The 144179-nt window shown below is 43.0% G+C and overlaps 3 protein-coding genes, 1 long non-coding RNA gene and 1 other non-coding gene across 9 annotated transcripts in view; 2 read left to right on the top strand and 3 right to left on the bottom strand.

Annotated features, from left to right (window-relative positions):
• Positions 1-218, bottom strand: part of LOC138399968 (uncharacterized) — a 4696-nt gene extending 4478 nt beyond the window's left edge. The window contains exon 1 of one of the 2 annotated variants that reach the window (XR_011236203.1): positions 1-218. This exon is cut by the window's left edge and continues 141 nt beyond it. This is a non-coding gene — a long non-coding RNA (uncharacterized lncRNA). The other variant, XR_011236204.1, reaches the window with a different exon arrangement.
• A 16908-nt stretch (positions 219-17126) lies between these two features.
• SLC1A4 (solute carrier family 1 member 4) lies at positions 17127-45321 on the top strand. Its single transcript, XM_069493814.1, has 8 exons — positions 17127-17884; positions 27927-27969; positions 29756-29818; positions 34996-35162; positions 40213-40446; positions 41863-42057; positions 42320-42454; positions 44377-45321. The coding sequence occupies exons 1-8, from the start codon at positions 17358-17360 to the stop codon at positions 44609-44611; spliced, it is 1599 nt and encodes a 532-aa protein (XP_069349915.1). The 5' UTR covers positions 17127-17357; the 3' UTR covers positions 44612-45321.
• Positions 45322-76203: 30882 nt separating this feature from the next.
• On the top strand, positions 76204-100492 carry CEP68 (centrosomal protein 68). Of its 3 annotated transcripts, none has more exons than XM_069495117.1 (7): positions 76204-76313; positions 86504-86905; positions 88436-89959; positions 91364-91486; positions 94065-94161; positions 97851-98024; positions 99288-100492. In XM_069495117.1, the coding sequence occupies exons 2-6, from the start codon at positions 86546-86548 to the stop codon at positions 98018-98020; spliced, it is 2274 nt and encodes a 757-aa protein (XP_069351218.1). In that variant the 5' UTR covers positions 76204-76313; positions 86504-86545; the 3' UTR covers positions 98021-98024; positions 99288-100492. The 3 variants fall into 3 exon arrangements, with proteins under 3 accessions (XP_069351218.1, XP_069351220.1, XP_069351221.1); XM_069495119.1 differs by lacking the exon at positions 76204-76313 and adding an exon at positions 85463-85523; XM_069495120.1 differs by lacking the exon at positions 76204-76313 and having other exon boundaries at positions 86555-86653; positions 86778-86905.
• On the bottom strand, positions 79015-79120 carry LOC138400393 (U6 spliceosomal RNA). The gene has a single exon (XR_011236286.1). It is a non-coding gene; the product is annotated as a U6 spliceosomal RNA (small nuclear RNA).
• A 37-nt stretch (positions 100493-100529) lies between the features above and the next one.
• RAB1A (RAB1A, member RAS oncogene family) lies at positions 100530-133930 on the bottom strand. Of its 2 annotated transcripts, XM_069495121.1 has the most exons (6): positions 133715-133930; positions 113255-113327; positions 107717-107812; positions 105388-105483; positions 103999-104130; positions 100534-103736 (listed from the first exon to the last, which is right to left on the bottom strand). In XM_069495121.1, exons 1-6 carry the CDS (start codon positions 133735-133737, stop codon positions 103539-103541), a joined length of 618 nt encoding a protein of 205 aa, XP_069351222.1. In that variant the 5' UTR covers positions 133738-133930; the 3' UTR covers positions 100534-103538. The 2 variants fall into 2 exon arrangements, with proteins under 2 accessions (XP_069351223.1, XP_069351222.1); XM_069495122.1 differs by lacking the exons at positions 103999-104130; positions 105388-105483 and having other exon boundaries at positions 100530-103736.
• Between the last annotated feature and the right edge of the window lie 10249 nt (positions 133931-144179).

The raw sequence follows: 144179 nt of genomic DNA, 5'->3' as shown, positions 1-144179 counted from the left end.
ACATGTGTTTTGCACGATGTCCCTCTGTTGGGATTTGTCTGCTGTTTTTCTCATGACTAGACGGGGGTTGTGGGTTTGGGGGAGGAAAACCGTGGCAGTAAAGTGCCATTCTCACCACAGCGCTGTTGGTGGCCCTCTCGCCTCCATGCGGATTTAACCGTTTCTCATGTATTGCTAAAGGGGTCCCTTTGCCTTTTCTGTCAAGAAGCGGATCTGGCTCCAGCTCACACAGCCGATGTTCCCAGTGAGTTTGGACTTGAGCAGACTAAACACAGGGATGACTCAAAAGAGAGACGTGTGACCTTCACACTGGCCCTGGGTGGGAGGAGGGAGCGGGGTGGAGGGCAGTCAGGATGACCTGCCCACTTCTGCCACTTGCCAAACCCACCGGGGATGCTTGCCAAGGGCCAAGGTCAGCTGCCAAAGCAGGGACAAATGCCCAGTCCTCTTCCTGTCAACTAGCGATGACCTTTCATGGTTGCAGCTCAGATTTCCAACTCCCTCTCTGATGCAAGTGCCTTCCTGCAGAATGTGACTCACTCCCCCGCACTCAGCAGCAGCAGTAAGCGCCAAAACAGGAGGGAAAGGAAAAAGGGAAACAAGAATTAGATCTGAAAAATTCACCAGAAAATATCTAACCTTCCCCAGTTACATGGCAAGGTTTTGCTTGGATTTTTCCCTGCATTATTCAAACATATCATGAATAAGAATTTACATTCTTTTTCTTGGATGGAAATTGGATTCGGAGTGGTTTTTTTCTTTATTCTGACACATTAATGTGTCAGACCATACAAAATAGTAATGAAAGTATGTCACATAATTATTGCTTTAGTTAACATTTATTAAGCATTTCATAATGTATCAGAAACGGTTCTAATTATTTTATGGTGCATAGCTCATTTGATTCTCAGCAACACTATGAGATTGTTAACAGTGTAAAATGAGGCACAGAAAGGTTAAGTAATTTTCCCAAGATCACACAGCTAATAAGTGGCAGAAAAGGATAGAAACACATCTGACTTTTCACTCCATATTGCAAAACCATTCAATAAACCACCATACCATACTGCTACATAATTCAATAAACCTCTACAACAGGCTGTTGCATCATTCAACAAACCACAACTTCATACTGTTGCACCATTCAACAAACTGTACCATACTGCTAAGCCATCAAAAAACCTTGATATCACACTGCTGCACCATTCAACCAGCCTCTACACCATACTGCTACATCATTCAACAAACCGCTAAACCATACTGCTACACCAATCACATACTCTGTACTGCTATACCATTCAACAAACCAATACTCTATACGGCCATGCTATTCATAAAACGCCTATGCCACTGCCACGCTGTTCCACAAATCTCTATATCATCAGTAGTGTCTGGCAAGGTGCTGAGGACAAGAGAATGAATGAAACTGGGTGCTGGCAAAAAGGACCTCACTGTTGATTCATTGATCTCCACAAGGGCAGGAGATCCAGAATTTCCCACACAACCATGAGCAGACTCAGGGGTACTGGCATACTTGGTTGTCTAGAGGAGACCTCAAGTCAGGATAAAGAACTTCCAAATGTGATGACTTTGAGACCAAAGGAAATGGCATGGGACATGACCACGATCTAAAATAACCAACAATATTCAAAACATTTAATAATTAGTTCAGTCCCAGCCTATCAGAAAAGACTTGCATCCATCAGGATGAAGGCCAGGCCAATCAGAACAGTGACAGCTATGGACCACCAGGAGGGGTGAACATCAGCCCTGAGACAGCCCTGGGAGATGGAGCAGCAAGTGCCCAAGGATCCCTGCATCACCACAGGTTACCAGGTGCCCTTCCCATGCCATCATAAGGAAGATGAGAATAAGGATGGATGGGTGGGCTTTTCAGCATCCATGGAACGCTATTGTATATGGAAAAGAATGCTAGATGCTATGTGGTCATTAATATCCAATTAGCTTGTAAACCTATAAACCCCATTTGTTTTCTAAGGCCTTTAAACTCAACATGTAGATTTTATTTATTTATAGATCTAGTAATTTTTGTGTTAAAATAAAAAATACTCACTTTCACTTTTGATTTATCCTCAAAAAGCTTATACATTTGATAGATTAATTTCTCCCTAAATATTTAACACATTTACAAACCTGATTAATTAAATTCCTTTAGAGATTTCAAACCACAGTCACAAATATAAACTATCTGAATTCTCCTAAGAACTTCAAACACCAAACAGTAAACTCACAAATTGAAGAAGTAAAATCTTCCTAGTTACTCAAGTGACTCATAAATCTAGTAACGTAGATTTACAAATTTAATAAATAAATCAGATTTTCTTAATCACTTAAAGCATTATAAACAAAAAACATATGTAAGCAGTACAGAATTTTAAAAACTTGTTATTATATTTATAATGCATAATTTACACTTAAGGTATCAATGCTATTGATTTATTCCTTCATCCCAGAGTTACGAATTACTCACATAACCAAGGGAACAGAATTGCCATCTTGGGCTTGTTATATCAACTGAGTTTATGAACTCTGTATATTGAAAGTGGCCAGGACTCAGCCCTTGAACTTCCTGTTTTCTTTATCTACACTCACTTCCTGGCCATTTCATCCAGGCCTGTGCCTTTAAACACCATCTATGTGCCAACGACTTCCTACTGTATATCTCCAGCTCTAGTAGGCATTAGTATGGCTCACCCATATTTCTGGTCTTCCCTTTCCGGGCATGTGGGAGAACTATACTTCCTCACCCCCTTGAAGTTATTTGTGGCCATGTGGCTTACTTTGGCCAAAAAGAAAAAAAAAAAAAAGTGAACGGAGATTAGGGGCCACCTCAAAGTGAAAGCACTTCATTGTTGTAGTGAGACTCTAGTTCTTTTCTTCCTCTTGCCTTAGCAATAGTCCAGATAGTAGAGCCTCTATTAGGCTGTACCCTGAGGGGAAATGACAGGAAGCAGAACTACACTAAGAAAGAAACTGTCACTGTGTTAATCCAGTGAGATTTAGCAGTTGTTACTGCAGCACAGCCACACCCATCCTGACTAATATCAGCCCAGACCCCTCTCCTCAACTCTAGAAACAGATCTCAAACGCTGACTCAATATCTCCATTTGGATGGCTAGGTAGACATTTCAAACCTAACACGTCCACAATTGAGTTTCTCCCCTCACCCCACAAAACCCCCTGCTCCACTCTACCTTCCCCATCCCAGCTGCATGTCGTCTCCATCCTTCTAATTGCTCAGGCCCCAACCCTTGGAGCCATCCTCGTCTCTAGCATCCTTCTCTCACATGCTATATCCAATCCTTCATCTCTACCTCCCAAATGCATTCAGAAATGACCATTTCTCACCATCTCCTGTGCTACCACCCTGACCTAAGTTGCCTTTCTCTCTCCCTTGGGTGATTATAATAGCCTCCTGACAAGCCGCCCTGTTTCTACTCTTATATGCCCCTGTGGTCATTCTTTGTGAGTCAGCCAAGCAGACCCAGAGCTCTGCAGCAGGTCTCCACTCCACTCTCAATAAAAGCCAAAGTCTGCACAAGACCCACAAGGTCCTCTCAATACTTCTCTGACCACAGCGCCTATTATTCTCCCATTTACTCATTTCACTCCAGTCACACTGGCCTCTTTGCCATTCCTGGAACACACCAAGCACATTTCCAGGTTAGGTCTACCTATTCTCTGTGCCTGGAATATTCTTTCCCTAGATACCCATTTGATTAATTTCCTCACCTCCTCCAAGCTTTTGTTCAAATCTCACCTTCCCAATGGGACCTACCCTGAGTCCCACAAACTTTCCATCTCTGGACCTCCCACTCAATTTCTTTTTTCCATAGCATTTACCACCCTCTGACCTATTGCATTATCTACTACTTTATTAGGCTTATTGCATGCTGACCTCTCTTAGCTAAAATGTAAACTCCACAAGGACAGGTATTTTTGTATTAAATATATTTTTTTCACTATTGTATTCCAGGTACCTGGAACAGTGCACATAATAGGCACTCTGTAAATATTTATTGAAATCACTTGTTGAATTAATAAATACATGAATTACTATTTGGGACTGGGACACAGGATCAGTGTTCTCTTTCCAGGATGATCTTGTCCCAAGTAAGTATTTGTTGGGTGAAGCTGAATTGCTATTGTCTGGTTTTTAATGATGGAACTTACGTGCATTAGCATAGAGAGTATTTTCTGCAAACATTTTTGAAAACTCATAATTGCTTTTCCTTTGATGTACTACATTTTAGTTGCTCCTTTTTAGTATTGTTATATACTCACATTTTTGCACAGAAATAGTTTTTTTTTCTTTTTAGTGCTAAAGTTGTCACACAATTTGGCCAACAGTCCCAGAAATGTTCGCTTTTCACAATGAGATTTTCTAACCCATTTCTACTTTCTCTGCCCCAAACATAGAATCACAGAATCAGCCACTCTCCAAGGATCCCTGGTTCCTTTTAATAGAAAATAATAGTAGAGACCAAAATCCAGCTGCTAAGGGATCCATATCAGATTCTTCCCTTTGCATACAGGTGGAGGCAACGTTACTTCTGGACCGAGAGATGTATGTTTTTAAGAGGTGTCATTAGTCAGGGTCCAGATAGGAAAATAGAAACCACACCAGGAATTTTCAACAGAAGAAATATAATACAAGTAATTGATTACAAAGGTGTTAGGTATCAGGGAGGGAAAGCAAAAGGGAATTGCTGAAGTAAACAGAGGTTAACCACTGAAAGGGGCAGCTGCCACCTCTAGGACAGGGGAGCAAAAGGGCAGAGGGGGTGTTATTAGAGACTAGGACTGCAGAGGACAGGCCTGCAGGGCTGAGGCTGGGACGTCTCCCCACACATCTGGGGGCCAGTCCTGAGATGAGGGAGTGAAGCTCAGTGTGAGCCTGGGCTCCGGAGGGAGGTGTGTGCATAGACCGCGTTTTGTTCATCCATTCGTCTGTCAACGCACACCTGCATTGCTTCCATCTTTTGGCTGCTGTGAACAATGCTGCTGTGAACACGGGTATACATTTCTCTTCTCTTTTATAATCCTGTGTAACTGTCTGGCCCTCATTCTACAGGAGTGGTCCTGCACCACGTCACACCTAGCACCTTCTTTCCTCCTAAAACAAAGTTCAAGGCCAGGCGCGGTGGCTCACGCCTGTAATCCTAGCACTCTGGGAGGCCAAGGTGGGCGGATCGTTTGAGCTCAGGAGTTCGAGACCAGCCTGAGCAAGAGCGAGACCCCATCTCTACTAAAAATAGAAAGAAATTATATGGACAGCTAAAAATATATATAGAAAAAATTAGCCGGGCATAGTAGTGCATGCCTGTAGTCCCAGCTACTTGGGAGGCTGAGACAGGAGAATCGCTTGAGCTCAGGAGTTTGAAGTTGCTGTGAGCTAGGCTGATGCCACGGCACTCACTCTAGCCTGGGCAACAGAGTGAGACTCTGTCTCAAAAAAAAAAAAAACCAAAAAACAAAGTTCATAAGTAATGCAGCCTACCCACCACATAATTTCAGGAAAATCAATATAACGAAATGTGTTTCTTTGTCAGTGCCTGCAAATGATCGTGCAGGGAGGGGGGTGTGACAAAATAGCCAGATGCTTGCTCATTGCACATGATAATCACAGTCACAAATGTAGACTGCCTCAGCAGCACTGTATTGGTGATTCAAATACCACAAGTAGTGAGGCTTGGTGGCATGATTTCCTAAAAGGGGTGACCAACACTTAGTAAAGTTTGAAACAAAGCAATTGCAATCCTAGAAATCCAGTGCATATTCATATTGAGTAAGAAATATTTCATGTTTCTTTGTAAAACAGAATCAGTTTCCTGGCTCAGATAATTTTTTTTTTTTTTTTTTTTTGAGACAGAGTCTCACTTTGTTGCCCAGGCTAGAGTGAGTGCCGTGGCATCAGCTTAGCTCACAGCAACCTCAGACTCCTCGGCTTAAGCGATCCTACTGCCTCAGCCTCCCGAGTAGCGGGGACTACAGGCATGCGCCACTATGCCCGGCTAATTTTTCTATATATATTTTTAGTTGTCCGTATAATTTCTTTCTATTTTTAGTAGAGACGGGGTCTCACTCTTGCTCAGGCTGGTCTCGGACTCCTGACCTTGAGCAATCCACCCGCCTCGGCCTCCCAGAGTGCTAGGATTACAGGCGTGAGCCACCGCGCCCGGCCCTCAGATAATTTTTGAATTTTTTTTTTTTTTTTTTTGAGACAGAGTCTCAGTCTGTTGCCTGGGCTAGAGTGCTGTGGCGTCAGCCTAGCTCACAGCAACCTCAAACTCCTGGGCTCAAGTGATCCTCCTGCCTCAGCCTCCTGAGTAGCTGGGAATATAGGCATGTGCCACCATGCCCAGCTAATTTTTTATATACAAATTTTTTAGTTGTCCAGCTAATTTCTTTCTATTTTTTTAGTAGAGACAGAGTCTTGCTCTTGCTCAGGCTGGTCTCGAACTCCTGAGCTCAAACGATCCGCCCACCTTGGCCTCCCAGAGTGCTAGGGTTACAGGCATGAGCCACCATGCCTGGCCCTTGGCTCAGATAATTTTAAACAGATTATTTTCCTTGTGGATATCATGCAGGACATTGGGAATTCATGAAGGGCACAGGAAGATTTGTTGTGCAGGATGGTCCAGTGAGTTGCAGGATGTCTAGCAATCATTACGACAGCCAAGAAATGCCCCCAAACATTTCCAAAATGCCCCCTAGGAGTCCACACTGCCCATACTAAGAATTCCTGTTCTATAGCAAGTAGTCTCATGTCTGTATCAGTTAAGTCTTACCACAATAATGTTGTGTAACTGTGGCAGCCATGAGAAAGCATCCTGCAAACTCATTAGTCTAATTGACCAATTAGCACGCTCTGAAATCCATTGCCATGTTTATATGCCAAGGCCCTGTTTCCCACAGGTTGCTCCCAGCCAATGGGAATGCTAAGGCAAATCTGTTCCTAGGAGGCACAAGACTCCTCTGATGGACGCCTTTGGCCTACGGTTTCCCAATGGCTTTGCTACACCTTTCTTGGACTCCTTCCTTCACTCTGGGTCAGACTTGCATTGCCCTCTGACAGCTCTCCTAGCCCACAGCTCCCTCTCCAGTTTCTGTCACATAGGAATTTCCCTAACAAACTCTTTGCACATTTTGTCCCATCTGGCATCTGCTTCTTGAAGGACTTGGACCAACACAGTAACTAAGAAGCCACAAAACCTCCATGGCATACTGTTGTAAGTGTTTTGGAGGAGGTAGGGGGTGGGAACTAGAAAGTTCTGCTGATCTTTGGTAGACTTGCTCCCATATCCAGGGATTGACTGGTTGGCAGTTGATCTGGGATGACCTCCACTATGATGACTGGGGGACCCAGCTGAGATCCGTGTGTCTCTTTTCCTCCAGTGGGTTGGCGCAGGCATGGTCTCATGGCAACAGCACAGGTGCAGGACCAAAGCTCAATGTGAGCCCATTTCAAACCTCTGCTCGCCTCATCCCTTAGCTGAGAGGATCACGTGGTTGAGCCCAAATTTAGACTTGGAAGGCCCTGAAAAGTAATATGACAGAGGGTTGGGACATAGAAAGCCGTGAAGAATGGGACTATTTTCATAATCCATCACAATACCCATGCATTTTTCTTATAAGTAAAGCACCACTTTTTCTCAATTTAAAAAAAAATCGTAACTGCCCTTACAATTTTCTATGATCACATCATTGTAGAGTCACTTACTGGTAGAGAGGAAGTCTGAAATGCTATGTATTTACCAAAACACTCTAAGTCTAGCTATCCACATAAGGTCTTTAAACTGGAAAAGACGTCCACTACATTCACTGCTGAGTTAAAGTCATTTTCTCCTTTGTGCAATGACCCAGTGTCATGACTGCCCATGACAAAGATTAGATCAGTTACAGATAGCAGAGTCTACATTTTCTTTGTACATCAGCATGATTTATTGAATTTTCAAACCCCTTCCACACAAAAGTACAGAAGTTAGGACATTATCATTTTTTAAACAAACTTGAATGAATTCAAAGTTAGCCCTGTGATAACATCATTTACCTGCAAGTTAACATTCTTAAGCGGGAGGAAAACCTGTTGCGTTACAGGTCAGTGGCCAGGAATTACATCTAACCCTGGGTCCTCCCGCGGCTGTAGGCGCCGTGTGTAAGCATCATCTGTCATGTGTGTCCTTGCAGAAAATGAGTGAAGAAACACAGTTCTGGGCCACAGTAACCTCTCACTGCTCCAAGCTTCTATAATATGCACCTTTCTGCTGAGATTGTGCAACTCTGCTGTGTGACAAAATCAAACGTGGAGGGGTTTTTATGCCCCATTATTTGTTTTTATTTAAAAAATTAATGTTTTATAATTTTGAAAATTTCTAAACCTACAGAAAAGTTTCAAGAACAAAACAGAGAACACCCACATGATCCTCATCTAGTTTTACCAGCTATCAACATCTTGCCTCCCCTGCCACGGCGCCCTCTTTATATTTATGCGCACTTCCCCTTTGCCAGGCTACACACGAGTGGTGTGGTGAGCAGACACCAAGACATTTCATCCCTAAATGCTTCTCCGCAGTCTCTCAGGAATGAGACCATGGTCCTAGTATCAGAACACCATCGCCACACTTGAAAAGACTCAACATGAAGTTCAACATACAGTCCACAAGAAATTTTCCCTAAGTGTCTCAAAATTATCCTTTAGTTTTCCTTTAATCCAGATTCCATTGCATTTGGTTGTTATATCTCCTTAACCTATTAACTGGGAAGAATTAAAAGTATATATTATAGATGCCTGGGTCCTACCCCAGAGCTACAAAAACAAAATTTCCAACGTGGAGTTCTGAAATCTGTCCTTTTCAAACTCTAGGTGACTCTGATGAGAGTCTAGTTTGGGGACCTCTGAGCCCTTCTTGTAAGGTTAGTTATCTTTTCAGGAGTCCCTATCTTTTCCTTCAAATAGACTTTAATCCATTTCAGTGAATTCCTGTGCCAAGCACAATAAATTCTTGTGAGAACCATAGCTCAGTCTAATGGATACTCACTTCTTCTCTACTCTCTCCAAGCCCCCACCTCTCTAATCCCACCTGCTTCTTGCCTCTTAGCACTGCCTTTAGTAAGAAGGACTTGATTGACAGGGGCTTTGAGGACTAGCCCTAGACCTTATCTTGGACGTCTCTTTAATCCTAAACTCTGTTAATTCAATGCCCTTATAAATACATCTTGATTAAATAATGGGGGGTGGGGGGGGTGGCTTGTTGAAATGCAGGTTCCTAGGCTCTCTTCCAGGATTAAGAATATGCATTTAAGCCCACTAACTGAAGGAATTCTTACTCCCCTTTTTGTATTCACCCGATGGGCCTCGCAGAGTGATTGATTCTCAGCAAGCAGCTCAGTAAACATGTGCCTGTGTTGTTGAAGTAAATCCCTACACCTAGAACCGCCACCCACAGATGCAGACACCAACCTAACTCACATTCCCATCTTTTAACTCACGTCTTTTGGTGTGCCTATTTCACCAGTCCTAAGAAGAAAATATCTTACTAAGGTTTAAGGTTAAGAAACAAAAGTTTCTTGACAAAAAAAAAAAAAAGAAGAAGAAGAAAATATCAGTTAATATATCTTTAGCTGATCTCTAAAACTGTAGAAACAGACGGCTCATTTCTGTGTTGTTCTGCCTTTTACCTCCACTCTGACCAAATTCCCTTTTTAATATTGACTCAAATTGTTTATCTGAGCCTGGGCCTGACCTTTTGGTTCTACGGGCATCTTTATGGTCCCTTTTCTCTCTCTCTTTTTTTTCTTTTTGGCAGGTAGAGATGATACCAAGGGGAGCCCAGAGGAAGGATTATTGATTACAAAGTCACCAGTATTTTGATGCCAGTATGCCACTGTGTACAAGGTGTCCACCATGGAAGAAAACGAATTTATTTATTATTTTAGATTTTGACTTTGCTTGCTCTGTTTGCTAAGTAATCTGATCTATCTGAAAAGCAAATATTCTTTTTTTTTTTAATCACATTGTACTTTCTACAACCTATGTTTTTCTGACATGGGAACAACTTAACTGACATTTAACCTTTTTAATATAATTATTGATTAAACCATCTGGTGTCTCTTAGTTAAGGTAAAGAAGTACTCTGGAATCCAAATTTACCTATGAGTAAGGGATACAATTTTCTTTTCTCAGTTCATTCATGACATGCTATATGATTCCAGCGATGCTACTACCAGTCATTCTAGTGAGATAACGTGGAAAATATGTAATAGTCATCAGACGTGAAGATAGAACTGAGATAACTTCTTTGCTAGCAGAAGCCAGCATGTGAGTATAACACAAACTATTCTCAAATACATATCGGGAGTGAAAAACAGTCACTTTGACAAGGTAGAGATTAAATCACTGTTACCACTTTATAAGTAAGAAATCCATAGCCCTTTCTTTGATGAGGGAAATGGATTCTTTCTTTGTGATGGATGATGCAGTCACGGTTTTAAGAAAATGACTAAATGATGCCAAAGAAAGTTTTTTTTTCTTTTCTTTATTTTTTCAGTTGACAAGTAAAAATTGTATAGATTTATGGTGTACAACATGATGTTTTGATACATATATACATTGTGGAGTGGCTAAATCAAACTATTTTACGTATATATTACCTCACATACTTATTTTATGGTGTGAACACTGAAAATCTACTTCTTCAGCAATTTTCAAGTATACAATATTGTTATTAATGACAGTCCCCAAGATGTACAATAGATCTCTTGAATTTATTCCTCCTGTTCAACTGGAATTTTGTGTCCTTTGACCAACATCTCCCCAATCCCCCCAGCCCCTAGCCCCTGGTAATCACCATTCTACTCACCGTTGCTGTGTGTTCCAACTTTTTTAGATTCCACATATAAGTGAGATCATGCAGTATTTGTCTTTCTGTGTCTGACTTAACATAACATCCTCCAGGTTCATTCATGTTGCCTCAATGATGGGATTTCCTTCTTTTCTAAGGCTGAATAGTATTCCAATGTGTATATGTACCACATTTTCTTTGTCCATTCATCCTTTAATGAACACTTAGGTTGATTTCCATGTTTTGGTTATTGTGAATAATGCTGCAATGAATATGAGCATGCAAACATTTCTTAGACACATTGATTTCAAATCTTTTGGATATATACCCAGGAGTGCGATTGCTGGATTGTATGGTAGTTGTATTTTTAATTTTTTGAGGAACTTCCATACTGTTTTCCATAATGGCTGTACTAGTTTTCATTCCCACCAATAGTATACAGGGATTCTCTTTTCTCCACATCTTCACCAACACTTATCTCTCATCTTTTTATCTTAGCCATTCTGACAGGTATAAGGTGGTGTCTCCCTATGGTTTTAACTTGCATTTCCCTGATAACTAGTGATGTTGAGCATTTTTTATATACTTTCTGGCCATTTGTATGTCTTCTTTTGAGAAATGTCTATTCAAGTCCTTTGCCCATTTTTTAATCAGGTTATTTTTTTTCTTGCTATTGAGTTGGGTTTCTTATATATTTTGGTTAGTGATCCCTTAACAGATGTATGGCTTACAAATATATTCTCCCATTCTGTAGGTTGTCTCTTTACTCCGTTAATAGTTTTCATTGCTGTGCAGAAGCTTTTTAGTTTGATATCATCCCATTTGTCTATTTTTGCTTTTGTTGCCTGTACTTTTGCAGTCACATCCAAAAAAAAAATCATTGCCAATACAGAGCTCATGGAGCTATTTCCCTATATTTTCTTTTCTTTTTTTTTTTTTTTAAGCACGAAACGAAGTTTATTGAGGAAGGACATGGTAGGTTTACAGAGCAAGAACGAGATATAGGTTTACAAAGTAAGAGCAAGACACCTTTGCCACAGAACGATGAACAGACCCCTCTGTTGTAACAAAAGGCCCTCCCTATATTTTCCTCTACTAGCTTTACAGTTTCAGGTCTTATATTTAAGTCTTTAATCCATTTTGAGTTGATTTTTGTGTATGGTGTGAGATGAGAGTTTAATTTCATCCTTTTGCATTTAGATATCCAGTTTTCCCAGCACCATTTAATGAAGAGACTGCCCAAAGGAACTTTCAAATAGCATCATCTAAAGAGATGTCAGATAGGGAGGGGAAGGAGTGTAAAAAAAAAAAAAGGGGGGGGGCCCAGAACTAGGACACTTCTGGAAGTAGTGTTGCTGCTCTGGCGTACAACACATAAGCATTTAAGCAGGAATGTTACTGTGGATTAAAGATGGCTGAAAATTCTTTGCTACTCTCCCCATTGAGTGGTGGAGTCTAGTTCTCCTCCTTCAAATTTGGGCTGGCCTTAGCATCTTCCTTGACTAGCAGAATGTGAAAGAAGTAATGTTCTGGGACTTTATTTATTTTTATTTTTTTATTTTTTTTGAGACAGAGTCTTGCTTTGTTGCCCAGGCTAGAGTGAGTGCCGTGGCATCAGCCTAGCTCACAGCAACCTCAAATTCCTGGGCTTAAGTAATCCTACTGCCTCAGCCTCCTGAGTAGCTGGGACTACAGGCATGCGCCACCATGCCTGGCTAATTTTTTTTTTTCTATATATATTTTAGTTTGCCAGATAATTTCTTTCTATTTGTAGTAGAGATGAGGTCTCGCTTTTGCTCAGGCTGGTCTCGAACTCCTGACCTTGAGCGATCCACCCACCTTGGCCTCCCTGTTCTGGGACTTTCTGAGGCTATGTCAGAAGTCTTGCAGCTTCTGCCTACATTTCTTATAACACTCACTCTGGGGGATGTCAGCAACTATGTAAGAGGTTTGACTTCACTTTGATTGCCATATTGTGAGGAAGCCCAAGCTAGCCATATCGGAGGGAGGCGAGAAAGTGAGAGAGGGAGAGAGAGAGATGCCAAGCCAGCCCCAGCTATTCCAACACTACCAGCCCAGGTGCTAGTCATGTGAATGAAAGCCATCTTAGACATTCCAGCCTCAACAGATGAGATGTGGGAAAGAACCAAGGATCCCAGGGGACAGTCAAAGCCTAGGCCACAGGCATAGGACTCCAGGTGAGCTGTCTCAGCCATCGCCAACCATTAAGCCACCCCAGCTGAGGTTTCAGTCATTGTGGAGCAGAGATGAGACCCCTTGCTACAACCTGTCTGAATTTCTGGGCTACAAAATTATAAGCATAAGAAAATGGTTGTCGTTTTGTGCCACTCTGTTTGGGGGTGGTGGTTGTTTTATGCCAGTATGGTTTGAGACGATTTGTTATGCAGTAATAGATAATTGGAACAGATTTTGAAGACAGCATTTGTATCGCTCAGCTATTGCCACAATGATGCAGCACAACACAACTCTAAAATTCAGGGGGTTTCAACAAGCATTTATTTTTCTCACTCATGGGTCTGTGTGTTGACTGGGGTGCTCTTGTTTAGGCTGTGAGGCAGTTGGGCTCACTCTGTTGCCCGGGCTAGAGTGCTGTGGTGTCAGCCTAGCTCACAGCAACCTCAAACTCCTGGACTCAAGTGATCCTCCTGCCTCAGTCACCTGAGGCAGGAGCTCCCCACCACCCCCCTGCTAATTTTTTTGTTTGTTTCTATTTTTAGTTGCTTGGCTAATGTTTTCTATTTTTAGTAGAAACAGGGCTATCACTATTGCTCAGGCTGGTCTTGAACTCCTGACCTCAAGCAATCCTCCCACCTCGGCCTCCCAGAGTGCTAGGATTATAGGTGTGAGCCACCGCACCCGGCCAAAGCATTTCTATAATTTGGTACTTATATCTATCTAGAACCCAAAGAGAATACATATTAACATTGTGGAGGTCGGTGTCTGATACAGGAATCTTTTCTTTTCTTTTCTTTTTTTTGCGCTAAAAACCTACAAACAGGAGGCACATAAATTTATGAAAAGAAAAAAATGTTATAAAAGAGCAAAAGGAGAGGGATTAAGAAAAAAGAGAGAGGTCAGGTGTGGTGGCTCACGCCTGTAATTACAACACTTTGGGAGGCGAGGCAGGAGCATAGCTTGAAGCCAGGAGTTTGAGACCAGCCTGGGCAACACAGTGAGACCTCATCTCTACAAAAAGTAAAAAAATTAGCTGGGCATGGGGGCACACGCCTGTAGTCTCAGTTACTTGCAAGCTGAGGCAGGAGGATTGCTTGAGCCCAGGAGTTTGAGGTTACAGTGAGCTATGATGATGCCACTGCACTCTAGCCTGGGAAATAAAGCAAGACCCTGTTTCAAAAAAAAAAAAAAAAAAAAAAGAGAAAGAAAGAAGGCAGAAAGTGAAACTCTTTCATAGAGAGATATGGTAGTATCACCAACTGTTGCTGAGGACAGGAGAAGACACCTGTTTCTTGGTTTGTCTCACAAGTAGGAAGGTGCCCCCAAACACTGCTCTCCCACAGTGCACTACCCTTACATCCAATAGTTCAGGGAGTTCCCCACTCCCAATAGAGGGTTAAGTATTAATGCAGCTCTGGGGTGCACAGAAACAGCACAAAAAGCTGTGGGCAGCAAGCAGAGCTAGAGCAAAGGGAATTCAGAAAGCCTGTGGGAAGAGAGTGATATCTGAACTGGGACTGGATGGAGAGGCAAAAAAAAAACCCAAAATGTGGGAATAGCACATGGTCCTGTTTTTGTTGGGTGCACTGAGGGCACAAGGCTGGAGAGTGAGCTGAGGCCAAGATCATGGAAGGCCTTGAATGTCAGGATGAGGAACACATTCCTAATGCAGTGGGAGCCACTGAAGGCTTTTGAACAGGAAGTGATGAGAAAAAGTTGTCTTCCAATACTATTCTTCTGTAGTAACATAAGCCCCAATTTTTAACTGGGTGCATGTCTGTGCAAAATAAAAATTACATTTCCTAACTTTTCTTGCGGCTAGGTGTGATCACTTAACTAAATTCTAGTTAATGAAATATAAGGGAAAGAATGCGTGCAACTTTTGGAAAGTGTTCTTTCTTACAGGGAGAAGGCACACCCTCATTGCTCCTTCTTTTTTCCTGCTACATAAAAGGTGAACTTAATCCTAAAATGTATGTTACTCATTAGGAAGATTAGACTGGGCAAGGCAAAATACAGGATGGAACAAGGGGAGCACTGGAGGTGGGAAGACTAATTCAGAGAACATTTCAGTAGCCCAGAAAAGAAGTGAGGACATAAGAACTGAGCCAGTATGGTAGCAGTGGAAATGGATGGGAGGGGTAGGTGTGATAAATGTTTCCAAAGGAATGCCTGTGGGACTTGGCAAGCAATCAGATGACAGAAGACACTGCCCAGGGAAGAATCAAAGGTCACTTTGAAGTTTTGCACAGAGGTGACTGGGTCAGTGATGTTTTAACAGAACTAGGGGAGGAGGAGGAGGATGAGTGGACCTGATGGAGGCAACCATGACTTTGGTTTTGAACAGGTTGAGTTGGGCTGTCTGCAGGACATTCAGGTGGAGATATAAAGCAGTTGGAAAGGCGTTTCTGGAACATGATTTGAGTGTCTTTTGCATAAAAGCAGTAGTCAAAACAAAGGGAGGGGCTGATTGGCAAAATAGAGCGTGTGTCTGTAGGAATTACTCTTTCTTCCGTGCACACAGAGAAATAAACTGCATTCTGGAAAACCAGATAAAACTATGTACAGTTCTTCACCTGACACTACCTCCTCCCTCCCACACAAACAAACCAACCCCCTTACAAGCTACAGCCAATAGCCTCCTGGCTTCAAGTAATGAACTCCTCACTGTCTCAAAATTTGGACAGCTCCTTAAGCTTCCTTATGAAGGCATTTTGATTTGCACAAACATCCGTCATGACATGTTTTAAGATGACTCCTTTTCAGCAAGAAGTCAATAGGAAATCGCCGTCCTTCTCAATTCAGGTTAGCCACACTTAAGAAGACTTCCCCTTCACAGAAGCCTTCAAAGAACACTTTCTTTCAAAAGCAGAACGAGAAAATGTGAAAATACAATACGTGTGACACAGTAAAACAAACTCTGCAGAGGCTTCCCTTACATATGCTGTGGCCAGAGCAGATATTAAATAAAGGAGGAAAGCAAAAGAACGTGTACAATAAGGAACCACCTTTCAGGAGGGCCAAACCGGGGACTGCGCTGCTTTCGCGCCAGGGCTGGGGCCCGGGAATGGAAGAGGTTAAAATCGCGTGTTTCAGCTGAGGTTACGTGGCAGAAACCAACTGGAAGTAGTGGCGTGAGAGCTCTGTTTCTTCTAGAAGAGTTTTTGCGTCTTCAGCGCGCATACTGCACACAACTGCCCGAGACCCAGTCCCCATCCCCCATCCGCCAGACCACACGCCGAGGAGCGCGCCCAGGTGCGGGCGGTGGCATCGCCCGGGCGCTGGGTTTGGTGCCATCACAAGTCCCCTTTCACTTCGGATAAAGCTTACTTAGAACCCTTAAAGAGCGTGTGATAAGGCTTTTCTCACTCATTCATTCATCCATCCACCCATCCTTCCTTTGTCTCGGGCTGAGCCTGCACTCGGCACCATGGCGTGCTTTACCGCACGAAACCCCACAGGACCCCTCGAGGAAAGAATTCTACGCCGGAGGGACGCGGCGGAAAGATTGCCTGGGCCCCCCCATCGCGCGCAGTCCCTTCGGTGGAGAGGCCGGCGACCTCTCAGAGCGCCAAAGCCCCAGCTCTGGAGGGAAGCCTTCTTCTCCCCCAATCCCCAGGATGAGGAACGTCGCCGAGTTCCACATTCTCCCGGGCCCTCCGACTACGAGGGCCCAGACCCCAGCCGGCCCGGGAGGCACCAACGAGCCCCGGCCGTCCTTCGGGCCGCGCCTCCCCGCGGCCGCCCTGGAGCCGGCCTCCGTTAGCTGGGCCGGGAGGCGGCTGCTGGCGTCGGGATTGGCTGGCTCCCCGGGCGCCCCCGCGGCCGGGGGCAGAGCCTCCCGCCCGGCAGCCACTCATTCGGCGCCCGTCGCCAGCGCTGGGGCGCGAGGCTGGCGGCGGCGGCGGCTCCCGGGCTCTGATTGGCCAAAGCCGCGGGGGGCGGGGTGGTGGGTGTGAAGGGGGCGGGCTCGGACCTCTCCCGGCTCCCTCCTCCCAGGAGCGTCCTCCCTCGCGGCTCCCGCGTTGCATCATCTTCAGCCGGTGGCTGCTCTGGAAAGGCTGGGCGCGGCGCGACCCATTCCTCCCGGGGCTCCAACCCACACTCCTGCGCCTCTCCTCGCCCTTCTCGCACCTGCTCCGGGGCCAGGCCGGTAGATTCCCCGGGGACGCTTCCCAGAACCTGGGGGGCGCGGCTGGCAGACCTCACCAGCTCCGTCCGATCCATTCTTTGGGAGCCCGGTCTCCTTCCAGAGTCCAAATCCCCTGCCTCCAGCTCGGAGCGGCGAGCCCAGCCATGGAGAAGAGCAGCGAGACCAACGGTTACCTCGACAGCGCCCAGGCCGGGCCTGCGGGGGCGCCCAGCGCGCCGGGGACCGCGGCGGGACGCGCGCGGCGCTGCGCCGGCTTCCTGCGGCGCCACGCGCTGGTGCTGCTCACCGTGTCGGGGGTGCTGGCAGGCGCGGGCCTGGGCGCGGCGCTGCGCGGGGTCGGGCTGAGCCGCACGCAGATCACCTACCTGGCCTTCCCTGGCGATATGCTGCTCCGCATGCTGCGCATGATCATCCTGCCGCTGGTGGTCTGCAGCCTGGTGTCGGGCGCCGCCTCTCTGGACGCCAGCTCCCTCGGGCGTCTGGGCGGCATCGCCGTCGCCTACTTTGGGCTCACCACACTGGGTGCCTCAGCGCTTGCCGTCGCTTTGGCGTTCATCATCAAGCCGGGGTCCGGTGCGCAGACCCTTCAATCCAGCGACCTGGGGCTAGAGGATTCGGGGCCTCCTCCAGTTCCCAAGGAGACGGTGGACTCTTTCCTCGACTTGGCCAGGTAACGCACTCCACCTCGCCCAGGGCTCAGGGGAGATGCCAGCTCTCCAATGCATCTCCAGTTCATACACACATACACTCATATACTCCTAAGAGTTAATTCTTAGTTGGCTGCTGGTGGCATTTTTAAAATATAAAAATAACGTCTGGAGTCTTTGCATGCTGACCACACCTTGGCAAACAGCTGGGGTACAGCGGACAATCGAAAGAGCAGGGCCACATCTTTTAGCGAGAACCGGTCCTACGGTTAGGTAGGCGTGTTAGGGAAGTCAGCCGTCCCACCTGTACTTCACTCCTATACGCTCGTGCTGCCCTCCGGGTAAAAATGTTCCGACCATATCCCAGTATCTTCACCCCATTTCCTCCCCTAGGTGCCCGAAAGCTTCTGGGAACATTGGTTAAATTTTGCCTGTTGGGCCATCCTGCTTGCATTCGGTGGCTTTCTCTGTCTGAACCCTTGGGCTGCGAAGGAAGCTGGCAATTTTCTGAAGAGCTGTCAGTGGATCCAAGGATAGCCTGGCTGGGTTAGTTGTGTGGGGCCTGTCGACCAGAAATATGCCTCTCCTGGGGGATTAGGACAGTTTGCTGTTCACCCCAGTCAGGACCTCTGCAGAGTATCGTGTTTCCAAGGCCTTTCTTTGTGGGAAGGTGTGAGTTCTAGAGGGAAGGGAGAGAGGAGCATCTTCACTTAGCTTTGCCTGCTTTTTGTGACTGTTAGAAGTTGCATTTCATCCCTTGAGATGATGTAGTGTAGTTTCTAGAATTACCCAAAGCATCAATTTTTCTTGGTTTCTCAGCACGAAGTTCACAGATGGGAAAACTGCAGCCTGGAGGTATTTACTGATGTAACCACTTGTGTCAGTTGAGTGAGAAGTCCCAGAGGCTCCCCCTCTAGGCTTCTGATAATTCTGGATTCCGAGCTTCGGAGGTATGTTTTGTCTTGAGTCACTGAGGCAAAGTTCCTCATTGCTGAGGCTGTGAAAAACAGCAAACCCTGGACAAACTGAATTAATTGCCTTTTCCACTGTTTCCATTTCTCCCTCTGGAAAATGTGATGACTGTCTGCCACTTAAGAGAGAAATTGCTCATTTAAAACAACCAAACAAAAAAATCCAGGACATCTGTATTGAAAAAAAAAAAAACTCTGATGAGAGGGACCAAAAGTTTTTTGCCAAAAGGGCAGGTGGGCGTGACCTATTAGGACTTTGATGGAATCTCAGCCTTTGTCCCGCGTCTGGCAGCTTGATGTTTGGAGTCTTTAGAGATTTTTTTAGGTTTGGAGACGTTTAGGCAGGTACTGAAAAAAAGAAATCTACTGACGTTGAGAGCACCTTTGACTTATTACCTTCAGGATATCAGTCAGCTCTTGCCGGGAGGGAAGGCAATTAGGAGGTTAAAGGATTCTTTTTTTTGCAGGGATTTGTGGTCCAGCGAGGGAATGTGGATATTCAACTCTGCTTGCTGGTGGCAACCCATAGAGAGCCTCAATATTATTCTTTTATCTCCTGCAGAGGGAGGGGGTGGGGGTAGGGCGGGTTACCTCAATACACCCTGCCCAAGAAGGGTTTTCTAGCTTTAGATCCAAGCCCCTTCAGCTCCTGCTTCTGAAGTGAATGTGACCCAGTGTCATAGCTTAGCAGTCATTGTAGGTGCAACTTTTCAATGACTTGGGCTATGCTTGCCTGGGAGGGCTAAGAGAAGCTTTGTCGTGGCTTGCTGGGAATAGGTAGTGTTTCCTAATGCTTTCCTAGCCAATTCCATTCAGTCCAGCAGCTCACGGATAAAGGTGGGGCAGGTGGTATATCCTATTTTACGACTGAGGAAACTGAGAGAGAGATTAAGCGATTTGCTCAAGGTCATGCAGTGGCTTATCAAAAGAGGGATTAGAAGAACTAACCGCCCCACAGTTTAGGGCTCTCTCTATTTCTCCTATTGTCTTCCCCTCAAGTCAACGTGCCATAGTAATAATATCACATTCCTAGTCTAGTGCAACTGTCTCAGAACTATTTTCCCTGGGCCAAAAGAGGAACCAGGTAAGCATATGACTGTGTCAGGTAAATGCCCACTTCCTCCAACCAAGGGTTGAGACTGAGCTCCTTAAATGAAGGAAAGTGTGTGTGTCCTGTTCGGATTTGGCTTTATGCTTAGCAGCTTATGAGAGGAAACTGGATTTTGAGCAACCTGGAAATACTTCCGGGGTCTGGGTAGTCTCTGTGGTCAAATTACTTCCTTTAAGAAAACCTCATGGTACAGAAGTTTCCAGCTGGCCATAAAAGAAAAAAAAAAAAAAAGAAAGAAAGAAAGAATATAAAAATGAAAAAACAAATTTTTAAAAAGAAAAAAAAAAAAAAACCTCATGGGCCGGGCGAGTTGGCTCACACCTGTAATCCTAGCACTCTGGGGAGGCTGAGGCGGGAGGATCGCTTGAGCTCAGGAGTTTGAGACCAGCCTGAGCAAGAGCGAGAGACACCTGTTTCTATTTAAAAAAGGAAAAAAAAAAAAAAAAGAAAGAAAGAAAACCTCATGGATGCTAATTTCATGTGACTCTGGGCATATTCTTTGGAAAAGGCAGGGCCTAGTCCCTTCTGCCTGTGGGCACATGTTTGAAATGAGACTCTTCTAGTAAACACCTCAAGTTATCCAGCAGGCCCTTGCCTGGTAACTACCCAGAACTTAAACACCTGAAAGAGTGGAAAAAGTCTCTGATGAGTCAGCATAGCTGCTGCTAAGGCCTTGTGCTAAAGTCCATCCCTTTCCTGGTGGTAGAGTGGCTCCAGAACTCCCACAGGGTCTCTCTGCCATGATTTCTAATTTATTGTGGGGTTTTTTTGTTTTTTTTTTTTTAAGGTAAGCATGAGGTGATATTTATTGAGTGGGAGCAAGATAGGATTATAGGGCAAGAACAAGATATAGGTTTACAGAGCAAGACACATACTCCACAGATGACGACCGGACCTCTTGTTGCAGCAGAATAGAGCTCTAATTTATTTTTTAAAGAACCAGAGGCTTAACTGCCAAGAAAGCAGGTAGGGACAGCACCTGGGCCCAGGGTTCCTGTCTGCACTGGCAGCCCTGGGCCACTGTCTTTTGCAGTAGTATAGCAGGTTGCTGCCATGTACATTGTAAATACAAGTAGGATTTTGTCTACTGCCTGATTTCTTAGGTTTTTTAGATTTTTTTTCCCCTTGTGCTCATTTTCTTAATAGGAAACAGTGCTCTGAAACTTTTCCTTCACAGAGGGACGTGTGATAGACTTTCCTTCCCAAGGACTGGAGTGAATATGTGTGATGTCTCTCAAGCTGCAAAGAACACATTTCTTGAGCAGGTGCAAAGAAACCTATCAGAGACTGGGGTGTAATATTAGCCCCTAGATGGCAAAGTCAAGGGAGTAAGTTGTGAATAATTTCTTTTAAATATTGACTATGGGCTGAGTGTGGTGGCTCATGCCAGTAATCCTAGCACTTTGGGAGGCTGAGATGGGAGAATTGCTTGAGGCCAGGAGTTTGAGACCAGCCTGAGCAAGAACGAGACCCTGTCTCTACAAAAAATAGAAAAATTAGCTGGGCGTGGTGGCATGTGCCTGTAGTCCCAGCTACTAGGGAGGCTAAAGCAGGAGGATCTCTGGAGGCCAGGGGTCTGAGGTTGCAGTGAGCTATGATGATGCCACTGCACTCTAACCTGGGTGACAAAGCAAGACTCTGTCTCCAAAATAAATAAATAAATATTGACTATGGCAGGTTGTCTTAACTATGCCTGTGTCTCTCTCTTCTGTAGGGGCAAGAAAAAGACTCTTAGCTCATCTAAGAAGGATCCAAATTAACAGAGGTTTCTCAGCCTAACTAGTCACTAAAGGAAAAAAATAGCAGCTTATAATTAAAAAAATAAAGTTTTTAACTCTTGACCATTCCCTCTACCTCCGAGGAGAGCATCTGAATAGTTTTGAGGCTGAACAGGGCATAAACCCAGGTAGGCGGCTTGGGTGGTGATTAAGAGCAGACACTAAAGCCAACTACCTGCATTTGCATCCCAGCTCTACCACTTACTAGCTGTATGTGGACAAGTCTTTGGCCTCTCTGTGTCTCAGTGTCCTTATCTGTAAAATGGGACTAATAAGATGTACTACCTAGAATTGTTATGAGGATTAAATGAGTTAATATTTGAGTCCCTTGCTATATTCTAGTGTGTCCCAGCATCTCAGGGACAGCTGAGAGCTACTTGATACAGAGAATGAGTGCATTCTTAACCTGATTTCCCCCCAAAATTCCCTACACCAGGGGTCCAGCCCTACTCCTTCAGGCTGGAATCCAAAGTTGGATGTAGGCCTTAAAAAAGGGGGTAGATTAATCCCCACCCCCACCCCTACTCATCAGAGTGTGAGCCCACCATCCCCAGCCCCCTCGGCTTGTAGCCCTGTAGGGGGTACCGAGATCTGAAGGGGTATGTTCCTGCTAACTGGCTCTAACAATAAACAGTAGAGATAATAAATATTTATCAGGTATACATACTGTGCCATATCCTGTTCTGAAGAGTCTTTGAAATGTTCATAGATTTGGTAAAGAGTTTTTGAACTTAAAAGGAAATATTTCTAAGCAAAAGTAAATTGTTTTACATTCTTCTCATATAGAACAGGGAAACGCCTACCACCCTTGACAATAGGATCAGAAGAACAAACAGTATCAGATGCATAAAGAAGGAACATTTTTGAAGTTTGCCATTGTGTGAGCTGCGTGAGTCTGTGCAGTGCCTCCAACACCAGTTCTACATTGCCAGCTCAGCCTTGGCTCATACCAGTTTTTCTGTTTGTTTTAAATAATGTATCCAAAGAGTCTTATAGTACTGGAAAGGCTTGTTCATTTCTTCTCTCCCAATGCGGTCTGACTTGGGTTTCTAGATATATTAATAGCAGTATAATCTTTGAGGTTTCCCACGTTTTTTACTTTGACCTACAATAAGAAATACATTTTACATTATGGCATCCACACACATACACCACCACAAACACAAACTGAAACACAAGTTCCATCAAACAATATTGTAAATGTGATACATGCTGATATTTTGTTTAATGTATTTCATCTTTTATTAAATACTTGCTAAAGCCAATAAATTGATTTCATGGCCTACTCACGTTTGAGGAACTTTGGCTTAATGCACATGTTGTAAGTCAAGTAGATATCTCAGGATCAAACAACAGACAAAGGAAACACTTGCAAACTTGAATAAGATGAGGAGCTCAGTGGTTAGAAGTGCCCTAATGCCCAGTGACATTGGGTGACATGCAGAGGCGAGCATTGAAAGACTGTTGGGTCTTCCTGAATTCCAGGCTCTGGGCTTCAAAACTCTCCATCTCTGTGTATGATGGACACTAGCTACATGTGGCTATTTAAATTTAACTAGTTTATCCTGGAGACCAATTATGGGATTCAACATGAATAAATCAATTTCTAGTGGACAGTGCTGGTGTGGATGGAGCAGAGCTGGGAGATGTGTCAGCTCAGGGACTGGGCACGGGTGTGTCCATGTGCTAAGAGGGGCTGGAACTGGGTCACCTTGAAAATCCTTCCAGCTCAATGTCCCTCATTTTGAAAGCCCACGAAGTTAACTGTGTGAATGTGAGGACTTGGGAAAAGTGCCTGAAGACGGAGTTCTGGGAAGCAAGACGGATCCTAGAATCCAAGAGAGCTCGGGAGTAGGAAAGAGCCAGAGTTTCCCATAGCATCAGTTTGAAAGCCAAAGAAGAGAACAGAGAAATGTTTTGCTTTACACAGGCAGCCTCAGCCCCTTACCCTTGGTGACAGCAGAAGGGAACTTCTGTTGCTCCTGCCCGTGGCAGCCAGAGGCACTGAGTGAAAGGAGGATGTTTTCTGTGGCTGCCCCAGCTCGCTGCCCCTGGGGGAGTCCTTCCTAGGGACTGGTAGCTGAGAATGGAGCTATATAATCTAAACAAAGCTCAGTCACCCCATTGAATGAATGGATTTTTTTGGTTAGAAAATCTCTATTTGTTACCACTGAATCTTTTAAACTTTTAAAAAAATTTTTGGCCGGGCGCGGTGGCTCACGCCTGTAATCCTAGCACTCTGGGAGGCCGAGGCGGGTGGATCGCTGGAGGTCAGGAGTTCGAGACCAGCCTGAGCAAGAGCGAGACCCCCGTCTCTACTAAAAATAGAAAGAAATTATATGGACAACTAAAATATATATACACAAAAAAATTAGCCGGGCATGGTGACGCATGCCTGTAGTCCCAGCTACTCGGGAGGCTGAGGCAGTAGGATTGCTTAAGCCCAGGAGTTTGAGGTTGCTGTGAGCTAGGCTGACGCCACGGCACTCACTCTAGCCCGGGCAACAGAGTGAGACTCTGCTTCAAAAAAAAAAAAAAAAAAAAAAAATTTTTGAGGTATGATTTACATACAATAAAATGTACCCATTTTAGGTGTACAGTTCAATGAGTTTTGACAAATGGATAACTCGTTTAACTACCACCACAGTCAAGACACTGAACAACTGCAGGCATATTATCTGTTGAAAAGAAAAAAAAAATAAGATACTGAACATTTCCATCACCCGTGACTCTTCTCAGCAACCCTCCTTCTCCATCCCTGGCCCCAGGCAGCTGATCTGCTCTTTATCACGATAAGTTAGTTTTGCTTTTCCTAGAGTTTTGTATCAATGGAATCATTTGGTATGTACTTTTCTTTGTCTTCTTTTGCTCAGCACAGTGTGGCTGAGATCATCCATGTTGTTGTGTATATGACTTGGTTCCTTTTTATTGCCAAGTGGTATTTCATTGTATGGATTTATCATAATCTGTTTATCCATTCTTCTGTTGATGGACGTTTGGGTTTCTGGCTATCATGAATGCCTACAGGTCCTTTTTGCAGACAAATTTTCGTTTCTCTTGGGTAAGTATCCAGGATTGGAATTGCTGGGTCATATGGGAAGTGCATGTTTAACTTGTTGTGGGTAAGTATATGTTTAACTCTGTCAGAAACTATCAAAGCACATTGTGTTCTTAACAACTTGATTTGGTCAGGGGGGCAGGGGTTGCCGTTTTGCCTCTAGTATTTTCTGTACCCTCCTGTTCCCACTAGATTTGTAGACTAGATATTGTAGACAGTCTGAAAACAGGTCAGTGTGCAAGTGGCTACTGGAAGCTCTGGGTTAAGGTCATGGTTTGTTCTGGGTGAGGTGGTACCGGGTTATTTCTCATGATAAAGAGACCCAGGCAGGACAGATAGGAGGATTTAAACAGTGTTGTGCTCCTTGGAAGAGAGTGCGTTTCGAGGTGGTGGGAAAGGCGGTGCTTATGCCAGTTGAGGAAACAGCTAATACCTAAAGGATGCAAGATTTTTGCAGGAGAAATTGTTCCCTGTGGGGAAGGTGTAAAGCTTGTAACCCAGCTGTTTTCTTAACTTCCCCATCCTCATGGAGAGAGAACCTGAGGCCAGCTTGGTCTGGGAACTACTGAGAGTCGTCATGTGGTGGATATTGAACAAAGAAACCTTGGCATAGGGCCCCTTTCTGTTTCTGACTAGTATAGCAAATGGAAATGAGATATCAAACCTAGCCCACAAGATTGAAATATGTAAGGAAGTTGCTTTGTAATGGAAATGATAAGCAAATGTAAGTTTCTATTCATCTACAACTTAAAAACTAGCCAATTACAAGTTGCTAGTCTATTTCTACCTTTTTTAAAAGTGACTATACCTGTGATAAGGGTCAAATTTCTGACCACAATTTTGCAACAATTAATTCAGTTAAAGATTACTTTTTTCTGCTTCAATGCAGGCATGCGCTTGCCGGTATTCTCTAAGTACGTTAAAAGCAATTCAGGTTTTATAGACAAGGTTGGGAGAGGCTGTGCTGCAGCCTCTAAATGCTGGCAAACCTGTGAGAGCACCGCAAATGTTTTAATGAAGTCACTTTTGCTTCTCATTAACCTTGTTGGCTGGTGTTTTAGTTATCTATTGCTACGTAACAAATTACCACAAATTTAGCAGCTTTAAATCCCACACATTTGTTATCCCACAGTTTCTCTGGGGTCAGGAATCCTGGCACAGCTTAGTTAGCTCTTTTGTTTCTGAGTCTCTTACAAGGCTGCAGTGAAGGTGTCAGCTAGGGCTGGGGTCTCATTTCAAGGCTCAGCTGAGGAGGGATTCACTGCTAAGGTCATGTGGTTGTTGGCAGAGCTCATTTCCTTGAATTTGGGCTGGGAGTGCTAGTTCCTTGTTGGCTATTGGCTGGAAGCCACCCACGGTTTCTTGTCATGTGGGCCTTTCCAACATAACTTTCCATCAAAGTGTGCAAGCCCAGAAGACAATAAGAAGAGTTGGCTAGCAAGATGGAAGCTACAATTTTATGTAACCAAATCATGGATGTGACAACCCATCACCTTTGCTGCATTCTGTTGATTAGAAGCAAGTCAGAGGCCTCACCCACACTCAAGGGTTGACACAAAGGTGCGAATGCCAGGAGGCCATCTTAGACTCTGCCTGCCAAGCTGGGTTGCAGCCAGGCCTACCTCTGAAACCCAATGCACTGCAAATAGTTGCCTGGAGATTCTAGTGCTAGGTGAACAACCCAACCACAGAAGTAAGAATTAGTGGATAAGTCTGGAATACGTTATAAAGGGTAATTCAAACTCTTTTGTTCTTTTAGACTTACTCTTCTTGCAGGAAGTAGGTAAAACAAATGTACTGTCAGCTGGCATATAATTTCTTGAATATCAAAACCAGTATCCCACACAGAAGCTGACCCAAAGGTGACCCTTAATAAAAATGATGTGCATGTTGGCATCAATCAGCTATATTGCTCTCCTTTTATAACAAATGTTTTATAATATCCTTCATTCTAAAATGAAATCCTTGAATAGAATTTACTTGCCCTTGTACCCTGAGCAAGAGTGAGACCCCGTCTCTGCTAAAAAAAAATAGAAAAAAAATTAGCCGGGCATGGTGGTGTGCACCTGTAGTCCCAGCTACTCGGGAGGCTGAGGTAGGAGGCTCACTTGAGCCCAGGAGTGTGAGGTTGCTGTGAGCTAAGCTGATGCCCTGGCACTCTAGCCTGGGCAACAGAGCAAGACTCTATCTCAGAAAAAAAAAAAAAAAAAAAAAAAATTTACCTGCCCACATAATTTTAAAACATCAATATGACTTAACTGTAATAGAAAAGACAAAAGGGAAATAATATAATAAAAACAATGTGATTCAATATGTAAATGCTCTAAAACAAAATGGTTGGATGCTTGCCCCTGAATTTAGAATCATCACAAATGAGATAGCTATAAATGCAGACTGATGCTTGATACTGGGGTGTGGAATTAAGGACTCAGATCCTACAATTTGTCATTGGTAGTATGATTTTCCAGGAAGATGAACAATCCTTGGAAATGTTCTGAACAAAACAAAACAAAAAAACACCCCGTAATTTACACAGTAGTTGCATTTCTAAGAAATTCAGTGTATGTTCAGATTGTGCAAAACAAACAAACAAACAAATAACCAACTCCTTGTTTTGGAGTTACTCTGGGCTCAGGTGACTATAAATAAGGTTATCTACCTGTTTGTCATGCAAAACATTGGAAAACTGTGAGGGCCTTGAGATGATTCATTGTACAGGCCGTTTGCTGCACTTTGCAGGACAAATGTCTGGCACCTAGCACTTCCCCAAATACTCCCCCCACAATTCCAGGAATGCCTCTCAATTATTGCAACAAAAACTTCCTTGGATTTCACTAGTGGGCAGTACCACTCAACAGTGAAAACCACTACAGTGGGGCTCAACCTCTAGGTGGAAGGAGCGATGCTGTTCCATGGTTTGGTTGATCACAGTGCCTAATATCAAGGGTACCATGAAGGAGACGAGGATGGGAATTGGTGCACTCACAGCACAGCTGGGTTCTTAGATCGAGCAAAAGACCACAGTATCGCTGGGGTCGGAGAGAGAGAGAGAACATCGTGTTAGGCTGTTAGGAGTGGACATCTCGAAGCAGACACTTTGCACACTGAATTTTAAGAACACTGACAAAATGCTTTCTTTTCCAACAGAAACTTGGTTCCCTCAAATCTTGTGGTTGCAGCTTTCCGGACGGTAAGGCTTGATGCTTTGCTAAAAATATGAAACTTTGATGTGGGAGATGTATAAATTACTACTATAGAGTTAGGCAAGGTAGAACAGGGAGGGATAATGTTGTTAGCAAAACTTGATAATATTGGCCTAAATTGTTATAGATGGGTACCTGGAGTAAAAAAAAAAAAACAAAGCAACAAACAAACAATAATGAACAAACAAAACTTGCTAAAATGTCCCACTGGTTCCCAATTTTTTTTTTACATCACCTAAGAAATACCCTCAAATCACATTTTGGGGATGTCTTAAATATTGTGGAATTTTAAAACATACACTTTTATCTTTCTTCTTCCTGATTATAGAGGTAATATGATCACATTGCAAAAAAAAATCAAAATACAAAAAAGTGTAAGAAAACAAAAATTACCCATAATCACTATCTAGAGCGACTCATTATTGACATTTCGGTATACCTTCTTCAGATATGTTTTTTTCTGGGCATGTATACACAGCATTTTTAAAAGAAACATATACATATTGTTAGTATGTACACATACCATACATACTGCTTCAATTTTCTCATGTCAGTAAATACCCTTCCACATAATGTTAAGGCCATAGAAAATTATGAGCATTACATAATTTTCCTCTTATTAGTCCCTGTTGATGGACATTCATGTTGTTTCTGGTTTTTCCCTATTTTTAATAATGATGCAAGTAACATTCCTGTGGCCATTCTTTACACAGACAAGGAATATAAAGTTCTAGATTATATGGTCTAATCGGATTGCTTTTTACAAGTCAAAGTTTTCTGTTTCTACTTAAAACCTCTCATTTTTGTTTTTGTTTTTTTTTTTTATCTGTGTATAAGCACAGGAGGGACTTGTATATATAATGTGAGGTAGGAGGAAAAAGTAGATTTACGGGGCTTTCAGTGCCTGTCCCTGAGGGAGTGGAGTGGGGTTTATTTCCCAGCCACCCTGATCATGGGACAGCTTGATTAATCAAAGTTGAGAGAAGCCAGAGCTCATCAAAGGCAGGCACAAAGCAGGCCTTCGAGTCTGGAGGTCCTAGTGGGTTCTGCCTGACAGCTCAGGGCCAGGTGCCCTTAGAAGGGGTCAGGAAGGACTGTGTTCTAACAGATTCCACTCGACAGCTCGACCTGCCACAGAAAGACACGTGTGTGCCCTATGCAGAAGTGTGTGAAATCAACCACAGGACCAAAGTTGGAGAGATGTCTCACTTCTGATAAGCGAGTCTCCCAAAAGACTTAGCCAGGAAATACCACCTTGCCTCACATTCCTGGCTTTGCAGAGTGGAGGCTCAAGACAGATTGGAAACAGATGCTAAAAAGCAGTCATGCCCAAATAAGCTCTGGAACAAAGAGCATAAATAAATGAATGAAAATAAAATGACACATTGAAAAGTGAATTTTCACATTATGGAATTACTGGCAGGGTTATTCAAATAATATGAGGTATCAGGCTGTTTGCAATAGCAGACTACCAGCTAAAATTGTGTAGACCTTGTCCTCCAAACCATTGCCCAAGGAACATAAGGAAATTCTCCCTGTTTCTTTGGGACCCTAAATAACCCAGAGAGGCCTCTTGAAGTACATGCTGCCTTGGTTTTAATGTAACTTTTGTACGGTTCTCAGAGGCCCTTGTCAAGCCAACCAAGTGAGGACTGCCCAGAACACTCAGTGTAAATAATGATGGAAGTAGCAAGAGGCCCAGCAATGCCCTTGGTCCTCTGGGTGGGTCTTCACCTGCACACTAACAGTGGTTTTCCTTCCTCTTGATCACAGTATGCAACCGATTATAAAGTGGTGACCCACAACACCAGCTTTGGAAACATAACCCAAGAAAAGGTAAAGCTCTTTATAAGATCATTTGTGAAAAATGTGTAAAAAGCTACTAATGTTTCTTAATTGAAAGAGCATACAAGATGTGTCTTTTTCTCAGCTGGGTTGAAAACTTTGGGGTTCAAATGGGCTTTTTGAAGCGCGCGAGCTAGATTTGCTCCTTCAGTTATTTACCAACATGGCCAAATGCAGCACTTGGCAGCACTAGGATCCTCAGAGGATCCGTAAAACATTTTATAACACCCCTTCTACTATCTTGAAAGTAATCAACAGGTGGTTTAACCTACCCCCGCATATGTAACTTTTTAAAAAAGATCAACATAAGAGAAAAACAAAAATGATTTATAATAACATAATCCATATTTCGCCATGTAAAGGTACAACCATACTAGAAGACATAATGAAGTTTCCAGGTATTTGCATCTACTTAGAAAGAATACATTTGGATTGAAAAGCAGTAAGACAGAATTCAAGTGAATATTGTTGGCACTTTTTTTGCTTTCTTTTTTGCACATTTTGAAATAAGTGCAAAAATAATATAGTAAACAATAATATATTAAATGTATTAATATTAAATATATAAATTATATTAAATGCTTTTAATTTTATTATTATATTAAATAGTAAATATATTATTAATAATAAATATTTTTGTATATGAATTTAGAATCACCCTGAATGCAACAGCTACAATACAGATTGACATCACGTGTTATACTAGTGACTTGGCTATTACTGGGACTTGGCTGTTGGTGACACAATTTTCTAAAATGGCAAATAACATTTGGTAAAGTTCAGAGCAAAATAAAGTCTGCCTTCAGTTTAGATTAACTGACTATTCTTGGAAAATCCAGTAAATATTAAAACTATGCAGAGAAAAACTATTTATGGGTAAAATGGAGTTAGCTCTAGCTCAGATCATTATAAACAGATTTCCCCCCATATGAATATCTGATGGGGGGCTCAGAAGGCTGGGAGTGTAGCAAAGTAGGCACGTGGATGCCTGAACATTTTAGGACATTTGGCATTCTTAGCACCCTGCCTACTATTTCCCAGTGAGACACCACAATCATTATGGCAACAAAAGTACCCCCACATGTTCCAAAACTTGCCTAGGGAATGTTATCTCCCCTGTCCACCAATGCTGATTGAATCAGTGGTCCTTGATTTTAGAGGATAGGTGTCACTTCCCACACTCTGGCCAGAGCGGGTGGCTGGAAGTCTATCCGGCCCCTTCTGACAAGCCCTGGATTCCACAGCTGGGCTAACTGGGATGTGAGTGTCAGCTAGGTCCACTCTCCACATAAGTGGCTCACCTCTGCATGTCACCTGCATGGCACAGATGCCCTCTAATGTCATCTCATTTGAGCCTTAAGACAACCTGACTAGGTAGGATATATCGTCCCCACTACAAGTTACTTGAAATGATGGTTTTCCAAGGTTGATCAAGAATATTTGAAACCAAGAATGATGAGTAAATCCTAGAATACTAATTGTCTTTGCAGTAACTTTAAGTTTGACACCCCTGGCATTTATTGGCTGCTCTGAATTCCCCACTGGAAATGCCAGTGTCCTGTGAGCATCTGCCTCAGCTGACATAGCCTTGCTCCCACTGTAAGTTTAACCCGGGAACGCAAGGAGTCAGAGTTCAAGAAAGAGAGGAGCAGTGTGTCCTTGCTGGTTCTAGGCTTTCATAAACCCTGTGGCTGTAAGATTGTGTGAAGGCATAACAGCAGTGGTCCTTGTCCCCAAGGATGAGATGTTGGTAACAGAGTAAGAAGTCAGAGACCCAGAAGCCCAAGGACATGTGGAAAGGCCCCAGCTCTAAACCATGGCTCTATTTTCCATGCCTACTTTGGTCCCCTGTGATAACCTGCCATGGATATATATCTCCTAGGCTTTAATTGAATCATAAATTTGTTAAAAAGTGAGTTATTTGGCAACTGCTAAGTGTCCTTCCTAGGTGCTAGACTATAGTAGTGCTCAATATATCGATATAGACAAAGCCCTGTCTTACAGAGCTCACCTAGTGGAGGGAACCATATAATGAATAAGTATATGTTAGCTGGTGATAGGCACTAGGAAGAAAATTAAAGCAGGGCAAGTACACAGAGAAAGAGTGTGTGTGTGTGTGTGTGTGTGTGTGTTAGGTGATGGTGATGGGTGCTATTTTAGCAGGGTGGTTAGGGAGGCCTTTGATAAGGTGAGGGAGGAGCTGTGGGGAGACCTGGGGCAGGAGTGATTTAGGCAGTGGGAACAGAATATGCCAAGGTGCAGTAGCAAGAGGCACAGCTCAGGATGCAGTTCTGGTTGCGTCTGTAGTCCCCTAGCCCCACGCAGTACCAGGTGTGTTACAGTCTAGCACATCTTGCTCTAAACCCACCTGCCAGCACCTGTCTCTACAGAAAGGGAGTCATTTCATTGGAAAAATTATTGCCATTGCCTTCAAGTCAGAGAGTCAGTTCCTTATCTGGAATTGACTGACCTTGAACGCCACACCTTGGAGTTATAGGCCTAATAAAACCAACTTTTGATTAGTAGTTGAATTCTCTGGTTGTGTTGAATCTTTTTTTTTTTTTTTGAGACAGAGTCTTGCTCTGTTGCCTGGGCTAGAGTGCCGTGGCACCAGGCTAGCTCACAGCAACCTCAAACTCCTGGGCTCAAGCAATCCTTCTGCCTCAGCCTCCCGAGTAGCTGGGACTACAGGCATGTAGCTGGGACTACAGGCATGTGCCACCATGCCCGGCTAATTTTTTCTGTATATTTTTAGTTGTCCAGCTAATTTCTTAGGAGAGACGAGGTCTCACTCTTGCTCAGGCTGGTCTTGAACTCCTGACCTTGAGTGATCCTCCTGCCTCGCGATCCTCCTGCCTTGGCCTCCCAGAGTGCTAGGATTACAGGCGTGAGCCACCGCGCCCGGCCAAGGTTGCATTGAATCTTGACCCTTAATTCCAGTAAACACTCAGGACATGGACAAAAAGTGAAGTTGACAGCCCCAAGATCCAAGTGTTAGCCATCCAGATTGTAGAATCCTAGTATTTGTTGACTTCTCGAGTACTTTTGCATACTAAATAGTAGAGCAAGCACTAAGTCTTCTCTCTCTCCCAGCTCTTTCAGCTACACTCACTGTACCCAGCTTCAATAGGCCAAGTCCTGGGAGAGAACAGTGATATTCAGAAGTCTTATTATCTTTGGGATTACTGTAACATTGTAAGAACACACTCCAGATAGAGTAAGCCTAGAATGATCTCCAACAAAACATTCCATTAATATAATAATGGCTAATTCTTATTGTCATTTGCCAGACACAGTCTAAGTACTTTACATATAGTAACATATTTAATCTTCATAACAACTTTATATATTAATATTAGCTAGTGTTATCATCTCCAATTTATAGATGGAAAACTGAGGCACAGAGAGGTTAAGTAACTTACCTAAACTTACAGAGCTAGGTAGTGAAAGGCTCCAAAGCTGATGCTCCTTAATTGCTATTACTGCTACTCCTCTATAAGTAATATATATCAATATAAGCAAAAGTGCCACATATGGTGATCATCATTCTATATTTCAATTTTTCTGTTATATGTGAAATTTTTCACGATTAAAAGTTGGAAGGAAATGAGAAGCTACCCCTCAGTTTTTAATACATGAATTCATGGATTTCAGTACATTTCATGTGGATCATACCTGCTACCTCGGTGTCTCCTAGGTAATTTAGAAATTAGGAAAGATTTTTCTAAAAGACTTTAAAAAGAAATTTGTGGTAGTTTTGAGTACCTGTTGTTTGCCAGATACTGAGCTAGGTTCCAGCCTTCATGATTGAGCTGCAAGAGATGGGGGACCTCAAGGATTACTGAGTCCAGTGATTTCCATGCTGGGCTACAGGGCTGTCACGGGAGGAAGGACGCACTTCTGGCCTCTTCCCACCCCCACACATACCCCTCTCCACCCCCAGGGCTGAAGGGCTCTGAGTTCTACCAGCCTTTCTTTGATTGAAGGAGAAGTTCTACATTAAAAAAAAAAAAAAAAAAGAGTTGAAAGCTACTAATTTAGTTCCAATTCACTTCATCTTGCAGGTGAAGAACCTGAAGCTCAGAGAAGTTAGTTAATCCCAGAGCCAGGTCTAGAACTCAGATCTATGGTAAAAATGCTCTGTTTTTTTCTTTTCTTTTTTTTTTTTTGAGACAGAGTTTCACTCTGTTGCCCAGACTAGAGTGCTGTGGCGTCAGCCTAGCTCACAGCAATCTCCAATTCCTGGGCTTAAGTGATTCTCCTGCCTCAGCCGCCCGAGTAGCTGGGACTACAGGCATGCGCCACCATGCCTGGCTAATTTTTTCTATATATTTTTAGTTGTCCAGCTAATTTCTTTCTATTTTTTTAGTAGAGACAGGGGTCTCTCTCTTGCTCAGGCTGGTCTCGAACTCCTGAGCTCAAGCGATCCTCCCGCCTCGGCCTCCCAGAGTGCTAGGATTACAGGCGTGAGCCACCGCGCCCAGCCGCTCTTTCTGTTTTTACCATGCTGGTGTATGTTTCCTGTTTGGAATTTCATAACATGTTTTGATAGGATAAAGTATTTTTCTAATATATGGTTGCAGTAATGAGATTCAGCATTGCTGGGAAACATAAAGAATACATTGTACCTATATATTTCAAGTCAGGGATTTAGGAAAGAATATACTGAAAAAGACTATGTTGATCCTGAAAGTCTTTTGTGAAGTTTGTCAGCGAGGAGGTGACTTTGTGGGCCTAACAGCAAAAAAATCTGTTGACATTTAGGAAACAAAGTTGCAATCATGATTTATGATCCGAAGAACTTTTTACCAACCAGCTCTTCCTTTAAAAGCCATTCTTTGAGGTAGTTGTCCAACCCCTACTTGAATATATCCAGTGACAGGGAGCTCACTACTGTACATTTTAACCTATGCCATTTTTGAACAGCTTTTAGAGTTAACAACTAGGTGAAAGTTTTGCTTGTTGACTCTCCATATCCTCAGACTCCATCTTCCCTTAAGTTTCCTACCCTTTTATTTGTGAAATTGCTATAAGTTAAAGAAAATATAAGTAAGCCTCTTCTCGTTCTTGTCACAGTGTTTCAGTCTGGTGGAAACACGAAGCAAATACATCTTCAATTATCACTGATGTTGTAAACCTGGACCATTCTATCCCCTCTGATCCTGCAGGTCCCCATTAGCACCGAGATTGAAGGGATGAACATTTTAGGATTGGTCCTTTTTGCGCTGGTGTTAGGAGTGGCCCTAAAGAAACTAGGCTCTGAAGGGGAAGACCTCATCCGTTTCTTCAATGCCTTCAACGAGGCGACGATGGTGCTGGTGTCGTGGATTATGTGGTGAGTGCTGTCCCGCCATCTACTCTCCCTCTCACTTCTCCTGCCATCCAGAAAGGAACCCAGCTTTTCCATTCTAGGTCACCCCTGTGGGCCACCTGGCCCAGAGCTCTGTATGAGGTTGATGCACCACAGGCCAGTCTTGGTACAGGGGACAATGGAAGTGGAGACGGTTTCTCCTCTTGTCCAGGATCTCAGAGAATCAGGCATGCATGTTACCAGTCACATCCTTAGTGCCCACACTGACCTCTTGGTGGGTTTATCACTGTGATCAATTTATGGGTTCCTACATCAGCCTGTGTCATATGGGATGTCCATATATCATCTTGTGGGGCAATGAATCCCATCAGTTTGCTATCTGCTACATAAAATAAGGCTCGCTTATCTTAAAATGATAAACTTCAACCTTCAAAGGGACCCTTTACTTAGTATTTCACAGCATGGAGGACAAGTCCCTCTTTACGCCACGCATATACAAACGTGGAATGCTCTTCTTTTAGTAGGCTTTTAATTCATAGATGTTTCTTTGTGTAATATCAGTGAAAGGATGATTGTTCAGTAAAAACCATTTGATTGATTCCTGGCTAAAAGGTAAAAATCTGACCAGCTCCCTCAAAGCAGCTTCTCAGAAATCTTATCAATTCTAGTAGCAGTCCCTCATAGCTTTATCTTGCTGTTTGACCCAAAGCAGACTCCTGTGGCTTTCAGCTTCTAACCATTGGTTGTTAAAAACTAGTTTTTCCTTTCATGCATGAAGCATTTTCCTTATTTTCAACCCTTAAAGATACCCGAACTTTTCTCTCTCAGATGGAGTTGGGTGACAGCTGGACTGATTTTATTTTTTGAGACAGAGTCTTACTCTGTTGCCCGAGCTAGAGTGCCGTGGCATCAGCCTCGCTCACAGCAACCTCAAACTCCTGGGCTTGAGTGATCCTCCTGCCTCAGCCTCCCTAGTAGCTAGGACTACAGGCATGCGCCACCATGCCTGGCTAATTTTTTCTATATATTTTTTAGTTGTCCAGATAATTTCTTTCTATTTTTTTAGTAGAGACGGGGTCTCGCTCTTGCTCAGGCTGGTCTCGAACTCCTAAGCTCAAGCGATCCTCCCACCTCGGCCTCCCAGAGTGCTAGCATTATAGGCATGAGCAACTGCGCCCAGCCACAGCTGGACTGATTTTAAGAGGTTTGAAATTGAGTGGGAGGCCAAGTGTAGAGCCTCCACCAGTGGTGTTTCTCTCACTTAACCCCGAACTTCCAAAGCCTGACTCTATCATTGCAAACATACCACTTACTTATGACTGTAGTTGTAGGGAAAGATTTTTTTTTTTTTGGAAAGGAAAAAGGGTTTTTGTCAGATGTCAAGTTCTTTTCTTGGCTTTTTTTTTTTTTTTTTTTTTTTAGTTTAAAATCCTAAAGTTTGACTAAAGGAAAGAAAGTGATATTCCCATGTTAGGACATTTGTTTTCATTCTGGAAACCAATTTAGTCATTCTTCCAATTAGATGTACTGATCACGCAAGCAGGTATTTGGTAAGTCAGGTCCTGCTGTGTATCTAACTGCAGGGGGAGAAGGTACATGTTAATATTACACAGAATTGGTGTTTTAAATGCTTTAACTGGTTAAGGGATCTCAACCAAGTGTGGGAGGAATCTTCAGCAGTATCTCTTTCTGCTTTCTTTCCTTCACTGATTATCTGCTCCAAAACCAAAGCACCTGCCTACCCTACACTATTCACAGAAATAACTTCTAGATGGAGTAGACTCAGGGTCAGCAAGCTTGGCAAGCCATATGGTCTGTATTGTGACGACCCAGCTCTGCCACTGTAGGAGGAAAGCACCCATAAGCAATTTGAACATGGATGAGCATGGCTATGTTCCAAAACTTTATTTGCAAAAATCCACACTGCTAACTCCTGGATTAAACTAACCAGGAGGAAGGAAGAAAGGAAAGAAAGAGGGGAATCCTGTAAAAATATCAGAAGAAAATATAGGGGCAGGGAAAGTTTTCCTAAAGGAGATATAAAAAGTAAAAGCCAGGCCAGGCGCAGTGGCTCACACCTGTAATCCTAGCACTCTGGGAGGCCGAGACAGGAGGATTGCTTGAGCTCAGGAGTTTGAGACCAGCCTGAGCAAGAGCCAGACCCTATCTCTACAAAAAATAGAAAAATCGGCCAGGTGTCATGGCTCACACCTGTGGTCCCAGCTGCTTGGGAGGCTGAGGCAGGAGGATCACTTGAGCCCAGGAGTTTAAGGTTGCTGTGAGTTAGGCTGACAAAACAGCACTCTAGCCTGGGTGACAGTGAGACTCTGTCTCAAAAAAAATTAAAAAGTAAAAAATAATAATAAAAAGCAAAAGTCATCAAAACCTGCTAAATTTGACCACATCAAAATATAAGAAGTCTGCATACAAAAGATACTTTGAACAAAGTTAAGAGTCAAGACACTTATTGAAAAAAATTTGTGTGTATATATATATTTACATACTATATACATAGAAATAAAGAGTTCTGATTACTGAAAAAGAAAAAAGACTGAATAAACTCCTAGAAAATGGACAAAGTATGTGAGCAGGCAATTCAGAAAAGAGAAAACCTGAATGAACAGTAAACATTATAAGAGATGCTCAAACCCATTAGAAATCAGGGAAATGAGAATTTGATTTTATCAGGCATTGATAAAGGTAAGGCACTTCTGACATTTGGGGCTGATCAATGTTTGTCGTGGACGGCTGTCTTGTGCACTGTAGGATATTTAGCAGCATCATGGTTTCTGCCTAATAGAGGCCAGTAGCACTGTTCCCCTAAAATTGTGATAATTAAAGCTATCTTCCAGACATGGCCAGATGTCTCCTGGGGGCAAAATCATCCCTGGATGAGAATCACTGGTACAGAGGGAGGATTATTCTCCTGGACTGCTGGTGGAAATGTGATTTGGAACAGTCACTTTGGAGAACAACTGGGCAGTATCGACTGAAATTTAAAGTGTGCAAACCCCATAACTCAGCGGGTCCACTTCTTGGCGTCCCTCCCTAGAAAACACAAGCATGTGGGCACAGAGGCAGTTTGCAGTGTTGTCTGTAATGATGGAAACAATTTAAACATCCACCAGCAGGACAATGACAAAATAACCTATGATATTTCTATTCTGAAGACAATTATTTAAAAATAATGAGGTTGGCCGGGCACAGTGGCTCACACCTGTAATCCTAGCACTCTAGGAGGCTGAGGAGGGTAGATCGCTTGAGGTCAGGAGTTCGAGACCAGCCTGAGCAAGAGTGAGACCCCATCTCTACTAAAAATAGAAAGAAATTATCTGGCCAACTAAAATACATATAGAAAAAATTAGCCGGGCATGGTGGCGCATGCCTGTAGTCCCAGCTACTCAGGAGGCTGAGGCAGTAGGATCGCTTAAGCCAAGGAGTTTGAGGTTGCTGTGAGCTAGGCTGATGCCACGGCACTCACTCTAGCCCGGGCAACAAAGCAAGACTCTGTCTCAAAAAAATAAAAAATAAAAATAAATAAATAAAAATAATGAGGTAAAAGTATCCAAGTATCTATCAGTGGATGAATAGATTTAAAAAATGTAATATATGCATACAATGGAATATTACGCAGCCTTAAAAAGGAAAGCAATTCTGACACATGCTACAATGCGGATGAACCTTGAAGACATTATCCTAAGTGAAATAACCCAGACACAGAAGGACAAATACTGCATGATTCCACTTTTGTGTACCCAGAATGGTCAGGTTGATAGAGACAAAAAGTAGGATAGTGGTTACCAGGAGCTAGGGAGAAGGGGACTGAGAGATTATTGTTTAATGAGTACAGAGTTCCAGTTTGGGATGATGGAAAATTCTGGCATTGGATGGTGGTAATCGTTGCACAACAATATGAATATACTTAATGCCATTGAACTATACACTTAAAATGGTTAAAATGATAAATTTTATGTTATGTATATTTTAGGGTTTATAGGGTAGATTTCTATGTATTGATATGAAAATATCTCAAAGACATAATATAGGGTGAAAAATAAACATACAGATGTAAATACATACCTACATGTCTAAATACATAGAAAGTAGGAGTGGTTATCTGAGAAGGGCCTTGGCTTGAGGATGGTGCCTAAAAGGATGTTGGTCTAATCTGTAATATTTTAATTTTTTGAAAGGAGAATGTGTTCATGTGTTACTTTGGGATTTAAAATTGTTAATACTGCTTAGAATATCTCTAGAAAGAAAACCCAAGAAACCAATGACATTGGCTGTCTCCAAGGAGGGAAAAACTGGGGGTTGGGAGACAGAGGCGAGAGGGAGACTTCACATTATTCACCCTTTTGTACCCCTGGAAGTTTGAACTATATGACATTATTGCCTATATAATTAAAATTTACAAATAAAGTCAATGGTTATAAAATTCTTCCTGAATTTATATTAAATTCAAAACAACTGACTTTTGTTCTTTGTAGCTCCCACGATTCATTCCTTCCCAGCCTGCCTTTAAAAAAATCTTCACGTTCCAGGAGTGTTCCCAGGGTGTCATTGTTAGTGACTTTTTCCCACGGGATCATGTTTTCCAAACCACAAAGAATTTAAAACTTCACCAAAGTCTCAGCTTTGGCTCCATTTTGTATCATTGCAATTCTGTGAAATAGGTACTAGTCTTTTGTGTTTCTAAGTTCTCAGAACAAGCTTGAGCAAAGCCAAAAGTCAAGCTCACAGTCCCAGAGGCTTTGATCTTGAGTGCCTTGCCTTGCCACCTGGGAGTCCATGTGGTGGGTAGCATCCGTCTGTTAAGAACATACTATACCCAAGGGGAAAGAAGTCTGGATTCTGGTCCTGACTCTATTACCCATGGTGAGTGATCATCTTCGTTTTACTCAGTCTCACGGGCTGTAAAATGCGGATGGTATTTCTGTTCCTCAGGGTTATCCTAGGGAGAGATGAAAGTGGCCTAGTTCAAAGTCCCTGCATTCTGCTTCAGGAAGGGCCTGTATCTCCCAACCTCAGCCTCTTCACCCTTACCGACGAGTGCCCTGTGCTTATGCCCTAGGTACGTACCTGTGGGCATCATGTCCCTGGTTGGAAGCAAGATTGTGGAAATGAAGGACATCATCGTGCTGGTGACCAGCCTGGGGAAATACATCTTTGCATCTATATTGGGCCACGTTATTCATGGAGGAATTGTTCTGCCACTTATTTATTTTGTTTTCACACGAAAAAACCCATTCAGATTCCTCCTGGGCCTCCTCACACCATTTGCAACAGCATTTGCTACCTGTTCCAGGTGAGTGGGTTTTGGGTACCGTTAGCTGCTCCAACCATATTAATATGGAACCAGGTGAGCCCAGTGGTAGATGCACAATCAGCATCTCAACATATTTTAATTCCTTGTAAACTCTAAATTGATATCTCTCTCTCTCTCTCTCTCTCTTTTTTTTCCCTCTTTTTCAGAGACAGGAGTCTTGCTATGTTGCCCAGGCTGGTATCCAACTCCTGGGCTCAAGCAATCCTCCCACCTCAGCCTCCCTAGTAGCTGAAATTACAGGCACGCACCACCATGCCCGGCCTCATGTGATTTTTTTTTTTTTTTTTTTTTAATTACCAGCCCCACAGCCTTTCCATATCCCTCTGGGGTGGGTTTCTGCTTCATCTCCTGATCCATGGAGGTCACTTCATTCACTTCTCCCTCTTCTTGCTACTCAGCGATCAGTCAGATCATTAACTATCTCAGCTCTGGGTCTCTGCCCTAATTAGGAAGACCTTTGCCTGAGTAAAAGGCACAGCCCACCTAACACAAGAAAACACATTGTGGGGAAGTTTCTAGAATGGCTCATGCCCAATTCTCCTTGTCTGGAAGTGTGAATTAGAAAATAAGGCCAAGGCGCCATGGTGAGGGATGTGTGTGTAGCGCCCTAGAGGTCCACTATACTGTGGGATTATCTAATTTAGCACAAAAGATACACCTTGTTACTCACTGGACATCCTTCAGGAAAACACTGGTCTTTCCAAACAAGTTAAAGAAAACTTTCAAAGAACGGCAGCACATGTGGTTTTTGCCTCTCCACTGCTCACTTCCTCCTGTTCTGGATGGCTATTTATGTGACAAGGAGGTGGTGGTAAAAAAGAATTAGGGAGGGAAGCGTCTCTGGCCTTGGCGAAAACAAACAAACCTATTTCTCAGCTGCGCCAGCCCAGCTAACCTCCTCGGAGCCTGCAGAGCCAGCTGGAGGGAGCAGGTGCTGTTCTTACGGTTATCTCCTCCCTCCCTTATTCCCTCCAGACTCGCAGAGCCACTTCTGCTTCTTGGCCTAAAAGAAAAAAAAAACATCGTTTACCTTTTACTTTTTTGAGGGGAGAGCATTCAAGAGAGGAGATGCACATATAGAGTACATAGTTCTTTGTCCTTGGGAACATTTTTACCAAGAGGCAATGCATAGGTCTTGAGAAATTTGGAACAGGTGAATCCAAGTAAATAACATAACAAGTAAATCCAGGGAGTCGTATTTTGAATACTTCGGGAGTTGCCAAATGCTCAGGTTGTGACAGAAACTTTGAAACAGTTCTGCTTTTCCCCTTATTTCAGGAGAAGAAAGCCAGAAATGAGGCATACTAATTGCTGTTCCAGAGATGAGATGAGTCATGTTAGCCTGGCCGGGAGGGACCGTTCTCACGTCTGGCTGTTTGTTTTTCCCATGTCTAGCTCAGCAACTCTTCCCTCCATGATGAAGTGCATTGAAGAAAACAACGGTGTAGACAAGAGGATCAGCAGGTTTATCCTCCCCATCGGGGCCACTGTGAACATGGACGGAGCGGCCATCTTCCAGTGCGTGGCCGCCGTGTTCATCGCCCAGCTCAACAACGTGGAGTTGAACGCAGGGCAGATCTTCACCATTCTGTAAGTTCCTTATTCTTTCCTGGCTCAAAACTTGAGGGTTTTCTTGTGATTTCCTTTTAAAAACCAATCTCACCGCAACTCGATGTTTTGTTTGTAAAAAAACAGTAGAGACTCGTTACTTGAAGACAGTGGAGCGCCTCTCCCAGGCAGAAGCTGTGGTGGTGTGGTTTTCAGTGTGCAAGCTCTGGCTGCCATGGTCTGCTTTTCTCTGTGCCCACTCCATGCTCTGTGTTAATGGCTGTCCTGCTTTCCTGTCCCCTAGAGTGACCGCCACAGCGTCCAGTGTTGGAGCAGCGGGTGTGCCAGCTGGGGGGGTCCTCACCATCGCAATTATCCTGGAGGCCATTGGGCTGCCCACTCACGACCTCTCTCTGATCCTGGCTGTGGACTGGATTGTGTAAGTAGCAAGTCCTAAGGACACCAGAAAAAGTCTGTATTGAGTTCCCAAAAGCTTGATACTGCCAGGTCAGGGGCATGCAGAGAAACTTAAAATCACTCCCTGCCTTGTAAAGGGCCCTGCAGCTGAGCAGCCAAGGCAAGATTTGGAGCTAGGAAAAATTAAACAACATGAGAGTCAAATGCCCATGAACATCCACAAATGGCCATGAGATGTCATTGCCAAGAACTTGCCTATAGCATCCAGCAAAGTGAGGATACGAGGACGAGGCTCTCGGCACAGGCCCAGGGGGCACAGGGGTGTACGGAGTTGTTGGCAGCATAGGATTAATAAGCCGTTGGAGCAGTGGTCCTTCAGGAATGATTGTCCCTGGCCTGGAAATGTCCGAGGAGTGGTTTCTGTGCAGGCAGAGAAGATGACCAATGGTCATGTGAGTGGCTTGGGCTCGGGCTCAGCCGAGGAGGAGTCAGGGAAGGAGGTGTGATCCAGACCGCCTTCTCCAAACACAGAACAGTTTCTGGGCATTGATTCCTTGGGTTGCGTGATACCTTTGGCAGGTGTAAATAATACCTGTTTTATAGGGAAAGCCAGCTGAGATTCTAATGTTGAGACAGTAGAGCATGTGGGTAAGAAAATGAGCCCTGGAGCCCAGGTGCCTGGGTTCAAATCCCAGCTTTGCCATCCGGGAGTCGTGTAACGTGGACTGTTCTGCATTTGGTCTGCTCATCTGTACGATGAGAATGCTAATAGAAACGACACCTGGGCTGTGGTGAAGATTGCCTGAGCCGGCACAGGCACAGCACACAGAATATCGAGCACGTGGTAAAGCATTCAGTAAACATCAGTGAAGACAGACACTCCTGGCCAGGGTGGTCACAGCCAGGCATGAGAGGACCTGAACACAAGTGCCTGGCACGGGGCTCACGGACCTGCCCACCGTGGCTGGAAATGGCAGTTTTCCCCACTTAAACAGGCTTCTCAGAATCCCGAGGGCTCCTGAGAGCAATGAGGGTGAAGTGTGCAGCAGACGCTCGCATTGTCCAGACCCCTCGTCGGAGGGAAGTCTGTTCCTGAGCTGGCTGGCTGGGCAGGACCAGAGCCGTGACAGTGGCCCTGTCTCCTTCCCCACCCAGCTGCCTCCCGTGCATGGAGAAGGGGCACCAAGAGGTGCTTGGCCAGGAATAGGGAAATAGGGCACCAAGCCGGCTGCCCAGTACAGACCTGAAGGCCCTGCAGCCACCGTGGCCTCTGATTCCACAGCCAACTGCCCTCTGTGGGGCTTCGGCTCCCCACCGCCCTTAGGGAAGACCACATGTTTTCCCCTTGCTTCACGGCGGGCACAGCACTTTCTCTGAGCTCCAGGGACCCAGGGTGGCTGTTGGGCTAATCTGTAGCAAGACAAGTAAGCTTCTAGAAGGGACAGTGCTATTTTTCTGTGAGGTGGTGGTTGCCGACAGCCTTGGAACGCATATGAAGATTAATATCCAGTAGTGAAGCAGTGTTGAAATGAGAAAAACAAGGGAAATGTAATGCTGAGTGGAAGAAAAACTAGACACAAAACCGTGTCTACGCTATTATCCCAATATGTGGAAGTTTTATATGATGGCATCTATTGCATATAAAATACATGCAAAACAGATCGAATGTTAATACTGATTCACTCAGAGTTGCAGACTATGGGTGAGTGACTTGTTGCTTCTTTATACTTCTCTTTTCTCCACGTTTTCTACAATGAGAGTGTATGGCTTTTATAAGAATAAAAGACATTCAGAGAAAATCAATTTAAAGTAAAGCCTTATGCGCTTGGAAGCGCACACAGTCCCAACCTTTCCATGGTGTCCCGGCTGCCCGGGACAGGGCCGCTCCCCCTGCAGCTGCCGGCTGTGCTGGCTGTGACACCTGCCTTCTTCTTTCCTCGCCAGGGACCGGACCACCACGGTGGTGAATGTGGAAGGGGACGCCCTGGGCGCAGGCATCCTCCACCACCTGAATCAGAAGACGATGAAGAAAGGGGAGCAGGAACTGAGTGAAGTGAAAGTGGAAGCCATCCCCAACTGCAAGTCTGAGGAGGAGACGTCGCCCTTGGTGACACACCAGAACCCCGTTGTCCCTGCAGCCAGCGTCCCAGAACTGGAATCCAAGGAGTCAGTTCTGTGACGGGGCTGGGCTCTGGGCTCGCCCGCCAGCAGGGGTGCCCCGCCCTGGTAGCGCAGCCGCAGGACATGGACACAGGGCACTGCCCTCGCTGACAATTTAGCCTCCCGAGCAATGCTTTGGCCCGTCACCGGTCTGAGGATTACCTCTGAGCACGTAAACTGGTTCCCCAGTGGGAACTGGTGACCGAGGACCAGGACACTGACATTTGGCTTGATCCACGTGCAGGTGCAAGTGTGTGCACACCAGGACTCTGCTTGGACACACCCCCTTGAGCTGCCAGGCTTGGGAAAGAACAGGCTTCTGGGGTCCTGGTTAAAGCTTGGAAAAATGCAGGTGTATGCTTCACCGCCCCATCAGCTCTGCAGCTGGTGCTTTCTGGGCAAGCCAAGGGGGTTCACAGTCCTGTTGTACTGCCTCGAGTTGTAGTGATTAGAAAAATTCCCAAATTCTTAGCTGTGGCTGGAATTTGCTGAGCTGAGACTCAGGTGTTTAAAAAGTTTGTGCTACAGCTAGGTGTGTGGGCTTCGCGGGATGCTGGGGGACCAGAGGCATGGCACAGTGTCAAGTTAGAAATATTCCGGGGAGGCATTTGCACTGCCGGGGTCTCTGGTCAGTAGCCTTAAGTAAGCAATGTAAATTCTGAGGTCAAACAAAGGAGAGTGCAGCCTGCGGGGGTGTGTGTGTGTGTGTGTGTGCACGTGTGTGATGTGTGTGTGTGTGCACGTGTGTGATGTGTGTGTGTGTGCACGTGTGTGATGTGTGTGTGTGTGTGCACGTGTGTGATGTGTGTGTGTGTGTGTGTGTGAGCCCTAGTTAGGACAGAGGCACACACACAAACGTCCCTGTTTTCATCCCAGCCCTGGGGCACTTTTCTGCTTCCAGGGCCTGGGCCTCTGACAACACTGCAGCTTCATCTCCATTCTCCCTGATTTGGTGACAGGCCAAAGCAGGGTCTCCTCCTCTGGAGAGGTGTGATGTAGTCATCACATCCAGGACCCTTGTTGGTTTATCAGTCTATTATTTTAATTCCCTAAAATGCTGTGTTGCAGCAAAAACAACACCCTCCCCCCCCCAAATAAACCCATGTGCTAATTGGGATAGAGCAACCCCATTCCTAGGTTCCCAGGCTTTGGCTGACTTCCACAGATAGATCCCTTTCTTGCCAGTACATCAAAGTCTAAAATGATCAGCAAAACAGTCCACGTTCCCGTAGTTACCTGCTGACTCAGTTCCGATCCAGGTGAGGGGCTTTCACAGAGAAGACAGGGTGTTGCCAGCAAGAGGGAAGACCTAAGACCCTGCTGTCTGACTGCAGCCATTGCTGCGCATCCATGGTGTGACCTGTCGCAGGTCCTGGGCCTCACTTTACTCAATTTGTGAAATGGGGCTAGCGTCGTCTGCCTCTTACCTACCTCAGAGGGGTTTGGTGAGGCAAACTCTGTAAATCTGTGAAAAACAACCATTTCGCTTCTTAGGTATTCAGTGCTGACACCGTGTGCTCTTCTGTTACCTAAGTGACAGCTTTCCTGGTGAAGATCGAGTTTATGAGCAGGGCTTTGTTGTCTTTGTGCATTGGAACTTTCATCATGCCATTTGTTCTCTTTGTACTTGATATCATCAAATGTAGCCTCTTCCTGATGTCCTTCAAGTTTTAATGAATTAGCTACCCCACCTTCTACCACATTTCCAGGTACCTGACTTCGAGGTGACTCCCAGACTCAGGCACTGTTTCTGCCACCCCACAACAGGCCATTAACGTCTTCGATGTTCAGCCTCATTCATTCCGTCGCTTTCTCTGTTGTCGTGGGCCCTACAAACGGGGTACACACCTTTGCTCTGTGTGCACCGTCGTGATGAGCCTGGGCAGATGGGACAGAGACAGTCAAGTGCCCCTCATTTTAAAACTGGGGGCAGTGCCTGCACAGAAGCGGGGGGGGGGGGGGGGGGGGGGGGGGGAAGAGCCCCAGGGCACAGAGTTGACCCAGCCAGTGGGAAGGCCCAGCTCTCCGTAAACCAGCTCAGCCACTCCAGTCTCCTGCGAAGCCAGGAGTGACCAGGAATGAGCAAAGGTGCCTGGAAACTTTCACCCTCTGTCTGGAGCTTGTTGCTAATTATACCCTTCTGTTGTCAAAGGGGAAGCGATCACATTGTTTGATTCCACACTGCAAATGAACATTCGCTATTTTTCAGACTTCAGGAAATCTTTTTTTCTTCTTCCATATATATGTGTATGTATACATAAACACACATATGTATATCTTTAAATATATACACACAAAATACATATGTGTATATTTATACACACATATGGGTGTGTGTGCATAGTTTCGGCTCCAATCCGAGCAAGTTTGAGTTTGGATAGAGGTGAATTTAACTACAAGTTGTATGTCTTTGGTACCTTGCTTTTCCCATTTCTAAAGATGAATTTCACAAAGTGTAGAAAGTAGACAGGACAGTAAGACTCATTGCTGACCACCCCATATCCCGGCCGGGCCCTGAAGTAGGAAGAGTGCCGCAGTCTGGAGATGGGTGCTTCCGTGTGACAGTCAGATCACTCTTCCCCTGGGAAGCAAGAAGAGGAGAGAGAAGGCGCCCTGTCTCTCCCTGGTTTTCAGTACACAGAGGAGTCAGCAGCCCAGCAGCAACCGACTGGGGAAAATCGCACTTCTCATTGTTTGGAAACGTCTCCTCTGCCATTCTCTTTCTAACATGTTGTCATTAATACTGTTCAAATACCGTTCATCTTTGACTGTTTTGTATGTGTGACACTTGCCTTAAAACATAGCTCAGTCCTCGAAAATGAATGCAGTATTTCTGTTGGGATCTGCAGTTCCTTGTTCTTTCTTGTGTTTGAAGTGGCACATGCTGATGGAGCTATTGCTCTTCCAGCGGACGGCTTGTGGATGACTGAAGGGATTGTTTTTCTTGCTCCTTTCATGGGCATGATGAGCCCCTGAGGCAGGACAGGTATGCTTTGGTGGGCAACCCTGCTGCAGGGGCTGATGTCACTGATCCTTCTGTGGCCACCAGCTTGCGACCGGGGAATGTCAGGCTGCTTAGGGCTTCCCACTCCATACTAGCAGGGCTCTTGCAAAAAGTGTGCAGTTTTGCCACCTACCTCCATAAAGTTACGTTTGTCAGAACATCTAGGTCGACAGGCCGTAACTAAGCATGTACTGTCGGCCAAGTACCAAGCAGGAATAACAAGGACGAATGCCCCAGGCCACAGAATCACTGGGGCAGTCCCTGAAACATAGCAGCTGCCCCTGCCTCTACCATGGCCACCAGAACACCCAGCCCACTTTTATGTAATCCCGTTTTCAACAACACCACATTCCAGCACAATTAGGGGATCTGAAAGCCTCTAATCACAGGATTATCCTGCATGCTCACATTGGAAGCATTGGTTTCCGGACTCCGGGGCCTCTGAAGAAACAGATCCCACTCTGACCCGGACATTTCCAGCTCTTCATATAATACAGGAAACGGTTTTAATTGTTGGGCAATGTTCAAAGGATGAGGAGAGAGTTTGCACAGATCAGGGGCCTAATGGAGCCTGTTAGGAACAATGGTTTGGATTCCTACCCTCGAGTGTGGCTGCCTTGATTTGCTTCTGTGGAGAGAGTTAGGAGGTTGGGATCAGTACTCGGTGATTCAGCTTTTCCATGTAACCAAATCAAGAGAAGCAATTCCACACGCTCCAGCCACCTCTTCCCAGGTGACCAGAAGGAGCGCTGATCTGGTGGGCCACTTGAGCCTGCGCCAAGGAACTTTAAATTACGTCAGCAAACCCCAGAGATGGTGTAGTGAGGAGGAACATGGGCTGTCTGGGTTCCGGTCCCAGCTCTGCCACTTGCTTGCTGTGTGACCCTGGGCACGATAACCTCTCTGTGCCTCACTCTGATATTCAAAATGGGAAGAATAATTGCAGCAATGGCATAGGCTACTGTAAGGATTAGATGAGTTAGTATATACGAAGTACTCAGAAAAGCACCTGCCATATGGGAATGTGCAGTGTTGGTGTTTGCTCTCAAATCAGACACAGTGGCTGGAAAGGTTCCCAAGCAGCCTGCTGGACCCAACAAGTGGCATGCATGCATTTGATCCCTTTGCCTCTTGGAGAGACAGAGGAAGACCTGTCTCAACTTGTGGGCCCCTCTGCCCATCCCTGCCTGTACAGTAAGGAGTGTATCCGTTGTGAACATTTGGTTCTAAAAATGTTTGGACAACTGCTTAAAAGGAAGCAGGCTTGTTAAACAATTTTCAGGATACACTTGAATGTCCTTTTCTCACAAAAGAAGCTTTCCATTCACTATTTTCTCTCTTTAGCTATATCCTTCCAACTTGCAATCCAGGATGCAGACAACTCCTTCTTCTAGACACGGATTGACTCTCAGCCCACACTCAGGGAAGGCATAGACAGGCCTGGGTGTTTGCGTTCTGGTCTACCTTCCAATCTCAGGGCCCTTGCCTTGCAGGCCCTGTTACTTGGGGCTCTCAGTGAGTGAGAGAGTATATAGCAAGAGGGAGAATCTTAAGTCACTTTATTTATTTATTTATTTATTTATTTATTTGAGACAGAGTCTCGCTCTGTTGCCCAGGCTAGAGTGAGTGCCGTGGCGTCAGCATAGCTCACAGCAACCTCAAACTCCTGAGCTCAAGGGATCCTCCTGTCTCAGCCTCCCGAGTAGCTGGGACTACAGGCATGCACCACCATGCCCGGCTAATTTTTTCTCTATATATTTTTAGCTGTCCATATAATTTCTTTCTATTTTTAGTAGAGATGGGGTCTCACTCTTGCTCAGGCTGGTCTCGAACTCCTGAGCTCAAACGATCCGCCCACCTCGGCCTCCCAGAGTGCTAGGATTACAGGCGTGAGCCACTGCGCCCAGCCTTAAGTCACTTTAAATAAAATTTTTTCCTCTCAAAGGAAGACAGCCATGAGTCCCCACTGGTTTTTCATCTTTTCAGAGAGTTGGAACTGAGTATCCTTAAATTTCTCAAATCAGATTCTCAAACCTGAATTATTTATCTTCGGAGAGATATATCAAAGAGTGTTGGGCTGGATTTTTAGTAGATTTAGGATTATTTAGTGCAAGACATGAGACTGAAATGACATCCTTGGGATTCTTAGTGTGGTTTATAACAGGTAAACTAGGCCCAGGGTACAACTGTCCCCAAGCTCTGCCTTTACGGGAAAAGAAAACCATGCATAAAGCTCAGAAGTCTCCCTTCTTTGAAGAAATATCTCCAGGGGTAGCCTGAAGTCAGTAAAGATTCTGTGTCTCTTCACTTTTTTTGTTAAAAGAATAGCTTTATTGAGATTTAATCTACACACCATAAAATCCATCTTTTTAATGTATATGATTCAGTGGTTTTTAGTATATGCACAGAGTTGTGCAACCATCACAACAATCCAATTCCAAAAGATTTTCATCACCCCCAAAAGAAACCACTAATCTACTTTCTGTCTTTATGGCTTTGCCCATTCTGGACATTTCACATAAATAGGATCATAACATCTTTTCCTTTTATAGATATACCCCAGATAAAGAGAACTGATGTTCAAAATGTAGCCACTGTCTACTTTCCCACTACACCCCATTCTCCCCACACACACCCAAAGGGTACCTTGTAAGCTAAGATCCTCTTAATCATCAAATACAGGTTTAATCATTTTAGCCTGTTCTATTCTACATCTATTCAGAAAGTTTTTTTTTCATAAGGAGTTGGACCAAAAAAAAAAAATTCTGGTCAATGGATTAACCTGAACACTTAACTAATCAGAAGAGCCTTTAGTGTAAACACATATAACTAATGAACGTCCATAAATCTAGACCACATGCTAAGTTAAAATGTAGTCGAGATCCAGGCAACTGGTTGTGTTAACACTGGTGGGGCTGCAACATCGTGCAGTTCCATGGGGTACCATTCACACTGAGTTCTGTGTGGATGACACTTCCAGGACCTGAGCAGTATGCAGCCTTCGAGCTTGCAACGTGGCAGCCCTGAACTCCTGGGGAAAGCTGCAGTTAAAAGCTTTGAGTCAAACTCGAACATAAAGCATGTTGAATCTGTCTTCCTTATAATTTTTTTTTCCTGTTAATAAGTATGGGTAATAAGTTTCAGAGACAACGGTGTTGCAGTCAAGAGGAACTTTCTTAATCAGTCTCACCAGTCATGATTTTTCCATCTGTGGCCTTCCTCTAACAAGGCATCTGGGTTCATTGCTAGGCACTTTGTAACATCAATGCAATGACACTTCACAGGCCTTCCACCTCCAGCCAAGCCCCTTTAAGAGAACCAATCTCATCACAAAAGAGTGGCTCCAAGGTGGTAGCTCACTCCATTCAGTTATTCCAGAAACAAAGCACAACAATGGCCAGGGATGAATGAGGCCAGATGCCAAAGAGTGCAGTGTTATATGCAGTATTATTCTGCTTATACCAGGTCAAAACCCAACAAACTTCTACCCAGAGCGTAGAAGTCAGTTTAGTAGGTTTCTTCAGGTAGAGGGAGAGGATAGTGATTGGGAGGAACGAGAAGGGCCTCTGGAAGTGCTGGCAATGTTTTACTTCTCCAGCTGGATGAGTGTTTGCTTTGTGATAATTCATCAAGCTGTACACTTATGTTTTATGTACTTTTCCATACGTGAGAAGGAAAAAAAAAACAGGAGAGGGGGTGGTTAATTAGCACCTGGCAGGTCTAACTCTCTGTAGTGGTTACTGCTGACTTTGGATGACCATGTCTTTTCTCAGGTGTCCTGTGACCCCCCACCTCAAATTCTCTCAGCTAACTGCACCTTGGTCATCTAGAGCAAGGGTCAGCAAACTACGGCCCACAGGCCAAAGGTACCCTCTGCCTGTTGTTGTATGGCCGTGGGCACTGCTCCAGCATACTAGCGGTGTGAGCCACAGAGACCACGCTTCGGTGTGTCCCTCCACCCAGGCAGGGCCGACTTACCCACAAGGTACAGTACTCACAGGGCCTAGGGCCCACAATGCTTTTAGGAGCCTGTGAAAATAATTTATTTTAAAATCAGAAGAAAAATAACATAACCTAGCAGTGATTATAGTTGTCTTTATACTAGCACAGTTATAAAATAGAACTTTTAACATTCTTTAACGGAGGAAGGGTCCATGAAGGCCTAAGTGCCAAGGCCCATGAAAGTCATATGTAGCCCTGGCCCCTGTTCCCCCCAGCACCAGCCTTCCTGGTTGGTGGCTACACTCACCCTGCCCAGGGCCTGTGTTGTCACCACCACCTATGTGTTGGGGACTTCAGTGTTGGCAACTTCAGTTGAGATTCCAGCAGCCGAATCTCAGGCTAGAAGTCAGCAACTCTGTGAATTGCCTCACTTCTCTGGCCAGTGGCCCAGGTCAAGCCCTTCCCCATCAGGCCATTCTCTTTGTCCTGAGAATGTCTCCAACTGATGACAACAGGGTGTCAGGTGTGACCATCACTGGGGATGGCCCACCCCAGGCAAATGGTGCAGGGCAAGACAGGGCAGGAGTTTTCTCATTTGTTGTATAAAAACCTACATGATATCCTTGATTTTGCCTCTTGTCCCAGAAAGCCTAAGTAATTTACTATCTTGTCCTTTATGGAATAAGTCTGCCAACTCCAGCTCTAAAGATTATATCATATTTCCCCACTCTCCTGACACATTTGCCACTGGTATTGTTTGGTGAAAGCCAAGTATAAACTACACTGTAATGTTCAACTCAGGAAAGAAGGCTCAGCCATCCCAATTCTAGGACAATGAATGTTCTGGACAAGGAAAATGGCCTGAGGTTTGTTGGTTGGCTAGCTGAAATTTTAACTAGCTGGGAGATAAACTAAAGCACATATCTGAGGAGGCCTCCAAGATGGCCCCCAATGATCCCTGCCTGCTAGTATTCATGCTTTGTCTAGTTTCTATTAATATACACACCAAACAGGCCTGATTTGTGTAAACAATGGGATATTGTGGAAATGAGGATGTGTGACTTTCACAGTTAGGTCATAAAAGACATTAGGGCTTCTGCCTTGCTCACTCGTGGATCTCACTCTGGAGGAAGCCAGCAGCCATGTTGAGAGGACACTCAAGCATTCTTACAAAGAGGTCATCATGGGGAGGAACTGAAGCGTCTGTCAAGAGTCAACGTCAACTCACCAGTCATGTGAGTACATCATCTCGGAAACAGATTCTCCAGGACCAGTGAAGCCTTCAGATGACTACAGCCCCAACAGTCATCTGGACTGCAATGTTGAGCAGAACCACCAAGATGCTCCACTTCTGAATTCTTTTTTTTTTTTTTGGAGACAGAGTCTTGCTCTTTTTGCCCTGGCTAGAGTGCCCTGGCATCAGCCTAGCTCACAGCAACCTCAAACTCCCAGGCTCAAGCAATCCTTCTGCCTCAGCCTCCCGAGTAGTTGGGACTACAGGCATGCGCCACCATGCCCAGCTAATTTTTTCTATATATTTTTAGTTGTCCAGATAATTTCTAACAGCAGAAATGCATGGGTGGTTTTCCTGTTAGCAGTTTGTTCTCCATAAAATGAACTCTCTTCTACAAAATGGCGCACTGAAACACTGGCAAGGCATTGATGAGTCTGAGGATATCTATACACATATTCATCCCCTTGCAAGGCTCCCCAGGGGAACAGCCCTCTTTAGCAGCACCTACCCCCACACCCCTACACACAAGGAAAGTGGGCATATCAGGGCCTTTTCCTCAATAAATTGCTAGCTGAGAAGTCTCTTGTCTAGGAACCCTTGATCTGACCAATTCCCACTTTGCTAGTAGGCATTGAAAGACATTAGCCTGATACACACAAGATATCTGATGTATACATATTCACGGAGATTTAGGAAAGAAAAGCAACAGTCAACGGCTAAAATACTTCCCTGGAAGCTCAGCCCGTCCATCAGAATCCAAATCCAATCTGTCCCTGAGAGTGAGTCAGGGACAAGAGCACACCCATTTTTAGCCATCTGTGGCTTGCTGGGAACATAAGTAATTGCCCCTAGGAAACCAGCATCACTTTACAAATATGGAAGACAGTATGAAGTTACAAATCGATGGAGACTTTTAAAGATCTTTAAAGGACCGAATAATATAATATTATTATATTATTCCTTATTTCTAATGTTTTGTAGCATTTTGCCTCATACAAAATTCCCTCTGTTTCCTAGCAGGCAACAATGGTGGCAGGACAATGAGAGAGGGAGGAGGCTGCACCCAGGGGCTGACTGGATAGGCCTGTGGCCTTGGGTGGTCGGTTTGCCTTCCTGCAAACTGAGGGACTAGATGGTCCCCGAGTTCTACTCTTCTGCTCCACTGCTGATGGAATGTGAAAGAAACTCAGGAAAAAAGACTTTCCAAGAAGAAAAGGAAAATAGGAATAAAAGTCCACAGTGGCATTTTTCTTGCCAGTGGTTCCCAGGCCTGGCTGCATAGTAGACTACTGTGGGAACTTTGGAAAATCCCCAGGCCCAGGCCATATCCAAAGCAAATAAGCAAAATTTCTGGTGGAGGCTGGGGGGACTCAAGCTCCAGAATTTCTAAAGCTGCCCAGGGGATTTCAATGTGCAGCCAAGGCTGAGAGTGGCTGGGTCAGCAGCGCTGTGGCAGGCCTAGGAACTCCGCATTTAACAAGCTCCCAGCCCATTCTTGGGCATGTCAATGTTTGAGAACCAAAGAGCTAGAACCATCAGCACCTGTGGGCACCCTTGGCTCAGAGTCTTTGCTAGAAAACTCCATTCTAGGTAATTGCCCCAAAATCTCTAACTAGAGTAGCCACAGATGAGCTCATCTGAGGAGAAATCTGCTCTTGTTTGTACTGTGTCTGCCAAGGAGGTGATCTTGCCCTAGACAAAACTGCAATGCAATTCAGACCCTGGTTTTTATGAAGTGGATGATTACAGAATCATTGTTTACATTTTTCACCTTGCTGACTATCCATGTTTCCACTAAGAATCAAAGATCCTCCAACCTGAATTTCGTCTGGAAGTACCTGAATTCTTTTAGGAGAGACAGTCTTTGAATGGGAAGCTTGTCTCCAGTCAGGAATGCTACTAACTAGGAAAACCTATGTGGTTACTTTGTCTGAAGCCTCAGACAACACTGGAAAGAGGAGAAAAAGCCACACTCATGAGCCTAAATAGGGCAGAGTAGAAAGCTCTACCCAGTGGTTCTCAACCTTGAAGCCTCATTAGAATCCCCCATGCTTAAAAAAAACACCAGCCTCCCCACCCACAAAGACTGGTCTGGGTTTGGGCCTGGATATTGGCATTTTAGAGTCGCAGGTGATTCTAATGCACAGCCGAGGCTGCAAACCACCGGGCTGCCCCGTCACGCCCCTTTCTTAGCACAGGTGCCTTCTCCCCCTGTCTAGTTAGTGTTATTTACACAAAGTATCTCCAGGTGGCTTTCAACTTCCTATAGTCAAACTTCCTGCTATCTGCCCTTTTGTACAATAAAAGCAGGTATACCACACTTTGTATTGTTCTAGCAAAGCTGATAGAACTGCTCACATGAGAAATTACAGTATTAAAGGATAGAGTCAACACAGATTTTTTACAACACCCAATAGCCCCTAGGGCAAGTAGGATCCCGCGCTTTCGGCCTGCGAGAGCTCCCGTGGCGGGCTGCACTGTGAACTCTGTGTCACCGCACGCTTGTGCTGTGTGCTTCCGCTCTGGTCATGCAAGCTGACATGTTTACTTCTCCATGGTGTTTGTGTTCTCATGGTAACAGTAGGCACAAAACATGCAAATGACAGTGCTAGAGGTGACACGAAAGTGCCAAGGAAGAGTTTCAGGCTGGATGTCAACCTGAATACCTTTTGGGAACTGGATGAGGGAACAGAGGGTACAAACCAGCAGTCAGGTATCACCCTCTGGCTGGTAACCATCAGGGCCAACAGAGAAAGGAGTCAAACCTGTGCACAAGCACTGGAAGAAAGTGCAACAGACTTTCACAGCTGCAGGGGATTTGGAGAGAATACTGTCAAGACACATCTTGAGCACATGCCGAATATCTCTGATTTGGTTAGAGCACTCTCTGAGTAAGAGGTCCAAGTTACAGACAACAGCATCTACTCTAGTTACCAAAAGCAGAAAAGCATTGAGTACAGGGTATTATTAAAGAGCATACAGAATTTCTGAGAGAGAGAGAAAAACAGGTGGGTCACTAATAGCCAGGAACCATACAGATAAGAGCTCTAGAACTGTTCTGACAGCAGTTCTGCTGCTGCCGCCCACCGCCCCACACCCGTGACACTAGGAACCAGGCAGTGGACCCTCCCCCAGAGCTACTCCAATCTGCTCTCCCAGTGTAGCTCTATCCTGTATTGCCCGTGTCCACCTTCCCCGGTGCAGCCTGGGTTTCACACAGGTGCTCTGCTTGGCAGACCTACGAGGACGTCTGGGAAAGCACTTTCTAGGTCTCAGCCTTCTAGCTCAGGTAGGTACACCTTCCTGACAGGAGTTAGATGGGCCCCTGAGTGGCCACTCTTCGGGGTCTGCCACAGCTCCTGCTCACGGGATGCCTGCCCCATTCCACACAAGGTCTGGGTTTCCCCAGGTGCCCATTACATGACAAATGCAGGCTGTTGTGAATGAATGAATATTTCAAACCCTCTCACAGTGCTCCTGCCTACCAGCCAGTGAGTTTGGTTCTATGTTGTCACCATCCTTGTTGAGCAAAATTCGTTTTACAGCTATTTGAGTTTTTAATTGCACTTGCCCTGTACTCTCTCTCTCTAATGAGTGGAAAACTGAGAAATTAATGATATTTGTGATAAGAAGCAAAGGTCTCAAAACCTTAAACTGAAACAAAGATTAAAATTACGTAGTACCCAAAAGCAGTCGCTCTATTGCCTCAATAAAACCTCATTGAGAAAAAAGATCTACAGCCTCTTCACATGTGAAGATGTTTAAACTGCTAAGACTGTGTTACTGAAGAATATGGCTAATGAACAAAGAGTCATTAGGAATTTTATAGTCGCCATTATCTTTCTGGGAGTGGAGCGAGCACCCTTATAATATGGAAGGCTGTGTTTAACCTTTGTACATTCTCACTTGGATGCATTTTCCAGGCTCTGTTAATGTAAGACATTGGGCTTCACTCCACAGAGAAAGAGAAGCACGAGAGCAAGTGGGGAGGGATGAAGAGGGAGGACCCACAGGTGGGGCCCACTCGAGCTGCCTCCCCTGGGCCAGCTCTCCAGCACTCCCCACTTTAGCTGTCAGCTGCCAGCCCGGCTGCCCTTCTCAGGTTCCAACACCAGGCCAGGTGTGACAGCCCAGGAAGGCAGCATTGCTAGGCCCTTCGTCCCTATCCTTGTCACTCACTCCTGCTGGTCCCCAGCCCCCTTATCTGGGAGTGAGGTGAAGATGCTGGAGAGGTGCAGCTAGGAGCTGAAGGAAAGGTCCTCTTCTCTCCACCACAGTGACAGGAGTTTGGAGTAGGCTTTGGGGTCAGGGCTTATGGAGTGTCCATTGTGTGCATGGCGTCATGGGCTACACAGGGGTGGAAGTTTGTCCTGGGTATGATCCCTTCTTGTGGGCTAAAAGGAAACCTCCTTCCATCTTCTGATGTAATGTCGTCTCCTACTTTCCTGTGTCATTTCCATCTGAGACTAGTGACTTCCAACAGAGCACACAGTCTTACATTGCTGAGAAAACCACCACCATTTCTCATGGGGCACCTGCCCTTTTGTAAATAGCAAACTCCTGGTCTTAGAGCTAATTTTTTTTTTTTTTTTTTTAAGAGAAATGGCCTGGAACTTCTCCAAATAACAAAAGGTGTTTTAACTGGGGGGGGGGGGGGCGGGGGGGAGGGGGTCCTGAGGAAGGAATTACTGGAGCTAGGGGGCCCCCCTGTGGCTAAATGTCAAAAAAGGCAGTCCAGGGTTTTCCCCCCCACCAAATATGCCTGCAATGAATCTTTTCACCCTTGGAGGCATACAGGCATAGCAGGCCAAAATTTGCCAAATTTCTGCCCAGAATGGTCAATTGGTCTTCCACGCTAGAATCTTTAGGCCAAAGTATATGCCCGGACTAGCGTCACCCAGAAACTTAGAAATGTAAATCTTTAGGCCATCCCGGACCATGTGAGTTTTAACAAGTCCTCCAGATGATTCTGATACCTAGTAAGGCGTGAGAACCAGCAGTTGATGCCAGCTGGGTAAGAGAGCATCTCTGGGCTGGGCTGGGCTGGGCGAGGCTAGCACACAGCCTGTACAAATTGTAATTGACTATAATTATTATAGAACTCATTCATTCATTGAAGAAATATTTATTGTGTGTTTAAAGGACAGAAAGGAGGCCCATGTGATTGGAGCAGAGTGACTGAGGGGGAGGAGTGTGGAGGCAGGCAGGGGCCAGGGGACCAACATGAGGACTTGTGTGTCATGGGAGCCACCAGGAGGTACTGAGCAAGGAAGAGAGGTGATGAAACTGCTCTCCTATCAATAATCGCTCCGGCAACTGGATGCAGAACTGACAGTGGGGGAAGCAGGAGACCAGATAAGAGGCTAACACAAAGCTCAGGGGAGGGACAGTGGTGACCTGGATGGGGCACAGCAGTGGAGGTGCTGAGATGAAGGTATTATGGAACTAGCAGGATTTACAGGTGGACTGGATTTGAGAAGAGACCAAGAGGAATCTAGGATGACTCCAAAGTCTTGTTCCTGAGCCAAACTATATTTAGTGAGAAATAATTAAGTGCCTACGAAAGCTGCACTTAAGGTGTATCTCCTAGTTTACCTTTAGTAGTTTTTAAACATAGTTAAAATGTTTTAGTTGGAAAGGCCAATTAAATTAAGATTGTGTTAATATGTCATGGGATTAGAATAAAAATTAATTAATTAAGATTATGTCCTGGATCTGGTTTGGTGTTTAAAAAAAAAAGATTATGGTTTTTTTTTTTTTTTTTTGCTTCCACTCAATTTACCTAATTCTGTTTTAGTCAAAATATGTCTTCTTTTATAAAAATGTGTTTGAATTTCAACAAGTAGCTTTGAATTTCATAAATAATACTTTCATACCCTGGTATGCTACAATGAAGGTAGGGGTTGTATTTAAGGTAATCGAGGGCTATTCTCTTTTTTTAAAATTGATATAGGCCAGGCGTGGTGGCTCACGCCTGTAATCCTAGCACTCTGGGAGGCCGAGGCGGGCGGATCGTTTGAGATCAGGAGTTCGAGACCAGCCTGAGCAAGAGCGAAACCCCATCTCTACTAAAAATAGAAAGAAATTATATGGACAGCTAAAAAATATATATATATAGAAAAAATTAGCCGGGCGTTGTGGTGCATGCCTGTAGTCCCAGCTACTCGGGAGGCTGAGACAGGAGAATCGCTTGAGCTCAGGAGTTTGAGGTTGCTGTGAGCTAGGCTGACGCCCCGGCACTCACTCTAGCCTGGGCAATAGAGTGAGACTCTGTCTCAAAAAAAAAAAAAAAAAAAAAAAATTGATATATAACAATTGTACACATCTTGGGGGTACATAGTCTTCATTATAGAAGTAGAAATTATCAATTTGCTACTTTTATTCTTCCTGCTGCACAAATTAGCAGCAATTATTCGTGCCCGCAAACACACATTTTAATATACAATAGAGCCATCCCCCCATTTAATTCAGCAGCCAGAGTCCTGACAACCTCAAGCATTTGGAACTCAGGTATGAATGAATTCCCAAACTATACTCAGGAGCTTAAGGGATGTGTCTAAACTTAAGGTTAATGAATTAACAAGCTTAATTATTTTGTTTCCTCTGGCAAACTTCCAGTCTTCCCGGGTTTAATCCGACTCAATAAATGGTTATTGAGCGCTTACTGTGTGCAGGGCACCTTGTTAGGCTGCGAGGAGAGGTGTGAATGGGAGAGCGGAGAATAGAGCACAGTCGGGGGAGGGACAGGGACGCAGACAAGCTGACAGCAGCAGGAAGGGAGGAAATGGGCAGTCACCGCCTAGAAGAGAATAAAAGCCTCTGAGCTTCTGAATTAGCACTAATAACTCCAGATAATGAAATAGCCCCCAGGGCTGGAGTACAGCTGGGGACAGTGCCTGAGGTTTCATAACAATGACTCTGAGTCGCACAATTAAAAAAACAAAAACAGATAAGATGTTACTACTCAATTTCCTCTGGCAGGAAGTGATTTAAGACATTTTAGAAAAAAGTCTCATCAAAACAATTAGCATTTAACTTAAAGGGGTCATTTTAAATTGTCTGAATAATTAACAGGAAGCTATTATAAATGTACCTGAAAAGTTCTATTAAGGTATAGTCTGAAAACTGAGTCTTGACTGGCCAAATGGACTGCTAGTGTGAATCTTCTTACGTTAATGGGTTCCCCAGGAGACGAGGGTTTGGGTATACAGGGGATAATTGCTAATTGGATTATTATTATTATTGCTCCCTCACATTTTTTTCTTCTTTTTTTTCTTTTTTTAACTTTTTATTAGGGAAATTTAAAAATACACACAAAAGTAAGCAAAATAACATAAAGAACCTTTATGTGCAGGATCTGTCACCCACTGCTCAATCCCACTCCATGTGTACCCATCCACATCCCCCTCCTGCACTATTTTGAAGCAAATCCCAGACATCATATAATTTTATCCATAAATATCTCATTATATATCTCTAACAGGAAAAGGACTTTTAAAAAAATCCTCCAAATTCTATTATCATATCCAAAAACATTAATGATAATTCTTTAATATAATCAAATATCTACTCAGAATTCAAATCTCCAATGCTTAATAAAGTTGTAACTTTTAAAGAGTTGATTTGAATTAGGATCTGCAATCGATTGATATGTCTCTTAGTCCATATATTTCCCCCACCCACTTTTAAATTTTTTTCATTGAGATTTGTTGAATTCAGCAGGGCATTTGGCCTGGAGAATATCCCACAGTATAGATTTTGCTGATTACAACTCGATGGTGGTATCATCTAATGTGTTCCTCTCTCTTCTCCTTTGAATGCCTATAATGTGGTTGTTGAAACTAGAAGCTCGTTTCCATCCAAGTTCAATGTTTTTGCAAGACTACTTCATGGGTATTAATGTGTTCTAGCAGGAGGCTTTTCGTATCTGGTTGTCTCTCTTTTTGTTATGACAACAGCTATTGATGCTATGCCTTTAACACTGCAGTCCCCAACCCCTGGGGCTACAGACTGGTACTGATCTGGGGCCTGTTAGGAACCAGGCTGCACAGCAGGAGGTGAGCAGTGGGAAAGCCAGCGGGAAGGGTCATCTGTAATTATAGCTGCTCCCCATCACTTGCATCCCTGCCTAAGCTGCACCTCCTGTAAGATCAGCGGTGGCATTAGACTCTCATAGCAGTGCAAACCCTACTGTAAACTGCGCATGCGAGGGATCTAGGTTGCTCCTTATGAGAATCTAATGCCTGCTGATCTGAGGGGGAGCTGAGGTGGTGACTAGCACTGTGGAGCAGCTACAAATACAGATTATCAGCAGAGAGGTCTGACTGCAAAATAAATGTAATGCACTTGAATCATCCCAAAACCATCCCCCCACCCTGGTCTGTGGAAAAATTCTCTTCCACGAAACTGGTCCCTGGTGCCAAAAAGATTGGGGACCACTGCTCTAATACGTTAAGGATTGTAAAACAGTGACAGTTAATTCCATCATTCCTTGTACAGCACTTAAAGAGAAAACAGGAGGCGGAGGTGAGATGATGAGTCTAGGAGTTCGAATCCAGACTGGGTAACAGACTCCAGCTGGGGCAACCCACCACTAAAAAAAAGAAAGAGCGAGAGCGAGAGAACCCTTCATCTTCTATTTGGTTCCCCAGTGGTATAGTTCATATAGAAGAACAAGCTGAGCAAGGTGGGTGATGACTCACGCCTATAATCCCAGCACTTCAGGAGGTCAAGGTAGGAGAATTGCTTGAAGCCAGGAGTTTGAGACCAGCCTGAACAACACAGGGAGACGCCATCGCTACAAAAAAATAGAAAAATTAGCCAGATGGGTGGCTGGCACCACTGCAGCCTCCAACTCTTGGGCTTCAGCGATCCTCCTGCCTGAGCCTCTTGAGTATCTGGGACTACAGGTGTGCACTACCACATCTGGCTAATCTTTTCTTATATTTTGTAAAGACGGGGTCCTGCTATGTTGTTCAGGCTGGTCTCAAACTCCTGGCTTCAAGTGATCCTCCCACCTAGGCCTCCCAAAGTGCTGGGATTACAGGTATGAGCCACCATGCCCCACCACCATGGTAGTATTTAGAGATATTCTTCATTCCTTTTTACGTGGATAGCTGCCAACTGTGATTGAGTGCTTGGTTTACTAAGTGCCAGGCACTGTGGTAAGTGGTTTATACAGATTATCCCACTTAATCCTCAGAACAACCCAGTGAGGTTGGCACTATTATAATTGCTATTTTATAAATGGAGAAATTGAAAGTTAAGTAATTTGTCCAAGGTCATCAAGCTGAAAAGCAGTGAATAATCTTTAAGATGGAAGGAGAAAATAGATGAATTTCATATCTCTATCATTCCTATATTTCTGTATCTCTAGCTAGCACAGAGATAGAGCTATAATTACACCAGTAAATTAGGAGACACTAGTGTCCCAGAATACCCTGTCTGGTTCACAAACAAGGATTCATGGAGAAGTTTCCATGGATGCAGAGGGATCACCAAGTAGGCAGAAAATTTAAATACACACAAAAAGTAACTTGAAAACCATTTTTTAAAGCTACTCTTAACAATAAGGGGAAAAAACACTGCAGATTAACAAAGTAAATGATGAGGTAACTTGGAATAAATGAGAAATCAAGGCAGGTGTAATATCACAAAAGTCATTTGGGGATTGTAAATTCTTTGGGTGCAGAACCAGGGATGTGCCTACTGACATACTCCACCTCTTTCTCCTGTTGTTGTTGTTGTTCTTTTTTTGTTTATTTGTTTGTATGTTTTTTATAGCAGAATCTTTCTGCCATCCACTGTAGCTGGCCCCTACCCCAGGGCGGGTGGAGCGGGTTCTAGAGAAAGGGCAACAGCTGGGGGCTAGGATGATGCCCCAGATAGCATCTACTCCAGACCTTATAATGCTTTGTGTTCTACTTATTCATATGCTTATTTTCTCCTTTCTTTTAGGCTGAAACAAATTCAGGCAGGCCCTAGTACACTGGTCCCTCCCCTCTCTCAGTGCCAGGTGGCACCTGACTCAAGGGCAGCCATCAGACTCTTTTGTTGGAACTCGCCATTTGGACCCAGGGATGCTGGGTGGCCTCAGGCCACTGACCTTCCAATTCCCACCCCAGCCCCATCACCACGACTCAAGACAGACCAGCAACTGAGGAATCACTCTACACTCTTCTTTACCTGCCACCTGCCCCATCCCATCCATCTGTCAGTTACGCTGATTCCACCTCTAAAATACATCTCCACAGCGGGCACCCTGTCTAGGTCTTTGCCATCTGTCACCTTGACAATGCAGCATCTTGCAAATGAGTGCCCCTATTTCTAGAGTGATCTTAACACAGAAATCAGATTAAGTCTCACCCCTTAATCCTCTCTTTGTACCCAGATGGAATCCAAACCCAGGTCTAGGAAGTCTGCCTGCCTCTCCTGCCTCATGCAGGAGGCTCTCCCTTTCCTCACCTCACTCCAGCCACACTGGCCTCGCCTACGTTCCTCCACTGCTGGTTCTCATCCATTCTCAAGCTGTGCCCATCAGGAGTTCCAGTCCTCCCCTTCACTTGTTGCATCTTTCCAGCCTCAGCTTAACGTCGCCTCCTCAGAGGAGCCTTCCCTGGTCACATGATCTGAAATAGTTGATCCGTATTGTCTTCTCTCAGCACCTCATTTGTTTCCTTCCTAGCACTCAATATGATGTGTAATCATCTTTATTTGTGTACTTAATTACTTCCCCAGCTACACTGTAAGCTCCATGACAGCAGGACAACACCTATCTTCTTGCCCATTGCATTGTATCCAGTTGGGAAAATAAGGACAAGCTTCAGAGAAGGAGATGGCCCTCTGGGGAGTGTGTGGCATTCCCTCCTTCTTCCATCTGGGACTGCTGCACCTTAATTTTGTTTGGGGGAATCACCCCTTGCATGTTTCAGTCATGGGGTTTGGGGTGACATGACCCCACCCCCAGCACTGGGGAGTCTCTTACTAGTTTAGGCAGATCAGCACATTCCCATTCCTACTACCACCACCCCACAGTGATGGTGGGTAAGACAACCAAGGCAAGGAGAATGAAGATGTTTGCTGGGCTCGTGGGCAAGAAGCTTTCCCTCTCTCCTGTTTTTTTTTTTTTTTTTTTTTTTTTTTTTGAGACAGAGTGTCGCTTTGTTGCCCTGGCTAGAGTGAGTGCCGTGGCGTCAGCCTAGCCCACAAGCAACCTCAAACTCCTGGGCTCAAGCAATCCTACTGCCTCAGCCTCCCGAGTAGCTGGGACTACAGGCATGCGCCACCATGCCCGGCTAATTTTTTCTATATATATTTTAGTTGGCCAGATAATTTCTTTCTATTTTTAGTAGAGACGGGGTCTCGCTCTTGTTCAGGCTGGTCTCGAACTCCTGACCTTGAGTGATCCACCCGCCTCGGCCTCCCAGAGTGCTAGGATTACAGGCGTGAGCCACCGCGCCCGGCCCCCTCTCTCCTGTTAAAACAGCCAAAAGAGAAACCTCTCCCTTCGCCCTGAGCAGTGTGGTGTGAAGATGTGTGATTTGGGATTCCTACATCAGTCAAGGTCCCAGCAGGAAGCAGCACACTCAAATCAGGCAATTTGAGGAGCAACTAATAAATGGACTCTTTACAAAGGTGTGAGCATGGTGTAGGGAAAACTTAAGGAATAGTGAAGTATCTTGGTGCCAGGACAGCCCTAGGCCTACAGAGGGTGGTTACTGGAATGCAGAGATCGAGAGAGCTGTATGGAGACTGTCACCTCACAGGTAAGGAACGAAGGCAGGTCGTCGTGTGCCCCATGGTAGACAGAGGTTTAATAAATACCCCAACCATCTGCTGAGCTCATGTGGTGCTCCTCAGTGGCTAAACCCAAGTGGATAGCAGAGGGCAAGGGAGCCCACTGATGAACTCCAGGGTAGCCTCCAAGGGCACTGGGCAGGCTGGAGAAGAGTAGAGACCTAAATAAAGAGGCAAAAGGAAGATACGGGGCACACCCGCCACTGCTCGGGGAGGGGTAAGGGAGCCATCGGCGGGTGTCAGACACAACCCGACACTGCAAAAGATGGAATAGAAAAGTGGAGTAAAACCAGGCCACTCACGGTGCTGTCCGAGCTGTCGGATCAGACACCGCCTGAAGATAGATATCTCTATTTCTCAGGGTAGGAGCCAACGGATTCCCTTTATTGTTCGAGTGTCACTCAAAACATAAACAGCCCTCACAGATGTAATGAGTCTTCAAGCATGACTGAGACTTCAACAAGCAGAAGTGGAGAAAGAACTTTCCAGAAATAGGGAACAAAGGCAAAGGTGGCAAATCAGGAGCCCATTTAGGGATCAGTGAGCAGGCAGTTGACTGCAGCATGTGGGCCATGTAGAGAAGTAAAAGGAGAAGATTCTGGAAAGTTGGGTTCATATACTGGAGGTCCTAGAACTGCAGGTGGAAGAGTTGGGGACTCATGGAATTGGCAATGAAGAGCCATGAAAAGCTGAATTGTCTTGCTCATAATTATTATTTTCTTTATGGTTCTTTTGAGGTCCTGGGAGTGTATAGTGGCTGTGTATGTAATTGTGATTAACTTGATGTCATGAAAAATCAGTTACCACAAGGCAGGAGGAAGAGGCTATGCGGGACTCACCTGCAGACCTGGGCTGACTGGCTGCCATGAGACCCTGGACCCTGCGAAGTCTCTCCCCTGCCCAGGCTAAGCCATTTCCATTTATTATGTCCTCCCAGGAGGCACTAAATGGCCGCCCCGACTGTAATGACCACAGTAACAATAGCACACCTGCAGGCTATTCCTAGGGCCGAGGAAGCCGGGGGCTTCGGATGAACTGTCCTAAGTTCTGGATATAACCTCGTCTCACGCTCCCTTTCTCCCAGTGGTGACACAACTGTCCACTTCCAGCATTGGAAGGAAATAGTCTACCCATCAAAATAGAACGGAAACAAAATTTAGTTGGGGCCTACTATCATTTATGTATTGTTTTCAATATAATTATTCCCTTAGAAACCAATGAACTGAAATTACACAATAAAATTACTATTAATAGTTTTCATTAGTCTCCTCGGGCTGCTATAACAAAATATGACAGACTGGGTGGCTTAAACAACAGAAATTAATTTTCTCACAGTTCTGGAGGCTGGGAAGTTCAAGATCAAGGTACCAGCTGCGTTGGTGTCTGGGGAAGGCTCTCCCCTTGGGTTGCAGACAAGGCACCTTCTCACTATGTGCTCACATGGCCCTTCCTCAGTGCAGGAGGTGCGGGGTGGGGACACTAATTCTATCAGATCAGGGCCCCACCCTTATGACTTCATTTAACCTTAACTTCATTACTCTAAATAACAGCCATACTGGGGGTTAGGGCTTCAACATAGGGATTTTGGGAGGACACATAAATTCAGTCTATAATATAGTCTAATGTAGTGGTTAAGAATGCAGGCTGTGGAACCAGATTGCTTGTGTGCAAACCTTAGCTTTCTCACTTGCCAGTTGTGTGGCCTTAAAGCAAATTATTTCACCCCTATGCACCTCAGTTTCCTCATCTGTAAAATGGGGATAATAAAAGCACATGAATACCAAAAATAGTATTTGATGATAATAATAAAACCATTGGTGAGATTAAATGAGAATCATTAATATGTAAATTGCTTAGCACTGTCTGGTACATAATAAATGCCCATTAAGTTAGTGATTACTATAGTAACAAATATTAAATTAGAAGTTTTAACGGAAGCACCTAGATGCAGTATATTTTGTATACTAATGTGAGTTGTGAATTAGACTATCTGCAGGATTTTCAAAGTAGAGGGCTGCGATCTGTTAGACAAATCTGTTATCCAGATTGAGGGTATTAAAGAGTACTGGTTTTTGGAAATGAGGAGAGGATTGTTGGAGCATTTCTTGAGAGAAATAAAGAAGAGGTGTGCCAGCTATTAAGCTATGATCTCTCAGCTTCAAATGCACACTCTGTGCTCAGCTTTATGATTCTGGGACCTGGACCCCACAAACCACATTTCTCCCTTGCCAGAGGCTCCTTTTAGGCTCTGCCAATAGGGGCCAATAGAGGGAGCTCTCGGGGCTGGAGGAGGAAGAGGAGCTTTCCCCCTCCTGCCTGCAGCCTGTTCCTGTCACCGTCGCCCTGGCAATGCTCCTTCACTTTGGCAGCAGCAGTTCGTCGTGGCAGCAGCAGTTGATTCCAATTTAGTTTTTCCACCACTCAATGATCCCACCTAATTACACCTGAAGGGCATCCAGCACCAGCGGGCTGGCACCCTCTTCTCAGAGGTCTGACTCTCCGCTCTGCAGGCCCCTCCCACAAGCCTCTACGTTTAAATAATTCCAACTGCTTGTCCTTGTGCTCCCGGCCCTAGGGGATGTAGCTGCTTCCTGCAGTTGCCACCTCCACGGATACCTTAGTGTTATTTTGGGCCTTTTCTGTTTTTCAACACCTAGTTAACAAATCTTTATGTTAAATTCTCTCGATTAAAATAATTGATGTGGTTTCTGTCTCCTGACTGGCCTCTGACCAAAGGCAGTGACCACCTTCACCCAGGCTAAGTGAGAGGGGCTTCAACCAGGGCCCTTGAAGAAGTGGGTGTGTGTCCCCTACCGTGATGGGGGCAGGGCAGATGACTGTCTTGCTCCAACTCAGAAAACTTAGAGGCAAGAGGCGGACTGCTGAGCTGCTTTGGAAGGAGAGTGAAGAGCTGCTGCTGGGGGGGCCGCACTCCCAGTGTCTGAGTCTCATGGACGTGATTCAAGCCACACTGGGGTAGGGGTGTGAGAAATGGAGCCACAGAGGTTGTCTTAGACAACCACCAGTAGGGCCATCTAGAGGAGCAATGGAACTCAGCCAAAAGGTTGAGGTTGAAATGGATTCTTAGGGACGGTTGGAGAGAGCAGAGGAACTGCTGGAGTACAGAGTAAGGGAACTCAGGTGAAAACAGCAGTTTTAGTGTTCTCAAAAGAGAATTCTCTGAGAAAATTGACTTTAAACACCTTTTAAAACTCTCCAGGCCTGGAGAACATGAAGCCATCTTCCTATGGTACCAATAGGTAAAAATGTTCCTGGCGTCCCACTCTCACCTCCTCAGGCTATAATCCTAAGGGATCCAAAAACAGGATTAGAAAGTTGGGGTGAAAGGGCCTAGGTCTGGAGCTGGGGGCAGGAGAAGATAGATTACACCTTCCCACACACGCCCACATCCCATAGCAGGCCCTCGCAGGGAGAAGGCTTAAAATTATGTTTGGACTTCTGTTCACCTAGGACTGATATTATAAAGGCTAAATTGAGCCTGTGTTTATGATTTAAAGTGATGACCTATTTTTACTTAAAAGTGGCCAGAAAAATCATCGGGCTTGCTGAGTTTAATGCAGGTGAAGGGGATGAATTACTGACCCCTCTAAAGGGATTATGGGATTTAAAACTAAAGTTGCTGTTAGTATTATAACTCACAAGTCCTGCTTGTTCAATATACAGTTAGACTAATAATGGCTGACAGCAGTGGAATTCCTGGTAATAAGGCTCCTTATTTTCTCTGGATAGGAGAGGTTTACTGTTCCCTAACACTCTCTGCAGAGATCTGGGCCTTCAGTCAGCTTTGTCTTTTTTTTTTTTTTTTTTAAGACAGAGTCTCACTCTGTCACCCAGACTGGAGTGCAGCGGCATCATCATAGCTCACTGCAACTACAAATGCCTGAGCTCAGGCAATCCTCCTGCCTCCTTCCTCAGCCTCCCAAGTAGCTGGGACTACAGGCACACACCACCATGCCCAGCTATTTTTTCTACTTTTAGTAGAGACGGGGTCTCACTCTTGCAGGCTGGACTCAAACTCCTGAGCTCAAGTGATCCTCCAATGTCTGCCTCCCAGAGTGCTGTGATCACAGACTTGGCCTGCTTTTGTCCTTTTTAAATGTGTCAACGTCTTCATTAAAAAAAAAAAAATAAAGGGAGGTGGAGAAGAGCTTTGCTCCAAGGCCCCAAGAAATCTCCTGAGTTCTGTTAAATGTTTCCTTTTTATTAAGTGCATTTTCAGAAATAGAAAAGTACTCCGGCTCTTAAGAAACCCAAATGTGCAAGTGACTCTGGCACTGGTCCTGATACTACAGTAAATACCTGGGGCCCTGCTTTCTGAATATACCAGTGACCATCCTGGAAAGAAACTTTCCTGATCAGGTCAAGGCCTAAAACCATACAGTGATATAAAGAAAAACGGACTGCTCTCCAACCAAGCTCCAGCCTCCAGCCTTACAAGTCAGGGAGCTTTTGGAAGGCAGAGTCTAGCACAGAGAAGGTGCTCAGTGGACAATTTGCAGATGGAATACGGCACTCCTACCCCAAGTTAAAGTCTCTTTGAATCAAAATGACTCCACCTTGTGGTCATACTGGAGAACTGCACCACTGCCTCTATGGTCCTGCTCCCAGGGGCAGTGGGATCACCACTTCCTGTTTCCTCAACCCTCTCATACCTTTAGTCTCTTAAAAAATAAAAGAATAAGATAAAGTCTATTTCATGCATCTTAAACACAATGGATTCTGAGGAGAAAAAAAGAATAAATGTAATGGATTTCAAACCAACTATATTCTTTATCCTTCTGGACTCCTCTTATGTCTGTATTATTTGCTTTTATTAATTTCTTCAATGCCACAGTGGACCAGGTGGTTAAAAAACATTTTCACAATTAAACTTTACAGTAACCCAGGAGTCAAAATGTTACTATACCTTTTCACAAATAAGGAGATCTAGGTATATGGGCTCAGAGAGTTTCAACAACTTGCCCAAGGCCACACAGCTAATTAGTTGGGAGAGCTGTAATTTGAACTAGATCAATTAGATCCACAATACAGGTACTTGCCATAAAACCACACTGCCTCTTAGTTGATAGGATTTTTATCTACTCAGATTTTCAAGCTGGAAATTAGTAACGGGATTTTTATTGTTGCTTCTTCGTCACTACTTCAGTCATATGCAGAGATGGCTTGCTGACATCATCTCCCCAGTGATACTGGAATCTCCCTTCCTCTCTTTCCCCACTGCCACAATCTCATTTTGGCTCTTCCTCATATCTCATATGAAATATTGCAATAGCTTCCTAATAGGGTACCAGTGTGTCTTCCAGCCCACCCTACCCCACTGGAGACAGGGTTCTAGTTTTAAAATCCAAATTGGAAAAGGCATAATCCATCCATAGGGCATTTAGGCTGTATGTATCAAAAGCCTTAAAAATTTGTATACCCTTTCAATCAGTAATTCTACTTCTGTGAATCTACTTTTAAAAATCCTGTGTATAAGAAAGCTGTATGCACAAAGACGGTCGGGCAGTATTACTGAAGTATATTCATTCCTTACAACTTAAAAAGTTTCCATCGAGGGATAGATTATTTAAATCAACTTAATTTCTACTCCAAACGTCTAAGATTTTCTCCCTCAGGCCATCCTTGGAGATCCCAGGAAGACCCTGCAGTTATGGGTCATCACTGGTCATTGCCAAGGCCACCAGTGTCCCAATGAACCTGGTTCCCTCAGTTCTAATAGCACACTAGCTTTCATGCCACCCTTGGGACCTATGGCTATTTGGTGAGGCTGGGAACCTCATGGCCGTTCTCTGAGGTCTGGCCACCCCTCTGGGGTGTTGTCAGAGAAAAGGGCATTAGCTCTTGCAGGACTGTGGACCTCTCCCCTAGCCTGAAACAATCATTCAACCTGGGGCAAATCCACAACTGCCTGCTCAGATTTCCTGTCTCCTTTGCCTCCTGTACACTAAGGCACCTCAGGGGGTTTAGGCTTTTGAAAACAAAGCCAGGAAAAGAAGTGTTTTGCAGGCAACTTCTGCTTTCAGCCTGCCATAAACCTCCCCAGAGGAAAGTAAAACAAAGCCTACTACCTGCTTGAGGAGGGGAAAGGAGGAAATATAAGGGGAAGTCCTACATTTGCAGCTCCAAAAATTATCCTACTTTAAGAAGCTTATTGATGAGACAATGTCATAAAATTAGCATTTTAGACATGAAGTCTGCAGGTTGCACGCAGATGCTGATGCGGCCTGGTACCATATAGTTGGCAAAACCCATTTACTTTACCCAGTTATTCCAGATGCAAATTTCCAAAGTTCTGGTGAAAATGGTTGAATGAATAGATAACATTACAGCAACTGCACTTGGCTTTTCCAGCTTTGCACTCTCTTCCATGCCCATGGAAATCTCTCCCCTATCTGTAGCTTTAAGTATTGCATCCGTAGGACCAACCATCCCATCTTCATCTCCAGCCCTGACTTCCTAACTTCAGCTCCATGTCTCCAACAGGCCACATGGCAGCAGCACCACCTGGGAATCTCACTTTCACTTTCATGCCCCAAATCAACTCACTGTCTTCACCCGAAGTCAGCTTCCTCTGCACAAGTCTCATTCTGTGAATGAGGTAGGGAGATAAGGTCCAAATAAAGTTCATTCCTCTATTCTGTCCCCTTATGAAAGATTCAAAATGTCTGCAGAAGTCCCTAACCTAGGGGCTCTTTTGCAGAAGTTGCTATGTTTGGTACCACCTCACAGGCAAATGAATGGATTGGAGGGAGTCCTGATCCCAAGGGCATCCAAGCTATTGGCCAATCTAGATCTTCTGAAGGAGCTTGGAGTGAAAGTTCTGACCAAAAAGAATGCCCTCTGTTAAACAGTGAACAGCCAACAATCTGATTATCTTTCCTGGGGCTTTAAAGAGACACAGACAGAGGTGGTTGATAATGGCAGGAGGGTAAAAGCAGAGATAGAAAGAGGTAATAGTTGACCTCCCATGATGTGTTTCCAAGACTTAGGTCAGGAACTCTGTTGATCTAATCCTCTTTTACAGCAGTGGGTTTTCCAGGCAGCTGGGAGTAGAGGAATAGAAAAAAATACAGTAGATGTTTCTCTTCTTTTCTCTTCTCTCTCTTCCCTCCATTTCTACTTTCTTCTTTTTTCTTTTCCTTTCTTCTTTTCATTACTCTCTCTCTCTTTCTCTTTTCCTTTCTTTCTTTCTTTTGGTCTACCCAGTGTCTGAATAACCTTCTTATTTGAAGGGAATCCCCCATTATGTGCCTGGCAGAAGGCAGGGCCACAATTCCCTCGATGGAAGCTGAGAGGGTCAGTTACTTTCCGGCCCCACACCCTGGAAGCTGGAGCTTGGGCACAAGCTAGCGAATCAGACACTCGGTCAGTTAAGAAATAATTTATTGGGCAGGTCCGAGTGCAGAGGTGTTGATAACTAATTGAGCACAACCATTTAGAGATTCCTTCTTTCTCCACTCCCACTGCTTCACTTGAGTAGCCTTTAAAATAAAAAAAGAAAAAAGAAATAATTTACTGCAACAGCATCAAATGGCAGCAATGGCAGCATTAGCATGCAGTGGCGATGGTGCCAGCAGCAGCAGTGTGCTAGCCAGACTCTCCCGGTAGGGAGAAAAACTGCAACTCTACAGAAAAGTTGAAAGAGTACAATGGATATAGCCTTTACTTAGTGAAATAGTTACTGCAAAACAAACTACTCTAAAACATAGCAGCTTAATGGAAGCAGCATTTATCATGCCACAGTTTCTGTGGGTCAGGAGCCCCGGCACTGCTTAACTCAGTCCTCTGGTCTCTCACAGGCTACAGCCAAGGTGTCAAGGGTGCTGCAGCCTTGCATGAAGGCTTCAGTTGGGAAAGGTCTGCTTCCAAGCTCACTCACGTTGTTGTTGGCAGGATTCAGTTCCTCATAGGCTCCTGGACTGACGGTTTCAGTTCCTCACTGGCTGTTGGCTGGAGGCCTCTCTTGGTTCCTTGCAGATGGGCCTCTTCTCCATAGGGCAGTTCACAAGATGGCAGCCAGCTTCCATGTGAGCAAGTAAGGGAGAAAACATCCAAGATGGAAGCCACAGTCTTTTTGTAACCCAATCACAGAAGTAACATCCCACATGCTGTCTGTTAGAAGCCAGTCTCTAAATCCAGCCCATACTCGAGGGAAAGAGATTACACAAAGGTATTAATTCCAGGAGAGAAGGTCAGGATTCACTGAATGCCATCTTAGAGGCTGCCAACCACAAAATCATTGATTATTAACATTTTATCACATTTGCAAGTGCACCCCCTTATACAAATAGATAGCTATAAGGTGGACATGGTGGCACGCGCCAGCTACTCGGGAGGCTGAGGCAGGAGGATTGCTTGAGCCCAGGAGTTTGAGGCTGCTGTGAGCTAGGCTGACACCACGGCACTCACTCTAGCCTGGGCAACAGAGCGAGACTCTGTCTCAAAAATAAATAAATAAATAAATAAAATTAAAAAAAAAAATAGAAGAAGAAATACTGTCTATCAAACTAAATGATGAAAATTATAGAATATATTAGGTAGATGAGTGAAAATGGGAAAAGGGCCATAATATAGGACTAAATCTTCATCAACAATAACTAGAAATCAACAGATAGGTCTCAAATTCATAAATCAATAAATAACAGCACAATACTTAAGAAAACAGAAGAGAAAGCTAAAAATTTGAAGTTGCTTCTCATAAAGGAGACTAAGGGGGTTGAATGGGAAGTAAGAGTCTTTGTCTTATAAGTGTCTTAGCATAATGTGATTTTTTAAAAACAATTTGTGAGTGTATTACTTTAATAACATAAAATTTTTAATTTAATGAAGAATTTTTTTAAATCTTAACATTTTGCCTGTGTAGGTTATTCATTTCATGAAACAATAAGCTGCAACAGATAGAAGGACTTATTTATTTCTTTGACATTAATCAATTTTCCCACAATTAATAAGATCTTATTTCTCATGTGTAAACAGGAAGAAAAAGCTCATTGCAAATTTCACAAGGAAAACTACTGAGAGAAAAACATTAAATGCAATTTCAAGATTTTGTAACTTCCAAATTACACCAAACATTATTTCACTAAATTCTACTTATAAAAAACCAAAACTCCTCCACTAAAAAGTATTTAATATAATAAGTATTAGTATAGGTGCCTAATTAGTCAAAAATATGAAAAAAATGTTTTCATTTAAAGCTTTATATAACTAAGAAACTGGTACTAAATCTGGTCATTTAAAACAGTCCGTATCACTGGGGAAAGAGTTTAGCCAATTCTAAGGCAATTTTCAATGAGAATAACACTAAGGTTCAAATTTCAGGGCAACAGGAATGATGTCAGACTTAAACTACATTCATTATGAACTAGACAACTAATGTGTCACCATAGATTAAAAATGATGACTGAGGATGGGGACAAGAGGGGAGGAAGGCTGGTCCTCGCACAGCTGCAACTCAAGTCCCGCCTCCCCTGACACACGGCCTAGGCGGCTGCCAAGCAACAAAAAGCCAAGGGCCGGCCAAAATTTTTAATTAAATTTTCTGGTGCAAGGAGTATAACCACACACGGTTCCAGGCTTATCTTGCCCAAGCTTAGAGACATTAGAGAAAAGAAAGAGCCTCACTCTCCCAGCCTCATTCTCTAAAATCCCCGACAAGGGCTCAGATCATCCCAGGCTGGGTCACATGTCCTTCCCTAGGGACATATCTAAGGAAGAGAAGGGAGACCCCAGTTGGCCAGGCTTGGGCACCATGCTTCCCCTTCTCCACACCCATCCCACCTTGGGAGGCCAGAGAGGTGTGGTTCTAAAGAACCATCTGATCTAGGGGATTGCAGACAATTCCTCAAAGGAAAGATTGTCAGGCAAACACAAAAAATGCTCACAACACAAAATTACAGAATGTCAGAGCTGAAAGGAACCTCGGAACTCATCCATTCTATCCCCTCTCTTATAGAGGAGAAAACCATACAAGGTAGAAGATGTTAAAAGGCCATGGGAAAAGTAGAGTGCTACAGGGGTTCAAAGGATGGACAAGCACACATCTGGCTGAGGATATCAGGGAGGGCTTGATGAAGGTGGGTGGATTTGACCTGGGACTTGACACACAGAGAATGTAATGTGCTTGTCTTTTGTCGACTTCAGAATTACTACTCTCTGCTCACAGTCTGCTTATCTCAAGCCACCCTCCTTGGCTTTTTGACTTTTTATTCAATTGGCCTTGATTTTTCTTTCAAGTTCCTTTCATTTGGATCTGGTACCCTGGTTCTCTGCCTGACCTGGTTGCCTGTTTGGACTTGGTCCAGTTCTCTGTCTAGCAGGATGTCTGGGCTGGGAAAGACCTAGGTCTCAGCTGTGGGATTTGGTGACTCCCCTGGAAGTCTTCCGTGAATACAGAGAGGATCAAGGGTCACAAACAATATGTCTTCAGGTAGGTAGGTAACAAATGTGGAAGGCTAGCTATTAATGCACAGTGGTGCCTGTGGGATTTAAATTCTTGTAGAAAACCAAAAGCAAATAAATAAAACCTATGGGCTGCCCAAACAAAACAATCTGTGAGCTAGTTGCTGCTCTTACTGTCAAACGTTTGTGACTCTTGGGTTAGACAAAACCTCTGAGCTGTCCTGACAGGTTTGGGAAAACCCAACAAGTCCTTATCGCCTCAACTATCTTGGGCCCAGGAGCTCCATGGGAAAGAATGTATACCCTGCCCACAGCTGGGGTTCAGACATTTACAGACTTGTTTTATGAACTGATGGGGCACTCAGTGGAAGCCAGACTGCTCAAAGTGCTGCGAAGAGAAAATTATCAGAAGGGAGGAAGGGGTCTGACGTAGGTTACAATGTGCCCCTCCCCACGCCAGCCTAGTGGCAGTTCCTCTATGCCTCCGGGTTCCGCTGAGCAGTAAAAGCCAAAGAGCCGCGTCATCAAACTACGTCTCATGGCTGGCGGGGACGGGTGTGCATCACGGCCCCCCACAGGGTGGCTCCCTCTGCCCCTCGGACTCCAGCACCAATTTCCCATCAGTCCAGGCCGTCAGAGAGCCGCCAAGCAGCTCTCGGTTCGTTTACCTACACGCTTCCCACCCTTTCCGCGCCTCAGTCCCACCTCCTGCCTGAAGCTGTCCCCAGCCGCCCGCCCCGCCGCACCTGCTCGGGCTTGGTCACGCGGCCGGGCTGTGGAGACGCGAATGTAAACAGAGCATGGTGGCAGGCTGCGGACCCGCCTCCCCGCCAGCGCCGCGCCGCGAGCGCATCCCTGCGCCCAGCGCCAAATGAATGAACTAATGCATGACTCCGGGCGCGGAGGAAGGAAAGGAAAGAGCCCCTGGCCCGACCTTTTCTGCGCCCGCCCCAGGACTGCGCGGCCTCGCACAACCCAACTCGACCCAAGGGGAGAACCTGAGGTTGGAGCGCCCAAAGCGAGGGCGGACGACGCCGAAGAAGACCCGGCCTCCCATAGGCCAAGACGACGCAAGGGTGGGCTCTTCTTTCAGTAGTGGGCCGCGTATTGGTCGAGCCTTCGGACTGAGGGCTGGGATTGGCTGCGCCCGTCCTCCGCGGAGAGACAAGAGGCGGGTCCGAAGGGCGTGGCCGGCGCTCGATGCTGTCCCGAGCGTTCTGGGCTCCGGCGGGAGGGCAGTGCCTGCCGCTTGGGACCCCCACCTCGGGGCCGCCGCATGGGGCTGCTGGGCTCGCTCGGGACGTGCGAGCCGTTCGCGGTGCGGTAAGTAGGCCGTGGCTGGTGCGCGGACGCGGTGTCGGGGTGTTCACGGCGCCGGGGGCAGCGGCCCCGGCCAGACCCGCGCGCGGCCCGGCCCCCTCCGCCTCCGGGTCTGTCCTCTGGGTAGTAGTCTTGTGGGCCGCCGCGCCTCGTGTCCCCGCGGGGGAGGGCACAAAGGCTTCCTGGGGTGGGAGCGCCTCGTGCCTTCGCCTCCATTTTGCGGGCCGAACGGCATGTGCGGTCTCGGCTGAGGAGACAGGCCGGGCTTGGGGAGGCCCGGGCGTGGCGAGGGAGCGCGCGTGTCCATGCATCTCGCCCCACTTAGGTGCGCCGCCGGTCGGCCTGGGCCGCGGGGAAAATCACTCTCCCTTAGGCCTCTGCCATCGTTTACCCTGCTCCCCCGTTGGGGCCAACGCAGCTCAGGTCGTTCCTACGGGAAAGAGTGAGACGAATGACGCCACCTTACCGGCGTGAACGCAGAAGCCCCCAGATGCGGAGGAGAAGCAAATGTCTCACTTTTTTTTTTTTTTTTTTTTGCCCAGAAGGGTTACCTTTTATAACTGTCATGAATAGAACAGTTCTCAGCAGCCCAGGGGAGAATTTCAAAAGCTGTTCCAGGCGCTTTATAATTATTAGGTTGGGTTCGGCGTATTGTTTGCAATAAAAATGAGCGGAAACCTGCCAGTGCCAGGGCAGATTGGACCTCTTGAGGCTCAGAGGCAGGGCACGAAGGGAAGTAGCGTTTGTAAATACCCTAGCAGTTCTCCGATCTAGGCTGTGAAGGATGTTGTTAAAGTGCCTGACAGAGAGTGTTGGGTCAGTTTACTTTGGGCTTGGTTAAAAGAAGTAGAGGTCACCATTTTTCACTCTGTTAACCTCCTTGCCCTTCCCAACACCTGGGTCAGCTGTGGGCCATTCAGTACAGAAAAGAGCAAGGAACTCAGTTTCACCTCTTCTGGAAAGCTTTTTAAAGCCCTTCCCCACCCTAGAATTGATAATCACTCCTGCCTATGGCTACCTCTATTTTTATACATCACACTGTATTGTGGTTTCTCCAGCCCCTGGCACAATACTTGGAACGTAGAAGGCACTTGATGATGGAAGGACGCCAAAAGAAAACAAAACAAAAAAAAAAATTGGCATAGTGGCCCAAAATTGACAAAACAGTTTATTCCTTTAACTTCTTGGGTCAATTATTCTTACAGGTTAGGAAGGCAGCTGGGCTCAAGCTAAGTCAAATTTCAGCTGTGCCATGTTACTCTGATTAAATTATTTAACTTCTCTGTGCCTTAGTTCCCTCATCCTTAAAAGGAGAGTAGTAATAGTACCTACACCAGGTGTTATGAGGATTAAATAAAATATTGACATAAAGTGCTTAACTTAGTTCCTGGCACAAAGAAAATGTTCAGTAGCTATTAGCAGTTGTTAAGATAAAAATAAACAGATTCTTGAACAGACTCAGCAATACTAAATATCATTATAGTACTTGAACCTTCAGAGTCTGTCTGCCATTTGGGCCTTATTTGATCCTTGATTTTAAAAAATCCTTTAAGCCTTTACTGATTCTCCTCCCACTGCAGAAGTATTCCATAGAAGATTGTCTCTTTCTGCATCTAGGGTCTTACCACTCGCTAAAGATTTATTAGGTGGCAAATAACAGTTTGGCCAAGAATTACAGTGGTATTTGATACACTCTGAATGGGGGTCTGTTACTTGAAATGGTCAGGTAAGAGCAGAGCAGCATAACAGATGAGGCCTGATGTGGCTGACAAAAAATCTTTAGGATGATTGGTTCAGCCACAGAAAGGCTGAGCTTGTGGATGTGGATGCTTCTTATATCTGTTTTCATAAAGAAACTGTCTCCTGTCTTTAAAGTGGCTCACAAACATTGAGAAAAGTGGAAAAAGTCTTCCTCTTGGCTTTAGACCTGTTTGCCAGATCTAGAGGTGTCAGATACAACCCCTGGGGGATATTGCCTCACTTCCAGATTTTCCTGTACCGCTTTCTGGTCACGGGAAACAGGCTAAGTTGTATATTTCCTTCCAGCTGTAAGCATTGCTTGGCTTGTCAATTTCTCATAAATTATTTGGAGTTTGGAAAACAAATACTTTTCTCCTCCTCACTTATAACTGACACAGGAGAAATTCAGGTCTGGGATTCTGTTTTTAGTAAGTCACAATGAATCCTGAATGTTTTCTAGGGAATACTATTCCTTCTGAGGACTCCCTTGCAGCTGTGACATTCTGTAATTAGCCATTAAAAACCTGCCACAAGGTGTGAGCCTTTTCTAGTGTCCTGTTGCAAAGTCTGTGAGGACAAGGACCATAAATTTCCTTCTCCTGTGGGTCTGGCATATCATAGATGCCTAAGGAATTGTTGTAAAGCTAGTATATTAACAGTTCCTTTTTAGTATGCTTAACCAGTCTTACTTACCAGTGTAGTGGTTCTGAAACATTGTGCTTACCAACTCATCTGGAGATACTGCTTAAACACAGATTCTGATTCCAAGGCTCTGGGGCAGGGCCTGAGAATCTGCATTTCCAAGAAGGTGATGTGGATACCACTGATCATGTATCACACTACTAACTTAAGTATCTGTGGTTGCTTTTTAGAAGTACTAGGTAGATGGGTTTTATTTTCTTATGGTATTGGAATAAAATCTTGGGTTTAGGAGTTTTTTTCTCTTTTTCTAAAATTAAAAAAAATATATATGGACTGCTTCACAAACTTGTGTGTCATCCTTGCACAGAGGCTATGCTAATCTTCTCCATATCGTTCCAATTTTAGTATATGTGCTACTGAAGCCATACTAGGAGTTTTTCTCTGTTATTTTATTCTGCTCTTAACAATTCGTCTGTCCTCTTCCCCAAAAAATGATTACAGGAATCTTTCCAAGATACTTCTGGTGTTTTAACGTTTTTATTTATTTTATTTTTTTGAGATAGTGTTTCACTCTGTTGCCCTGAGTAGTGTGCCGTGATGTCAGCCTAGCTCACAGCAACCTCAAACTCCTGGGCTCAAGTGATCATCCTGCCTCAGCCTCCCAAGTAGCTGAGACTATAGGCACACACCATGACACCCAGTTAATTTTTATATTTTTGTTAGAGATGGGGTCTCACTCTTGCTCAGGCTGGTCTCAAACTCCTGAGCTCAAGCAGTCCTCCTGCCTTGGCCTCTCAGAGTGCTAGGATTATAGGCGTGAGCCACCATGCCTGGCCACAAGGTTTTTAGTAAAAGCAATTGAGGCAGATAGGATGAAAGAAAATGAAGAGAAGTCAAGGGAGAGATTAGCACAAAAGGTGAGTGCCTCTCTGTCCTACACATTTTATCTAGGTGGGGCTGCATGTTTGGCGCTGAGCTTCCTAGCAGCCAAAGCAAAGAGGAAAATTTTTATCCGTTTTGCCAATACCTTTAAAAACAGACTGGCTGCTCAGTGAAAAGAGCTGTTTCTGTTATTGAGGTTAGAGAATTCTTCTCCTGTGGGTTCTCCAAAGAGGACAGTATGGTACAGTGAGTGACATTCTTAATAGTTTTATCTGTGCAGAGAATCAATAAGATTCTTATCAGTCTTCATACACGTAGCCTGATAGCCTCACAGAAAACTAAAAACTGTCAGTACAGTAAAAGCAGTGGCCTGTGGAATTGGGAGCATGTGGTCCAGGTACAGCTTCCTCTGACAGTAGGAGTAACTTTTGTTACAGGGTAGCTATTTTTCTGTTTTGCTCTTTGGTGGGAAAAAGGGTAGAGTTGATTGACTCGTTCAGTCCTCAGCATCCTTGTACTTTGAGCTTTGTTGGACAGGGACACTCTGCTGACTTCTGAGGAGGCCACAGAGCTTGGGGTTGAGGGCAGGGGTGGCTGGAAGCTCAACCAGGCACCTGTGGATATGCAGTTGCCTCTCTTTAAAGACCATCTAAAGACATTTCACATTAGCTGGGCATGGTGGCACACGCCTGTAGTCCCAGCTACTTGGGAGGCTGAGGCAGGAGGTTTGGTTGAGGCCAGGATTTCGATCATAACTGAAGTGGGCTGCTCGTCAGCCTGGGCGACAGAGCGAGACCTTATCTCTAAATAAATAAATAAAGACCTCTTACAATGAGTAGGAAGACTGGTCTTGTTGAGAGGCTGTCTGGTGGTCCTAGTCAGTCGGCTCGCAGGTGAGCGAGTGAGAAAGTGGGGACAGACAGCCAAGCAGCCTGGCTCACAGCCCTCTCCACCACATTGACCTAGAGGGACCCACTGGCTCCCCCTAGGGCCCTGGGGCACTCCTGTTGACTCTAAGCAAAACTTAGAGAAGCCGCCCTGGGGTGGGGAAAGAAAAGGAGCTACTAGGGGCGGAGAATCCTGGGGCTGGCCTCAGCCTATTGCCAAGCCAAGGCAGTCTACCCCTCCGTAGCTTTGAGTCTGTTCTTCCTTTTCGCGTCACTCTGATTTCACCTACAAAGAAGGGGGACAAAGTGCCCAGGGTGACCTACCTCACAGGGAAAGATGGCCTGGCCTGGAGGACTGAGGGGCTGCAAGGGGCCTTCTGCCAGGGAAGGAGCAGGTGGAAGGGTAGTTGCTCTTTGCCACTAGCCTCCCAGTCTCAAACCTCCAGCCACAGTTTTCCTGGCTCCCACCCACCTCTTGTGGCTGCCCCTGTGTCAGCCTCCCCCACAGGCATCTTTACCCCCTTTCATGCTGCCGCCCACCTTTTATTGGCCTCTTCCTTTAAGCTCCTTTCTCCAGTGAGTCTAGTTCCCCTACGGGCCTTCCAGCAACCTGACCATGCTGGATCCTAACATCCCCTGGTTGTTTCATGTTCCTGGAGAAAGGGCAACATGGAAACCCTCTTTGTCTGATTCTCTGGCCAGGTTGTGCCACTATGTCTTCATGGAATTTACCGTTTCTTCTTGTGGCCTCCTGTGAAAACAAGTTTTAAGGTTTTGGCCCCTGAACTGGTAGGGTTAGCTCTGTCAAGCAGTACCTGGACTCCTTGGCTGGCACCAGTGGCTGTCTTTGTGCTCATGTAGAGAGCCGCTTGCAAAACAGCTTGCAAAACAGCTTCCGGGGCAAAGTTGGTATAAACAAGATTGTTTCAAAGGGAGCTCATGACTTAAAGAATCCTGGGAAAGCTTTTTTTTTTTGGGGGGGGGGGGCATTCAGAGGAGGATAGCTCCCTGGTTGGTGTACTTGAATAGTTTAGTCAAGAGCGGAACATCGCCACCCTGGACAGGAGTGAGTGGGTGGAAGCCCAGCAGCTATGACAGGAGTGCCTGAGGGTGATGCAGCAGATACCAAGAAGGGCCAGATATCTGGGCTCACAGAGTTAATGTTACCACATCCGTGATTCGTGAGCATATTTTTACTGTAGGGCAAGAGTAAGCCAAGCCCACATTGCTCTAAATTATATCTGGTGGATCACACAGCCTCTGCAGGTTCTGGAAGCCAATGGAGAATTTTAATAGCTGTATTCAGGTGGTCCCTAGAATGTCCTGAAGCTTACATGGCTTGTCTCTTGGTGTGGACAAAGGACAGGGCCGTTTTGGTGTGGACAGACATTTCTCAGGGGGGGAGGGTTGAGTTCATTGTTTATTGTCTGTCTTCTGATGCCTCCTGTCATTCAGTCCAACCTCCTGGTATTTCCCTCATTAGGGAGGATCCCGGCGGAGGCCTCTGCCCCATCCTGAAGCTGCTATCCTCCAGGAACACTAAAATGTGTGCAGGGAGGCCCCACATTAGTAGGTTGTTTCAGGCTAATGACCTGGGAGACAGTGTTGGTTCAACACAGGTTCACCAGTCTGAGTGTCTCATCAGGCTGAGAAGGATAAGCTGTGTCTCATTAGAAGGACCCAAGCAGAACCCCCCACCCCACCCCACCCCACCCCCAAAGGGTTAGAAGGAGTGCTGTGTAAAATCTAGAGTCTATGGAAATGAAGCCCAGACCTTCATGTGGTGATACAGATGCCCACCTGGCAAATGCAGACAGGATTGAACCCTAGGAATCCAAAACTTGTGCATTTACCATAGCCTGGGTGAGTGTGTTCTTCAACATGATGTTTTTAAAAGAATGGTTCATCTGCAGTCATTACTTCAAGTAGTTTTCCCTGATTATCTTTATCCTAGTTGATTTCTCCTTTCTTTGTATTCAGTAACATTATATACAATTTACAGTACATTACTATAAACTGGTTTCTATTCTTATTTTTCATGTGTCTGTCCTAGTTCTCATCATGAAGTTGTGTAGTGCAGGGGAAAAACATGATTTATCAGGCAGATTAAAAAGTTTTTGAAGGGACTGCTTATCTACACTGAGAAAATAGCCACCTATACTCTGTCTTTTCAGAAGTACCGTTTCCAAGAAAATCATTGGATTTCAGACCCTCTTACCTGGTTGCTAAAGGGCCTCTGGCCACGCTGTTACCCTAGTTTAGGTTTGTGTGTATCTTTGAAAGTTACTTAGGGCTATCTCCTAAATAGGTTATTAATAATAGCTCACCACTCTCCAACCCTCCAGGATAAGTGGATACCTTCTTTTTTACAGATACATCATCAAAACAGAGATAAGCTAGGTGCAGTGGCTTGTACTTGTACTTGGGAAGCTGAGGTGGGAGGATCACTTGAGCCCAGGAGTTCCAGACCAGTCTGGGCAACATAGTGAGACCCCATCTCTTTAAAAAGCAACAACAAAAATAATTTGTTTACAGCCCATTCTTGACCCAGCATCCTCTTATTCCAACACCTGTCTCAAGACTATACCCTATAGTAAGGGAGGTGGGGGAGCTCTGGCCATTGAGAAAGTTTTTAGGAATGGAGCAAGAAGTAGCAGTTGGGAGTTGTGAGCTAGATTCAGCCTTCACCCTACTTTTTCCAGGTCATGGGCTCAGCTTATTCCCATAGTTGTGAAAACACAGCTGTCCTGTAAATGTCTTATGTGTTCTTTCTTAAAGAGCCACAAGATGAGGATGTGGCTCCATGAAGATATCTGTCTCAGCAGGACTTAGTCACTCTTCTCTTTGTCCTTCTACCAGTCTTCTCCCTCTTCTGCTTTGTGTCTTATCTGTTTTATAACTTGTTCTCTAGTTGATTCATAAAGAGCATGAGTTCTGGAGTTGGATAGTCCTGGAATTGACTCTCAGAGCCATTGTCACCCCATTTGTGAAGTGAGCATTAGAGACCTTCGCTCCCATGGGAACATGGCACTCACATGTGCTGGTGGGATCTGAGACTGATACCACCCAGTAAGGGCCTGTTGGCAGTAATGTGGCGAAAGCATGCCAGTGGGTACCCTTAGCCTCAGCGGTTCTACTAATACAGTTTATGCTGTGAATATGCCAACACCTATGTGTGTGTGCATGGTTATTTATCATAGTATTGTTTGTAATAGCAAAAGATTGGGGATAACCCAAATATCCACTATTAAGAGATTGGTGAAATAAACTAGAATGCATCCTTACACTGACACATAGCACTGGGCAGTGATGAAAAAGAAAGGAAGTTCTCTGTGTAGAGTAAGTCCTCACTTGTCATTATAGATAGGTTCTTGGAAACTGCAGCTCTGTGCTATGCAAAAGGACACGTAACAAAACCAGTTTTGTGATAGGCTAATTGACATAAATGAGAGTTATGTTCTACAGCATATTTCTGATCTCAAAAACATCACCAGACTTCTAAATGAAAACCCAAAACACTTCTAATATTAAACATTGAGATAAATATAAGCTACACATTACATTTAAGAAAGATGAATAAAAACAAGTAAAACAATTATTTACCCAGTTCTTCTAGTTCAGGGTCACAGGTAGCCAGAGCCTATCCCAGCAGTTCAGGGTGCAGGGGCAGGAGCTGACCCTGGCCAGGACACTGTCCCATTGAGGGCACACTCACTCACACCCACCAACACTCATTCAGATTGGGACAAGCCAGTTCACCTAGTGTGCACAGCTTTAGGAGGTAGGAGGAAGCCCGAGTACCTGGAGAAAACCCATGCAGACTCGGGGAGACCAGGCAGACTCCACATGGTGGCCCTGGCCAGGAATCCGTTTTTTCATCAATATTGTAACGAAATGATGTTGGACAAATGATGTTATTCGAGGACCTGCTGTATTGCTAAGAAATGATTTCCAAGATATTCTGTGTTTAAAAAAAAAAAAGAAGAAAAGAGCTGGGCATGGTGGCTCACGCCTGAGATCCTAGTACTTCAGGAGGTTGAGGTGGAAGGATTGCTTGAGACCAGTGTGGGCAACATAGTGAGACCCTGTCTTTACAAAAAATTTTAAAAATTAGCCAGATGTGGTGTACACCTGTAGTCCCAGCTACTCAGGAGGCTGAGGTGGGAAAATCTCTTGAGCGAGGAGTTCAAGGCTGCAGTGAGCTGTGATCACACCACTATACTCCAGCCTGGGAGACAGAGTGAGACCCTGTCTCAAAAAAAAAAAAAAAAAAACAAGGTCCTGAACAGTGTATTCCTATACAGTTTGCTACCTTTATGTAAAAAGGGGGTTGGAGGACGAAAACAGATATTTCTGTTTGCATATGTATTGATAGACAAAAGTCATGTGCAGAAACTAGTAAGACGGTTTACCTGTTTTGTGGGAGTATCTAAATAGTAAATATTTTGTTTGATTTATGTGAGAAATTGGCTGCTTTTTATCCTTCTGTTTGGCTCCTTTGTTACTTCCTTGTAAGGTGTCCTGTTACACTGATTCTATCAACACCCGCCATGACACTGATGATAGTAGCCAACACTTAGCATGCACCTCACCAGGCTCTGTTGTAAATACTCTGCAGACATTGGCTCCTTTTAGTGGGGGTCAGGGGCGCAGGGAGACTTCTGCCTTTAGTGCATTTTATATTTGAGCCATATATTACCTGTTAAAAAAAAAATTGTTCTTCTGATTAGTTCCTGCCCTATCTGGTGGTTGTAAAAAATTAAACAAGAGTACCTGTGAAGTGCTTGCTCTTCCCTAGGGTCCCCTCTGAATAGGGCTGGAGCCTCGTATGCCCAGCAGGCAGGGTAGACTAGGACCTCTCGTATTCCAGTATGGGGCGGTCTCAGGGCACTGCATTGCCTGCCCTGGTTGTGTTTCTGGTGAGCCAAGCAGGATGGCCCACAGCCATAGTCACCTCCCTCTTTGCAGGATCCCCTGCTGCCACCAGCACCACCTCTTACCATCACTTTGCTTCCTGTCTCCGAGGAAATGAGGCTATTTCTGTCCAGGTTTGAGCTTTGAGGTTGGTACAGTGCACTCCTCACCTCCCCTTCCAAATCCTCCTGGCGTTGGACTTCCTTCTGCCAGCGTTTCGGCCCCCCGCCCCATCCTGCCAGTCCTCCCGGCAGCAGCTCTTGCTGGCATACTTAGGCCGAGGTAGTCTCCCTCTGTTATCCCTGAAGCTCTGTATTGAAAGGTTCTATCTGCAGATCAGCTCCCAAATCTCTCCCTCCCCTGCCCTTGTGCTCTCTTACCTGCTGCCCTCCGTCTCGCGTGCACACATGCTGTGTCACACCTACCACCCTTACCCACCTGGCCTTCTACGCTTCCCTCAGTCACCGGGCCCGGCATAGCCCAGGCTAGCCTGAGGAGAGTTGCTGAGTTTTCTCTCTGGTCACTGGCCATCCTTGGAATGAGAAGCCCCCACCTGTTCCACAGCCTCGGTGTGGTTTCTCTGCTTTGAGAGCATCCTGCCTCCTCTGCCAGGCAGAGCCACACATTGTGGGGAGCGTCCTTCCAGGTTTGGGCATGCCCTGACCTGCTGTTCTCAGGGGTAGGACAGTGAGAGCCAGGCCTGAGCCATCTGCTGCCAGGGCTGTTGGGACAACAGAACCACTGTGGGGCTGCGCATGGGAGGGCCCAGCAAGGCCTCTTACCCAGCGGGTTGGGCCAAAGTGATAGGGCAAAAAGGTGAGTCGGGGCCCAGGCCTTGACTCTGATTTGGACTTCTACTGACCCTCCTGGATGCCTGCTGGTGGGGATGGTCCAAGCCACTATAAAAGCAGAGGACAAAATGATGTGCTTCTGCTTCCCCTCTGGAATGGTCTTGGGTGAAGGAAAAGTCAGACCTCAGTGTTCCTCTGAGGAAGTAGCCACCATTTGTTTCCTTTTTTATTTGACAAAAAAAAAAATAAATGTTTGCCTTAATCATTAAACAGCAAGGTTTCCTGGACACAGATGTAGAACTTTTATATTTTTCTCTTCCCTTTTCCTGTTTTATAGGAAGCCGAAAGCCTTAGGGGAACCCTGACCTAGGGAGTCTCAATGGCCCTGGGTGAAGAAAAGGCAGAGGTGGAAGCATCTGCAGGCGCGAAGGCCCAGTCCTACAGGAGATGGAGCTGCGGGGAGCGAGAGGGGGATACTCCAGGGCCTGTGAGCAGGGAGCAGCCCCCACACCCGGAAGCTGAGGGAAGACCCATCTGCCCTGTGTGGGGGGCAGAGGGGCCACATGCCCCTGCCTGCTGGGCTGGGGCTGACCCTGGTGACCCCTTGGCAGCCTACCAGCCACAGGCCAGTGATGCCAACAAGGAGCTGGTGGCCAATGGGCTTAAGCCTGCCCCTCATCGCCTGCATCATCCTGCCAACATGGGGACTGGAGACCTTTTGTGCTCTGTGGGAAGTCAGGTAGGTTCGAAGGCAAAGGTACTGTGTATTGACCGAGTGCTGTCCTTTGGGAGTTTGTTCCACTGTTTCCTCACCGTCTTGCCTCCTGCTACTGTGCAGGGTGAGGAATTGGGGAGCCTGGGTATGATGATTTCTGTGTTACAGGCTCACTTGGAGAGCTGGGCCTTGGGGCCAGCAGGGGGTCTGTCCACAGCATCTCCTATACTCAGGGGTGTGACTGGTGACCTTTTGAGAACCGGGCTTGTATGACCAAGAGTCTGCTACCCAGAGGGCTAGACCAGGGGAGCTCTGACAAAGGGAGCCCCGTCCTATTTCTGACTTGGTGATCTGAAGGCTTCAGGGGGACCCTGAGGAGACTTGGGAAAGGAGAGTCCAGGGGACCTGTCAGAGCCTTGGAGCCCTTGTGGTCGGCAGCACTGTCCCTGGTTAGAGAGAACTTTTTGGGCCTCCTTTACTGCCAGACAGCCTCTCCTAGTGGGAGTCACACGGGGACTCCTGTTAGGTTCTGTGGCTCCAGGCAAATCACCGAATCTTTCAGGCCCTCAGTGTAAGTGGGAGGGTGACCTGAATGATCTGTCCCTCCCAGCCCTGTTCTGCTTGCCAAGGCCTTTCCTGGGAATGGCTTTGATCTCCTGGGTGTCATTGTGGCCTTGGCCGCTGCACTACTCCCCTCATGGAGCGCTGTCTATGAGGAGGCTCTGAGTGGGACTGGGAGAGGACAGAGGCTGGGCCCCACTTGCCGAGAAACAAGGGGCGGTGGGAGGCCCTGGCACCTGTGAGGCAGGAAGCAAATAAGCAGACCCAGGGATGGGCCATTCCATGAGTATGAGTCTGATGCTTATGGTCATGATGCCTGTTTGTTGAGTTCTTACCATGTGCCTTTCATACGTGAGCTCATTCAGTCCTTACCTCCTGAGGAGGGCTGCTGTTACCATCCCCATTTTACAGGGGAGGGAAGTGAAGCTCAAGTTGTAAATCTGGAAGGTGGCAGAGGCAGAGGTTGACATCAGGTCTGTCTGGTTCCAAAGCCAGTGCCCTTAACCACAGTGCTGTCCTGCCTCCCTCAGGGGTGAGTTCTCCATCACGCAGATAAAGTCCACAGTAAAGAAGCTGCGATGAGTGTTCAGTTACACTGACGTGGGAGCCGAGCAGGGTGGGGCCTACTGGCTTTGGATGTCTCCTGTTAGCGATGGAACGCGCTTCTCAAAGCTTTAGCAGTGTATTCCAGCTTCAGCGTGATGGAGCTGTCCCACAAACTGGGCATCTGTGGAGGAAGAACTTTGAGAAGGCCAGTGACAGGGTCAGCGTAGGGAGGACAGCTCTGCTCCCAGAGCAGGCCGAGTCTCCGTGCTGCCGCTGGCAGCACACACTCAGGGTCAGATTCTTGCCTTGGGTGGCAGACTTTTCGTTTTGAGATTTTTCCTGAATACCCCCTGGGCCAAAAAGGAAACTCCTGGGTTGTCATCTAAGAGAGACATTTGGTTTGATTATTTTCACCTGAGTGCCTTTTCGTCCCTCTTATCTTTACAGATGGAGGAGACCAAGCTTTGTGCCCCTGGGGAGCTACCTCAGACTCTTAGACTTCCCGGAACTACAGCTCTTTGCTCAGGACACGATGCTGACACCGAGGATAATCTGTCCCCGGTTGATTCGCCCCAGGTGCTAGACCTCAGCCGGCGGCCTCACAGCTCAGGGTTCCCTTTCTCATCACAGCCGAAGTCCATGGTGAGCCCAGGTGCCGCTGCCCCTCAGCGTTCCAGCTGCAGCATCTCGGCCTCCTCCACGGGCAGCAGTCTCCAGGATCGCCAAGAGAAGGTGGAGCCCCAGAGTTGCTCTCTGGCCAAGGTCTCCTCCTCCCTGGAGCTGGTCGTCCCCCAGGGATCCCCCTCTGTGTCGGGGCTAGGGCCTCAGCTCCAGTGGTCACCACAGCCTATGTCCTCTGGGGGTGATGCTACTGGGCTAGGCCGGAGGCACCTCTCCTTCCAGGCTGAGTACTGGGCCTGTGTGCTGCCGGATTCTCTGCCTCCTTCACCTGACCGCCAATCCCCTCTCTGGAACCCAAACAAAGAGTATGAAGACCTGCTCGACTATACTTACCCACTGAGGCCTGGGCCTCAGCTCCCAAAGCACCTTGATAGCTGCGTGCGGACTGACCCTGTCCTACAGGACTCGGGTGTAGACCTGGATAGTTTTTCTGTCTCCCCAGCAAGCACCCTCAAATCACCCACTAATGTGTCCCCCAATTGCCCACCAGCAGAAGCCACTGCCCTGCCATTTTCTGGGCCGAGAGAGCCAGACTTTAAACGGCGGCCCTCTGGAGTACCCCAAAAGCAGGGCAGCATGGGCTTGGCATCTTGGAGCCAGCTGGCATCTACCCCCAGAGCCCCAGGCAGTAGGGATGCTACCTGGGAGAGCAGAGAGCCATCCTTGAGGGGTGCACAGGACTGGCTACCCATGGGCAAGCGTCCTGAGGTGGGCTCTCCGCAGCTGAGGAAACGGGACAGAGGGTGGCCTTCGTCTAGGCCAGAGAGGGAGAAGGCCAGCCAGAGTGTCCAGCACCCTGCCTATACAGAGGCTAGATGGAAAGCTGAAGAGGAGGTGGAAAGTGACGACGAGTACCTCGCCCTGCCCGCTCGGCTGACACAGGTTTCTAGTTTGGTTGCGTATCTAGGATCCATTCCCACCTTGGTTACCCTGCCCACCGGGGCTGCCAAAGGGCAGAGCTCCCTGGAGGTGTCAGACAGTGATGGGCCAGCTTCCTTCCCATCGGACTGCAGCCAAAGCCAGCTTCCCCCCCGGGCTGCCCTGCGAAAGTCTGGGGATACTGAGGGCCAGAGCCACTGTTTCCTGCGTTCCTTTGTCCGTGCCCAGGACTCTGCAGGGGAAGGCAGTCTAGTGAGCAGCCAGGCCCTCGGGGTCTCCTCTGGACTGTTGAAAACACACCCCTCCTTGCCAGCTATGTCGGACCGGTGGCCATGCTCAGACCCAGGTGCTGAAGGGCAGCTTCCCAGGAGAGGAGAACAGGGAAAAGAGTCGCTGGTGCAGTGTGTGAAGGTAAAGACATCCAACGTGAAGAGGCTCTGTGTGTGGGTTTCTCGTCTCTTCTTCCCCTGATTTACTGCATAATAGAACATGCTAATGTTGATTGAGCACGTTTTATGTGCCAGGCACTGTGCTGTACCTTATTGGGTTCTCAAAACTCTCACCAGATAAGTACTATCATTCTCATATAAGTGGAGAAAAATGCAGAGAGAGGTTAAGTAACTTGCTGACTTATAATTAGCAAGGGCTCGAGCAGGAGTCAGACCCATGCAGAGGAGACTTTCTGCAGAGCCTGACCTCTTAACCACTACCCCTGGCTGCTTCCCAACTCAGAGGTGTTTTGCACAAAAGGGATCTGAGCACAGATGCCCTTAGGAAACACTGGGCTAAACAAAGGTAAGCAGCTTTCTTGACTGCAGGACTTCTGGGAGCTTCATTTGCCAAAGTGGTGTAACTCTGCAGAGTTAGGGACATTAGCTGTACTGTTTCCTAGACTTCTGGCCACTGACCCTCCTTTTGTGGACCACCTATTAATATCTGGAGGCATAGTTAATACTGCATGGAAGAAGGTTGTCAGAATTAGACATCTGAATTGGAATCATGGCGCTTTTGTCTTTGGAATTTGGGCTCAGTCTCTTGTGTTTGCTCTTTTGTAAAATGTGGAGCCCTGCCTCTTTGGGATGTTGTGTAGATTAAGTAAAAAAATTCATGTTTAGGGCTTCGTGCAGTCCCAGACACGTGCTGAAGGTTCAGGGGTGCCTCTCCTCACAGTGCGAGCATCCCACCGCCCTGCCTTCCCCGTGAGCTCAGAGGCCGCATCAGCACTGCAGCATGGCAGGTGCCGTGAGCCGACGCCACGCACATGTCCTAGCACTCTAAGAGGGCTTTACCCTTCCCAGATGTCACGTGGATTTTATTTGTCCTGTGAAGCAACAGGACAAATGTTATCATATACTCTTCTTTTGTGTTAAAAGAAAGATTGAGATACCGTGAGGTAAAGTTGATTTTGGCTATGGGTTCAGGTTAGTCATGATTTTAGTCATTTATTTTACATTCACTTTTTCCACAGAAATACTTTGATAGTAATGGTCCTGACTGAAGAATTGGTTTCTGTAGCAGGCGTGCCTCTTCTGGGCTGTTCCATTCCCAACTGCAGGGCTAGGTTTTCTCAGCCTGTCATTTTTGGTGTCACATCAGGCTGAGAGGAGACAGAACCAAGTGGGACTTTTCATTGTCCTGGCAGAGGGTGGTCTAGAGTTGTGGGGTGGGGATAGGAGAGAGACCAATGCCTTGGTGAGGGAAAGCTCTGGAAAGATGCACAGTGCATCTCGCAGAGTTCTGATATTTTTAGCCTTTTGATAACGTAAATAGCAGTTCAGTCAGTACCACCATGTGTTCTTTTATTTGTCTCCACAGACATTTTGCTGTCAGCTGGAAGAGCTGATCCGCTGGCTATATAATGTCGCAGACGTTACTGACCATGGGACTCCACCAAGGTCCAACCTTACAGGTCTCAAGTCTTCTCTGCAGCTTTACCGGGTAATATGTGGTCCTGGCTTTGGCTTGTTCACTTATGAGACTTGTGGCTAAGTTGCTTGATTACAAAGTAAAATCTCAAATAATTGATGCCTGGTATATTGTAGTTCAGTTGACCGTTATACCCGAAATCTAATTAGAGGCCTTTCAAATGCTTAATGCTAAAAACTTTGTAAAATGCATGAGTTATTTCCCAGGCCAAATAGGATTTTGAGAAAATAAATTATATTTATCTTGAATCAAAAATATTTCAGGGTGATTTGCAATGTAATTTTGCTATTATCTCAGAGATTCTAAGTACAGACCTGCACTGTTACGGAGCCACTAGTTACGTGTGGCTATTTAAATTAGGTGACATTACAATTCAGATTTTTCAGTTGCACTAGCCATATTCCTAGTGCTCAGCCACCACGTTTGTCTAGAGGCTACCACGCTGACCAGTGCAGATATATAGAACACTGTCATCATCACAGAAAGTTCTGTTGGACTGCACTGCTATTTAAGGATGTGAACTGAAAGTGTATTAATACTTTAACATATACAATCGGGAATTTTGATAGTATTTAAACAACAATCTGACACCAATTTGCTTGTTTGTGTATGTGTTTGGGCAGGTTTTGCTCCCTTTTTGGCTTCATTTTCATGAAGCTTCTGTTATTTTAAAAAATAATTCTTTGTTGATTTTTGTTAACTTGATCCTAGATTAAGTATATTTAGGGTGACTATAGATAGGTCCTAGTTTGTGCCTATTATCCTGGCATAATTATTAATAGTAATCCTCTTTCATTTTCAGAAGTATCCAGATTTGGAGGCTAAATTATATAGTTGTTACCCCTAAGTATAATGTTAACCTTTGCTGAACTACTGACTGATTTCTAGCATATCTGGATAGCCAAGTCTTTCTAATGTCTTCATGAAGTAGCAGAGGTGATAAATGTGGTCTGAGCCTGATGGTAGTCTACAAGGGGTTTTCTAGGACAGTTCTTTTGAATTTCTGCGACCTTATAACCTGACCAAGCAGAAGAGGGCGTGATTTATTAATACATCTGCATGAGCCAGGGCTGCACAGCTGGGGCCAAGCTGACTCATGGCCTCACTGGGACCACACCCCAGCTGGAGACTGGAGAGAGGGCCTTTGTTTTCCAACTTGGAGCCAACTAAAACTTAGGGGAGGAACCTTCCCTGGCCTGGGTGGGCCAGGCCAACTTCTCCACCCTAGTGGGAATGTTGTTTCCTGCAATGTGAAGAGGTTGCCATGAGGTCCTTACCCAGAGTGAGCTGAAGGAAGGAAAAGATGGCTGAGTCCGAGGGTCCTATGTGCAGACTGCAAGTGTGCACGTAGCTGTGCAGGGCCTACCCGCAGGAGGTGCAGGGCCAGTGTACCACTGCAGGGAGAGGAACCTGACCCACTGGACTCACCTCGATGGCCTTTCTAGCCTGCCAGACCAGGTGCAAATAGAGTAACTCTATTCCCTCCATTTATTCCTCATCCCATCCATCGGTGCCTCAGCTTCCAAGTTAGCCAAAAACAGTCATCTTGCTTTGTGAGTAAAGCTGAGATCTGGGCTGGGAGTTACTCCTACAGGTCAATGAGGCCTAGGCCTCTTGGGTCACCCATTTAACTGTGTCACAAAGTGGGACTATACTGTCAACTCCTTTCCCACACAGAATGGTGCATGGCTCATGCATACATAAGAGCTACCTTGACTTGTGCTTAGATCGAGGCCTACTATAAGCAAATGTGTATGTATTTACATATTTTAACTGTGACTCATTTTCTCATGTATTGGTATTTTGTCCTAATAACATAGTGGGGTTGAGGCAGCATATAAACCACATAGAGTACCAGAGAATGAAATAATAAGTATAGTTATCAGGGCAAAGGAAAACTGAGATAAGGAAATAGTAAATCAAACAGTAAAACTATCACTTCAAAATGTTAAACACCAAGTTCTGCGCCCTGGGGTAAAGGTAGTCATGGATTGATTGACTTCACACTTCTTAGCTGCTAAAGGAGCATCGGAACCAATCAGCTACAAGGCTTGGTAGCCATGAGGGAAAACAAATGAGCTGTTTGGAAGACTCGCAGCTTCCGGGTTACCCTGGAGGACTGCACAGCTTGAAGACACTGGGGAGGAGCCGAGGTGGAGGCAGCCGTGGTGGTCAGTTGAATGGCAGATCTCTCCTGGTTCTGCTTTATCAGGCCCATTAGAATGGAATACAGTTTATTTGGAGAATCCCATACCCTTAGGAATTTAAGGGAGCCCTATGAGGTGAGGGCACTAGAAGGAAACTGACTCCAAGCTGTTCATGAGCCAGCCTCTGACAGGGGAAAGAAAACTCTTCTGATGTCATACTAAACAGAAAAACAAAACAAAACACTGATTCTGTCTACTTGTACGCAAAGGGGCTGAAGGTAAAACTATTGCCGTTTACTGGGGGAATTCTGCAGACCAGGTGGGGTGAAATCTTTCACATTAGGAGAATCAAGCTACCCTGCATGGTGCTCATTTTGAATAACTTTTACAAAAATCATAATAAATGAAGCTTATTTTTTTTTCTTTTTCTGATACGCTTTAAGCAATTTAAGAAAGATATAGATGAACATCAGTCCCTGACGGAGAGTGTCCTACAGAAGGGAGAGATTCTTCTTCAGTGCCTGTTGGATAACACCCCAGGTGAGATGTGTGAGGTTTTTAATTTAGCCAGAGCTCTGTCTCTCTCAGCAGCAGGCCCAGAGACCCACGCTGTTCCTGGTAAGGAGCCAATATTGTCAGACCCCCTTCCCCCACGGCCCCACTGCCATAGATTCCCACTGCCTAGCTGCCCCTGCCCCTGCTAACCCATGAAGAGGCAGCTGTAGTTATAAAAGTAAGCCCATAAGAAATTAGGCATCAAGCCTGCAAGAATGACTCTTTTGTTTCTCCTTCTATATTTTTCTAGTGGTGCTTTAGGTGGGAATCCTGGCTTTAATCCAGCAGTCCTTAGTTCGTGCCTGGAGTATTCAGTGGGTATCCTTAAGTGGTTCCCTACCTTACCCAGCTCAGCGTGAACTCCTCTCTGGATATCTGCTCTGTGTTCTGCTTTGGGAAGGCTTTGTTTCAGAAAAGGATTGTATTTATCAGAAGGATTTGAGGACAGTTAGTCTACTCTCAAGGAATAGATTGAATGAAGTAGTGAACTGATGACAGATTGGTGGCACTGGCATACAAATCAAGCTTATGCCCATTTTATAGGATGGGCTCCCAGTATAGGAAAGTGCAAAATTACACCTCAAGAGTATGCCCGAGGCCGGGCGCGGTGGCTCACGCCTGTAATCCTAGCACTCTGGGAGCCCGAGGTGGGCGGATCGTTTGAGCTCAGGAGTTCGAGACCAGCCTGAGCAAGAGCGAGACCCCATCCCTACTAAAAATAGAAAGAAATTATATGGACAGCTAAAAATATATCTAGAAAAAATTAGCCGGGCATGGTGTCGCATGCCTGTAGTCCCAGCTACTCGGGAGGCTGAGACAGGAGGATCGCTTGAGCTCAGGAGTTTGAGGTTGCTGTGAGCTAGGCTGACGCCACGGCACTCACTCTAGCCTGGGCAACAGAGTGAGACTCTGTCTCAAAAAAAAAAAAAAAAAAGTATGCCCGAGGATTTATGTTCCTCGTTGTCTCTATGAGGCAGAGGGGTGAGGATATGATACGAAGGATGAGCTAGCGGAGGTTGCTAGATTAAACCCTTGAACTGATGGACCCCCAGAAGCAGCCCCTAATTACCTGTTAGACTTTATACAACCAAATGCTAAGAGAGCCCGTCTGTATTATGCCTCAGTTTGTGTTTTGGAGTGACGTAGGATTTACCCTGGAATCCAGCAACATAAGCAAAGCTGAGCAGGCCCTGGGAGCTTAAGGCAGTGAGGAGGTACTTTCCTGGTGGGAGATGGTATAGGACAGGGTTTCTCAGCCTCAGTACTATTGCTGTATTGGTCACGTAATCCTTTCTTATGGGGGGTTGCCCTATGCAGTGAGGGATGTTTAGCAGCATCCCTGGCCCCACTAGAAGCCAGTAAATCTTCCCCTTCCCCACAGTTGTAACCCAAAATGCTTCCAGACATTGCCAAATGTACCTTGGGAAGAAAAATCGCCAGGGTTGAGAACTGTGAATAGACAGAAGGGTTTTTTTTGTTTTGTTTTTTGTTTTTTGAAACAGAGTCTCACTCTGTTGCCTGGGCTAGAGTGCTGTGGTGTCAGCCTAGCTCACAGCAACCTCAAACTCATGAGCTCAAGCAATCCTCCTGCCTCAGCCTCCCAAGTAGCTGGGACTACAGGCATGCGCCACCATGCCCAGCTAATTTTTTCTATATATTTTTAGTTGTCCAGTTAATTTCTTTCTTTTAGTAGAGGCGGGGTCTCACACTTGCTCAGGCTAGGACAGAAGGGTTTTGATGGAGAGGGACTACTGAAGGGTTTCCAGCAGGTGAGTGAGTGTCCGGTGTGTATTAGGTGAGCCCTTTGCAATCCCCTGCCCTCTTCAGGCCTTTGGGCTCTTCTGGTGTTCTCTTGCACGAATTTTAGGCTTTTTATTAGGGCACAAATTACATGTGCCAGGCACCTTTGCAACTTATAATCACATCAGCATTCTGCTGAACATTTTCCATGGGCCAGATGCTGTGTTGACGAAGTGGGCACATCAGTTTTTCTCATTTAATCACGGGCTTGTGAGATGGATACATGACATCATTACTCTCATCTTGCCACACAAGGAATGGCAGCCTGGCTGAGCCCCTGTACGCTGGTTCCCCACTGCTGCCACAGTGTCTGGAGGTGCAGAGGCCTGAGAAAGACGAGAAAAGAGCTCAAATCCCAGGAATCTCCTCCCTCCACTGAGGCCACATGTGAAAGCAGGCCTTTTAAAAGCTATAGGTTTTTACCTTCATTTAAAAATCAGTTCAGTAATACTTTTTAGTGCTTAATCTGTAATAAGAACATCCTATTTTGCCTTTCTCTCAAAAAGGATCTAGAGGTATTTTATTGGATAAAATGAGACTGGGTTTTCTGTGGTTTTTCAGGTTTCTTTCTATCCAGGCTCTGTCAGATTTACACAGTGCCCTGCCCTGTCCTGTACCTGGAATAATCAGGAACTTGGCTGTTTTGTGAAAATCACAAGTTCTCCTGGACACTTCACACTCTCTCTCTGGCTAGGTGCACAATTTACTTTCTTTCTCCAGGAGCACACTGTCAGATCAGTAGAGCCAGCACACAAACATGTCCATTTCATTCCTTCCCAGCTTCTCTTTTACTTGGTCCCAACCAAATATTCCAACAGTCAAAAATAAATGTTCCCTGAAATCCATTGGCAACTCACAGGAAGCCTGGGGCAAAGGTCTGATGAAGGTGGAGGGGGGAGAACCCAGCCCAGCCACCCTCATAGCCAAGCTTTACTGCACTCTGGCTGCGTTCCTCTGTCACGCCTTGCCAGCTCTCCTGAGTTGTCAGGACAGCACTCTGCTCTGATGACATGGCACTGATGTGGCTTCCCTAGGGGCCGATCTCAGCACAGCCAGCCTGTGTTCCTTCTCCTTCCACCCTTCCAAGTCAGCATTGTCTGCAGATAGGCAGCTTCCCGTTTCCCTTCCTGCTGGCAGATGTTGCAGCTGTGGGAGGAAACTAGGGAGAGTGTTAACACAGCTGATAAAGGCGCAGGAAGCTAAGGCAGCCTTTGTGTTTAACAAAAGAAATAAATTTTTTAAAAGAGAAAAAATTAAGCCTGCTGTGAAGCCCATCCCTTCCTCACATGAACACTTCTGACAGTGTAGGAATGGAATCTTGGCCTTACTAACAGTCTTGTCTTTGCCTGTTCTCAGGTCATTTTCTTTTTAAATCTGTAAAGGTAGGATCCACAAAAAAGGGTTCACAAGCATTCCCAAATACATTACCAGACCACCCATATGTGATACGACAGTCCCCCCCCTCCCCCCCCCCCCCGCCCAGCCAACAGAAGTTAATAGGATCCAGTGGCAGGGGACAACATCTCAATCTTGGCATGTTTTGTCATTTAAGCCTTATGCCGGACAGATCTGGATATGCCCTGTGTCTTACCTCTAAAGTCAAATACCTGTTATGGGAGAACCATATCTGCGTGCCTTTCTATGAATTATATAATTCCAAAGTGACGCCAGTGAGTTCTTTCCTCAGCTTTAGTCAGAAGTCAGTGCAACAGAAAGCCCAGGAGAGTCACTGTTTGAAAAGGTGTACGTTCTGAAACCACCGCCATGTCCCTTTTTGTGCAAAATGCTATACCCTTGTACGTTCTTTTGAAAATGCTTACTTGGCACCACTTGCATGGGTTTTTCGGTCTAACTGCTTTGAACCTCATTGTTAGTTTTAAAGGATGTCCTTGGGAAGATCGCGAAGCAGTCTGGTGAGCTGGAGAGCCATGCAGATCGCCTGTATGACTCTATCTTGGCGTCTCTGGACATGCTGGCTGGTTGCACCCTCATCCCTGACAAAAAGCCCATGGCAGCAGAGCAGTGCCCATGTGAAGGGGTTTAACCTGGTAAGTAGAGGAACCCAAGAAGAAAAGCTGCCTTCCAACCCTAGTGCTCCTTAGGGTACAGAAGCTTATTGGGCCAAGAATTAATGAAACAAATGAGATGCTGGAACAGGACAGCCAGTGGTACTGAAAAAGGAGTTGCTGGTCTTCTTGTGGTAACAAAAGCTCATTGTGGTGTTTTCTGTTACTCAGTTTCACACCTGCTGAACATGAGGGTCCCCCATGCTTCCATTTCTATGGCAGTCTCGCCACCACTACCCTAAGACAACAGCAGCAAGACTTACCTATACCTACTTTATTTCGGCATGTGTACACTTCTCCAACATGGGGCCATGATCAGGCCGTCCCCATCCTGCAGGCTCTTCCTGCCCCCCTCATTTGGTGTTCCATCTCCAAGCACCTTTGACAGTACCAAATGCCCACAGAAACCCGTAATTACCAATAACTCTTCATCTACCTCAACCCCCGGCACAAAGGGTCTCTACAATTTCCCATACCAGTCCCTTCCAAAAGAGCTAGGGGGCCAGGGGGATGGAGGGGGTAACGTGCCTTGGAGACTTAACAAGTAGTACAACTTCCTTTTGCCCCCTCAGGACAGTCTAATAGAAAGATGGGAAAGAAGAGCTAGGACAGCAGGAGGGGGCTGGCAGCCTCTATAGGGTTGCTACTGTCAGTGCTCTTCAGAATTCCACGACTCGACTGTACGTTCTCTGAAATGTCCTCTCCTACAGCAGACTGTTCATAGTGCTTAACTTACAGAAGATTTTCTAGGTGATTCCTGTATTGGGGCAGAAAGAATAGAAATAACCACCTGTACTCACCATTAAATTGGAACTAATCAACACTATGCACATATAGAAATTCATCAGAAATCAAGCAGGTGGGAGGGGGAAGGGGAAAATTCACACCTAATGGGTGCAACGCATGCTATCTGGGGGATGGGCACACTTTGACTCAAATGGCACAAAAAAAAAAATGTAACCAAAACATTTGTACCTACATAATCTGAAATTAAAAAATATATATATATATAGAAATTTATATATATATAAAATATAGAGATAAATGTAAATTTAACAGAAGAAGATTTTCTAGGTGATAACTCACTGTAGGTACGTCAAGAGCAGGGACATACCTACTCTTATATTTGCATCAAAGCAATCTTGAGTAGTCATCTTAGTTCTAAAATGAATGCAGGTGACTGCTGTTGTCACTCCTTCCTCTGTAATGTTATGCCTGTGACGAATGTTTCTCTTTCTCTTGCAGGCATCTTCTCGGGCAGAGATGCAGTCTGTCGGCCAAATGCTGGGTGATGAGAAAAACTTTCAAGAAGTCCCTGTAAGAGCCACTCAACACTGAAGTCAAGGGGGAAACTTAACTCTAGTATGCTAGCTTTAAAATGCCTTTTTTTCTTGAAGTGAGGGCTATTGAGTTACTATTTTTATTTACAATGAATCCTTCCACACTAAGGTTTTCCTTTTGGTGCTTCTCTACAAAGAGCATGTGGCTTTGCAGTTTTTGATAAAATAAGACTTAAAAGTCTTGCCTCCCCCTCCAGTTTAAAAAAGAACTAAAGAGATAAATCTCAACTATTCCACCTGCTGAGATCATGTACAGAGGGCTGGTTTGAGAAACAGGGTTCCAAATACTTACATAAAACAGGACCCAAGAGAATGAAAAAAGTGAATGGTTGGTGAAAACTTGGACCTTATCATAAAACTAAACCTAGGTTTGTAAATCTCTCTTTGAAGATTGTTAGATAAAAAGTACTTTAACCCTGTCTGCAGAAGAAAAGGAGTAAATGAGTTAGAACCTCTACAAATTACTTTGTATCTTCAGGGCTTAGGTCTGCACCTTCCTGCCTAACCACTAGTATCTTAAAATGTGTCAGGGATGGGGTCCTGCCATCTGCTTCAACATGGCTCTGGAGCTAATTATCAAGCTTAAGGGTACCTCTGGGAGGATTCATCCCTCCACTCCTACTCTCCCTTGGAAGAGTAGTCCAGGGTCAGGGGAGGGAATGGACAGGATCATACAGCCTGGTTCAGTACAGAAAGCTGTCAATAGTGACAAGAAAAAGAGGATTCTTTGTTGCTTGGGAGTTTGCCCATAAGTACCTTGTTAGATAAGGGGGTGGGAGGGAGGAGAAATCTGTGATCAACCATTTAAAACATGATTCTATAGCTTTTTTTGAAGCAAAATCAGTTATTGCTGGTAACCACAGATTCTACAGAAAAGCATTTAAATAAGTTCTATCTTATCTGGGCCTTTCCTTGGTAGAAAGCACACCATAATGGAACTAAAGTCCTGTTATCACATAATTGATATAAGTTATCAATTATATGCATGTATGTATAACATTCTTAAAAACTTGGAACTGGTTAAAAAGGCAGATATGTCTAATAGCCTCTGTCCTTAAATCAAAATCCTCTTTGATGCTGCTATAAATTGGAACATGTTTTTCCACTGCGTATGTTACAGAATAAACAGCCCTTAAGAATTAAACCTATTTACTAGTATTTGACAAGTATGAAAGTAAGTTTCAAATTAATATTAGCATAAAAATTGAAGAAAACTACAGAAAGTGGCCAATATTATACCAGTTGAATGCAAAATGTGACATTCTATTCCTATCAACTTAATTATAATCAGCTTCAATTAACAGGAATTTTCACAGAACATTTTATTTTCGAATACCCTGTTTCCCAAGAAAATGCTACCTTACCTAGAGATGATCTAAGATATTTTTGTTCAGTCTCTTTTAAAATGTGACTAAAGGGTACTATGAATCTGGCTGTGAATACCACTGAAGAATATCAGCGCAACTGTTAATTGTATTAGTCATGCTTTAAGAAGTTTAAGACCTCCTTTTAAAACTCAAGCTGAAACTGTTTCGGCCTAGTAAGATGCTGCCAGCAGCATTTCCATGAGCTAATATGGCTGGGTTAGATTCAAGTAGGATGGCTGGCTGGTGCACTGTGGTGCCACACTAGAATAAAAGTTCTTAGTAGCCCCTTAAAATTAATGGAATTTGAGTCCACGGGGAGGTGGCAGTACTAAAAGCTAGATCAGCAATTTCAAGACCTGGGTTCTTATAGAGCCATAGCTAAGCTTATCAGCAAATAGAAGATGATGTCAATACAGGGCTATCTTGAAGCTTAAGTGGGAACACAAAGTTTTGATGTAAGATATGCTGGAATGGCAACATACATGCTAAAGGAAATTTCAGTCCAAGGTCAAAGAACAGAAGTTACTGCTCAGATCAATAATGGCTATCATTCTGTAAGGATTTCTCAGGGCTCACAACTGCTTAGGTTTAGAATTACACTCTTTACTATGTAAGCTAATTAACAGCAGCCACTTATATTTAAAACGTGACAAGCGATAATTCCCTTTATTAAATGAACAGATTATTAAAGTCCGTAATCGCCTTGAAATGTTTGTACTTGAAAATGGGAATAGAAATGGTAATATATTTTTTTTAAAACTGCATTTATTGGCATATACATAAAAGCAAATTGTGAGGCATGCTAAAGTATGTTGTGCTAATTCCCAATCTTGACTGCCATGGGAGAAAGAACACTGTAGAATTTTCCAAACTAAGTCTGTAAATATGCTCACATCTTAAGTTCATATAATGTTTTCTGCTCACTTTCTAAGAATAAGCCTACAGTTTGGATTTCTGCTGTATAAAACTGAAGTGCACAGCATCACGTTGTCTAACATTTGTTTTGTATCATTTAACTACTTTAGAAAATAGTTTCTGAATTCTCTCCCCCTTTATGCTGTATTAAGGCCAAAAAACCCAAAACATCTAAAATATTAAAAAAAAGATCACCCAAGTAACTATTGGTAACTTCAGGAATTTGTTAGTTGCCTTATGTGAGGATAAATAGATCCAACAAGCACATCTATAATACAAAGTAAACTATGATTTTATTGTGAAATTCTCATAGATGGAAAATTAAATTGAATATTCTGTCCATTTCATTTTACAATAATCTTACCACTTATTTTTGTACCATGTATTTCAATTGCCTGTTTAGTGAAAAATAAAAAAAAATAATCTGTAATTTTTGGCTTGTTTTTAGCTTAAATTTTATCATTAAATTAAGGAAGCCACAATAAAACGTGTTGTCAGCAGCCACATCCCAAGCCCATGTGTGAAGACTATTTTGGCCACTACTTCAACCTAAGGAAACAATCTTTGACCTCCATCACCTTAAAATGCCAGATTTAGCAGATTAGTTCTTCCCGCAATAAAAACAAACCCTAGGATCTTGAAGGTCCTATTTAACAAAATTCTCACACATGCAAAATTTCACTGAAATAAATATTTTTCCCTCACTTATTCCTACCCAGCATTCATGTTTTGAGTTAAATTTTAGAGATATAATCTCCAAAATTAGGGCAATTAAATTTCCTGCTTTCTACTTCAATGCTTAACTCCTCCAACATAAATTATATAATTGTGGAGGACAAAACTGTTGACAACTGAAAGCATGGAAGAAACATTAGCACATATTAGTCTGATCGTTTGCTAATTAGAAAAGGTGCTGCTTTCCACCTCTACCACAGATGAATCATCGAAATGTTGATAAATGAAGCCATTTCAAATGGTTTGAGAAGGATCGGAGATAGCATATATTCTAAACTTGTTTTTTCCATACAATTTGAGCTCCCTGAACTGCTAGAGTTGGTTAAATCCCTACTCGGCACAGAAGCCTCCCTAGGTTGTTTACTGGGTATATTATCTAGAAAAGCAAATATTGGATACTGCTCTAAGATAGGTCTAGAATGCCTTGGTTGCACACACAAATGGCTGTTCTTAAATATAATGCAAGGCTCTATTTCCCTTTAACCATAAGAATTAAAACAATACTTATCACCATACAGTTGATATTACTTCCAATAAGTACAATATTTATTAAACATATCTTCAGTTGTTTTGTTACATAGTGTGCAACAAATTACAATATTCTGCAGCCACAAATTATATGCAGAGTATGAAGAAACTATTAATCAGATAGTGTAATCTTTCCATTTATAACTCTACAAGGAAGAACTAGCAAATCAGATCTTACATATAACATCTCACTAAACTTTATGCATGGAAAGTGACAGACACCAGTTGTGCTGTTTGATACAAAATGGCTGAACTTCATCTTCAGAAGACTAAACCCGACATCTAAACATGCCAATATAAACATCAAAACAAAATATATTCTAACCAACCACGGGAAACAGTCTGATATCAGGAAAGCAACAAAGATTACACACATTATTTTATAAACCAGCACACAAAGGTTTAAAACAGTTCTGAAAATGAAGTTAGCTGTCTTGAGTCAAGGGAATAAAAAAAAAGTCAGTATTGACCATTTACAATCTCTGACCTTTGTGGAGACGGTAAGAATCTGTTGTAGTGCAGCTACATACAGTACAATTCAGGCAATTTTGTTTTTTCACTTGGGTTCAGATTGCAAATTCATTGCTGTGAGAAAAGGACGGAGGCAAATTTTAGCAGCAACCTCCACCTGACTGCTTGACCGGAGTGCTCTGAATTTTAACATTGGACTTCTCTGCGCCACCAGCTGTTGCTCCAGGACCCATTCGCTTTTTAATCTCAGCTGCCATTGTCATGAAAGACTGTTCTACATTCGTTGCGTTCTTAGCACTGGTTTCCAAAAATGGAATTCCAAGGGAATCAGCAAATTCCTAAGAGAATAATAAAGGCACAATGAACATTGAAAAATCTTTTTCACTTAGTGTATTGCTACCATCTATAATGGAGATTGAGGAAGGACTAAATTCACAGGATCCAAACAGGCACTACACAAATTGTCACTGTCAAAGTATTCTAGTGCTGCACATATTTTTAAAAGTTATTGTGGTTGTGGCCATAGTATGACTCTACACCCATACATAATTAAAATTCAACACCTTCAAATTCAGTTTGAAAATCAAACTTTAAACATACCTTTGCTGTTGTGTAGTCTACTACTTTCTTTGTGGTGAGATCACATTTGTTCCCTACCAACAACTTGTTGACGTTTTCACTGGCATAACGATCTATTTCCTGCAGCCACTGTTTAACATTATTGAAGGACTCCTAAAAAGACAAACATTTTAAGTATAATAATACAGTTCTGGGCACAACTGCTCTACTGAAGCAAACGATAAAGAGAAGCATCCTTCTTGACCTAACAGATGAAAAAGAAGGACTAGTGAGACAACTCTAGATACAATACAACTGTAGTGCTAGGAAAGGAGTAAACTAATGTATTAAAATGACTACAAATATCTAATGAATGACAAACGAGAAATTGAAGGCTTGGCGATGAAAATACCTCACTTAAAATGGAAATATAGCTTAATATTAAACTACAACTCAGGCAAACCCAATTATTTTGAAAGATGCAATCTAAATGTACTATAAAACCTGGTTTTGAAATTAGAAAAAATTTTGGTTTATGAATAAGATGACCTATTAAATGTTATTACTAGAGTTGTTATTTAATAAAGGTACTTGTTTTCTTTACCACGTTCATATATAGTGGAGGAAAATTTTCAAATATTTCATGGTAATGACTAGAGACTTTTACAATTAGCATCATTTTTTCTCCTATTGGTATCACCCACCCAATGCTTCCAACGGCACTGAATCTAAATGTCTACATGTGTAAGTTACCTCCTAATTAGCTACGATTTCATAGCTGAGGTGAGAGGTAACATTTGCTACGAGAAAAATAAATTTCCATTTTCAAAGTTTACCTTTTATCCTTTTCTTTATAGAAAAAAAAGGGACCCTGAAATCAGCTGTTTCAGATCCAAAGAACAGTTAGTTTTACACTTGGACCACACTGTCCCAGTACTTCTCTACATCTCCCTGCCCTCTCTCACTGCTAATCTTCAGATACTCACTCTCCTACTAAAATCCTCCTATAGCTCATCCTATTTAAATCCTTTATTTCTGAACCATATCCTCCACAGGCAGAGACCTCTAATTCTATTTTTGGCAATTATGATAGGCAAATTCCTGTATCGCCAAGAACACAGTATAAACCAAAACAACCTGCAATTCCCTACAAATTCTTGCCTATATATGTTAGTGTCTTGGCTACATGATCAAAGTTATTTTGTTGATAATAAATACAACCAGAGTACCTTGAAAGCAAATATAAAACTAATTACTAATTTTCTATTACTAAAGGAAAATAAAACAAATGTTTTAACATGATTCCCATTTATATTTGGGGGTGGACAAAGTTTTCTGCCATAAAAATAATGAGGGCTTATAGGCAAATGAAATGAATCTGTTTAATAACTTCCTGCCTTGTCACTGAAACAATCTCTTCTTGGAACTTACCTGATCTGTCACATCATACACAACTATAATGCCATGGGCTCCTCTGTAATAACTGGAGGTGATTGTTCGAAATCTTTCTTGGCCCGCTGTGTCCCACTATTAGAAAACAATCAAGAAATCCAAACAATTCCATTAAAATAGCATTGGAGGAAAGTGCAGGAAGAAGGAAAATAGTTTAGGTTTCATAGTTATAGAGATCATCAGGATTTAACATGGAAACATTAGCCCTCAATGTTCACACTACTAAAATGCATCATAACTGTCAAATATCTAAAAGTCCAGAAAGAAGACAGTAACTACAATTAAGCTTGCAGTAATGATACCAAAATTATAAGCTCTTTGAGAGCAGGAACTACTCTCTCATACTGTTCACATTCCCTACAACCCTTAACACTGTGTTAGGGCAGTCAGTATGAATGCAGGGACAGGCTGACTTCATTAGGAAAGCTCCTGGCCTAAAGCCCCTTGAACACAGTACTCTTACACTTAAGACAAACTCACTTGCTAGTACATTTCACCATCACAGAAAGGACTAAAAGGACCTAATTTGGGTAACTACCAGTCAAGGCAACACTTCAGCCATTTCAGACAGGCATTATGTTAATCCTAGGGAAAACAAGGAAGATGATTCCAAATACTTTTAATAAAATTCATTTTAAGAGCAATTTACCACACTTCAACCATTTAGGCTCAGACACGAAAAACAAATGCTTACATTATTACATTAAAGTTCTAGGTTTAAGAAAAAACTAATTGTTAAAAATACCATGAAGCAACCTCAATTTTTAGATTTAAAAAGCCTTGGTTTTAAGAAAAGCAATGAGAATTTTTGTTAAAATAACTCCTAGCCAATGACCTCTTTAAAAAAAAAAAACTGTTTGTAGGCCTGCATCGTGGCTCACACCTATAAATCCCAGCACTTTGGAAGGATGAGGCAGGAGGAATGGGAGGATCATTTGAAGCCAGGAGTTCAAGACCAGCCTTGTCAACATAGCAAGATGCTCACCCATACGAAAAATTTAAAAAAAAAAATTAGCTGGGTGTGGTGGCGCACACCTGTAGTCCTAGCTACCCAGGAGGCTGAGGCAGGAAGACTGCTTGAGGCCAGGAGTTCGTTGGAGACCACATCTCCATAAAAAACAGGAAAATTAGCTAGGTGTGGTGGTGTGCACCTGTAGTCCCAGCTACTCGGGAGGCAGAGGCAGGAGGAGCACTTGAGCTCAGGAGTTTGAGGTTGCAGTGAGCTATGATAACACCACTGCATCCTTGCCTAAGCAACAGAATAAAACTGTTTCAAAAAAAAAAAAAAAAAAAAGATACAACTGAACTACTTCAATTGCCTATAGTTAACTGGGGGCCTAGGGATGCAAAGATGGATAAGGGGGATGGGATGGTGCAGGGACACAAAATAGTGAAGGTACAGAGCTATGAGTCATTTGGTTCTGCCAGTAACTGTAGGGAAGTTAGTAAATCTTTCAGCACCCATTTCTCGAGCAGTAAAATGAACATGTTAGAACAGCTAAGTTCCTTCCTCAAAAAATTCTGTTTCCACAGAGCTGGTACATACTACCTAATAAAAATACTTACAATAAGACTAAATATAATGAATACTTCCCTTCAACTAAGCCACAAAAGAACCTCTCCTAGGTTTTCTTTAATGTTCCCCAGTGCTCAGCACAGTAAAATACATATAAAAAACAGTCTATAATACTTTCACTGTAGGACAAAGTAAACTTGAACTTAAGACCTCCACTGGTAAAAAGAGACTTGGACCAAGTTTAACTTAAAACATGAATTTCTCTGCTTTATCAATAGAAAATTCAATGAGGAAAGCAATCTTAGAAAAATTATTTTTAATCTAAACAAATTTTTTTTTTTTTTTTGACACAGAGGTCCACCCTGTCCCCCTGGCTAGAATGGAGTGGCATTACTGTAGCTCACTGCAACTTCCAGTCCTGGGCACAAGCCGATCCTCTTGCTTCAGCCTCCTAAATAGCTGGGACTATAGGTGCACACCACCACTCTTAGCTAATTTTTCTACTTTTTGTAGAGACAGGGTTTCACTATGTCGCCCAGGTTGTTCTCAAACTCCTGGCCTCAACCAATCCTCCCACCTTGGCCTCCCAGAATGCTAGGATTACAGCCATTACAGGCCTCAGTGAGCCACTGCACCTGGCCCTAAACACTTCTTACTCTACCAATCTATCATAGGTGCATGATTCTTAAAATGCTTTATATTTGATTTTGTTAGCATATTAAATATACAAAACAAATAATAGATTCCAAATTTGCCAATTTCCAAAATTATTTCTAGCCAAAAATCACTTACTATTTGAAGCTTGATCGTTTTCCCATCTAACTCTATAGTTCTTATTTTGAAATCCACACCAATTGTGCTGATGTAGCTTTCTGTATACGTATCATCCTGAAGGGGAAAATAGTTAATGTTCAACAGAGTAAATTTTAAAATATAATGTTTAGTTTTATCTACAAAGTTTATAAACAAAGTTTATGAAGCATAACATGCTGAAAACAGCCACTACATCCTGCTTCAGTACTCAATAATTCATGTTCTGATTACAAAGCATTGACTACTTAACAGTAGTTTCTTCTTTCCTTAAAATCTTTTTCAACAGCCATTCTTTATTGTGTCTAAACATCTCTTGGCAAATTCTTTACATACATCATATAGAAAAAGGTGTTATAATTTCAATAATTATGAATGATTTTTCTAATTGTTAATCAGCAAAATTCTTACCCTCCACCCACCCAATTTATTCACCACAAAGCAACAATCATTTTACTCCACTTAGGGATTGTTTTAGAAGTTAATTTTATTTCCTAGTTACGAGTTTTAAAAATTGAGATATAATGCATATTAACATAGAACTCACCATTTTAAAGTGTACAATTCAGTGGTTCTTAGTATAGTCACAGGGTTGTGAACTATAACCAGAACATTTTCATCAACACAAAAAGAACCCAATAATCATTAGCGTCCACTCCCCATTTTCCCCCTCAGACTCTGGCAACACTAATCTACTTTCTGTCTCTATGGATGTGCCTATCCTGGACATTTCATATTAAGTGGAATCATACAATGCCTGGCTTCTTTCACTTAGCATAATGTTTTCAAGGTTCATCCACGTTGCAACATGTATCAATACTTTGTTCTTTTTTATAGCTGAATAATAACACAATGTACAAATATGACACATTTTTGTTTATCCATTCATAAGTTGATGGACATTTGATGTGGGTTTTGTTTCAACTTTTGGCTATTATGAATAATATTGCTATGAACATTTGTGCACAACTTTCCCTGTGAACATATGTTTCTTGTCAACTTTTTAACCCAATGTTAAACTTTTAAAATTATGCCTGTTTCTCTCAAGTATCTGTCATGACATTTTACTCAGAATGGAAATGAAACTTGTATTTTTCTTTAAGTTGTTTCTTGTAAAAAGATACATAAATGGAGAGACCAGACTATCATTATTTGAACTACAAAGCACTACCTAGGAAGTATTCTGCCAACAAAAATGGAATTAAATTTAATAATGCCTAATAAAAGAACTGTCAAACAGAACTTTCTGCAATCATAAGTTCCATAGGCTGTGCTAGCCAATATGGTAGCCACTAGCCTCATGTGGCTTATGAGATAAGAAACTTAATTTTTTGTTTCTTCAATTTTAATTAATTTACATTTGAAGAGCCATGTAGAGCTAGTGGCTACCATATGGACAGCACAGCTCTAGGCCTTCCTTCTATTACAGAAAGAGGGATAAAGGAATAAGTTTGTACCACAAGAAAGCAAAATGATAAATCTAGAATGTTGGGCAACCTACAAGACAAATGCCCCACCTTCTGCAAAAAGCCAATGACACAAAAAACGCACAAATAAAAAAGGGGAGGTATAAAACTCTAAGTTAAAGGACCGATAGTTTATGGCCATACCACCCCCCAAACACGCCCAATCTCGTCTAATCTTGGAAGCTAATCAGGGTTGGGGCTGTTTAGTACTTGGAGATGGCCTGGAAATACTGGGTGCTCTAGGCTTCAAAAAAAAAAAAAAAAAAAAAAAAGACTAAACAACAAAACAACCAAGTGGAATGTGTGGACTATATCTGGACCCTGATTTAAACCAAAAGCAAGAGAGCACTTCTGAGACAATCAGGAATTTATAAAATTTTTTAGGTTGACAATGGCACTGTCATAAGAAAATATTCAGTTTTTAGAAATGCCTACTGAAGTAGATAGGGAGGAAACATGTTTGAGATCTGCATTACAACACTCCAGCAAAAAGAAAGGAAAAAAAGGGTTACATGAAAATAGTATGAGTAAGTCTTGGTAACACTAAATCTAATTCATGCATTAAATTAAAACAAAAAAGATCTCTAAAGAAAACTGTAGGCCAGGCACAGTGGCTCACGTCTATAATCCCAGCACTCAGGGAGGCCAAGGTGGGAGATCACCAGGACTTTGAGACCAACTTGGGCAACAGAGCAAGACTCCTGTCTCTACAAAAAACAGAAAAATTAGCTGGGTGTGGTGATGTGTGCCTGTAGTCCCAGCTACTCAGAAGGCTGAGGCAGGAGGATCACATGAGCCCAGGAGTTGGAGGCTGCAGTGAGCTATGATTGTGCCACTGTACTCCAGCCGGGGTGACAGAGCAAGACCCTATCTCTTAAAAAAAAAAAAAAAAACAAAAAAAAAAACCTGTAAAATGTAATCAGAGAGTTTCAAGTGATTATTAAGTTACTATATTGACTTATCCTCACATGCTCACATTTCTGCATATTGAGAATCACTGGGTAAAAGAATATACACTTTCAAGGCACTGAATGCAATTTGACAAAATGCTCCTTACTGTTACTAAGTATTCATTTTCTAAAAGTTATTTATTTTGTAATTGAGTATCAGGTACTACAGAACGTAGTAGAGAACAAAATGAATACAATAAACATTTATTTAGCACTTCTACATGCCAGATGCTTGGTTAGAAATACTGAATTCCTGTAAATCCTTAAGTAACCCCTACTCCCATGCCTGAGCCATTACACATACAATTCCTTCTGCCCAAAATTCTCAGACTCTCATTCTGTATAACCCTAACTCCTCAGGCCCTGGGTCACGTGGCAATTCTTTGCTCGAGCATTCTTCAATTTTGGTTCAGGAAATATTGATTGCTCAAACAACTTCTCCAACTCCTTGGCCAATAGTTAAGATTCTTTCCTCTGTGCTCCCAAAGCTTACCATACATTTCTTTATTATAGCTTTCACCAAAATGTCTCTGTTTTGAGGGTATGGGCATCAGTATTTGCTAAATACTTCCCAGGTTATTTTATTATGTAGGCAGTACTGAATACCTGACTTAGATCAATGGGCATGCCAGAAAGGATACTCTGAAGGCACAAACACCTTAAGCTACTTCATCAAGCAATGTCTTCCCACCTCCTGCTATAACTGCTGATTTAATTCTAAGAATTATTCTCAATTTTAATATTTACCAATTATTAAAAATTAAGTGATATATGATTCTAACTTAAAGTCCTTTAATTACAAATAAAGTTTAACTCTTTTTTCATGTTTATTGGCAATTGCTATTTCCACTAGGACAATCATTCTTTTCTTATTGAGAATATCAACACTCTCACATACATATTTTGGCTAGCACCATTTGTTTTCTTACAGTTTTATGCACTTGACAAATTAATTTTAATCCAATCAAATTTATCAATATTTCCTTTCTTCCTTTTTCTATTTTAGGAAATACCTTCATACCACCAAGATTAAAGAGCCACCTATGTTTTATTCCAGTACTTCTACAGGCTTGTTTCTAACCATTATATAAAAAGAAATTATATATTACTTAATATTTTTTAAATGACCTCCATTAATACTGCCATTCTTCTCATCAGAAAAGTCACATAAGTATTTGGGACACTATCAAACATAGTGGTGAAATATGGTGAAATATAAGTTTTTAAAAATTCTAATTTTCCCTTGAAAGCTTAAATTTTATTATAGGCAACAAATACTTTTCACCTATTTTCCTTGAAAGTCTCAGTTCATCTGAAAAAATGTCTGCCAAATACCCAATTCTGCATAACAATATTTTATCTGTTAGCTATTCTTTGAAGTTAAAAAAAAAAAAAAGGTATTCCATGGGGAAAAAACAGCTAGTTCAGCTTGCAACTATGCAGGATGCAGTAAAAAGTGCTTTATGTGTACCTCCTATTTCTTCACACAGAATCCTTTTAAAAGAATACTAAAGGGCTGGGTGCGGTGGCTCACGCCTACAATCCTAGCACTCTGGGAGGCTGAGGCAGGTGGATCGTTTGAACTCAGGAGTTCGAGACCAGCCTGAGCAAGAGTGAGACTCCGTCTCTACTAAAAATAGAAAGAAAATTAGCTGGACAACCAAAAAATATATAGAAAAAATTAGCTGGGCATGGTGGCACATGCCTGTAGTCTCAGCTACTTGGGAGGCTGAGGCAGGAGGATTGCTTGAGCCCAGGAGTTTAAGGTTGCTGTGAGCCAAGCTGACGCCATGGCACTCTAGCCCAGGCAACAGAGTGAGACTCTGTCAAAAATAAATAAATAAAATAAATACTCAAGGATCAAAATTTTTTTTTTTTTTTGAGACAGAGTGTCGCTTTGTTGCCCGGGCTAGAGTGAGTGCCGTGGCGTCAGCCTAGCTCACAGCAACCTCAGACTCCTGGGCTTAAGCAATCCTACTGCCTCAGCCTCCCGAGTAGCTGGGACTACAGGCATGTGCCACCATGCCCGGCTAATTTTTTTCTATATATATTTTAGTTGGCCAGATAATTTCTTTCTATTTTTAGTAGAGACGGGGTCTCGCTCTTGCTCAGGCTGGTCTCGAACTCCTGACCTTGAGCGATCCACCCGCCTCGGCCTCCCAGAGTGCTAGGATTACAGGCGTGAGCCACCGCGCCCGGCCCAGGATCAAAATTTTTTTTAAAAAAAAATAATAATTTTTACTATTTTGTCAAGGATATTCTCAAGTGAAATGGCTTTGTGTATGTGTTCCTGTGAGTGCACAGAGGTCAAGAATACCATGACTTTGAGCACCATTTGGGGCTTAGCACTGCACTTATGTATACTAAGGCGCCAGAAGTAGTTTTACTCACCATTGCTTTTATACCAGAGCAAATGTCAACAGAGTGAAAATGAAAAGGCAAATTTCTTTTGTATTAGTATATTACTAAGTAAATATTTACTTAGTGAATACTAATGCCTTAATATTATTAGGATAATAGTCTTGACCTCATGGACCACCTGAGAGAGTCTTGGTAACCCCCAGGGGACTTTGGTCCATGCTCTGAGAACCAATGATCTAGACAGTAAGAAGGGAAACATGCAAAATTTGAGGCAGCTGATAAAGACTGTGAAGGATTGTGAATTCCATTAGGTCAAAAGTCTGTCAGTTTCAGTATGGTAAATCCCATGCCACTGTCCTTCAAAGTTTGTACCAGGCCCTGCTTTTTCTTTTTATGCTACTAAAGTTTAACCTGAAAATTTCTTTTCATCAAGTCACCTCCAACACAGGCAAACTATTTCCCCTTTACTTTGCTACCTATTTTGGAATGAACCACTGTTTGACCTCTACCTAAAGTATTAAGACACCCTGACTTTATAACCACACTTTGCTGAATTTCTTTTAAGAGCAATAACATTTTTTTAATTTAACAATCCAAGATATCACTTGGGATGTATATTTAGAGGCTTTAAATATATAAACTCTGGAAGAATTACTTATTCTAAATAAAATTGTTTAATTGTTTGTCTACCTAGAAAACATGGCATTTTTTATACAAATAATTATAAAGGCATTTCAACTTACTGCAAACCTAAGGAGGAGGCAAGACTTTCCAACCCCAGAGTCGCCAATCAGAAGTAACTTGAATAAATAATCACTGTAAAAAGAAAAAGAAAATCACATTAATAAAACCATATTGCACTGTAAGTTCTACAACAACAAAAATACAGCCAAGAACAACCTACTTTGAAGACTACAACTCCTGAAAAGCTTGTGTATGACTTAAGAAAAGCTAAAACTGTACCCAACAACAGCCCTCTTGATAGATCACTGAACTAGACAGAATTATATAAAAGTTGAGAGAGGCCATGCCACCCATGATCTGTGTTCACTTACTATGAAACAATGAAAGGAAGCATAAGTGATATGCATTCTAGGAGAGCACAAGAGACATATGCTAAAGAAATCCCACTCTTCCACAGTATTAGAATACAGAAAGTTAACTTTCTGTTGTTCTTGCCAATGAAATGTTAGTTTCTCCTTCAAATTCCAAGATCAATTAATTATTTCACAGCGATCCTCCAATGAACGGACTTTTACAATCCTATCCTAGCATCCAGCTGGAATTCTCCCCTCAAAAAAAAGATCCCTTAACTTCTGAAAGCCCTCATCATAAATATTTTACACTAGAAATGTGGTAAAATCAAAGGCTATTTATACAAGCACAGAACTTTACCAACATTCTAAGCTTGTATTAAAGCATTTTTCAGAAACACTGAAAACTAGGCTCTGTTTATGTATAAATATATCAACCATTGCCAGACCTAACTCAAAAACCATCTCCAGGGATTCCTTCATGGACCTGGGACAACAGATTGTTTGCCCAGGATCTCCAAAGAAATCCCTCATATATCCTTCCCAACTTCAACCAGTTCTATGTTTTCTTTTGAGCAATTTCAAAAGGACAAAAAAAAATTAGAATTTATATATTGTTTTTCTAGAAGATATATAATTTTCAGTTTTGTTCTTTGTGATTTAGTTTCTCAAAAATGCTACCTAATTATGGTGAAATCCAAATGTTACTCAATTTAAATTTAGATTACAATTCTCATCATGGAATAGAAGTGGTGACAGTGGGCAACCTTGTCTGGTGCCAGTTCTAAGCAGGAATGCTCTCAATTTTCCCCATGCAGTATGATGCTGTCTGTGAGTCTGTCATATGTGGCTTTTGTAACTTTGAGGTATATTTTACCTGTGCCTGTTTTGTTAAGAGTTCTTATCACAAAAGGGTACTGAATTTTATCAAATGCTTTTCCTGAGTCTATGGAGATGATCATATGGTCTTTGTTTTGCTCCTATTTATGTAGTGAATCACATTTATAGATTTGTGTGTGTTGAATCATCCTTGGATCTCTGGGATGAAGCCCACCTGATTGTGGTGGATTACCTTTTTCATGTACAGTGGAATTCAGTTTGCTAGGATTTTATTGAATTTTTACATCTATATGCAGGAGGGATATTGGTGTGTAGTTTTCCTTTTGTGGTGTGTCCTTTCCTGGCTTTGGTATCAAGGTAATACTGGCTTCATGGAATGAGTTGGGGAGGATTCCTTCCTTCTCAATGTTACGAAATAATTTCTGCAGTATAGAGTACCAGTTCTTTGACGGTCTGGTAAAATTCAGCTGTGAAACCATCTGGTCTGGGACTTTTTTTGCTGGAAGATTTTTTATTGCTGCTTCAATTTCATTACTTGATATTGGTCTGTTCAGTTCTGTTTTTTCCTGATTGAGCCTAGGGAGGTTGTGTGTTTCCAGGAATTTGTCCATTTCCTCAATGCTTTCAAGTTTATGTGCATAGAGATTTTTATAGTATTCAGAGATGATATTTTGTATTTCTGTGGTATCAGTTATAATATCTCCTTTTTCATTTCTGATTAAGCTTATTGGGGACCTTTCTTTTCTGTCTCTGGTTAGCCTAGAGAGAGGACTGTTGATTTTGTTCATCTTTTCAAAGAACCAACTTTTTCTTTTATTTATCTTCTGTATAATTCTTTTGGAATCAATTTCATTTAGTTCTGTTCTGACTTTAGTTATTTCTTTCCTTCTGCTGGGTTTGGGATTGGTTTGTTCTTCCTTCTCCAATTTGTTGAGAAGATTCATTAGATTGTTGATTTGTAATCTTTCTGTCTTTTGGACATAGGCATTAAGTCTATGAATTTTCCTCTTAAGACTGCTTTTGCAGAATCCCACAGATTTTGGTAACTTGTGTTCCCTTTGTCATTTAGTTTGAAGAATCTTTTGATTTCCACCTTAATTTCCTCCTTGACCCAATAATCATTCAGCAGTAGGTTGTTTAATTTCCATGACTTTGTGTAGAATTGAGTGTTTCTGTTGGAATTGATTTCTAATTTTATTCCACTGTGGTCTGAGAAGATGCATGGCATAATTTCTATTTTTTAAATTTGCTGAGACACGTTTTGTGGCCTAGGATGTCATCAATCTTAGAGAATGTTCTGTGAGCTGATGAGAAGAACGTATATTCAGTAGTTTTGGGGAAGAATATTGTGTAAATGACTGTTAGGACCATTTGTTCTAGAGTACTGTTTAAGCCCTTTGTTTATTTTCTGTTTGGAGGATCTGTCCCATTCTGTCTATCAGTGGGGTGTTGAAGTCCCCAGCTATTATAATGCTGCTGTTTATCATTTTGTTTAGATCAAATATGATTTGCTTTATAAATCTGGGTGTACTTGTGTTAGGTGCATATTTAAGATTGTTACGTCTTCTTGTTGAATTGTTTCCTTCACCATTATATAGACCATCTTTGTCTTTCTTTAATTTTATTGATTTGAAGTCTGTGTTATCTGATAAGGGAATGGCTACACCAGCTTTCTTTTGGTTTCCATTTGCATGGAATATTGTTTTCCATCCCTTCATCTTGAGTCTGAATGAGTCCTTGTGGATTAGGTGAATATCCTGGAGACAGCAGATACTTGGCTTTTATTTTTTTATCCATTCAGCCAGACTATGTCTATTCAGAGGCAAGTTATTGAAAGATTTGCTAAGTGGGTGGATTTCTGTTCAACCTGCTGTGTAGAACTTTATTGCTTTGTGTTACCTCTTGAGCCACTGTGGTATCTAGGCTCTGAACTTTAGCTTTTGGATGGTTTTACATTGGTAGGTGTCTACTGTGCTGATCAGTGTATAATGCAGATCTGAGTACTTCCTGCAGGGCAGGTCTGGTCTTAACAAATTCCCCTAATGTTTGCTTCTCTGAGAAAGTCTTTATTTCTTCCTCATGTAGGAAACTTAGTTTTGTAGGATACAAAATTCTAGGCTGGCCATTGTTCTGTTTGAGAAGACTGAGAATGGGACTCCACTCTATTCTGGCTTATAAGATCACAGTTGAAAAGTCTGCAGTTAGTCTGGCGGGTTTTCCTTTGTAAGTCACCTGATACTTTAGCCTTATGGTTCGTAGGAGTTCCTCTTTTGTGTTAACTTTGGCCAGTCTGATGACTATATGTTGTGGTAGCTGCCTTTTGGTGACTACTCTCCCAGGAGTCCGTTGAGCTTTTAGTACCTGGATGTCGAGATTTCTAGCAAGACCTGGGAAATTTTCCAAGTATTCCCTCAAATAGGTTTTCCAGCCCTTGTATTAGTTTCTTCTTCATTCTCAGGGACGCCTATGATTCTTATGTTAAGCCTCTTTACATAATCCCATATTTCTTCTAGGCTTTGTTTCTCTTATCTCTCTGTTCTCTGACTAACTTGTTTAATTCCAAGGTGTTGTCTTTTAGCTCTGAGATTCTTTCTTCTGCTTGATCTAGCCTACTCTTAAGGCTTTTCACAGTGTTTCATATTTCCTTGAATGAATTTTCATTTCCAGAAGGTCTGCTTGATTTTTTTTTAATTATTCGATTTCTTTAGTGAATTTTTCATTCATTACCTGCATTGTTTTTGTGATTTCTTTCTGTTGGGCTTCTATTTTCTCTTGTATTTCACTGACCTTCCTTACAATTCACATTCCAAATTCTTTATCAGTCATTTCAATGTTCTCCTTTTGGTTCATTTCCATTGGTATCGACTTTTTTTCTTTTGGAGATGTCCTTTCATTCTGATTTTTCATGTATCCAGAGATCTTTCACTGATTCCTCCTCATCTAGAGCAGCTTTTGTTTCTTATCTTTGCATTTTTTGATTAGATAATGGCACACCCAGTTTAATCTGAGGCAGTAAGTCATACTTGTGGGTGAGACTCAACTACACCCTGTATGATTGAGTCAGTAAATGTTGTAAAGGGCATGCAAATTGACCTCCCTGCCAGTAGGTGGTGCTTGCCAGAAAGAACAAGCTGCAATGTTTTGGGGTCCTGTCACCAGCTCCAGTCTAGGTAAACTGTTACCCAGGTTTACACAGTGATAAACATTGTTTTGGTTTTACCAAATTACCATAGTATACCTATTGTCCTTAATCACATCTAAAGAAAAGGATAAAAAAAAAAATCCTAAGTGCCAGTAAGCAGCAAAATACAGGTCACAGAAGAAAATAAAAAGCTTTTAAACAAGTCAATCAGGAGAAGGGACTGAAGCATAGAATGATCTAAATAATAAATAGCCTTTCTAGGTTGAGATTTTAAACTAAAAAAGGATTTTTATTGTAGAATATTACCCTTAATAAATGACTGATACCTAATAGCAAACAATTTCTATTAGGCAGTTCAGTTAGTTGACTGACTTTAGTTCTTACCAATAGGTTCCTCATTAGTTAAACCAAATAAATCCTTAATTACATGTTAAGAATTTACATGTATTTAAGTTAGCAAGAATATCACAGCATTGATACTACTACAGTAGGTTGATACTTAAACAGAAGTTAACACAATAAATGGTCTCAATTTGTCAATCTCCCTGAGGCAGTGCCAGGCACGCAGTAAACACTAAAAGAACATCTCCTGAATCAGCTGTATTGAAACTTGTTATAATAATTGGCTGTACTGGGCCACAGATATTAACTGAGGTATCATTACCATAAAGACCACTGCTCTACTTTATTCTAGAGCAACCATAAGGCTGGGGAAAAAAAAAACATGAATCCTTCCTGTGTTCAAGTTACATTACAGTTTAAAGAAATTAACAGGCAACTTTTGAAAATCACCCTTCTCAACTACTACATTCTTTTTAAATTTCACAAATACAGTATTGCCATTTTTGAACATTTATGCGTTTCTAATAATTTGAGGTTCAAAACCATTATAAAAGTTGAGTACTCTGTACAAGACAATCTTTGCAAAAGAAGACCATTTGCTGTCTCCCAAACAAGTCATCAGCTTCATTAACAGGACAATAGTTACGTGATGGAAAAAGGCAAACAAAATCAAACTCATAATCCTTACCTCCCCTTATCAAATATACACACCTGTATAGTGTGATCAATAAATAGCAAGTTACCTGCATTGGGACATTTTAAATTCAGAGTTTACTTACATATTTTTCTGTAACTACCATTTATAAAATAAAACACAATAAAAATGTTGATAGAAAATATGCAAATCTAAAATTACAGAGCAAAGGGCAGAATTTTGGTACAATGGGCCAAGACTAATTTAGCAAATGGTAACACTTTAAATGTATTTATTCTTTATTTCTCAGAATTTGGATCATTAAGTTGTCAGCCTACAATATAATTGACTTAAATGAAAAAATCGTATCATGCTAGTTTAGAAATCCATAAAGATTTATAATTTTAAGGCCGGGCGCGGTGGCTCACGCCTGTAATCCTAGCACTCTGGGAGGCCGAGGTGGGCGGATCGTTTGAGCTCAGGAGTTCGAGACCAGCCTGAGCAAAAGCGAGACCCCACCTCTACTAAAAATAGAAAGAAATTATATGGACAGCTAAAAATATATATAGAAAAAATTAGCCGGGCATGGTGGCGCATGCCTGTAGTCCCAGCTACTCGGGAGGCTGAGACAGGAGGATCGCTTGAGCTCAGGAGTTTGAGGTTGCTGTGAGCTAGGCTGACGCCACGGCACTCACTCTAGCCTGGGCAACAGAGTGAGACTCTGTCTCAAAAAAAAAAAAAATAAAATAAAAAAAATAAAATAAAATAAAATAAAAGATTTATAATTTTAATCACCGCCCTCCTAAATTATTCTGGTAAATCCTATCCACCGTTTCCAATTCAGAAATTCCTCCAGCTTTTTAAATTTAATTTACTATGACACTTCATACCTTCTACCCCTGAGAAGTTTGAAGTCTATTTTTCCCAATTCTTATGTTTGACATAACTATCTATGGGTGCGGAAGGTAAACTGACTTATTCATCTGTGTATTCAAGGATCTAGCACTGTGCCTTTTACAAAGCACATGCTAAGAGATCACAGAACATTTTAGTTTTGCATTTTTTATTGAGTCTCTTTCATTATGAGTTACAGCCGAAGAAAATCTATGCCATCCTTTAATTAACATTTTTGGCAAAATACTAAGGCGAAAAAAATGGATGAGGGCATGGCATGTTAAAAGGGCATGGGAGCCAACCTGAAAGTTCTCTCAATGGCCAAGCCAAAACAATTTGAGCCACAAAGCAAATAACCATATATTAGATTATAATTTAAAGAATAAATACCCATGAGTTCATACTAGTATAAATGATTAAATAAATAAATGGGAGAGAAGAGACCAATCTTCCTCACTGGATTCCATCAATACATGTAGAAGGAATAAGAGAAATAGAAAATCACCAGATCACCATATTAATAACTGCTGCAGGAAAGATCTGATGAATACTAAAACTAGTGAGTGAAACTCAGGAGAAATAGTATATCTGCGTGGCCTCAAAGTATGTCCCCCAAAATACTACTCTGGTGGTTTTAAGATATCCCCACAAATTCTATGAATACTCCTGCCCCCTAGGAGATAGAGTTTAATTCCCTTCCCTTTGAGTGTGGGCTGTACATAGTAAATATCAGGATTATGTTCAGATCATAAATAATGGAAATAGAACTCTAAACTGAAAGTTGGAACAAGGGTTTTGTGATGGACCCTCTCACAGATTTGTAATAGAATGTATAGTTCATTTTTTCCTTCATCTGTTAAGCAAAAGACCATTCTAATATGTTAGCAAAAACCACATATACCATCATTGATCATTCAACTTCATGAAAACTGGGTAGAATAAAACTCATCCTTACTGAACTCCATTGCTTTTATTTACTGTTTGAATCTCCAATGTTGCTAGAGTAGAAGAGGAGTTGACTTATAGGAAAAACTGATAGCCAAAATAATTTTTCTCTTGTTACTGTCTTTGTTGCCCCACTTACCCACTTGTTAAAGACTACTTTTAATTTCCCTCAACCTACTCCTTTCCATTCAAGCCTTAATCTATGCTTGATTTTTTAATAAATAGTGTACAAAGGGAAAAATCATAACTTTACAGTCAAAAAACCTAAGAGACACCACCTTAAGTGGTCAAGGTGAACATCACCAGTAATGTTCCAGTAATAAGTCAATCACCAGTATGACCTAATATGATGTGATGAGTAGGCCACTGACTTCTGCACTATCTTCCCCAAAATTCATAACCTCAGTGTAATCGTGAGAAAACATCGAACAAAGGCAAACTGAGGGACATTCCACGGTATCTATCAACACTCTTCAAAAGTGTCAAGATCACGAAAAAGGAAAGACTGAGAAACCATCACAGATTGAAGGTAGCTAACATAACAACTACATATGATATGATATCCTGGATTACATCCAAACAGAAAAAGTACATTAGTAGAAAAATTGGAATAAAGTCTATAGTTAATAATGTATCAATGTTTATTTCTTAATTTGGATAAATATACCATGTATGCAACATATTAAGGGAAGCCAAGTGAAGGGTACACAGGAACTCTCTACACTATTTTTACAACTCTTCAGTAAATCTCAATTTAGTTCAAAATAAAAAAGTTAAAAAAAAAACTGAGGAAATTGGCGAAATAGGTATAAACAACAATCATTTCAAAAAGCTAGCTCATTGTATTTCTTAAACATAACTATAAGAGACATTTTATGTTTTCTCAAGTTATATCTCATCATAAATCATGCTGAAATTTAAAAAAAAACCACCTTAAAGTTGCTTGAGGCACAAGTAGTATTACCATCAGCAAAAACTTTTTTGAACTTCTTGAATTTATAATACCATGATACTTTATATGTCTTTTATATATATATATATATACACACACACACACACACACACACACATATGTACACACATACATATATTTTTTTTTAAAGCTAGTCAAGTGAAGCAGTGGGAGTGGAGAACGAACAAAGGAATCTATAACTGGTTGTGATCCATTAGTTGTAAACACCACTGCACTCAGACCAGCCAAAAAGCTAAAACAGTTAAAGTGAGAATGGCATAGATTAAGGCTTGAATGGAAAGGAGTAGGTTGAGGGAAATTAAAAGTAGTCTTTAACAAGTGGGTAAGTGGGGCAACAAAGACAGTAACAAGAGAAAAATTATTTTGGCTATCAGTTTTTCCTATAAGTCAACTCCTCTTCTACTCTAGCAACATTGGAGATTCAAACAGTAAATAAAAGCAATGGAGTTCAGTAAGGATGAGTTTTATTCTACCCAGTTTTCATGAAGTTGAATGATCAATGATGGTATATGTGGTTTTTGCTAACATATTAGAATGGTCTTTTGCTTAACAGATGAAGGAAAAAATGAACTATACATTCTATTACAAATCTGTGAGAGGGTCCATCACAAAACCCTTGTTCCAACTTTCAGTTTAGAGTTCTATTTCCATTATTTATGATCTGAACATAATCCTGATATTTACTGAAGTACATATATCTACCTGTGCCACTTTTGCATGCAAACACTAATGTTCACTATACCTTTAAAAAAGTCACTATTGTGAGAGCATGGAACAATATTCTTTAAAATATAAGTAAGACAGATTTTAGGTTCAAAATTCTATTTAGGTAAAATGCTTTTCTTGCCTAACGTATGAAGTAGGAGATGATTCAGCTTGTTTCTGAATCTAAATTGCTAAGAATTCTAAAACCTCAAAAAAGACAGTTACATGAAAGGGTTATAGAACATTGTTTAATATAATCCCATTTTTGTCTTTAAAAAACTTTTTTTGCATACATTAAAAAAAGATTTGAAAAAATGGGCACTTCTAGATTATAAGATTATCATTGATATTTTCTTCTTTATAACTTTTTAATAGTCTACAGTAAGCTTCTATTACTTTTATAACCAGGGAAAAAATGTTATTTGAGAGGAGGAAAAAATTTGTTTTCTTTTTTTAGAGAGAAGGTTTTTCTGTCGCCCAGGCTGCAGTGCAGTGGCCCAATCATAGTTTACTGTAACCTCAACTTTCTGGGCTCAAGTGATCCTCCCACCTCAGCCTCCCAAGTAACTGGAACCACAGGTAAGCACCACCATGCCCAGCTAATCTTTTCTACTTTTTGTAGAGATGAGGTCTCAAACTCCTGGACTCAAGCATTCCTCACGCCTCGGCAGTCCTCCCAAAGTGATGTCATTACAGGCATAAGCCACCATGCCCAGTCATGAGGTGATGAAAAAATTTTAATCAGAGGGTTTTATTCAATGACTTATCACCCTGTAAATTTGTTCAGCACATCTTTCATAACACAAATGATTTCTAGATAGGTAGAGAAGGTCAAGGCTGTAAACAAATAGCAATGGAGGATACTCCCAATATAGCCACAAGTACATGAAGTCAACTTTTTGAATTAAATGAGAATAAATTTTCTTCTTTCGTGAAATAAAATCTAGATTATCAGACAAGATTCACATGTCAATGAATACTTTAAGACACTAGCACACCTTTCAACATTCCACCCTCTGTAGACATATACCAGGGAAGAAAAAAGTATAACAGCAGAGGACTCTAGTGTATAGTTGTTTTTATACAAACAGTACTCCAAAAATACGAATTTCATAATGTGAGCTGTAATATAAACCTGGTATTTTCAAGAAAATGCCTGGTATTTTAAAAAGTTCAATGATTAGTCAGGTGTGGTGGCACATACTTGTAGTCTCAGCTACTCAGAAGGCTGAGGCAGAAGGATCTCTGGAGCCCATGAGTTTGAGGTTGCAATGACCTATAATGATGTCACTGTACTATAGCCTGGGCATCAGAGTGAGACCTTGTCTCAAAAAAGAAAAAAGGAAAAAAAAAAACAAAACGAAAAATGTTCAATGGAAACTAAATTCATTCTCTTTCGTCTAGATTGGATTCACCCACATGACAGGAATTGTTATGGTTTAAATGTGTCCCCCCAAAGTTCATGTGTTAGAAAATTAATCCCCAATGTAACAATGTTAGGAAAGGCTTAATAAGAGGTGATTAAGTCACAAGGCTCTGCCCTCATGAATGATTAATCCCAAGAGTGGGTTAGTTATAAAAGTGAGTTCAGCACCCTCTTTTTCTGTCTCATGCTCACCTGCCCTTCCACCTTCTCAGGATAAGGCCCCACAAAGGCCAGAGTCATGCTCTTGGATTTCCCAGCTTTCAGAACCATGAGCCAAATAAACTTATAAACTGCCAGTATGTGTCATTCTATTATAGAGCACAAAACAGACCAAGACAGGAATCATGTTACTTTAGCTTCTTATGTCATACTTAAAAACACATAAAACTAAGCTCAATTATCAAATTTTTTAAAAAATCATAATTATGACATAATGACGGAGTGGCCAAATAAACTTTAACATGAAAATTATCAAGACTATTAAACTACATACTGGCCGGGCGCAGTGGTTCAAGTCTGTAATCCTAGCACTTGGGAGGCCGAGGCAGGTGGATCGTTTGAGCTCAGGAGTTCGAGACCAGCCTGAGCAAGAGCGAGACCCCATCTCTACTAAAAAAAACAGAAAGAAATTAGCTGGACAACTAAAAATATATAGAAAAAACTAGCCAGGTGTGGTGGCGCATGCCTGTGGTCTCACCTACTTGGGAGGCTGAGGCAGGAGGATTGCTTGAGCCCAGGAGTTTGAGGTTGCTGTGAGCTAGGCTGATGCCACGGCACTCTAGCCTGGGCAACAGAGTGAGACTCTGTCTCAAAAAAATAAATAAATAAGTAAACTACATACTAATAGCCTCTGGGGTATGGAATGATTAATAAAAATTTCACAATGATTGTGTCTGACATCGGCTTTTCTCCTTCACTCTCTTTAAGTACACTTCACAGAACGTAATTCAAAATTGACCTTCCAGCTGTAACAGTTACCCCTTGCTGGAAACAAGAGGTAAGACCTTTTAGTTACTGCATGTGCTTCTATACTGTGTGAATTTTATAATGAGCACATATTACTTTTATAATTAAATATTTAAAACTAAATAAACTTTCAGTTTCAAACAAAAGCAGCTTGTCAATCAAAACACATGGTCAAAATAACTAATTACCAAGAATCTTAGCGCAAGTTTTTTTCTCCAAATTTAAGTTAGTAGCTAAGCAATTTTTTAAAAAACTGCCTCCACATTCAACCACTAAAATTGCATGTTTTTCTTTGCTATTTAGAGACAATAGATTAATTTTCTGGGTTCCATTTTAGTTTGTTTAGAACGGTGTACCAAAAATTCAAAGCTGAAATTCTGGAAATGAGGAAAACTTTGGTAGTGCCGAAGGAAGTGGCAAGTGATGCAAGAGGACAAAAAATTAGACAGTCTTAAATCAATATACAATAAATATTTGCTGAAAAATGCACCAAGGCGGGGGTGTAAACTTTCTCTACCTCTTTACCTCTCAAAGCCTGCATGGGTTTTGGAGCTGGAAAGACCTGTATTTGAATTCAGGCTTTATCACATACTACTTACAAGATCTTGGCACAAGTCACTCACAACTATGAGCTTCACCTATAAAAAGGTTCAATTAGCACCCACTACCAGTCAATTAGCCTTCTTGTCAAGATTAGAAATAATGTCTCTAAAAAATCTAGCACAGTGCCTGGCACATTATAGGAGCACAGTAAGTGACAATTATGATGTTACCTTCCTCCCTCCAAACGATGAGGTAAATTTACAGAAACTTTGAAGCTATTCATCCAAGGCTGCTGTTCATATGATGAGTGACAAAGGATCACAGGAGTTTACCCATATTATCTAAAGTGAAAGTTTAAAAATTACTAGCTAATAGTTATAAGTACTATTAATATGACCATACCAGTCACAACTTCCAAAGCCTAGTAACACATAAAATATCATCGGCAGCAAATGTCTCCTCTATAGTAAGAGAAGGCAATTTCTCTGCTTCATTTGCTTTGTTTTTAATAAAAAGACACCCATGACTTCTAAGGCCCCAAGTATAAGAGAAGTCAGGAGAACAGAAAAATTGAGAATGGATACAATTAACCTCAACCCTAGTGAAGCTTTAAATATCAACCCAACAAGATGTGAAGGCTAAAATCAAAGGCCCATTCATACATAACATGTACCTTAAAAACCCTTAAGAGAGGTCTTTTTAAAGATGTTATCACGAACCTTTAAAGTTACTGACCACAAAAATGTTTGTGGCCTAATTACTTATTTAAATTTTAAATTCTTAGAAGTAACCACATGTAGTAAAGTGGAAACAGCATACTTGGACTGTGAAATCACAGGTCCTTGAGTTAAAATTCCAATTCTGCTGCTTACTCTGAATGCCCTTGGGCAGGTCATTTAACTCTTTTCTGCCTGTTTATGCATCTGTAACACTAGGACATTTTCTTCAAAGGACTATGAGGAATTAAGAGAAACCATGTACATTAAACTTTCTGGCCGGTGGTAGGAACTCAAACTGTCTGTTGCTGACCTCACTCCAAGACAAGCATCAAGGATTCTGAAGAGTCCTCCTTGGCGCTCCATTCCTCTCCAGTTAAATCAACACAACAAACTTTCTATAAATAACAGAAACCACAGGCCCCTTCTTCAAATCTTTTGCACTATCATGCCACCCTATTCTTTTAACATATCACAATATTTAACTTGTATTAACTGTTATATTGATTATGCTGGTCTTAACATGAGTCATTTTCTCAACTAATTTGTAAGCACCTGGAACAGAGTCCATGTTTTCTACTTTTTTATTTATTATTATTATTATATATTTTTGGAGACACAGTCTCTCTCTGTTGCCAAGGCTAGAGTGCAGTGGCATCATCATAGTTCACTGCACTTCAAATTCCTGGGCTCAAACTCCCTAGTACCTGGGAGTCTGTGTGTGTACCACCATACCCAGCTAATTTTTCTATTTTTTATAGGGATGAAGTCTCGTTCGTTATGTTGCTCAGGCTAGTCTTGAACACCTGGTCTCAAATGAACCTCCTGTCTCGGCTTCCCAAAGTGCTGGCATTACAAGTGTGAGCCACTTCACCTGGTCTTGTACTTTAAAATAAACAACAACTTTGGGGAATGGTAACACTTGAAGGTGCTGACTCGGGAAGGGGGGGTGGGGGGGGAGGGACATATACCTACATGATGGGTGCAATGCGCACTACCTGGGGAACGGACACGCCTGGAGCTCTGACTTGGGGGGAAAGGCGGTACATGGGCAACGTATGTAACCTGCAATTCTGTATCCCCCATAACAATAAGATGAAATTAAAAAAAAAAAATGGAAAAAAAAATAAATAAAAAAAATAAAATAAACAACAAAAAGGAAAACAGAAAAAGAACTCAATTTCCAGAATATTCTGATGATACAGAAAAAGCAATTTTCTTTACCAAGCTTTATTCCAAGGTGAGTTAGCTGTATGTATACGTATGTACATATGTATATCTAGCCAATGGAAGACTTTTTAAAAATATGTATTGAAAAAATTTTTAAGGTAGAAAAAGAGATAAATGCGTGATGATTAAATGCGTGAGAAAAACATTAAAAATAAAACCACCTGCCATTTACACATTATTCTAACATCCTTTACTAGACTACTCATGTCAAGTATCGTCTACGTGTAACTGTACAATTTACTCTGGAGACTAAGCATTTAGTAGGTTTTAACTGCATTTTATAGCTAAAGAAACAGGCTTAACATTGTAAATGACTTCTATGAGGTAAGCAGCAGTCTGAATATAAACCTCAGGTTTCCAACTCCAAATGTTCTTTTTATCATAACACATTCCCCCAATGATATATTTTATATATGCAGATGATTAAAAATGTCAGTGAATATGTTAAGTCCTACATATAAAAACTAAACCATTTATGAACTAGCACCCAAGGCCTGACCAAACACAAAGAAAAGTGTGATTCACTGCTTAAATTAATTTAGAACACTTGTGTTAGTAGAGAATAAATTAGCTCAGCTCAAAAAAGCCTGGTGAAAATGCCTAATCTGGAGTTTGGACTTCATTAGCTTTAGTAAGTAAAGAATCCAACTGCTCTTCATCAGGGCAGGTGCTAGCCACCAATCTACAAATAAAGCACTCATAATCATCCACATTATATATTTCACAAAGTTGTTTCAAATGGTCTTTTATAAATTTAGCTATTCAACTATTTTTATAAATTCCATCTAATCTCCTTAAGTAAGGCTATAATTACACTTGACTAGGCATATATACTAACAATATCTATACGAATTTTAAGGTAGTAAAGATATTACACGGATTACCTATTGTTCTTAATGTGAATGCTGATGTTCCACGAACTTTACTATGCCTTTGTTTCAAAACTCTTGGAAACACTTAACGTCAGTAATATGAGAAACAGAAAGGTAAGCATACAAAAAAGAGAGGGGGAGGGAGGGAGGACTAAATGATTAAAAGAAAGTCATGCCCAAACCATCCCCACATTTTAAAATTCAAATTAGTTCAGGATACCAGATTTAAACTTTTTTGTCACTCTCAGGTTTCCACATTTTAATATTGATAATGATAATGAACATTCCTTTTTCTGTTTTCAATTTCCAAATCAGGCATTCTTAATTTGAAGTTCAGGAACAGTCAAGGGTGTGAACTTTTTGCAACTCTATGCAAAAGATCTTGAGTATGTATGCACATAGGTATCAGGTCCATTAAACCAAAATGGGTTTAAAATAACTGTCCTAAATCAAGCTACTGGAAAATATCTATAGGCAGAGTGGAAAGGACAAAGCATAATTTTACTAAGTACCATTATTATGCAAAGGAAATACATTCAGAGAAGTTAAATTCATCATTGTTTTTGGAAAACTTCAATTACATAATTCACTCAGTTTCATTTTTAAAGCTCAATTAGTTTGAGGTGCACACTGCATAAAATACTCTATACGTAAAGACCATAGCCAAGTGGCTGGCACAGAGTAAGGACTCATTAAATAGTAGCTATTATTAAAGTGATTATTTTCAATGAATAGTCTTCCCTTGTGAATAAAGACATGCACAAATAACACTACCTGTCATGATTACCAATCTACAAGCACAGAACTTAACTAGAACCTATCACAACCTCAGATTTAATAAGGCAGGATGTTTTGATGAACTGAGTCAACCAGTCACAAAAATACCAAAGAAAACTTCATTTCCTACTTCTTCTGGACCCTATTTCTCACATGGTTAAGTCAGCCAACAAACTAACACTTAGTTCTCTGGCTCCTCAGGGTCTCAGGACCATTTTTTCCCAAACATCATTCCATCATTACCCTTTTATAATCTGAAACACTTTCAGGGTGGTTCCAAAGAAAAGCAAGGACCTAGGTTTTCTTCCCTATATTCTATTTCAGATATCAAAGCAGCAATCTCAGCCCCACCTTCTACAGGAAAACAGTGACAGTATGACCACCCCCCTCCCTCTCCTTCTAAGGATAGGAAAAAAAATGTGGGCATTTTGCCTAAACCTCTTACTAAAACTCCAAAGTAGTTCTGACAAAGAGTGGTTAAAAAGCTGATAAGTTACATATCTGAGCTACGCTCTACACCCATTTTCAGGTTTTTCTTCATCTTAAGACACTGGTAGTTTATTAGGAAATTTCTAAAATCTCAAAACCTTAAAAAGCATTTTGTTTTACCCTAAATATGTTCATTATTAGGAGGGAAGTAAGATTAGATACCTTTAGCAAAAGAAAACTATTCTATACTGTCAAAAATAAAACTAGTACAACTACAAATAGTGAAACTATCAAACAGGTACAGTTAAAACTACCAGGGAGAAAAAACACACACACATACACATAGCCAAAAGATTGCTAATAGGATGTGAACATAATAAGATGTTAGAATGTGGTAAATTATTCAGATTGCTTCCAGAATTCTTAAGATTGCTACCAAAATATCTAAGAAATAAAATTACTCAGAAAGCAAAATTCTCTTTAAAAGCCAACTGGAGAGAACACTTGAAGCTCTTCCATCTTTAATACAACATTAAAACAAAAACAAAACCTAAGATTTGATGGTTAATATCCCTCCTTTTAAATTAATTATGATGAAAAGGGAAATTTTAAAATGCAAAATTTTAGTTTGTATCTTTAGATGGTCCTACAAGATCATTCCATTCATACAAAACTCTTAAGATGTATTTTGTGGATTCTACACAGCTACTGGAAACTTAAAATTACCCAAAGAATTACAGATGTTGATCTTCTACAGATGTAAAAAACTCATATTCTATTTTTTTTATTTTTTTATCTTTGAACTTTGAGGTTCAAAAAAAAAAACCCTCATATTCTAGACAATGAGAATACTAATTATGTTTCTTTAAACTCTTCTGAGTTTTTAAAATCACCACCAGCAAGTCATGAAGACAACCAACTCCCCCAAAAAACCCTTACTTTTAATTGATTTCTGCTTCTCTTCTAATACAAAACTCTAACAAAAAACAGTATGAAAGTAATGATATTAATTTAATTATACAGTCAGATAACAAAACTAATTAATTTGCTTTTACTTTAAAACAAGTTAAAAAAAAAAAAAGACCTGACAGTGCTCAACAAAGAAAAAATTCAAATGTTGCTTGAGTCTACTATAACAGAAGAGCAAAGTTTGAAAGACTGATAAAATTTTGAGACTCTGGAGCTGTATTTGGGGGGGGTGGAGAGGGAGGTGGCTAAAAACAAGGTAATTCCTTTAAAATTTTTCTACATTAAAGAATTACACTTGATCCAAGTAGACTACTGTATTTCTTTCTACGATAGTAAACTGGTATATTCAAGATAGGTACACATGCTTTATTCTTAATACTTTCCTTAAAGACAAAGCAGCTAAAATGATTTTCTTGACACTATAGAAAAATCCACTAGAAGCCAATGGATTATGAAAAATGTTTCTGGTATGAAAATAATGTTAAGTATCTCTTAACTAGTGTGTTGAAATAATCACTGCCTGCTTCATCACCTAGCTCAGAAAATCAAAATCTTTCTTCAGATCTCCAGAAAAAAGAAAGCTTTGACCCTTTTCATCTACTTTTTCTACTGTTCAGCTTACACTTCCAATTGCTTTTTGTTTGTAGTTGAAAAGCAAAAAAGTTAGTACCCTTAATTTCTACCTTAAAGATAAACTTGACTTGTCATTTCTCCCAAATCAGTCCAATTAACATGGAAAGCAATCAAAGGGACAGCTTAAAATTTAATCATTATTGATATATTTGGCTCTTCACACCTAAACCAAAAGCTTACAACTTAAAAATCATAAAGTAAAAGCATTCAGTAATAAAGCTACCAACAGGTAATCTTATGTCATTAATGTAAATCTAAAAAATCCTAATCCATCTGAGAGAACCAAACCTTTTCTCTTGTCAAGATCCCATTTTCATTACCAAATTTAGGCAGATTTTAAGCTTCTAAAAGGAACAAGATAAATCAGTAGTGATAAACCAAAGCCAAGTTAAGAAAAATCTGGGGTACACTCATAAACATTAGCTAATATACCATTCATTAGTTACTAAGACAACATACTGGTATCAGGAAAAGCACTCAACCATTAAAAGTTTTAATTTAAGAGAAAGTATAAGATTTTAAAGTTTAGGACAACATGTTAAAGAAAATGAACTTGTACCTGGGTGATAAAACGCTAAAGAACTACTTTCTTTCCTCTTCCAAATTTTCTAATTACTTTTACAATGACAACAAACTTCATTAAAGACAAAAGAAACTGCTAAAGTAAGATTGCTAATAATCTGGTTGCTCTTATGATCTTCACTAATAAAATATCCACCACCTCCTCTCACCCTAAGTAATTTTCACTAACACTTTTGGAAAGGTTTTCCCAAATTCCTGGATTATTTTACTAGACAGTCTAGAATACAAATACAGTAGGCCAGATACTTGTGTAGTCAATGCCAGAAAAAACATAAAATCTATTCCTGGGTTTGATCCTGTTGAGGTCATTAATCTATAGAGTTCTCAAAAGAAACGCTAATTTGACACTATATTTACTTAAGAATTACTGTCATTTATTAGCCATTCCTCTCCCTTCTCCCCCTTGAAAAATCCTCCTTGCTACCTTCTGCTCCTCCAAATCTAACTGCTAATAATTCCCTGACAGTTCTCTTTCCTAGAAAGTCTTCCAAAATCCAAACAGCCAACCACAACCCGCCATCCTCCTGAAATCCTGTTACTTTGATCCATGCTACACATCCGAAACTTGCTATATCTACTGGTGTTTGATATGTATAAAAATCTATTTTCTATATTCCATCATAAGCTCCTTGAGGGTAAGGATTATATCCCTAAATCCTAGCGTTGCTAGAATGCCTTACATGCAAATGATGTATACCAACTAAAGACTGCTCTTAGTTTTCCAAATTTTTTTTTTTTTTTACTTTTCCATCTGTAATGGATACCAAATTTTTTTTTTACATACATTTGATCTCCCCACTACCCTGATAGGAATAATGACTCCTATTAGTCTGCTTTACAAATGGAGAAACAAATTCAGAGGCTGAGTAACTTGTCAAAGTTCTGTTCAACTAATCTTCAAGATCTATTTGCAGTACTAAATTATAAATAGCAAATATAGGAAACTCCCTGAACAGCAGAGGTTTACAAACCTCTATAAAGCAGCAAATCCATGTTCTTTATTGTTGCCAGGAAAACTACTAAATTAATAACCTCAAGTTCAACTCTGCTCAACTATGCAAAACCAAATTCGTCCTTGGAGCCCTTGATAAAAAAAAAAAAAAAGTCAACACAGTAAATATGTCACTCTAAGAAAACTACCCTCAGCTTCTTAAAGTATACAAAATTCTAATAAAACACTACGGTTTCTGTTCAGTACAAAAGACTTCAGCATCAAACCACAGTATTACAAAACTTGAAGTAAGAATGCATTTTGCAAGAGCCATGTGACACACACATGACAGTCAGCTAAACTGATGGGTGGACCTTTTAGGGGGAAATATCTAGAAGTAATTGACAAAAGCAGCAAATAAACTCAATTTTGGGGACAAATACTGATTTTTCCCTTAAAAAAATTCCCCCATCCCTCAAAGGCTTCTGACACTGAAGAGGAATACCAATTCAATCTCCTCCATTTATTTGTTAATTTATATGTAAGCCGTAGGAGGATTTTTTAAAGGGCCATGAAGGAAAGCCCAAGAAAGTCTTCCCAAGGAAAGTGAACACCAGTTCCCAGGAAAGGTGCCAGGTGTGTCACATCTGCTGTGGTGACTTCTGGAGTAAGCAAGAGAAAGAAATGCATTAACTTTTCATGACACGTCATGGAACCTCATTCCCTATCTGCAAGCAGTCAAGTAGGTAATCCAAAACCTACAGACTATATCATAGGTCCCACTCGTTTCTCCTGCAACTTGACAGCAATCTTCCTTTTATTTGGTAGTATCAGAAAAACATTCCTTGGTTTTAGTTGTTTTATTTTTTCTTGACCTACAGAAGACAAAATGACTTAAGTGTCCTCTAAAAAAAAAAAAAAAAAACCTTCTCACAAATGCCCAGGTTTTTAGGAGGGTAATGGACCTGGCGAGTTCTTAAGAACTCTTCCAAGAGACTATTAAAAAAGTGAACTAGAAAATTTAAAACGTTTCTCACCATCTACTCATTCCCCTCAATCCCACGCAGTCCCGAAAAGCGTCCATATTACCTGAAACCTGACGGGGACGGTGGAAGGAGAGAGAGCCAACAAGCTCAGTATGTACAAGTAAAGCTGGTTTCCACCCTGACGATCCTGACAGCTCCGCAGAGTGCGGGCGCAGGGTCTGACAGTGCCCTCTAGGAGAGCTGTCCCACCACATCCCCTCCCCTTAAAAACAAGTCCTTCTTCAAAAGTCAATGCTTCCGAGAGAAGCTACCCATACACACCACCCCACCACCCGACTCTCAAGCGCCCCAATCCCCTCAGCAGACTGTTCCTCCGCACTGACCCTGCACCCAGGCCCTCCAACCTGACCGGGTCCAGGCCCGGGCGGCTCACCCCTCCGGCCCGACCCCTCCCCCCGGCCGCCCCTCCGCGTCAGACAATGGGGCCCGACTCCCGGCCGCCAGCCTCTTCTGCCCCATCACCCGTGCCTCACCCTAGCCAAAGCCCCCAACCGCGCCCCAGCCCTCCTTGTCCCCTTTAAGCTTCCCCAAGCTGGCCCACGGACCCAGCCGACCGGTGCTCTCCTGCACTCACTATTCGGGATTCATGCTGGACATGTCACTGCAGCTGCCGCCGCCGCCACCGCCGCCCTTGCTGCCGCAGCCGCCGCCCTGACTCTCCGCGCCACGGGTAATCGAAGGAAAGGAATGAGATAGGCTGTTCCGGGAGAGCAAACGTCTTCCCCCACTCCGTCCCCTTAGAACACAATCAGCAGCCGCCGCCACTCAGCTATCGCTTCCACCCAAAATGGCCGCCGGCGAACCAGGAAATAGGGAAGCCTTAGACCGAGGGGCCTTTACATGGCCCAGAGGGCGGCCGCGGCGCATGGCATGTCGGGAAAGAGAGTCGCGAGGACGGCTATGCGAGCTGAGGACAGACGGGGTGGCGCAGAGGCCGGGACTCGGGTTCCCGCCAAGCCCCGCGTCTCTAGGGCATGCGTACTTGAGGGGTTGTCGCCCGCCCCATTCCCCACTCCCTCACCCCACCACCCTCCGCCCCTCCCTGCTCCCCTCCCTACTGACTTGCTGGCTAGGACTTCGCTCGGACTCCCCCTAGCGGATTGGCTGAGGCCGAGCGCCCCTGGTGATGTCATCAGTGAGACGTGGCAGCCGGACGAGTCAGCGCCCCAGGGGGGAGGGGGAGGGGAGAGGAGGGGCAGAGGGCGGTGCGGGCAGCCGAAGAGGGTGGGGGTTGGGGGAGATCAGGGGACTGGAGGGAGTGGTCAGAACCGGAGAGACAGCCGGAGGGCGGGGGCGGAGAGGGAAAGGGGCTGAAGGGAACGTCTGGCGGGTCCTGCCACCCGTGCGGCGTTTGCTGTCCTGATCTGCTTGAGGCTTACGTTAACCCCGCTGGTCGGAGGATGTGCGCTCAAAGGACAGAAGGGAAGTCAAGGACTTGACTGTACTTGAAGCCGTTCGTTCAGTTCTCTTCACTCACCCAACCCCACTTGGGTTCAGTCATTGTCCAGTGTTGGCCGGGCGCACTACCATTTTCTTTTTTGATTTCCTACCATTCCTATTTCAACCCCTCTTTTATCACCTCAGCCTGGGTATTGCAGTACCCTCCATTTCTTCTCGTCCCCTACCCATTTGCACACACTATCAGATGTTTCTTCCTGAAACTGCACTTCCATCATGATCCCACAACCTTCATTGGCTCCACGTTCTGTGGGTGGGACACAAGCCAGAGTCAGCCTAAAATCTGAGCCTTCCTGCTCTGGTCCCAGCCTTCAAGTTAAATTGTACTGCCTTATTTTTAGTTGTTACTTAGTTCTGAGACGTTCTGCAAGATGGGAAAGTACTAATCGATAAAGACATGCAATTCATCACTATATAATGCCTACAATACTCCGGGAGTAATATTAACTCATTTTTTAAAAACCTTACAGTCTTAACTGTTCTCTTTAATCAGCTCAGGAATTTAAATCTTCACTGAACTTTAACACATTATCTTGGATTATTTAATTACAAAGGGCATAGTATAATACATTGCCCAAAGTTTATCTTCCAACTTGTTCTAAGAACTAAGAAAATTATTTCCCCAGACTGATTGCAAAATCACTTTGAGTTTCTATGACACCAAAAAATAGAAAGAAGGCAGTTCTCATTTTTACCCACATACTAACTATACCCCTTAACCCCCAAATTACAACATGTGTGTTAGTTGACAACCTCATCAAACAGTACACAAGAGTTTCTTCATATGTTGACTTCTGAAATGAATATGGTCACCACCCCAGGAGGACCCTGTATGGATCAGAAATAAGACACCAAATAGTGTTTATTACCCTGGACTCTAAAGCCCATGACTCTTCTGGCTTATTGTGATTTCACAGAATAAAAACTCAGAAGTGTCCAAGAACTCATTCTGAGCCAAAAATACAATTTTTAATCTGTCCCTGTCCTTGGAGGATTACCCTCCAACTTCCTCTAACAACTTTATTTCCCAGCACAGAATTACCCCCTAACACCTTTTAATCTATGTGAGAGGATAGTTGTTAGAATTAAATAAACAGAATGTAAACCATATAATACAATGACTTTTGGGCACTTGCTAAATGTTAATTACTTTTCTCTGTTTGAGAGCAACAAAATGGCTTCCCTCCACCTTTCTAGGTTCCCTGGCTGGACTATGAATTAAATTAGCATAAGACAGATTAACAGGAGAAAAACCATATTTAATTATTATGTATGGGAGTCCTATAAAATAAGAAGGGTCAGACAATTGAAGCTTATTCAGCATCCTGAGCTACAGAAAGGAATAGGGGCCTGAGACGTTGAGGGTGGCTGTGGTAAGACACAGGAGGGCAAGAGGAGAAATGCATGATGAACAAAGGCTGTCTTGCCAAGCAGATGAATAATCTCCCAGGTAATAACAGTTGTCTACAGCAGCCCTTTTTCTGATACAGAAACATTATTAATGTAGATTTACTTTATAGATGTAAATTTATTTTACAAAAGAACAGGTTTTCAGAGTTACTCCAGTGTCTGCAGTTTCTTAGAATAATCAGCTCAAAATATGCCAAAGAAGTATATTTTGGGATGGCATATTCTGGTCTCCTGCAGTCATATTTGGGGTGGTGTGTCCTGAGCCCCAACACCTACTTACCTCAACTTTCCTGGAAGTTTTAAGTGTACCAAGGACAGGAAGCCTCATGTCTTACTTATGGTGTTGAAATATGCAAGGAGATCAGAGGCAGCTTACAATTTATGTGTCATTTACATTAAAACTTCCTTCCCAAACCTAAAGTAGTTAAAAATAATACTTTCAAAATTTTTTGCTGATTTAAACCTTAATATATTTAATGTTTAGGTGTTTAGAAGTAGCTACTTTTAAAGTTTAAGTAATTACTAAGACACAGTGAAAAAGAAGAAAAGAAAAAAATTAAAATAAAATAAAATAAAGTTTAAGTAACTCAGAATAATTCACTAAACTAGCATATGAGTCTTGTTAACTGTCCTATTGTTGAATTAGAACTCTCCTAGGGCTGTTTGCCCATTTGTTCACTGGCTCGTTCTTTCTTTCTTTTTTTTCTTCCCTCCCTCCCTCCCTTCCTTCCTTCTGTCCCTCCTCTTCCTTGATCTCCTTTCTTTTATCAAATATTTATGACCTGACACATAATAAATGTATTTGGTACTTGTGCTTAAACAATGAAGAATACAAAGATGAATGATTACACCTGTCAGTCTTCAAAGAGATTGCAATCCAGTGGGAGAGAGATGAGAACACAGACAAGGCCTATAGGAGAAAATGTAAAAATCTATTAAAATCATACAAACTGCACAGAAACGGAAATCAGATCAGTGATTGCCAGAAACTAGGACTGGGAGGAGGGAACTGTCTACAAAGAGACACAAGGGAACTTTTGGTTTGGTGAAAATATCCTATATCTTCACTGTGGTGATGGTTAGTTACTCAACTACGTGTGTGTCAAATCTCATAGAACTATACACCAAAAAGGGGTAACTCTATATAACTTATACCTCAATTATGAATGTGATATTTAAAAAAAATGATATCAGGTGGAAAAACAGAGGAAAGAAACAATTCCAACTCAAAACAATTGGGAAAACTTTCATGAAGGAGGTGGTATTTGAGATAGGCCTTGAAAAAGAATAAAATTTCAATCAGGGCTGGGCGCGGTGGCTCACGCCTGTAATCCTAGCACTCTGGGAGGCCGAGGCGGTCAGGAGTTCAAGACTAGCCTAAACAAGAGCGAGACCCTGTCCTTACTAAAAATACAAAAAAATTAGCTGGACAACTAAAAATATGTAGAAAAAATTAGCCAGATATGGTGGCGCATGCCTGTATTCCCAGCTACTTGGGAGGCTGAGGCAGAAGAATTGCTTGAGCCCAGGAGTTTGAGGTTGCTGTGAGCTGGCTGATGCCATGGCACTCTAGCCCAGGCAACAGAGCAAGACTCTGTCTAAAAAAAAAAAAGAGAATATGAGCAAAACCACATTTTCACAGTGTGAAAATGCATGTGTTTAAGAATTAGCGATGACAGGTTCCATGGGAGATGAAGTGAGAGAAGTTTAGGTTAAGGTGAGATCACCAGGAGCCCACAATGCCTGTTAAGAAGTTTAGACTCTCTTCAGCGGGCAGTGGAGAGCCAGGAAAGGTAATGAGAAGGAAGCAATGTGAGAGGATCAGCTGAATGTTTTAGAAGGAGCAACTCTGGAGCTATGTGGAGAAGATTAGTAAAAAAGTAATTAGATTCCTTTAGGCAAGAGATGATGTGTCCTGACCTAGGGCAACTGCATCAAGAATGGAAGGAGGGGAGATTCCAGAGACCAGGAGATAGAATCTGAAGGCATGAAGAAAAGGGAGGAGCTAAAGATAACCCAGAGATATCCAGCTTTCCTGCCAGCAAGGGAACCAAGGCCCCAACAGTCAGAGAACAGGCGAGGAAGCCCTTGAAGTGGGGTGGAGAAGGAGGAAGACAAGCATGCCATGTGGTTTGAGGTCACATTAGAGCTGCCCTAGTGTGAAAGTCCTAGAACTACCAGAAATTGTTCCCCTTCTGAATCGGCACAAAAGACAAAACTGTCAAAGGTAATTGAAGCCGGGCACTAAAGTGGTAAGGACAGACTTTATTCTGTAATAACTATTGCGGTAGAACAGAGGGCCCAGCGTGAGCTGAACTCAACTCCGTGGAAGACAAAGGCAGGGGATGTTTTGAAGGCTGCAGTGTGCTGAGGGAAAGGCACTGAGTGGGGGTACTAAGGGGGGTTGGTCCATGCAACTATGCCACCTAGGTTTGTTCACTGGCACTTGTCTGGAGGAGAAGCAAATTTTTTGGGTCTTTATGACAGGAGGAGTGGTGCAATTTAGAGCAAGGTGCCCATGGGGCTGAGAGCAAGAGTTACCTCCTTGAATGCTTGCCTTTCAAAGGGAGGCTCTCAGGTCCTTAAAGAAACTATTCCACATGGTAAATTTACATCTCAAAGGGAAGAAAAGAGATTTATAATTGCAAACTTTCTGAAGCTGGGATCCCCAAACACAAACACCCCCCCACCACCTGTCTGTGGCTTGTTAGGAACACGGCCACCCATCACCACTTGAGCTCCGCCTCCCCCTGTCCGTGGAAAAATTGTCTTCCATGAAACCCATCTCTGGTGCCAAAAAGGTTGGGGACTGCTGTTCTAAAGTAACTGCTCTAAGGATTCTGGGCCCTATCTACCCATCTGCAGGTTTTGGCTGGAACAAGGCAGTAAATTCTCGCAGCAGGGTAGAACTTTCTAAGGTAGGCACTTTAAGGGGGCCTGGGGTCTTCCTAAGGATGCAGCCTTGAGCTGTTAGACACCATGCTGGCGTTTGCTCTGTTTGCTCAAGTCTATGAGTGTGTGTGTGTGTGTGGGCGGGGGGCCGGCGGAGTGAAAGAAATCACTGGTGCTCATAGTCTGCAGTTTTTATAGGCCAAGATTGAGGGCTGCTGGAAAAGAGGGCTTAAAGGAGCCTGACTAGAGTTTGGTCAAGGAGAGAGTCTTTGTCAAGACAGAACCTTGGATTTAAGATGTCCATGATTGTGTGAGAAAACAACCCTTTGTTTCAATAACTAAAGTACCACATTTGATCTATGGATAATAGATAGTGGGGAGCAGTGGTGAAAAATCTTAGGAGAAATAGTGAAGTTGGAAAATGTTTCCAGGACCCGAATTTCCTAGAACCAGATACCCCTCCCCTACTTAACATTACCCCAAGCATACACTCTCAACACAGCTTAAACTAATTCCCACTTCTGTTTACTGGTATTTTCCACCCTGCTTTACCTTTCCCAAGCTGTAACAGATTTTCTGTTGCCTCAGGGGTGAGAGATGCTCTAGAGATGAGGCTGTCTCTTCTTAAACTCTGCTTTCTCCCTCCAAAACAGAAAGGTAGAGAGTGTAGGGGACATGGGAAATGTCCCATTCTCCCTCTGAAGTTTCACTGGAAAATCAACTTACAAAAGGCAGATTAATTGTAGAAAAGGCACACAAATTTATTTAACGCATACACAGGGAGAACCACAGAGTGATTATCCACCCCCTCAACAAGGTTCAGAAATTTATCTACCATCCTGGCAAAACAGGCTGTGGGAGGGGAGAGGAGAGGAATTCCATTGAGGGGATTACTAAGGAGAATGAATAGATCTGGGAACAGAGAGTAATATGTACGCTGTCTTGTGAAAGGGTCTGTTTAGGTGTGGTTACATTCTTGGTCTTACGGGGAGGGGAAGAAAAAACATAATTGACCCTTTGGATGGGTCTGAATGTTAGGCAGATAAAGGAGAAAGCAGGGGAAGGTCAGAGAGAGCATGAGGCTTATTCAGTTTAATATGTCAAAGCGCCATATTTGGGGGTATCACTTTCTGAGCCCCAACAAGAGGATGCAGCCTGTTGCATCCCTATATCCCTCCCATTGAGCCCCGTCTCCACCTTCAGCGAGACTTCATGCTGGGTGGGCACTGGGCTGCCCCGCCCTGTATTGCTAGAATGTGGTGGGAATCAGAGAACACTGGGGGAGGACAGAAACTTGGAGAACATTTACTACACAACCTTTGAGTCTTTTGACAGGAAAACTAAGCCCCATGGATGAGTTAATGACCGTGTGTCATGACTCCCAGGGCAGCACTCTTCCCATTGCCCCTAAGTTTACTTGCTCAGGCCCCTGGAAATGAAGTATAAAGATGCACTAAGGAGAGATAATTGCCTTATCAGGCCCAATCATCTTTTTAACACAATAGATGAAGTGAAAACCACAAGAGGACTCTGTTCAGTATTTACTCTCTGGTCCCCCCAAAAGCACCCTGACAATTCCCAGAAGCTAGTACTATCTTCTACTTTTCAGAATCCCACATATCCCTAAGGACACAATTCTTTCCTTCATGGAAGCCCTTCTTGTCTACATCAACCTGAAGTAGGTGATCTTAATCCTTTCTGACCTACCTCAGTCCTTCTTTGTAGTGTTCATGGAATGCCTTGTACTAAGCTGTCCAATTTGGAAGCTATGTGGCTATTTAAGTTATTTAAAATTAAGTTACAAATTCAATTCAGTTGCACTATCCATGTGTCAAATGCTTAACAGCCACATGTGGCTAGCAGCTACCATGTTAGGCAGTGTAGATTTATAGAACATTTCCACTATTACAGAAAGTTCTAATGGACAGCATTGCTTACTATTAGTTATAATTTTATATGCATATGTTTTATTTTTCTAGCTAGACTACAGGCTCCTTGAGAGCAGAGAGCACACCTTATGAAACCTGTGACCTTTCCCACCAGCATTTAGCATAGTACTTTATAACTTAATAGATATCCAATATATTAATGTATAGGCTCCTCAGGACACAAACTGACATGCTAGTAAGCTCTAGGATAACATAAATATTTTTACTATTTCCTCAGCCAAAAATAAATCAATCCATCTTCCAGGAAGAGGAACAGTGCACTGTAGCCTAACAGATAAGAATTTCCTGTCCATCCAGGGGTGATCAGCAGGAAGAAAGGCAAAAGAAGGGATTGGCTAAAGTGTGCAGTGCTGACCATGGATATCGATCTCCAGGCCCTCAATCCTTCGAAAAGAGCTTCTATCTGAACACCTAGCTCCCTGACTCCCACCTCCCATGGAGTTTTCTCCAGTTTGAAATATTCCTTATGAGGTCAGGGTGCTGCCAAGGCCACCGTGGTGTTCAGCAATAGGCAGGCCAGGCCACAGATGTGTCGGGTAAAAAATTTCCTACATAGGTTTCAGAACCATTCCAGATACTCTGGGTTCAGGGTGACATAGACCTCAGCCAGCCAATCTGTTCCTATTCCAGAGCATACCTCCAACCTTATCCAGCTCTCACCCACCTACCTGATCCCAGCCAATCAGGACAGCTTTTGGACTCAGTTCCTGGAGCCAACTCTCTTCTGGAAATCTGCTAGCCAGCAAGAGCTGAACCACACCTGATCATATGCAGTTCAGTATTTTCTTACCTAACATCTTCTATTGTTTTCTAATTGTTATAAGTGTAATATTTGTACCTTTAAGGGCAGAGATCATTGCCATCATTGTCCTGTACATTTTTAGAGATGATTAAATAAAGCTGATGTTTGTGGAAGTGACTGCTATGGAAACTGTCAGCTGGGCACAGTGGCTCATGCCTATAATCCCAGCACTTTGGGAGGCTGAGGTGGGGGTAGATTATCATTTCAGGCCAGGAGTTCGAGACCAGCCTGGGCACCATAAGAAGACTTTGTCCCTACAAAAAAATTAAAAAATTAGCTGGGCATGGTGGTGTGCGCCTGTAGTCCCAGATACTTGGGAGGCTGAGGCAGGAGGATCACTTGAGCCCAGGAGTTCAAGGCTATAGTGAGCTATGCTTGGGCCACTGCACTCCAGCCTGGGCGACAGAGCAAGACTCTATCTTTAAAAAAAAAAAAAAGTAAACTCCCTTTGCTTCAGAATCTAGCCCTGAAGTACATCTAGTGGGAAATGATTCCTCTCTCCTCTGAACTTCCTCTATCACACTACTGAGTATCTTGCCACTCTGTGGGCATGAGTATTGTTAATCAGCCTTCTGTGTAGGCCTCTTGAGGATTTAACACTTCTTTGTGTCTCCAGGGCTTAGCCCATAATATATCTTCTATGAATATCTACTTTTTGATTTATTTGTAAAATCAATAAATATATTTTAATAAATATTATACTTAGTCAATTATATTGAACCTATGGACATTGGTCATCATTCTCCATAATAGAATATATTTAAGACAAAGGCTCTTTAAGAACCTTTTTAAAAATATGCACATATCAGAGGGGCACAGTGGTGTGTACTTGTAGTCCCAGCCACCTGGGAGCCTGAAGCAGGAGGATCAATTGAGGCCAGGAGTTTGAGGCTGCAGTGCACTGTGATCGTGCCCTTAAATTGTGAGATCCTGTCCCTTAAAAAAAAAAATCCATATATCTTAGAGCACTTTACACAGTGTTTAAGATGTTTTAAGTGCGTAGGAAATGTTGCATTAGTGAAGTTTCTAAATAAACCCTAAAAAATAGTCGCAGTCCTCTGGTCACTTGTATTCTAATATGCATGTAACAGTGACAGGCTTGTATCAACCAAACCTTTGATTGATAAATCTCAATAATGGCTCTTGTTAAGGTGGATTGCTGCTGCTGTGGCACCACCTGTGGGTGCGGCACCACAGCCTTCCTCATGAGTTACTCAAGTGTCAACTGACTTTGGTCAATCAGCCAAGCCATAGCAATATGTTATGTGCCCTAAGGAACTCATTTTCACTCCCTTCTCAAACAATGGCAACCCTGTGGACAAGCTCCATTTCACCTAATGGCGATACCACATAAGGCTGAGCAAATCAAAATCCTGAACTAGTGCATAGGCAACTATGTGACAATATGAAATCACCATCAGAGCACCATGTGAAATCCGATATGTTGAGTGATGATCTCTGGAATTGGGTTAGACTGGAAGGGTGAGAAAGTGGAGTTATTTTTTCCTATTCACTTTGTCACAAGAGGCCCAGCCAGGAAGTCTTACCAGTAAGAGTTGCGTTTGCATACTGCATGAAATCCATCTTGATCTTTCATCTATTCATAGATCCACTCATTCATTCAATAATTGTGTATTAAGCACCTATTCTGTTCTGACATGGAGATATACTAGTGATCAAACTGACCAGGTCTGCGCTCTCAAGAGAATGTAAATTCTCATGAGAGAGATCTATCAATCAATTACTATATTTACTTAAGCCTTAGACCATCATTGATTTCTACCATCAGTTTAATAGCAGCTTTTCAGGACAGAAATATGTACTTAATGAATGTGTCCTAATTAACTGAGATCAGGTAGGTGGGTGAGAGTTGGGTACAGTTTGAGGTATGCTGTGAAACAGGTCTAGGTTAGCTAGTTGATCTCTTTGTCACCTCAAGCCCAGGGTATTTGTGATGGTTCTGAGACCTATTTAGGGATTTTCAAATTCAATGTGTATCACATTAAACATATACATTGATTAGCTGTTAGTATCAAAAACACCTTCCCCAAAATATCACCAAAGCAACATGTTACTAAGACAAAATTCAGTTTATTGCTTGTTATGTAAGGGAAAGCACAAGCTAAACAGTTTTGCAGCATTTTGGATATAAGGGCAAGATTGGGCTATTTAGTGAACTTTAAAAGTCTGGTCTAATGTGGGTCTTTTAATGAGGGGAGAGGGAAGTCTTGGTTGACATTGGATAAGAATCATGATATAATAAGTTAGGATTGGTAGACACAGAAATTTGAGGCAAGGGGTTCAAAGAATCTTGGCATATAAGTTGTCATCTGATGCTTTATTTTTTTATTTTTTTTTTTGAGACAGAGTGTCGCTTTGTTGCCCTGGCTAGAGTGAGTGCCATGGCATCAGCCTAGCTCACAGCAACCTCAAACTCCTGGGCTTAAGCAATCCTACTGCCTCAGCCTCCCGAGTAGCTGGTACTACAGGCATGCGCCACCATGCCTGGCTAATTTTTTTTCTATATA

This window comes from Eulemur rufifrons, chromosome 19 (assembly GCF_041146395.1).
Source record: "Eulemur rufifrons isolate Redbay chromosome 19, OSU_ERuf_1, whole genome shotgun sequence".
NCBI lineage: Eukaryota > Metazoa > Chordata > Mammalia > Primates > Lemuridae > Eulemur > Eulemur rufifrons.
Note: the sequence above shows the minus strand (reverse complement) of the source record. Positions and strands in the feature narration are given on the sequence as shown.

Coding starts and splice junctions, on each gene's coding strand:
- SLC1A4 (XM_069493814.1), top strand. CDS start 17,358: ATGGAGAAGAGCAGCGAGACCAACGGTTACCTCGACAGCGCCCAGGCC. Junction 35,163..40,212: donor CTGGTGTCGTGGATTATGTG/GTGAGTGCTGTC, acceptor CTTATGCCCTAG/GTACGTACCTGTGGGCATCA. Junction 42,058..42,319: donor GGGCAGATCTTCACCATTCT/GTAAGTTCCTTA, acceptor CCTGTCCCCTAG/AGTGACCGCCACAGCGTCCA.
- CEP68 (XM_069495117.1), top strand. CDS start 86,546: ATGGCCCTGGGTGAAGAAAAGGCAGAGGTGGAAGCATCTGCAGGCGCG. Junction 86,906..88,435: donor TGTGCTCTGTGGGAAGTCAG/GTAGGTTCGAAG, acceptor TTATCTTTACAG/ATGGAGGAGACCAAGCTTTG. Junction 94,162..97,850: donor CCTGTTGGATAACACCCCAG/GTGAGATGTGTG, acceptor CCTCATTGTTAG/TTTTAAAGGATGTCCTTGGG.
- RAB1A (XM_069495121.1), bottom strand. CDS start 133,737: ATGTCCAGCATGAATCCCGAATA. Junction 113,328..133,714: donor TCCAGCATGAATCCCGAATA/GTGAGTGCAGGA, acceptor TTCTTTTTACAG/TGATTATTTATTCAAGTTAC. Junction 103,737..103,998: donor TAGACTACACAACAGCAAAG/GTATGTTTAAAG, acceptor TTATTCTCTTAG/GAATTTGCTGATTCCCTTGG.